Source organism: Schistocerca piceifrons, chromosome 4 (genome assembly GCF_021461385.2).
Source record: "Schistocerca piceifrons isolate TAMUIC-IGC-003096 chromosome 4, iqSchPice1.1, whole genome shotgun sequence".
In the NCBI taxonomy this organism is placed as follows: Eukaryota; Metazoa; Arthropoda; class Insecta; order Orthoptera; family Acrididae; genus Schistocerca; species Schistocerca piceifrons.
This window is the reverse complement of record NC_060141.1, coordinates 123,827,724-123,946,181: the sequence shown is the minus strand read 5'-3', so window position 1 is coordinate 123,946,181 and position 118,458 is coordinate 123,827,724. Positions and strand designations below refer to the sequence as shown.

Genomic DNA, 118,458 nt, shown 5'->3' with positions numbered 1-118,458 from the left:
CATTAGTCAGGAAGAATCAATACGCAAAGAAGTGGGATACGGAAGTACTAAGGAATGAGGAGATACGTTTGTTCTCTAACGCTATGGATACAGCAATAAGGAATAGCGCAGTAGGCAGCACAGTTGAAGAGGAATGGACATCTCAAAAAAGGGCCATCACAGAATTTGGGAAGGAAAACATAGGTGTAAAGAAGGTAGCTGCGAAGAAACCATGGGTAACAGAAGAAATACTTCAGTTGATTGATGAAAGGAGGAAGTACAAACATGTTCCGGGAAAATCAGGAATACAGAAATACAAGTCGCTGAGGAATGAAATAAATAGGAAGTGCAGGGAAGCTAAGACGAAATGGCTGCAGGAAAAATGTGAAGACATCGAAAAAGATATGATTGTCGGAAGGACAGACTCAGCAAACAGGAAAGTCAAAACAACCTTTGGTGACATTAAAAAAAGCAACGGTGGTAACATTAAGAGTGCAACGGGAATTCCACTGTTACATGCAGAGGAGAGAGCAGATAGGTGGAAAGAATACATTGAAAGCCTCTATGAGGGTGAAGATTTGTCTGATGTGATAGAAGAAGAAACAGGATTCTATTTAGAAGAGATAGGGGATCCAGTATTAGAATCGGAATTTAAAAGAGCTTTGTAGGACTTACGGTCAAATAAGGCAGAAGGGATAGATAACATTCCATCAGAATTTCTAAAATCATTGGGGGAAGTGACAACAAAACGACTATTCACGTTGGTGTGTAGAATATATGAGTCTGGCGATATACCATCTGACTTTCGGAAAAGCATCATCCACACAATTCCGAAGACGGCAAGAGCTGACAAGTGCGAGAATTATCGCACAATCAGCTTAACAGCTCACGCATCGAAGCTGCTTACAAGAATAATATACAGAAGAATGGAAAAGAAAATTGAGAATGCGCTACGTGACGATCAGTTTGGCTTTAGGAAAAGTAAAGGGACGAGAGAGGCAATTCTGACGTTACGGCTAATAATGGAAGCAAGGCTAAAGAAAAATCAGGACACTTTCATAGGATTTGTCGACCTGGAAAAAGCGTTCGACAATATAAAATGGTGCAAGCTGTTCGAGATTCTGAAAAAAGTAGGGGTAAGCTATAGGGAGAGACGGATCATATGCAATATGTACAACAACCAAGAGGGAATAATAAGAGTGGACGATCAAGAACGAAGTGCTCGTATTAAGAAGGGTGTAAGACAAGGCTGTAGCCTTTCGCCCCTACTCTTCAATGTGTACATCGAGGAAGCAATGATGGAAATAAAAGAAAGGTTCAGGAGTGGAATTAAAATACGAGGTGAAAGGATATCAATGATACGATTCGCTGATGACATTGCTATCCTGAGTGAAAGTGAAGAAGAATTAAATGATCTGCTGAACGGAATGAACAGTCTAATGAGTACACAGTATGGTTTGAGAGTAAATCGGAGAAAGACGAAGGTAATGAGAAGTAGTAGAAATGAGAACAGCGAGAAACTTAACATCAGGATTGATAGCCACGAAATCAGTGAAGTTAAGGAATTCTGCTACCTAGGCAGTAAAATAACCAATGACGGACGGAGCAAGGAGGACATCAAAAACAGACTCGCTATGGCAAAAAAGGCATTTCTGGCCAAGAGAAGTCTACTAATATCAAATACCGGCCTTAATTTGGGGAAGAAATTTCTGAGGATGTACGTCTGGAGTACAACATTGTATGGTAGTGAAACATGGACTGTGGGAAAACCGGAACAGAAGAGAATCGAAGCATTTGAGATGTGGTGCTATAGACGAATGTTGAAAATTAGGTGCACTGATAAGGTAAGAAATGAGGAGGTTCTACGCAAAATCGGAGAGGAAAGGAATATGTGGAAAACACTGATAAGGAGAAGGGACAGGATGATAGGACATCTGCTAAGACATGAGGGAATGACTTCCATGGTACTAGAGGGAGCTGTAGAGGGAAAAAAACTGTAGAGGAAGACAGAGATTGGAATACGTCAAGCAAATACTTGAGGACGTAGGTTGCAAGTGCTACTCTGAGATGAAGAGGTTAGCACAGGAAAGGAATTCGTGGCGGGCCGCATCAAACCAGTCAGTAGACTGATGACCAAAAGAGATATTGAGGAAAAGAATCAAGGACTATGTAGGTGATCCGAAAAACGAAGGCACAGCACAGAGTTTATTAATACAATATGAGGCAGTTTTAAAACACGAGATCTGTTACTTTTAAGCACATTCACCACCGATGGGCATTCGTTTGGCGAGCTTTCTGACAGCTAACTTCACTACAGCACGTTCATGTTCCCGCTTTATCAGCAGATTTTGGGTCTTCTTTTCTCACTGAAAAGCTTTTAGAAATGGCGAAAACCAGAGAACTGCACTTGATGCGGGATTGAGCATCCCATCCTATCTAAAGACCGGAAGAAATTAACGTTGTTAACACGATGTGTGGTGTTGTGTCCAACGGAGTCGAGAATTATTCGACCGTGAAATTTTGAAAGATCCTCAGGCTCTGTGGTAGTAGTATTGAATCAGCCGTGGAGCGTTCCGGCTGGTGATTCAATATTATGTACCAACATGTTACATTAAGTTGAAGTCATTGTGAACTACGAATTTCGTGGTGTTTAATATATTTAGTTTGTTCCAAAGTGACTCGACTTCCCTCCGTTTCGGCTATCCCAAAATGTTGCGGTGGATAATGAAACCGTGATGCACAAATTAAAGTGACATTATGGGAACCATACTCAACCAATTGACGAGAAGTGTTTTTTCTTCTATTAATTACTTGAAAGAGATCCAGTCTGTCTATATTTTTTCTGTTTGCGCCAATTGTAGGGACCTATTCCCTCAACTGGAATTGCTTTCACTTTGCTTGCCAGGAGTCAGTTTATCGTAAAATGCGTATAGCGACATCAGTTGAGACACGGTATCAACATTTGTCTTCGCCTTTTAAGCTCTTTGCCAGTAATTTATTATAATAATTTACTTAATACTTGGCAGTCTGACTAATTAGTAACAGACCTCGTATCCTTTGATAGTATTCGATCTTAAAAATTACCACGCATACTGACAAATACAAGCACAGTTAAAGTCTGTATTTTAATTACGTAGTGTTGAAACTGGGGAAAAATTGAATAAACTTTCACTACACTACCGGAATTTATTAACAAATCAGTCGCTTTGATTCATAGCTCTTACAAGCAAACTGTGCAAATTACAATTTTACCTTTCATACACCTAAGTGCATTACTAGTGATAACTCATCGAGATATTTATAACAACTAACGTAACGTGCACTACGAGTAAATAACTCGCGAAATCATTTTGTATCTCCCCTGCCAACTAAAATTGTTATATCCACTTTCATGGATTTAACGCGACCACGTGCCTCTCGTACATACTCTGAAACCACAATCCACAGACCCCACAGTATTAAATCAGTGCCTGTCGTCCTCACTAGCCGTGCTGCGGTTGAAATGGAACCAGTGGCGGCGGGATGGAGAAAACCACCCTGGCTGAAGCGAATCGTAAGTTTAGACACGCCCACTACTTGGTTTCGAAATAATTCAGAGAAAATTTCTAAAATACAAAGAAATACTCAGAACCATAAGTAACGCTCAAAAGCTAAAACCTCTGGCAATGGACAACCCGTCGCACTAATTTAGCTGACAACTAATGAAATGAAAGAGACAATTTATTTCGTACCGATCCTTCCGTAGTGCTAAATTAACAGAGCCTCGTTTACAACAACATAAAGTTGTTTTTTCTAAGAAGGCATAAACACATTTTGACAAACAAGGTAACATGGAACAGCAGAATAATAAATATGTCAGCAGAACATTTGAATGTAGCATGATAACATAATCAATCTCATAAGAACAGAGTACAAAAGTAATTACGCTTAAAATACATAACAGAAACAAATATTAATTGATAATACTTGTATAATAGAGAAATACCATTTATGTTCCAGTCTGAATTAAGAAAAGAGGAAGTACGAAAACAAGTTTTGATATTTCAAGTGAACAAACCACCCAGAATGGCAAATCACGTTGTTGTAACACTAATGTGCCTATCGTTAGTACATGTATGTCAATAACGTCAAAAGGATTGTAATAACTCATATATGGCTGTCTGAAAGATATTCCTCACATGAAGGCACGTGTGTCATACGAGAAAATAGTCGATTAGTATGGTACGACACACTGAATCGAAATTATTCAAAGTCTGCTGTGAAGGAAACAGAATAATCTGGAAGAAACATGACGCAGTGTAAGAAAAATTTAGTCACCGTCATGATGATAAAATTAAAGAGAATGGATCCCTATGGTGCAGGAGAAAGTTTTACAAATTGTACGTCCTTTTAAATTGTGCCAATAACATGTTTAGAAAATCATTTGCTTGATGAAGCCACTTGTTGGAGGAATGTGTATTACATAGCATCTAACTGTTGTACTTGACCAGTTCGACAGCCCTGGAGAATTCTCACATGGAGTGATTCAAATTTATTTTGTGTTCTGAGGAAGTAAATATTTGTGAAGCTAAGCATCAGTGCTGGTACAGGTATGATAAATCTATTTATAATTTGTACATCATATAACCATACTTATTCAGTGATAACGTAACGTAGAAACATTTAAAATCGCTCTAGCCTGTGTGCAGTAAAATGTAAGTTCAAAAGTATGGCGTCTTCCTTTAACTTGTACCTGCTGTTTTCTTGTGTATTATACCTGTTAATTTTAACAGTGAGTCTGATCTAACAGCCGGCCGAAGTGGCCGTGCGGTTAAAGGCGCTGCAGTCTGGAACCGCAGGACCGCTACGGTCGCAGGTTCGAATCCTGCCTCGGGCATGGATGTTTGTGATGTCCTTAGGTTAGTTAGGTTTAACTAGTTCTAAGTTCTAGGGGACTAATGACCTCAGCAGTTGAGTCCCATAGTGCTCAGAGCCATCTGATCTAACAATTGGTCTAATAATTGAACTTCTGTATGTGTTGAGGGAATTTGGACATGGTACAGAGCTACCTGTGTAGCTTACGAGCTGGTTGGTCACACTCTGCTACTTGAATCCCACATGTTTTTAATGACCTGACCTTTGATTTGGCAGATGTAAATGGAATAACAAATAGATTTAAAATGGGATGGCAAGTAAACAACGGTATTATAGCTTCATGTCTCACCATACTGAATTATCTCTGCGCCAACCAGAAGCTACAACGACAGCTTAAGTATTTGGGTTCAACGAAAGTGATTTAATGGACAAACATGGTTTTCAGGTTTGGAAAGTTTTATATACGGATGAGACCAGCTTATTAATGGAATAGAGACGTAAAACGATTATTGCAGGAAGAGGAAGGCACCTAATGGGGGCTGTAGCTAGTGCAGGAAGATATGCAAAGACCACATGTACAGGTTGACGCAGATAAAATTAGGCCGTGTAAGCGTTAAGGAAAAGCGCTAAAATTACAGAAACGAAGAGCTGAACTGGAATTATCATTTATTTTCTATGAAAAAAGCAGTGAAAAATATATTTGCAGCACACAATCGAACTGGCCGTCTGCTACATCAGTCCACAACTCTGCACGTCTAAGCACATTCAAATACACCCAGCGTAAAGTTCGGTTGTGTGGATTTGTTTCATAGACCTTACTCTTCAAGTATCTACACAGGAAAAAATCACATGTTGTTAGATACGGCGAATGAGGTGGGTAAAAATGTTTGCCGACAGTTCGTTCCCCAGTGAAGACATCATGGACCCGCTCCAGGGATACCTTAGACAGTGGCATGTTGCTCCATCTTGCTGGAAGAAGGAATATTGTCTTTCATGTTCAGTGAGTAGACCACAAAATGTACCAAACATTTTCATACAAGCAACCGTGTTGAGGGTAGTGTCAAAAAATATCGGTCCAATGAAGCGCGTTCGTGTTACACAGAACCAAACGCCGATTTTTTCATCGTGGAAGGTTGCTGACACACACACTGTAAGGGTTTTCCGTTGCCCATTACCTTGTGTTCTGTAAATTCGCATGACTGGAAAGATGAAACCATGTTTCATCAATCATGATGTAATGGAAAACGTCTAACAAACCGGGTTGATATTATTAAAAAGTCACATGCAGTAATCTACATTTTTCTGACTGTCATGCTTCCGTAATTGCTGCATAATCGTCACACTATATGGCTTCAGATTAAGACTTTTCAATACCCGGTGGCAACTCCTCCACCTTACAAGCGCCTGCTGAGCCATTTAACGTGTGGCCCTCTTTGGGCTCTGAATAATTCTTCGGCGATTGTCTGCAATAACTACTTGTTTGCGAACTGAAGGAATTCTTTGTCGCTTTACATTTTGCACAGATCCGTAGGAGCGCCAATATTTATACAGACTCTGCATTGCTCTCTTTGCTGGTAGTCATCTATCGGGATACCTGACCCCGAAAATATTGCGAGTTTCCTAAATCGAACCTGTTTTCACATATGCTTCCATAATTTCAATTCTTTCTCCTATCGAGAAAGTCATATTGCAGACCACAACTAACCTCACAGGTAAAATAAATTGAAATGCTGACAGAAAAATGCTAATAATCGATTACTGCATAAAACTGTCCCTTTTTGTAGTTGTTTACATTATTTCAGAAGTCTAAATATTGCATTCACATTTAAAGGGGAGGTGGGTACTTTTAACTGCGCCACGCTGAATGTTTTGCTTAAGTGCTTGTGATGTGTATGTACTTCTAATGCTAGTATGTAAGAGAAAACAGTTTTCTGCTCTACATCTATGTCCTCATCTACATTCATACTCTTCAAGCTACCGTATGGTGCGTGGCAGAGGATACATTGTACCACTATTCGTCATTCATTTCCTGTTCCACTCGCAGATAAAGCGAGGGAAAAATTACTTTTTACATGCCTCCGTGTGAGCGCTGATCTCTCGTATGTTATCTTCGTGGTCCTTACGCGAAATTTATGTTGCTGGGAGAGGGATCGTTCTGCAATCAGTTTCAAATGTCGGTTCTCTAAATTTTCTCAGTTGCGTTCCTCAGAAAAGAAGTCGCTTTCCCTCTGGGTATTCCCATTTGAGTTCCCGAAGCATTTCCGTAACACTTGCATGTTGTTCGATACCGACAACAAATCCAGCAGCCCACCTCTGAATCTCTTTGAAGTCTTCCTTCAGTCCGACCGGGTGCGAATCCGAAACACTAGAGCGATACTCAAGAACAGTTCGCACTAGTGTCGTATAAGCGGTCTCCTTTGCAGGTGAACCAAGCTTTCTTAAAATTTTCCCAAGAAATCGAAGCCACAATAGTCACATGTTCATTCCATTTCATGTCATTTTGCAACGTTACGTCCAGATATTTAAACGACGTGACTGTGTCAAGCAGGACACCACCGATGCTGTATCCGAACGTTACGGGTTGGGTTTTCCTATTCATCCATATTAACTTACATTTCTCTACATTTAGAGCCAGATACCATTCACCACAATAACTACAAATTTGGTCTAAATTATCTTGTACCGCCGGCCGGTGTGGCCGTGCGGTTCTAGGCGCTTCAGTCTGGAACCGCGTGACCGCTACGGTCGCAGGTTCGAATCCAGCCTCGGGCATGGATGTGTGTGCTGTCCTTAGGTTAGTTAGGTTTAAGTAGTTCTAAGTCCTAGGGGACTGATGACCACCGATGTTAAGTCCCATAGTGCTCAGTGCCATTTGAACCATTTTTATCTTGTACCATTATACAGTCACTAATCTTCGACATCTTCCCGCATCATCAGCAAACAACTGAAGATTGCTGTCCACCCTATTCCCCAGATCATTTATGTATGTAGAAAATAATAGCGGCCCTATCACATTTCCCTGGCGCGCTCCTGACGATACCCTTGTCTCTGATGAACTCTCTCTGTCGAGGACAACATTCAGGACTTTATAACTTAAGAAGTCCTCGAGCCACTGACGTATCAGGAAACTTGGTGCGTGTGTTTGTACCTTCCTTAACAGTCTGCAGCTTTGAGTGCCATCCTCATAGTAATCTGCCGCCTGAGCGTAGCTTTTGATAACTTAGACGTTCTGCAAAACGGTGGGAATTTAAGGAGATGGGACCCGGATAAACTGACTAAACCAGAGGTTGTACAGAGTTTCAGGGAGAGCATACGGGAACAATTGACAGGAATGGGGGAAAGAAATACAGAAGAAGAAGAATGGGTAGCTTTGAGGGACGAAGTAGTGAAGGCAGCAGAGGATCAAGCAGGTAAAAAGACGAGGGCTAGCAGAAATCCTTGGGTAACATAAGAAATATTGAATTTAATTGATGAAAGGAGAAAATATAAAAATGCAGTAAAGCAGTAAAGCTGGCAAAAAGGAATACAAACGTCTCAAAAATGAGATCGACAGGAAGTGCAAAATGGCTAAGTACGGATGGCTAGAGGACAAATGTAAGGATGTAGAGGCTTATCTCACTAGGGGTAAGATGGGTACTGCCTACAGAAAAATTAAAGAGACCTTTGGAGAAAAGAGAACCACTTGTATGAATATCAAGAGCTCAGATAGAAACCCAGTTCTAAGCAAAGAAGGGAAATCAGAAAGGTGGAAGGAATACATAGAGGCTCTATACAAAGGGCGATGTTCTTGAGAACAAAACTATACAAATGGAAGAAAATGTAGATGAAATAGGAGATATGGTACTGCGTAAAGAGTTTGACAGAGCACTGAAAGACCTAAGTCGAAACAAGGCCCCGGGAGTAGACAACATTCCATTGGAATTACTGACAGCCTTGGGAGAGCCAGTCCTGACAAAACTCTACCATCTGGTGAGTAAGATGTATGAGACAAGCGAAATACCCTCAAACTCCAAGAAGAATATCATAATTCCAATTCCAAAGAAAGCAGGTGTTGACAGATGTGAAAATTACCGAACTATCAGTGTAATAAGTATCAGTATAATAAGTCACGGCTGCAAAATACTGACAAGAATTCTGTACAGACGAATGGAAAATCTGGTAGAAGCCGACCTCGGGGAAGATCGGTTTGGATTCCGTAGAAATATTGGAACACGTGAGGCAATACTGACCCTACGACTTACCTTAGAAGATAGATTAAGGAAAGGTAAACCTACGTTTCTAGCATTAGTAGACTTAGAGAAAGCTTTTGACAGTGTTGACTGGAATACACTCTTTCAAATTCTGAAGATGGAAGGAGTAAAATACAGGGAGCGAAAGGCTATTTACAATTTGTACAGAAACCAGATGGCAGTTATAAGAGTCGAGCGGCATGAAAGGGAAGCAGTGGTTGAGAAGGGAGTTAGACAGGTTTGTAGCCTCTCCCCGTTGTTATTCAATCTGTATATTGAGCAAGCAGTAAAGGAAACAAAAGAAAAATTCGGAGTAGGTATTGAAATCCACGGAGAAGAAATAAAAACTTTCAGGTTAGCCGATGACATTGTAATAGTCAGAGACAGCAAAGGACTTGGAAGAGCAGTTGAACGGAATGGAAAGCGTCTTGAAATGAGGATATAAGATGAACATCAACAGACGCAAAACTAGGATAATGGAATGTAGTCGAATTAAATCGGGTGATGCTGAGGGAATTAGATTAGGAAATGTGACACTTAAAGTAGTAAAGAAGTTTTGCTATTTGTGGAGCAAAATAACTGATGATGGTCGAAGTAGAGAGGACGTAAAATGTAGACTGGCAATGGCAACCAAAGCGTTTCTGAAGAAGAGAAATTTGTTAACATGCGTTTCTGAAGAAGAGAAATTTGTTAACATCGAGTATAAATTTAAGTGTCAGGAAGTCGTTTCTGAAAGTATTTGTATGGATTGTAGCCATGTATGGAAGTGAAACATGGACGATAAACAGTTTGGACAAGAAGAGAATAGAAGCTTTCGAAATGTGGTGCTACAGAAGAATGCTGAAGATTCGATGGGTAGATCACATAACTAATGAGGAGGTATTGAATAGAATTGTTGAGTTTGTGGAATTTAGTGTTAGAGGGCAGCGTGGAGGGTAAAAATCGTAGAGGGAGACCAAGAGATGAATGCACTAAGTAGATTCAGAAGGATGTAGGTTGCAATAGGTACTGGGAGATGAAGAAGCTTGCACAGGATAGAGTAGTGTGGAGAGCTGCATCAAACCAGTCTCAGGACTGAAGACCACAACAACAACAACAACAACAGACGTTCTGTAAAACTTCCATGAAGCACACATCTTGACACTTGACGGGGTGGTTCGGAAATTGCTGAGAGGATGATGAGGAACGAACTGGGCAATCTTCCATCATTACTGACAATTTGGTGCAGAAAGTTGTCGGAAAAGTGAGACAGAACGGAAACTTCGCGATTTCTCAATAAGGGGCGCTTTTTGACATGCCACCAAATCCATATGCGTGGTTAGCTCATCCTAACCAGAGCGGTTTTTGACGTACAGATCTTTTAACAGAACTTTTCAGACGCACCTTGTAGAAAAATTCCTGAAGTATTTAGGAACAGAAATTCGAAATCCGATTTTGGTTGAGGCCCTTTCGAGAAGAATTAATAACCAAGATTGTGGTAACCGCAAAAAATTGTCGAACATGAAAATGGTTCCCTTCTCTTCCACGTGGAGGCACAGGGATAAAGTGACGACCGTCTTCCAATGGTTGGAACTGAGGCAAGAAGTGAATCCTCTGTCTCAAAAAGGTACAATCAGTTCCTTAAGTCACAGCAGATAGCCCTTGGCAACTACACCTCCCCATAGTCGTCAACGTGTCTATGTCTTGCAATCAGAAGCTCACTAGAGAGAGGTCAATCTGAGGCACAAGAAGTTCGGAGGTCACTCACCACAGCCCTAGTCTGTTCGCTTTATACGAACAAACGACTCCCAACAGATGACGACGCCAATGCACTGTGCTTTAGTCACTTGCTGCCTGAATGCTAGCCACAGTTTGCTTATTCATTACTTTCAGCACAACTTCGTAATATTGTTCATGTACGTATCCCACCGTTTTTTCTCTGTGTGCCTGACTACGTCATGCTTCGGCCGAAAATTAATCGCCAGCAATCACCGCAACCACTCTGTTTGTTACCTCTACCGCTATTTCATGCGTTCAGTACTCTCTCTCTCTAAGACGAAAGGATTTCCTCATGCATTCTTTCCTAGCACACTAGTGGTCATGTTTAAACATTTTGCAGCCATTTATGTCGCTCTATTAACTACTGGTTAACATATCTTTCAACATTTAACCTCTGCTTCATTCTATTGTGAAGTCGCCAGTGTAGGATGTTACCAGCGTGCTCAGAATTGTGGCTTTCTTTTATGAAAATATATCTCTTCTAGGTTCTTTAAGCTTTTTAAATTAGAGTTGGAACGTCGGTCAACCTTCCTATGTCTCATAATTAATCAGGGACCATCTATTACTAACCATCTATAGCTAACAATGAAGTTACTCAATCGTACGACTAGCGTCTGCGCTCCAACCACCATTCATACCGCGGTGTACCGCGGGTGGCCGCCTTCTTCGCCCCCTCGCTATATGGACTCGGGCAACCACAGGGAAACAATCCGCTTGTTTCCCTTTGAGTCTCAGGCAGTCGCCACGGTTCCTGGTGTGCAAGCCTCGCCACAAGTGATGCTGCTGGTGCTGGTACTATGTCACCAGTCATGTGCCTCCAAGTGCTGGTCCCTGTAACCATCTGCAACACGGTTATATAGGCTGCCACTCGTCCGATCTACGGCCGTCCAACAATCACTTCGTGGTTTAACGCCAACCTTCCGCTGTCGCTCAATATTGAGCTCCGCTCACTAAGCGAACCAGTCTCACGGGATCAACGCTGACAATTCGCTGTCCCTCCAGCTGGAGTCCTCCGCTGAAGATCGAGGATCACTTCGACTGCCTATTGTACATCGCTTCGCGGGACGTCACCTCCAACATCATCTGCGAGCTGTCATCTCGTGACACACCACCAGGTACGGACTTCACCCACAACGTAAGACTGAGGACATGTCGCAGGCCGTGACGTCAAATTATGGACCACAGAGGGTGTTTCATTCGCGTTGCTTCGTGGGACATCCCCTCAATCAGTGTCTCCAAGCTGGCCACCCTCTAGCCACCTACAACCATTACTAGGACTTTCAAGTGTATTGTGAAGGACTCTGAATTTGCTCTATGTTGCGTTCCTAAAGACTGTTGTTGTTCTGTTCATTGACTTAAGTTCTATTGCTCTCCCTACCTGGGCTCATACATAGTAGCATGTAGTTCCTACTCGGTCATGAACCCGAAAGAAGTCAATACCTTCCATGGTAGGGACTGAGCAGAAAGTTAATTGAAATTTCAGTGATGTTTTAATTTTACCTTCCATGCAGGAAAAAGCGCTTTACAGACTGTCACATGGAGTTCCGTTTTGTTAATGTGCTTTATATTTTACACAAATTACAGTTATTTTACAAGTTTCGTTGATATTTTGTGTCCTCCTCACAGTAGCGTTTCATCAAGTTAATCTTGGCTCTTAGCACAGAACCAGTTGGTCCTAGATTTGAGGATTCACAATTCTGCCGCCTACAGTGCGCAGCTCACTCTTTCGAAGTGTCACTGACTGGCGGCCGCTTCCGCTACAAGATACTTGCAGCGGCCGGAGATGTGGTCTTCCCTCTCGTAGCATGCAGTAGCGCGAAACTTGACACATGTTGTCCTGCTTGAAACACTGTTGTGAGAAGTGTTCAAATGGCTCTAAACACTGTGGGACTTAACATCTGAGATCATCAGTCCCATAGACTTAGAACTACTTAAACCTAACTAACCTAAGGACACCACACACATCCATGCCCGAGGCAGGAGCCGAACATGTGACCGTAGCAGCAGCGTGGCTCCGGAGTGAAGCGCCTAGAACCGCTCGGCCACACCGGCCGGCCTGAGAAGTGTCATATGTAGATGTTGATCTGATAGATTCCCTTCGGGCCGTCATATGCAGGAGAGCGATGTTCCAGACTGCTCAGTATTCTCCTGGAAGTGGAAGTGTTTTTCAGTCATTTCTCTCAGCTTTCCGACGGCTTGGTAACTCACATACGAACTACGAAAGCACCATCTAGCATTGGCCATACTCTGCCAGCTGTAGTTTAATGTTTGATTCTTGCTGCAGGCACCGACAACGTCATCTGAAGAGATGAATAGTCGAAAATCCCATCAGCTTTCATGCTTATGAAATTTGAAATTAAAGAACTGAATAAAAAAATACTGTTTCGTCACAGCAAACTCTGTCACAAAAACCTAGCACTCCACTCGCCAATCATATAAATATATTGTGTAGCACAACACTTTCTATTTCACTTCACAGAGGCAACTTTCGATATTTGTCTATTTTTGCAAAACTAAATTGACATTGCTGCATGCCTAATTTGTCAACATTGGAAATCAACATTGGAAACTCAGCGTCCTCATATTTCCTTCACATGCTCTACTTTAATTGTTCAACAGTGGTGCTGGATTTGTTAATTGGTCTTCCTTTTTTCTCTACCTACCATTTATTTTCAGTCCGTAAAGTACAGTACGTGTTACTTCTTTTGTCGCAACTTTTTTGACGTCCCTGAAAAGGCACTGGCCTTCTCCTTTTGTCTTTCTTATTCCACAGGATTTCATCCCTTGTTCTGGGCTTGCTACTGCTTGCGGCGTTCGCTGCTTTCTTTATGTTATGACGTCCGCTTCACTGTTTTGTCTGACTTCATGGCATTTAAAATGTGTTGGTTTGAGGAAGCATCCGCTCTTGTAATTTTATTAAGTGACAACACACCTTCTTTACTCCGTAACCTACACTTCGCGAGAAAACAATTTCTAGATGACTGCAGGTACTATGTACAACTAGGAGAAGACATTTTCTTACGACATTTATCATTTGTTATGTGTATGTGTCATTTTTATCATCGGTGATGTGTGGAACAAATCACAACATACACTATTAGTGGTTGGACTATGTGAGGAACCTGAAACGTTCTTCTAATAGGGAATAGGAAAACGATAGAAAGGACTGGACCCCTTTTATTATCACTTGTTTTATTTATTATCACTTGTTTTATTTAACAATCATATCAACAAATTCCTTTAAAACAACAATATCTTAATCATAATTACTTTAGGTAATAAAAATAGTAAGTCACAAGAATTAGGTGAATCTGCTATCAATGTCTTTTTTTATGAAACAAAGTCTACCCAAGTGAATATAATTAGCTCCAGAATTGATTAGCGAGGAGTGACACCAGGTCGCTCGAAGGCAGAACGAAAACTTAACTTGAAGAAGCCAAGGCGAAAGGCGGAAGGCAGCAGTTGGTACAAAAACCACTTCTAGAGCTTCGACCCGGAGTCACCTCCCGCTACCCGGGATTTCACAGCCCCGGTACCCATAGGTGGAAAAGTAGCGCTTACCCCGAAACACCAACCAGCCAGCTGTAACATTTAACAAGCGCACAGAACAGTTCCGCAGGGACAATGTAAACAACCACCAAAAGATATTAAATAACAGGTTAAATTATTCACTAATAAAACGGCACACTGCCTTTGCCCCACCACGACTGAACTACACAGACAAGGTAAGCCAACAGCGCAAATCTTAACTTTAAGGAAAATTGCCTGATATTAAGATATAAAAAAACTTACAATTACTAGCAAGGCCAGCGGGCACTCCAATCTTAGTCACAGTTAAATTACGTGAACTATTATGCCCCACTGTTCAGTGAAAAGCGTAACGAGCACTATTCTGAAAATTCCATTATTAGCTTTACTGGGGATCACTGCGCTAAGGCTACCAACACTCGAATGCAGTATATTTGATAAACAGATTACGGCCTTGCAGTTGGTTACGTATTACATCAAAAAACAATTTTCCACGAGCTGGAAGAGGCACGCTCGTGCATTATATTAATATTTATCACCTGTCTTAAACACCATGAACTCTTCATAGGCACAGCTTTACTTCCATGGTAACACCCATGCTCTTACAGTTACCGGAATTGAGGTAGCAGCCCTCAACACCTTCACATACATGCCCTAAGTACAATCTCACTTAACTTTTAATTGGGCGTTCGATATGGCTTGCGTCGGGTACAGCAGGCGGCAATAAGGCAGCGGACGTCGGTAGATGACCGTAGGCCCTTACAAAATTGTGATAATAGTAATGATATTTTGAAAGTAATTCATATTTATGACTGAACACAATCGAATCCTTTTGGTTTTTACCATCAGAAAATTTCATTTTACCCCTCATTGGGTAATTAGCCCCAGCCTGGGAACCAGCACCCTGACCAATATGAACATGTTAATAATATATTCATACAATGACTAATAACAGTTCAAATGAAGTTCATCAACACTCTCGGAATATGTTAACAAATATCAGTTATTATGATTTATATCTCTTACGCATTCACTGTTGTAATCACAGTTTTACCTTTCATACGCGGATGTCCATTATCAGTAATAATTTCTCCATTTATCTGTAATATTCGTTGTAAAATATGTTGTACATTAATAACTCGTGACAGAATTTTCTCGCTCTCGTGTTAACTAACTGTATGATATCCACTTTAAAGCCTTTAACGTGACTACACTCATCGTGTACATATCCTGGCCTCAGGCTCCACACTCGCATAATCCACTCTATTAACTCAGACAATGAACATCTTTCTGACTAGCTATGGTGCAGTTCAGAGAGAAGCAATTGTGGAATACACACTGCCCCGGCTAAAGTGAGAGGAATGCTTACTGCTTCAGTACCAATTTGACATTGCTGAATCTTGCAATCATCTTCGCGGCTGATTATTGCGCCACTTCGAACATCCTGTTCTCTCGCGACTCCCGTCATAAATCACGTTGGTCTGTCAACTCGATTACGAAGCGCGTCTACATCGCATGTAAGCAACTTCCTCATGCATTCAGTTACATCAAGAGAATGGAGAGTCTCAATAAACTCCACTTGTTATTTCACGACCGATGATTTTTTGCACTTGCAAAGGAAAATATGTCAGAAAGTTGGTACATCTTAGTGTCTTGTTCATTTTTCCGTCCTGATATGAAGCCAAGACCGCCAAATTTTCGGTATACATCACCATCGATAGTACAGGAATTTTGTCGATTACTTGCCGAATGTCCACATTTTTTACTTCACTACGATATCCCAGAGCGTGACTGATAATTTAGTCTTGAATTCGGCATACCATACATATTTGACAAAAGATATTGGGAACCATTCTTTTTCTTTGCGAGACAGGTTTTTTGATACTCCACAACTTCCTTAATTTGGCACAAAAAAATTATGTACCCAAGATGTCACACTAATACTGTGTGAAATCACCTCTAGCTCTGATAACAGCTTCATTTCTGCGAGCAAGAGAGTCCACAAGTTACTTTAGATATACCATATTCAGCTGAAGCCACTAATTGTTGAATAGATCCCATAGAGCTTCGAAATGAAGGACACTTGATTACTACATTTCCCCCAAGAGTTGATTATTACATTTCTACCGGAATTTCAAATTGACTTTCTTTGTGTGCAGCCGTGTAAACGTGGCTGTTCTTATCATGAAAGACGGGAGTGACCACAGCATACTCATCAAAAGATGTGGAAGTCCCTTAGTCTCTGAGAATGTTAAAACAAACATCCCAGCTCATGTGAACGGAAATTTGATATAGTTGGCTAATGTCATGTGTGGCGCTTGTGGCACGTTATAGGGCGTGGTTTATTATATCGTGTCTAGCAGTATACGCTGGAGTGCCTCTGCGTGCTGGCAGGAAATATTTGTTACCCACTCCACAAGTGATAGATCGTCACGTCATGTGGATCGAGAACATGGGAAAGCAAAGGCCTTGAGCGATCGCAGATAGCGGTACATACCGTATAAGATTTGGCGCCAAGATGCACAATTTCTAGTATTAATATTTAATATTTGACTGGTTACAATTTCAGTCTCAAAATGCTGAGGACTCTGCCCATTCTCATTCTATATAATTACAGTTTCACGTATTAGAAACTGACATGGAGAGATTACCAGAAGAACTAGTGTACTGTTACGAAAGATCGGTGGACTTAACCGACCAGTCACGAAATTGCGCCCTGTGCGGGCTGCGAGAGACAGTTACAGTACGTCTATTCATTACGTAAGGGATTCTCTTCAAAATTTATATCCACCCCCCCCCCTAACCTTGATGACATTTTGACATTTGGAAAGATGTGGTGAGACCTTCCACCCCATCCCCACCCCCGCTCCCATGTCCGCCTCTCATAAGGCTTAGCCCGTAGTCGGTTAAAAACGAATTCTTTTTGTTAGTTTTAAACATTGCTTAAACCATGTTTTATTTATAAAACATATTTAACACTTTAACAGTATTCTTAATACATGATTAAAAACACTTAAATCATGCCAAAAGTTAATAGTTTGCGGACGAACAGACACACTGAGGTAGATGGACCTAAAGGCTGCACGGAGAGAGTATTAACCGTTTTGACGGATCCCCAAAAAGTGAGCCTTCCGTTATTACATTATATACTTTAAATTTCATTGAATCTCTACTTAGTTTGCAGATGAAAGACTACAATATTCGTACTCTCCTTTGAACCACATGATTATATTGCTTATCAATCTCTCGCTTGATATGGTAACTAAGAGAATTCTTGTCTGTTAACTTCACTTTAGTTTACTTTCACAAAGGATTAACTTCTTGCTCGCACTTGAGTTTCAACTTATCGGCATGTCGCTTATCATATGCATTGTAAATGTTTTGGTACAAATTAATGTTGAGCACAATAACGTCAGGTTTACACAAATTACAGAATATCACGGACTGACACACTGATCGACACACAGTGATTTCGACCGGAGCGACCGGGAACAGATACGTCACACAGTTCTCATGTTTGTACACCTGGTCGTGCAGCTAGGGGGAACGGTTTTTGTGGAATTTATATTAGCAATTCCACGCAATATGTGATTTCTCTTCGGCCCCCTGCCCCCATTTTTATTAAATTTGATATGTTTTTAGAGTTTGGTGAGTTTTGGTGTCTGGTCATGATGTCCGTTTCTTCGGATTTTTCTACTCGGCACGGAACCTTTGGTTCCATGACAACCATGGACTGAGGATGGCCTCAGGTGGTTAAGTGATTTTATTTATAGGAAACGTCCCGTTCTCTCTTTTATTTTATTTAATCCATTCTAGAAATTTTAGACGCATAGTTTCTTATCTGACGTTTCAGACTTTAAGATGACCTCTCATTGTCGTATCACACAATATTTTGACTATTGTATTTTACACAAGATGATGAAACTTTAAGTATTCCGAAACAGGTCGTGTACAGAATAAGAAATTGTAGATGAAGCAACTGTTGTGCGATTTCTTCATTTTACAAAAAAGAAACCTGAGGTGGGGAAAATTTCGCAAATAATGCTCTCATGAATAGCCCTACAGTATAACCAGCAATTTAGTAGCTTGGCGACATCCGCCGTACAGAAGGTATACATACTGTAATGGTAGAAGTCTCTTTCCCTCGTATTACGTAATATGTATGACTGAAGGGGTGGGCAGAAAAATTCGTAACCCCCAGCGCAGTGGGAATTTGTCTGTGGTTTCATCTGGACTACATGCTGGCAAGATGGCTAGATATCTTCGCCTTAACATGCAATGAAGGGACAAAGAAGCTGGTGTAGGCATGGGTTTCAAATACAGAGATTTGTAAACAGGCAGAATCAGGCGCTGCGGTCGGCAATGGCTATCTAAGACAGTAGGTCTTTGGGGCATTTGTTAGATCGGCTATGGGACACAGCATCCCCGAGGCAGCGATGAAGTGGGGATTTTCCCGTACGTCCATTTCATGAGTGAATATCAGGAATTCTGTAAAACATCAAATCTGCGACATCGCTGCGGCCCGAAAAAGATCCTGCAAGAGCGGGACCAACGACGACTGAAAAGAATCGTTCAGCGTAACGAAAGTGTAAACCTTCCGAAAATTTCTGCAGATTTCAATGCTGGGCCATCAACAAGTGTCAGAACGCGAACCACTCAACCGAACAACACAGATATGAGCTTTCGGAGCCGAAGACCCACTCTTATACGCTTGATGACTACACGACACAAAGCTTTACGCCTCACCTGAGCCTGTAAACATTTGACTGTTGATGACTGGAAACATATTGCTTGCTCAGACCAGTCCCGTTTCAAATTGCATCGAGCGGGTGGACGTGTACGGGTAAAGAGACAACATCACGAATCTATGGACCCTGCATGTCAGCAGATGACTGTTCAACCTGGTGGAAGCCCCGTAATGGTGCGAAGCGCGTGCAATTGGAATGATATGAGACCCATGATAAGTCAAGATACAAGTTTGACAGATGACACGTACGTTAGCATCCTGTCTGGATCACTTGCATCCATTGATGTCCATTGTGAATTCCGACAGACTTGGACAATTCCAGAAGGACAATGCGATACCCCACACGTCTAGAATTGCTACAGAATGGTTCCAGGAATACGATTATGAGTTTAAACACCTCTGCTGGCCACCAAACTCCCCAGTCATGAACAATATTGAGCATATCTTGGATGCCTTGCAACGTGCTGATTAAAAGAGATCTCCACCCCCTAATGATCTTAAGGATTTATGACAGCCCTGCAGTATTCACGGTGTCACTTCCCTCCAGCACTACGTTAGACATTATTCGAATCCATGAAACGTCTTGTAACGGCGCTTCAGCGTGCTCGCAGGGTCCTACACGATATTAGGCAGGTGTACCAGTTTCTTTGGCTCTTCGGGTTATTAGTACGTGTTTTTCTTTGGATGAAAACAGTACTATGCCACAGTATCAACATGAGACTGACGTCGAAATCTTTTAATCGTGTAAAGAGGTATATATTTGGCGAAGATGTTACTGGCGACAGCGATCGATTAGTTGCTAGCAGTTATGCAGCTCCTGGTAACGCACCAAGAAATACAAGTTGGGTTTAATATTATACTGAAAGAGTCTAACGTTAAAATGTTTAGACGTAGGATTTGTTAATGTTTCGAGGAATTCTTTGATGTTGGCAGTATATAGATTTCATATAATATAGTCAATTAAGACCTGAGTTGTTGTTACAGTAATTCTTTCGTTTTACCTTGCAGCAACAGAAAATTCTATAGTGAACGTGTTTGAGGGTTCTGGTTGTTTTGAACCTAGTGTTAAACACTGCGTTTTAGCACTATTTCGTGTCCCGTTTTATTTATCTGGAAACATTTGTATATAATTACTTTTAGGAAGAAGCAGAATGTACACACTATGAAATAAAGGCAGGATGCGGATAAGTATCTACTACACTAGTAAGACCACAAAACTTCTGAAACAGGAAAATAAATATCTTTAAGAAGGCAGTAAACAAGCATAGTAGATATGGAGACATACCATATGAATGCAATAATGGAAATGTGGGTCATAGAGACACAGTCAAGAAAAAGGGTAATGCATTGTAGTCGGAAGAGTTTCATATTTGTAGAACGATATTTTGATGGCCTCTGGAATCAGACAACTAAAACTCGTATGTATTTGTTTGGTCTTATAGGAATACGTTTTAATAAAAGGAGGAAAGGTCAGTCCTCACCACAGTCTTCTTCCAAGCGTAAGTCCTATAACTCTATAATCAATTTAGATGGGCAATTCCAGTGTACGTGCAGAATGTCCTTCGTGGTAGTCGATGGTAACAGCTCCCAGAAATGACCGAAGACACGAAAACCATCCAAATTGTGTACCTGCAGAAAGAGTCCATGAACGTATCGAAAGAATATTCATATATGAGATACGAGTACCTTATAGCTGAACGACAAACCCACCTAGGATATTTAATAATAATTTGAATATAACTGTTTCTATACCGCTGCTAAGTAAGGAACATTCAGCCCGGTAGGGAAGGTAAATAAAGGTGGATATTTGGTCAGTTGTATAATATTAGATTTCAACTACCAGAATCAAATACTTACAGAACTTGTGATACGCTGTATGTTATGTTCAGCAATTCAATAATTATTGGTGACGAGAGTAACAAGGCCCTTGAAGCAAAAGGGCTGTACTTGAGAAGCGCTTATACACAGAGGACGGAATTTCAAAAATTGACTACTACAGCTAAGGAAAATCCCAAAAACATACACACAGTTTTATCGACCAGCATCAAACGTTACTCACACCAAAACCTTCCGGTGGACCTTCTTTTTATTTCCCTAATATTACTCTGTGAATGCTACTATAACAGTTTCTTTCTTTCTAATGTTGAGCACCTCTGGTAAACTACTCTCCGATGTAATACAGTAAAACTCATATAATTGCTCTGAAAACGTTACCAGGTATTCTTTAATGAAGACTTTACTAACTCACCGTAGCAGGGGCGTTCTTACAAGTAAACAGTTTTCTAGGACCTACTAATAATATTTTTAAACAATTTTATAGGACTTACTAATAATAGAATAAATTTCTTTATTTCCGTCTAAGATCACAAACTTGTTAGGTCCTCAGACTTCAGGTTTCGGTCATCCATGACCATCTTCAGCTCTGCAGCAAGATATGGGAAAAACGCAAGTACAACTAATGGATTGTCTACAACTTAAAACAATAAAATAGGCCACAAAGAAAAATATTACTGACATACATGTGAAAATTATGAGGTTTAAATATGTCGGAGAATATATAAAAAGAATGTCCAAAAATAATCGTCAAAGGATAAAAATGAAATCAGCTCAGATGATATAGAATAAAAAGAAAATTTCAATCGATAAAGTCTGTAGTAAGTCATATCAGTAATAAAATGCAATAACTTAAAACGCTACCGAAGTTAGTTGGTTAAAAAAATAGATAAATGACAATAGCTCTGATACGCACCTGTGGCGAATCTTATATAAAGTATAATTAAATACATAAGAACAATCCTACGTAGTTCACAGAATAATATGGAAATGATAAAACAAGTAGGGAGAGAAGCCAAATAAATGAAAACAGACAGTTGCAGATACTCAGTACCCTCTGTTGGCGTGAGCGCCAGAATGCCGCATATACGAGAAGTGGTCAGAGGGACGTAAAAGGCAGAGGACCCCTCCTACCCTGTGACTGTCGTTCCTAAAAAAAGAAAGATAAAACACAGTACCAGATAATTAACAAGATTGTCTAGTTAATGAAATATATAAGCAGAGAAAGAACAACAAAGCAAGAGAGTAATACGGTCAAAGTAAGTAAACGAAATAAATATGTAAAGCACTCTATGATAGGTAAAGACAAAGACAAGATGTACACATAACAGAGGCGTTCAGTGATTATAGCAGAACATTGGCAAACAAAGCAAAGGAGACTTGGGTACAAAATCGTTTTGCCGCTCAGCTCTTTTGCTGAATCTCGTTTTTCCGCATCATAAATTTCAAACTCTTCAAACAAGGTGACCGCATGACCTTTTTCCATCCTGCGGAGAATATGGATGAATACTAACAATTCTCCCTATACAATGACCATTTTTTGATAAATGCAGTCCCAGGGCAGACGATATAATATTTATCACAGTTATTACAATTAATCCTTATACTCCAGAGCCATCAAATTTGTCTTACACCCTTTCCAGTTTACGCTTTGCTCGCAATTTTAGGTTGTTGTTAACTTGAAAACCGCATCTAACATTAGATTTTCTGCAACATTTCTCTATTTTCTGGGCCATTTTGCCGTGAAATTTCATTGGAATGATTTTATTTCTTTCTTTATTGGTTCTGTTCTCTGTGTAAGGTTCGTCTGTCTGCTGTTTATTATACTTTCTTTAGCCTATTGTAAGGGTGCGTTACGACATTTACAGAAAAAGCAATATCTATGGCAGTTTGCTTTAAAATGGTGAATTCTTTACATATGTCGTTTTCGACCAAACGTTTAGCTGTGAATCTTGGCATAGACAGGAATAACGAATTTTATTCTGAGCTCTCCGGATCACTGTTAGATTCGCGGCTATGTCGCAGTTTTTGTTACTAATAATTACTAATAATAGTTTTACCAATACGACAGATTACGTAGCAAAAAAATAAAATAAAATAGTGTGACAGTTCGTAGAAAAATTTACTCATAACTCCATTATGATTTACGATTTACAGATTTAACCAAACAAATAACATGCATTAATTCAAAAGTATGTTCTCATGAGTTAGCACTTCCATCCGCTGACGCCTTCGATTAAAATAAGTGGTACTTATGTCTTATGTAGTCTGTATTTTCTGTGGGTTAGGTGAGGCTCGAGACATGAGCAGATCAACCCAAGAGGGAATTTAATAGTACTCATCCTCACATGGTCTTACAGAACCCACCCCTTGAGGCCAGCGGGAAATTACCGGCCAAAGTCATCTAAAGGTGCGCCAGAAGGCAACTTGTTGATACTGTTCGCTACGTACATACTGTCCCACAAAGACAGGAAACGGGAATGATTACTTATACACAGACCATTAGAATTTATGTTTTGTAAGAGAGATGTAGCAGCTCAGGTCTTAACCAGACTGACTGATATAATAGGAATTAACTGTGAGAAACAAATGGAATATAATATCAAATGTTAACGGATATTGCCACACAGTGATGGGTCGGCGTTTCTCACCAAGTGCTTATCTACCAGGTAAGTTATCCTCCCTACAATCATCCCATTTTTTGTGGACGTGTAGCAGTGTTCATTTCCCGCAGACACTTAGAGGATTCGTCGCTCATGAAGACCCAGTGGCTTTCAGGCCACTTGAAGGCTTGATGGGCAACAGTTGGAAATGAAAGACAGATTAGTATGCTGTCATGGTCACTGTGGTACTGAAAGTCGATTCTGCCAGCAAAGATTAACCTCAGTTTCTTTGCAATTCCAGTTGTAAATATTAGTGTGCATTCTGACAAAGAACACAATGAGCTGTTATCAGAAACATGTTAAACTCGATGAAATTAATAGTGCTTCTCTGATGTTATAATAAGATGATGTGAGCAGATGAGCAAGGAATCAATAAATGAACAAAGATTTGACTAATCGCATGTTTTTATTGGGGTATTTACAATTATTTCCACCCAGTTATTAATTATATGAATACTGATGTGATCTTCGTATTTTCAACCAGTTTAATCTGATTACATCTTGGCTGTTGCGTACAAAGGCCAACTAACCTTTCCTGGGAGTCCAGTAGTAGATTCCGATGCACCACTGCAGGTTTACTGCAACACTTGGACCTTCACATTGACGATGAAACACAGAAATTGCATCGGGAATGAATACAAAAGGCACAATGCCGACTTCTGTCCACGTGGAGTAACGCTTCAAACAGTCTGTGCTTTGAACCTTTCCTGGGATACCAGTAGTAGATTCCGTTGCACCGCAGGTTTACTGTAACCCTTGGACCTTCACATTGACGATTAAACACAGAAATTGCATCGGGATTGAATAGTAAAAGGCACAATGTCGACTTCTGTCTAGGGGGAGTAACGCTTCAAACAGTCTGTGTTTGAACCTTTCCCGGGAGTCCAGTAATCCTAATCGCCATGAGTTTGCTATGATGTATAACTTCACGAGCAGGGTAAGAGCATTTGTATTGTGTAGCCATCTTCCTGAAGTGCGTTCGTGACCTGAGTAATGTTAGAGGGGATCTGAGAATGCTACTCCTGGTTATCCTGTTCATGTAATTATTCGTTATGTAACTTTTTGCACCTTTATTTGCAGTTATTTGCTCCACTTCTGCGATTTTCGTTCAGCAGCATCATGAAAACAAGGTAAAACATTTCATCTTCCGGTAATGACGTACTCCTAACCAGTACTTCCTTAAAAATTTCATGTCATTCAAGAGATATCATGGTTGGTCTCCTAAAAAATTATTTAACTGTGCGTCATTATGGAAACAAAATCGGTAAACGAGTCTTAGTAATTTCTTGTTTTATTGCAATTAACCACACTGAATGTACTGGTAGCTGGCTAACATGACGTCAACGTAATATTTTGTATGCTAATAATGTGGAGCAGTGTTGTATTCTGAATAATATTTTAACCTGAAACTTAAACAAAAATATCATATATCATTTAAAAATACCTGCGCCGAAAATCGCTCTGTGCAAACTAGAATATTTCAGGAGTACGTCCTGAAAGAGTACAAAGGTAGTCCGCTGTCACCTTTGCGTCAACAACAACATCGTTATAGTAAAAGTATCATTATTATTTATCATTTAATTATAGTATAGGCTTAAACCAAAGCTATAGCCTAAAGGAGGGAAGTCGAATGGCAAAGGGGAAATTGGTGTAATCTCATTCGCTTGATGTAAAGCAGTGGAAAAAATAAGTTTAAAGTTGGCAATACAGATGCTCATCGCAGCATTTTCAGTTCCTTAGAACGTCGGAAATCTGTTAACGAAACCTGGGGACTGCTTTTTTGTCGACCCCTTGACAATCCCTGGCATCAGAGAATAGACTCGGAATATAAATGAAACATATGTCACTAAATATCAAGAAGATTATCTCGTACACAGCTGACAACACTGGTCATCAATTACAATGTTAAATAAATAATTTCAGCTGTTTCCCATGCGTTTGTATCGGCCAAATCCAAAAATGAAGTCACACGTGTTCCAATAACCACAATTTTTTTTGTAATATAAAAAAATCTTCTTTCATATTTCTTAATGTGATTAAAAGAATATAATTTTATTTGAATGGGTCAACAGTTGATATACACTCCTGGAAATTGAAATAACAACACCGTGAATTCATTGTCCCAGGAAGGGGAAACTTTATTGACACATTCCTGGGGTCAGATACATCACATGATCACACTGACAGAACCACAGGCACATAGACACAGGCAACAGAGCATGCACAATGTCGGCACTAGTACAGTGTATATCCACCTTTCGCAGCAATGCAGGCTGCTATTCTCCCATGGAGACGATCGTAGACATGCTGGATGTAGTCCTGTGGAACGGCTTGCCATGCCATTTCCACCTGGCGCCTCAGTTGGACCAGCGTTCGTGCTGGACGTGCAGACCGCGTGAGACGACGCTTCATCCAGTCCCAAACATGCTCAATGGGGGACAGATCCGGAGATCTTGCTGGCCAGGGTAGTTGACTTACACCTTCTAGAGCACGTTGGGTGTCACGGGATATATGCGGACGTGCATTGTCCTGTTGGAACAGCAAGTTCCCTTGCCGGTCTAGGAATGGTAGAACGACGGGTTCGATGACGGTTTGGATGTACCGTGCACTATTCAGTGTCCCCTCGACGATCAGCAGTGGTGTACGGCCAGTGTAGGAGATCGCTCCCCACACCATGATGCCGGGTGTTGGCCCCGTGTGCCTCGGTCGTATGCAGTCCTGATTGTGGCGCTCACTTGCACGGCGCCAAACACGCATACGACCATCATTGGCACCAAGGCAGAAGCGACTCTCATCACTGAAGACGACACGTCTCCATTCGTCCCTCCATTCACGCCTGTCGCGACACCACTGGAGGCGGGCTGCACGATGTTGGGGCGTGAGCGGAAGACGGCCTAACGGTGTGCAGGACCGTAGCCCAGCTTCATGGAGACGGTTGCGAATGGTCCTCGCCGATACCCCAGGAGCAACAGTGTCCCTAATTTGCTGGGAAGTGGCGGTGCGGTCCCCTACGGCACTGCATAGGATCCTACGGTCTTGGCGTGCATCCGTGCGTCGCTGCGGTCCGGTCACAGGTCGACGGGCACGTGCACCTTCCGCCGACCACTGGCGACAACATCGATGTACTGTGGAGACCTCACGCCCCACGTGTTGAGCAATTCGACAGTACGTCCACCCGGCCTCCCGCATGCCCACTATACGCCCTCGCTCAAAGTCCGTCAACTGCACATACGGTTCACGTCCACGCTGTCGCGGCATGCTACCAGTGTTAAAGACTGCGATGGAGCTCCGTATGCCACGGCAAACTGGCTGACACTGACGGCGGCGGTGCACAAATGCTGCGCAGCTAGCGCCATTCGACGGTCAACACCGCGGTTCCTGGTGTGTCCGCTGTGCCGTGCGTGTGATCATTGCTTGTACAGCCCTCTCGCAGTGTCCGGAGCAAGTATGGTGGGTCTGACACACCGGTGTCAATGTGTTCTTTTTTCCATTTCCAGGAGTGTATTTGCTTCAAACGTTTGTTGTTTATGACTTCAGGAATCACAACACTGTTGAACAATGAACTTTTCGTCTAGGTAATGGCTTTCTCCCTATTACCAAGGTTTGCTCCAATAACGGATAAAGTGAAAGATCTGTTGCAGATAGTGTCCTGCATAGCTGCCAGAGGAGTAGAAGCTTTGTTTAATGAAAGAAGCTAATCCTGTGTATTCTTCAACTGTGAACTGCATGTCGGCTAATAGTATATTTTCTCAGGCGTTTTTTTAGGAGAGGAACATGTCTTGCAAACGTTCAAACGATACAACTAATTTTAGTTACGTTTGTGGCGAATTCAATTTAAAAGAGAAAAGGCAAAATTTGACTACTGTCATGCATGGCCTGCAGTATATTTGTGCTGTTGATTGTCCTCTAAAAATATATTTGAAACGTGTAACATAATTAACTGGCTGCTTAAAAGGAGTCTGTCATGTGTCTTTTACAGTTCCTATAATATGGCGGGAGCCTGACGAAAATCTGAATGCTGCTTCTGCTTGACAAATAAATCTGGAATTCGTTTTAAGCTCATTTATTCTGTTAAATATCCGTGTTTAGAATTATCAATTCGACCGTTTCCTCATGGATGAGGTCTTCCCCTACCATCTCCACCAGACGGCAAAAATATGACTGCAGATTTTTAAACCGTTGATGACATTAGTGAATTACCGCAGCAGAGTGGCCCCAGTTTTTTGCAATGAGTTACCGCAAACGAAACCTCAATTTGCAACATAGAAGGATCTAAACGACTTGGTTCGTGATCTTGGTTTACCTAAAAGTAAAGCAGGATTACTTGCTTCAACATTGAAAGGCTGGCACATTCATAGGATGGGATCAAACTAAGTTCGTCTCATCAAAGCCAAAAGGAATTCAAGCATTTATTTTCTAAATAGGACCTATTTTCTGGAGTAATGTTGAATCTTTGATGGAGTCATTAGGTGTTGAATATAAACCTGAAAATCGGCGTTTGTTCATTGACTCCTTGAAAAACAGCTTGAAAGTTGTATTGCAACATGATGCAAATAAGTTTTATTCATTCCTGTAGCTCACGATGTAGACACGAAGGAGAGCTACACGAACACGTATCTCTTGCTATCCACTATTCGATGTATAGGCTATTCATGGTAGATATGTGCGGATTTTAAAGTGATAGCTCTTCTGCTTCGATTACAGCATGACTATACAAAATTTTGCTGCCTCTTGTACATGTGGGATAGCAGAGATAGAAGCAAGTACGAAAAGCTAGCCAAAGACGGACTCGTTCAATCCAGAAAGACAAATATTGTTCATAGATCATTTGTAAGTCCTGAAAAAGTCTTACTGCGTGCATTGTATATGTCTATGTTTGACTAAAATTGTTGTGAAATTAATAGATCGTAATAGGAGTGTATTTCTCTTCCTAAAATCCACGTTCCCAAAATTTAGCTAAGCGAAACTAAAAGAGGGAGTATTTGTTGAACAACAAATTAGGAAAATTATAAAAGATTCACAATCTGAAAGCCTGTTAAATATGTTAATATATGTTAAATATGGTTCCCTTTCAAAAAGTTGTCATAAACTTTCTAGGAAACTACAGATCTGAGCATTAAAGACAACGACTCAGCGAATGGACTGAGAACTGCAAGGTCATGGGCTTTAAAATGTCGCTGAAAATACGCATGTAGACCAACATTCATTTCTTCCGTGAGGTCCTCCGTGCTGTCAGCGACGAACATGGCGAACTCTTCCACAACGACATCGCTGAAATGGAAAAACGCTACCAGGGAAAATAGACTCCAAGTAAGTTGGCAGACTGCTGCTGGATACTCAAGAGAGCTGTTCCTTAACCAAAAGACAGTCGAAACCACATTTCATATATTGTACATTTTAGGTAGGTAAAAATTACTCTAAGAGTTTACATCTACAGAAACGTACGATTATTCACTGTGTGTGATGCAAAAGTTCTGTTAGACTTTCAGGACAAAATACTCAGTAAAAATCACAATTATACTGCTTTTAGTATTAAAAACCTAAAATTTTATTTATCAGTGCAATGAAGGGCTTCTAAAATCGGAACAGTTTTAATGTTAAATCTATGTACATTCATTGCAAGCCGTCGTTGGTGGAGGGACTATTATTCAACACTCTCGGGCTATGCCTTCCGCAAAACCATGATGACCATTATCAGGGACTTGACACACACTTCCAAATGAAGGTATCTCCAAGGCCTTTCCCCACCTTACGGTTTTCGGAAGAAATCCATATTACTCCTGCTTGTTTTCTTATTTCATCAACGCGACTTCCAGCAGTCGTGGTTTGGTGTCCCCTTAGCGTTTACAATCCAACGAAGGACTTCCTCGATGCATCAGTAATCGATTCGCCTCGCTATACGTCTTGCAGCCTTTCATTACAGTCACACTCTGTCTGGTCCGCGGTCCATCTGTATATTTTCCTCTCTCCCGTAGATGTTATCAGCATACATCTGTACACTGGTCTTTGATCAAAACTGTTTTCGAATAGTTTCCATTTTAAATGTCCATGTTGCACTGCCGTAAGCCATACTTGGCATTACAAACTGATTTTAAACTTGTAAAATCATTTCAGGCATACTGATTACTTAGTATTGATAACACTACATAGCTTGCCAAACTCCTATATATCACTTTTATTCTATTTATTTCTTTTACTTTTGCCACATTAGAGACTGTGGCGTTAACTGTGCTTGGGTTCGATGAAAATAAAACCTGAGCCTCCGTTCAAACACGCTACAAATTCAACCTGTGGAAGTCTTCAGTGTCATGTTAAGAACCTCGGGTTTCAAGACTAAATAATTGTAAGCCAAAAAATTTCGTCATAGCAAATTTTTTTTTTATACAAACTTGCAACAGATACGGACAGTAACAGCGAATATCGGACGTTTGTGTGTAGACTGTTGCCAATATTTTCTTGGATAGTATTCTTGGAAATTAAAAGTATGGCAGGTTTACACAACCTACCACAAATCAATTCACTCTGAAGTGGCGTTGGCGACTCTCTGCATTATTTAAGGACGTATGTCTCTCAACATGTTTAACGGATGTGAGGTCACGAAACATAGTATAAACGTTTATTTAACACCAGATTTAGGCTGCCTGAAGGCTAGTTCAATTTTAATTTACATTAATATTAACTTAAAAGATAATTTATGTGAAGCCATCATACAACTTTTATTCAATCAATATTGAGGTTATTCAGCCCAATTTTAAATCATGTGATTATTGACACAGCATGTTTCAGGCCAACATCATCCTATTTTCAAGTGTCAAAAACAAGAAAACCAGAGAAAGCGATCCTCCTTATACCGATAGAAATGTAAGGATTACAGATGTCCTTAGTTACAAACTACCTTAAAATTTTTTATGGCATTAGGCCTCGTCACAATAAAGAAGCTGCACACGTGAATTGTCAACTAAAACCATAAAACATCAAAAGCCTGTGCATCCACCGTCCTCGAGGTACAGTTGCAAACTGAGAGCCGCTGACATCACCTACCAACAACGATATTTACTTGAAGCCTCATGCTCAGCACCAACGATACTACTGTCTGTCATAAAATGTTTGAGAAATGACTATTGTCTGGTCATAGCCCATTCTAACTTAAAACTACATCTAAGCAGCAATCTGAACGGAATTAGCATGCGTAAATCCTACGTCACTAGGTAAAATATGTTGGTGGCTGCTTCTTAAAGAGGATATCGCTAAATTGTGCCCAGAAATGCTCTTTAGACACATACGTCCTCTCATTTAAAACGCCGACGCACTCCTCTTTCAAGGCACAATAAATCTCTACCTATTCTAAATATGATAGCAACCACCCTCATGCTTTCCTTTATATCCCCCAACGAATGCTGCTTATTCTTGAGATGCTTTGCTACAACTGACGAGCCGTTCTCTCTACTATTGTGCTCCATATATCAAACATTAAAACCCAGTCCCGTCTGCCCCCTCCTGAAAATTGGATAATGTTGTCCTGAAACATGTTGTGGCAATAGCCACACGATTGACAAGTGGGTTGGATATCCTCAACACAACTTAAAAGAGATTTTGTGTAGTATATTAAGTTTTTAATGTATTTCAATGTTGTAGGAAAATTACTGGAGTCCACTGTTATTCCCAAAACTCTGTCTCCCATCTTAGCAAAATAAAATAAAAGTAGTATTTACGAAATTTAAAGCGACTGAGAATCGATATGCAGGTTGTCTCTCCTGAGAGTCGTCGGGCGCATTCCCTCCAGTGTTTCAGTAGATATATGCAGTTCGTTTTCGCAAATGTAGCTAGAGTCACCTCAAACAAATCCTGTTTATCACGTCTTTCATACAACGCTCAGCATTGAAGGAAAGCGTCGGTTTGTTTCCCATTACAAACTACAAGCAGAATTTTACGTGCCCATTAGACAGAGTAGTCCCAAATTAGTCTAGTTCGAATTTTTTTTATCGGCTGTATTAACAGGGACAGTCGTGTGACTAGGGCCTCCCGTCGTGTAGAGTCTTTCGATTTGATGGCACTTCGGCGACTTGCGCGTCGATGGGGATGAAATCATGATGATTAGGACAACACAACACCCAGTCCCTGAGCGGAGAAAATCTCCGACCCAGCCGTGAATCGAACCCGAGCCCTTAGGATTGACATTCTGCCGCGCTGACCACTCCACTACCGGGAGCGGACAACAGGGACAGTGAAACACGAGGAATAACCAATATTCCGGCAGCGACAGAGCACCCTGGCCCTTGCTGACTGCTACCGCCATACAGGAGCGCTTCTTGTGTACTGATTATTCTTTTATTTTACTGTTGCCGTTAATTCATATCGATAAAACGAATAACGCACTAGACTAATTTTGGACAGCTCTGTCGAATGGGCACGTAAAATTCAGCTTTAGAAGTCAAAGCTTTCCGTCGACGTTGGGCGTCGTACGCGAGACTTGATCAGCAGAACTTGCTTGGGTTTACTCCAGCTACACGTTTGCAGAAACGGAATTGCAAATATCTGCCGAAACACCAGAGCAAATGGGCTTGAGAACCCATAACAGAGACACCTGGTATAAAGTTGGAAACAAATTTTGTGTAGATTCCAAAACTCGTCATAGATTTTTCAAATATGTATATTTTTGAAGTAACGGAAAATGTAATATAGTTTCCTTTTCGCAGTATTAATTAAGCTGATGTGTTTGGGTTTCAATTGAATGTGTAAAACATGATCTTTCGTACTCTACGAGCTGCTGAACAAATGTTACTTTTGCAAACGATCGTTTCATTGAATTTCAGTATTGCACAATAGCTTCCTTTATTTATACATGTCATTTGGGCATTAGCCAAATTAGTAGGTACCCAATGAAACCTATTATAGTCGTTAGTTATAATCTTCAATCAATGGTAGCAAAATGCACGGTGGAGGATTAAACTGACTTCAACATTTGAAATTTGGATTTCTTGCAGGAATCCTGTAATACAGCCTCAGAAGAATTGTATGGTACGACATCCATTGAATCAACAGGCAATCAGCAATGTTTTGCTGTTGTTTTAAGTTGTGTTATGTATGGGGAACAAAATTAAGTCACTTGATACAAATTTGGGGTATGGTTAAAGAACGCGATCGACTGTGAGTCGATAATCAATTGTGAAATTATGTGCATCACAAGACATCAGTGGAACTCAATGCCTCAAATTTATCCCATTAACACGTAAAGCCTTGCATACAGATCGAGAAAATGTAGGAAACAGGCTAATACGACTCTGCGAATACTTAGATTTGTTTTGTTTTTCAACACCATTGTTATGCTGTTCCATGACGTGGATAAAAGGTTACTATTTGTTTATATAAAACCAGAGCTTTCTAGGTTTTCCTGAAACAACTTCTGCCAGTGCTTGAGTTTGGAGGTTACTGACTTCTGTAAGTGGTTCAGTTTTTACGTGGTGGTAGGTCCTTACACGACACGAATTCGCATAAGGGAGATCAAACCTGAGTTTTACATGGTATGGAATAAACCGCCGGGGAATAGTTTAGGTAAATGAAACAACACTTAGACTGAGGAAACATTATTTTTGTCACGGGAATATATTGTTGTTATGGTTGTGATCAGCAGTAATACTGGTGTCATGTAGCTCTCCTCAACAGTATATGTTCTGAAAATAGCTACTACTGGTCCCTACATTCATTTGAACCTACTTACTGTATTCAAACCCTACAAGCTCTCTACGGCCCCCTCCCGAAACTTCCACCCATTACAAAATGAGCTACTCTTTGATATCTCCATTATGTCACAAATCCTATGCCTTCCTTTAGTTAAGTTGTGCCATAAAGCTATTTTATCCTGAGATTTGTTGAGTATCTCTTTATTAGTTACTCCAACCTTCTTGTGCATCTTTCTATAGAACAACATTCTCGTCTTATGTGCAATATTTCTCGTCCACTTTTAAAGTCCATAAAAGGCTGCACACTAAATAAATACTTTCAGAAAAGTGACACTAGTTTATAACCAATGTTAACATATTCTGATTCATTTTTGTTGGCACTGGAATGTAGTCTTCTGTATCTTATAACGTACAATCACTCAACAGTGTAGTGAACTTTGTTTTATCTGGATTCTTACATTTTGACCACCAGCATGTACACAAAAATTTACATTAATAGTTCATCATATACCACATATTGTTCTGATCTAACTTTAGAAGATCTGTTACAGTGTCGGAGATCGCCTAATAAAATTAAAGAACATAGTCCGTCGAGAGTATCGCTCTTTGTGGCAACATAATGGCATTCACTTGAGGCAACATAAATCGTCAGAAATCGAAAAGTGAATGGGAAGGCATTTTCTCCGCATTACAAGTCCAGCGATTTAAAGACTGTGGCATCCTATATGGTAGAGCTTAACTTCTTAACAATGGTTATTTACTTATGCGTCTCACGTAACTGTTGAAGCGTTGGTAGCTGATAACACACGGGCATCATGAGTACCAAGTGTCATAGCTGTAATGGAGTCGTATAAATGATATGTGCGAGTGTACTGCAGTGTTTTCTTCGTGTTGTTGATGGTGAAGAAGATGGGAGAGGGTGACTTGCGTTGCTGGCACATATCCTACTCCTCTCAGATAGCACCAACAGGATCTTGTGCCATAACCGCCCTTAGTCAACATTATTTGAAAGCTAATACTACGAATGAACCAGTTCGGCTTGTAGTAAATAACAGTTTTCCTCTAAGTACATCATATCAAATATTATGCTTCATTACCGACTGGTCAGTTAAAAAACTTTACTTAAATTTGTGTTGTTAGATTTCTTTTTCCTGTCTGTGCACCAAATGTATATTGTTACAGATTCTTTCAATGGCGGTACCTTGAGATTTTAAAGGCCTGCTCGCAAGGTGGTATTGCCAAGAAACTCTGCTTTCTTCTTTTACAGACGGCTGAAATTAAGTCTTCAGTTTGTATTGCGGAGTTTCTAATTAGCCAAGAAGCGCTTAAAGAATTAAAAATTGCTTTCTTCTCCCTCCCAGGTCAGTGTCAGATTTTCCAACAAAGTGAATTTCCAATCATGACCAAAGGTGCGCCAGAATAATTCGTCAAGATTTCATGCTTACTGAGGTCAATGTTTCATTTCATTTACACGGCCTTTCCAAGGAGAGCTTCACGTCACGTTAATATTGACATATTTGCAGCAGCTCTAGGGATAAAGAGAATTGAGAAGTCGCGGAGTCCTCTGCATTCTCGAGAACTTCTGTCTGCGGACATTCGTACGGTGACCAGAGAGCGCTGCGCTTCATCATGGCGAAGGCTCAGAGCGCCGGTAAGTTGCGTAAACCGTCTTCTGTTCAGAACTACAGTATTGTTTTTAGTCTTGTCTCTTTCAACTTCAAATTAGAGCCATACCTTTCAATTTAAGACTACGAAATTCGAAATTCGGATAGGACCGCAACGTCTGAAAACACTTTTTAATTTTTTTTTACTGGTGCTGCCAACATGTAGTTATTTTAAAAGTATGAGTCGCATTAATCATTTCTCATTTTATTTTTCCAATAAGTTCGTAGTGAACAATAGGAGAGAGACGAAGATACTTATCTTTCGTTTACATTGTAAATAAAGCAAGTAGTTTTAACTGAATCTTCCATGGGTGAGTAGCAGAATATGGCATTAAATAGGAATCACTCCCAAATGTTCAAGGACTGTACGGGAGAAATGCTTTTATGTTGTTGATTAAAATTTATTAATTACTTTTTTGACATATTAAGCTGTTGAACGAATTCATTTACGTAGATTTTTTTCTACAAGTAATGTAATTCCGAATCCAGTTGTAAATAGGTTAATGTTAAGTAAGTACATAGTTATTCTTCATACTAAAACTATTGCTCCAGCTGGTGTTGTTAATAGTCAAGATCTATAATCGACTATGTGAGATGGGTAATTTGAACGACTTGTTACAAACAAGTATCGCTATACACATGTCTGCATTTGGTATTAAAATAATTATTTCTGTGCTTAAAAGTCACATTTTTGCCGTTACAGCAGTCATCGTGTTGTTGATAAGCGTACATTAAATGAACTTGACCGAATATTGGCAAATTTCTGGCAGTAGTGTATTACTCATAATTCTGAGGCAACTAAAAAACAAACATCTTCATTTCACATCCTTTAAGTAGTCCTTCACAAGTTAAAGCCTTACAGGCAGAATAAGTATTTTGAGACACTTAGAACATTACGAGAAACAAAATACTTTCCTGCAATAGTTCTGCAATAGCTGGTATTAACGAAACAATACTTTGATATTAATGCTACACAGTACATTCAGATATTGTACTAGTTTATTTCTGTGTATTGAGTTTTGGCTTTCAAAGACGAATTCGTAGGAAATCTGCAAAATGAAGTGTTGCATGTGACTACATACAGCACACAGACCCAAAATATTTAATCCTTTAGGGTTCTAGAGAGGGGGGAGGGAGTTGATTTGGGGGGAGCAGACCAAACAGCGAGGTCATCGGTCTCATCGGGTTAGGTAAGGATGGGGAAGGAAGTCTGACATGCCATTTCAAAGGAACCATCCCGGCATTTGCCTCAAGCGATTTGGGGAACTCACGGAAAACCTAAATCTGGATGGGCGGACGCGGGATTGTACTGTCGTCCTCCCAAATGCGAGTCTAGTGTGCTAACCACTGCGCCACCTCGCTAGGTGGTTCTGAGACTTTTACTTGGGAAGCAACTATACTGAAATGCAAAAGAGGTACATCCTGACGAACTTCTCTGATTCTGAAACTCTGTCATAATCGTAATAAATTTTAGTTTTACTAATTTTACCACAAATCTTTGAGAATATCTCCAGTGTTGTGATTACATATGACTAACACGACAGCAAAAAGTTCATTTGTGTTTGTCTGTTAATAACCGTTTTCAATGGTAGCGACATCCATTATAATTTTTCTGTCACGTATCCACTGCCTGACCAAAAGTCTGTTGCTAGTTCAAGAAGCCTTTCCCCTTTCACGACTGGGTCTCTTCACGACTGTGATGAGTTGTGTGAGCTGTACAAACACATTAAGCAGCGAAGATAATGCCACACGATTCATTAAAGTGTTGACGTAACACTCCGTTTCCCTTCGATGGCTACTGATAAAACGGAAGCATTGTCAAAAATAGAACGCCATGACCAACAATTCATAGCCAACAACGTAACCACACGTAAAAATCGGTTGCAAGAGGAAAATAAAAATATGTCAACGATGAAAAAAACTAGGTAGAGGTTTCTTCAAACAGAAAATTAATTTGAATTTAGCTATTTTTTCGCGAAAAGTTATAACAACAAATTTTTTTTTTCATATTTCGTACTCCATCTGAACATGTAATTCTGTCAAACCCTAATTGGTTCTCGAAGGAACTTCATTTTGCAATGAGCATTCTGCTCTGTGGATGACACAATGAGAGTCAGATTATCAATAAATTATTTTGTGGTCAGGATAGACAACTACCTTATGATAAATTCCAGTAAGACCACGATCTTCCTGTTGCATCATATTGTATTCATATACAAGAAGAAAACATTGAGATTTTATTTCATATCGTCTCCCTTAAGTAACGCAGAATCACAGCTTTGGAGGTATACTGATAGATCAGAAAGTGAAGCTAGAAAAGCACTATCTGGAACATGTTACGGAATATCGCTGCTTACTGGGCGTTGTCAAGTTGTTTTTTCATTCCCGAGCTATATTATGTAGCAAAAAGAATGAAATCTGTCTACAATATAAAAACAAAATTATATAATTAACATGTTTTTGAAAGAAGGAATCCAATATGCAAAGTATAAAACTGTGTAGCACCCCAACAGTATTTTCCCAGATAGTAAATGATAATATTAAGCACACCGAACATAAAATTAATCATCACGCTAATATGGTGTAACAACGTCAAAGCCTTGACAATGGCCCCTATTCGCCGAGGAAGTGAGTTAACAAGTTTCTTTAGGTAGTTACATCTAGCTGAGGCCACTTGTTGATAATCATATAGGTCTATACATCTACATCTATATTCTGCACGCCACCTTGCAGTGTGTGGCGGAAGGTATTTTGTGCAACACTTTCACTCTCCCTTTCCTATTCCGGTTGCGAATAGTTCGAGGGAAGAACATTGCTGGTAAAGCCTCCGTGTGGATTATAATCTCTCTATTTTATCTTCATGGTCTTTTCGCGAGATATACGTGGGAGGAAGCAATATATTTGTTGACTCTGTTAGGAACGTACGCTATCGTAACATCAACAATAAACCACACAATGATGCAGAAAGCATCTCTTGCTGCGGATGCCACTGGAGTCGGTTGATGATCTCTGTGATCAATCTAATGTGCAGAGTTGTATCGAATGCCTATCAGAAGTCGATACAGATCCGCACTGCCGCCTAATGAACAAAATACGGGACTACGGAATATCTGGCCAACTGTGTGATTGTATTGAAGAGTTAATGGTAAACAGAATACAGTGTGTCGTTCTGAAAGGAGAGAAATCTTCAGATGTAAAAGTAACTTCAAGTGCATCCCAGAGGAGTGTTATGTGATCGTTACTGTTCACAATATATATAAGTGAGCTAGTAGATAACGCCGGAAGTTCCATGAGGCTTTCCGCGGATGATGCTTCTGTATACAGAGAAAAATCGAGCCGCTAAAAAATTGTAGCAAAATGAAGGAGCTACCAAGTGCAGGGATACTGACTGCTACGTTTCACTCGCTTCTCCAAATGATCCTCGACTTTCGGTTCAAATGGCTCTGAGCACTATGGGACTTAACATCTGAGGTCATCAGTCCCCTAGAACTTGGAACTACTTAAACCTAACTAACCTAAGGACATCACACACATCCATGCCCGAGGCAGGATTCGAACCTGCGATGGTAGCAGTCACGCGGTTCCGGATTGAAGAACTTAGAACCGTTCGGTCACTGCGGCCGGCAATCCCTGAATTTTGCCATTCGATTAAAATCGGGTGATTTTGGGGGCCAGTCGATATGCGACAGAGTTCGTCAAATCAGGAACGAATAGGGGCAGTCCTGCGAATATGGGCGTTGTTATCTTAGAAGATGAGAGTGTTCACAGCAGAATTACACAAGCAACACGCTCCGCGACGAGGTAGCGAGGGCACGTGCGCGGGCAGCGTGCACTGTTTCTCATTGTCGAACACGGCTTTCAGACACGTATGTGGATCCAAATTCTTGTCATTAACCATCTATTGTTCTTAAATTAGGCTTTATAGTCCCAGTAGCATTGTAGTCCAACTACTTCAAGCAGTAGATCGGCGCTGTTTTCATCAGATAGACAGTAAATCATCAAGTAGAACAGAAGTGATATCTAGCGTTCCGCAAGGCAGTGTCATAGGCCCTCTGCTGTTCCTGATCTACATAAATGATCTAGGTGATCATCTGAGCAGCCCCCTTAGATTGTTTGCAGATGACGCTGTAATTTACCGTCTAGTAAAATCATCAGACGATCAATTCCAATTACAAAATGATCTAGAGTGAATCTCTATATGGTGCGAAAAGTGGCAATTGGCACTAAACAAAGGAAAGTGCGAGGTCATCCACATATGTACTAAAAGAAATCCGATAAATTTTGGGTATACGATAAATCGCACAATTCTAAGGGCTGTCAGTTCGACTGAATACCTAGGAATTACAATTACGAGCAACTTAAATTGGAAAGACCGCATAGATAATATTGTGGGGAAGGCGAAACAGAGACTGCGCTTTGTTGGCAGAACACGTAGAAGATGCGACAAACCCACTAAAGAGACAGCCTACATTACACTTGTCCGTCCTCTGCTGGAATATTGCTGTGCGGTGTGGGATCCTTACCAGGTAGGATTGACGCGGACATCGAAAAAGTGCAAAGAAGGGCAGCTCGTTTCTTGTTATCGCGTAATGGGGGTGAGAGTGTCACTGATATTATACGCGACTTGGGGGGGCAGTCACTGAAACAAAGGCGGTTTTCTTTGTGGCGAGATATATTTACGAAATTTCATTCACCAACTTTCTTTTCCGAAAGCGAAAATATTTTGTTGACACCCACCTACGTAGGGAGAAATGATCATTGTAATAAATTAAGAGAAATCAGAGCTCGAACGGAAAAATTTAGGTGTTCCTTTTTCCCACGCGCCATTTGAGAGTGGAATGGTAGAGAAGTAGTATGAAAATGGTTCGATGAACCCTCTGCCAGGCAATTAAGTGTGAACTGAAGAGTAACCATGTAGATGTAGATGTAGATTCACGTAATATGGAGAGGTGACTCAAACCTAGCTAGCACGCCTCGCTGTAATAAAACAAACTACCGCACTGGCTGATGATCAAGATTCAGTTATCCGTGTTAAACTCCGCTCTTCCAAATATGATTAATCGCAGCCACAACAGAACTCATTACATTTAAGAAAATGACATTATGACTAGTTTGCACATAAATTCTACTGGCGAATCATGTGATGAACACCTCTGATATCACTCCATACTACAATGATTTTTTTTGCTATTCAGCTGCACTATAAAACCTCTTTTACTTCCCAACGCGTTTGGCGCTCCATCTGCAGACAAAAAAACTGCCAAATTCTATCATAAACCTACATTTTCTCTACTTTCTTCTACGCTGCTGATGCATTTATCGTATTCTTCACTGTTATTAGGGCCATGAGCTCTTCTCTGACGCCTGCCCGGGTCGTCGAGCGGTTCTGGGTGCTACAGTCTGGAACCGTGCGACAGCTACGGTCGCAGGTTCGAATCCTGCCTCGAGCATGGATGTGTGTGATGTCCTTAGGTTAGTTAGGTTTATAAGTAGTTAGAAGTTCTAGGGGACTGATGACCTCAGATGTTAAGTACCATAGTGCTCAGAGCCATTTTTTTTCTTCTCTGACCTCAAGTTCACTGCGGTCCTCCAGTAAAAAAGAACTTGGTGGACTCTGTGCATGATATCTACACTTTTATTAAAGAATATGCAACGAACTCTTTACAAGGATTTACAAGCCGACTCTCAGCTGCGTGTTCTATATTCTGTGTGCGACACACGACAGTCATGTTTGATAACGACACAATCTGAAACTCTTCTACCTGAAGAGGACGATGTTCAGCTGCATTTATCAAGCATTTGCTTTTCAAATGACCATCTGTGTAACGGACGTCGCTAAAACTACTTCCGTTTGGTAATTTATCCGATCGGTAAACTCGTTTGAGTTCTCTTCTCCTTCCGCCACATCTTCTGAGAGCTTCCTTTTAAATTTTAAAATGTAGTCCATACAGGATATCCCTGGAGGAATGGTCAATACTGAGTGACATTGCATGACCGATCATTAGAAGCAGAAAATGTAGTAAATATGGACACTACATTGCGTACTCTAAGAGCTACAAGCACTTCTTCGTCTTCGATACTGTGAAACAGATCTCTTCTACCGCAAGATCTCTGGTTTCAATAATCTGAGAGGTGGTAGTGTGGACCGAAAGAAGGAAAAAACCTCCCGCAAACATGGGCGCTGAAGTACATACCTGAAGAGCTGCTATTGTGAAACACTTCTACTGAACAAGTGCTCGTATATCTTCATGATTTTAGAGATTATGTTTACTAGACAATTTTTTCTTATCTGGGTCCATACCACCTTCTCAAAAAATAGGGAAAGATTTGTTTTGCAATATCGATAAGAATTTCTGGTGGTTCACGAGGTTGGCATTTAGTGCCCTTGTTTTCCAGAATCTTCTTTGCTTCGAGTTATCGTTCGATTCATATTCCTGAATATTAAGCTCCTGGGACATCCAATATGTTCAGTTCTTTCAAATTTCCATTTAGTGTTCTTTGGCGTGGTATGACTTGTAATGAATTACTAAACTTCCTAAAACTATTTATTGTATTTTGATAAACCAAAAATTTTGCAGACCTATCCTTCCTCTGACTGCGGATTGAAAAGCGAAGACACTGTCAGTGTTATAAAAGGAACACTCGTCCCTAGTCCATTTAGGTGGCAGCACTGTCAAAACTGACCACGCCCTATTTATCTTTTGCTATATTGTCGCGACCATTTCTGGCAGTCCTCAGCAAGCCGCAACTGCTCGCGAGCAAATGCCTGAAGGGGCGTGAATGTTCACGGTCAAAATCAGTCCTGGACCACAGCATACTAATCATAAAGATGAAGAAAAGGCAACAATGGGTTGTTGCGAATGTTGCATCAGACACTCTGGTTCACGCTTATGATAAACTGTATGAATGAATCCGAGCCATGGTACGACAACCCACCCAAAACATCACAGAACCACCATCGAAGTTTTAACTGTACCCTCAACACGCTGCAACTTGAAGACCTTACTGTGCTGTCGGTGCACTCGACGCAACTTTTAGGCAAAACAGCGATTGTCGGACCACAGCGCGCACTTACAATCAGTTACTGTCCAATTTATTTTTGTCCAACTGAAAACAGCTCTATGTGCCGCTGTGAAAAACGACTTTTACTCAGACACTAAATCCAAATGTGCATTAGAGTAAGTTCCCTTCGCAATGTTCGCTCGTAAATGCTTGAGATGGACATGCATTCCTGTTGGAATTGATACCGACTGTCATTGGCAAATCAGGACTATCACCTCCGCTTCCTGTCGGTTACCATTTTTCTACGACCACTATTCTTATGCTTTTACACATATTTGCGAGTGATACACCTTTTCTTTGTAAACACGTTGTACAGTACGAGTTGAAACACCAACAAATCGTGAAACTTCATTCAGCTGTAGTCACAGACACGTCCAAAAACAATAGTTTATTTCTACCGTTCTCTGACGTCTCTGCGACGAACCATTTCTTTTGAAAGATTTCATACGTGGACTGGCACATATATACCAGTTCACTGCCGAGACATGTCTCACCAGAATTCAACAACTACGACCCCATTTTCAGCGCCGATACGCTCTTTTCAGAGGATGACCAATATCTTACCCGTTGAGTTGACCATTATTGAGAGAAATTGCTTCAAATGTTTTAGTTTTTGATCCGCATGTCATTCTGTCTTATCGCCACCCCCTCTTGGGGGATAAATTCCATGTTGACTATCACGAAGATGCTTAGCGATCCCAGAAACAGGGAATTAGTGTCCTAATACTTTTGCACGTCATAGCTTCCAAAAGAGTACTTCATCTCCTAAACTGATAGTGCTGTCTTACACGAAAAATATTTTTTTTCTGAAAAGTGAACTTTAGATAAGACTAGTCTTCTTGAAGTGTTCTGGTTACGCTTACTTACCATCACTTCCGAATCCTACAAATATATGGGCGCTATGGATGTCATACAACCAAGGTATTTGTCTTTCGGTGAGGTATATGTGCGCAATGATGGGCTGAAGTTATTCGAGTGTTGTCTCTCCTATAGATCGTCAGGCGCACTTTCCCTGGTGTTTCGACAGATCTTTGCAATTGCTGTTTTGCAAGATGTGGTTAGAGTCAACAGAAGCAAATACTGTTCAATGCGTCCAAAGTAATTTTGGACCACTGGTCACCTAAAATTCCACTTTAAAAATCATTTTGCCTGTAATAGGAAACAAACCGACGGTTTCCATCTACGCTGGACGTCGCACTAAAGACGTGATGCGCAGTATTTGTTTGATTCGTTTGGGCTGACTCCAGCTTCACGTAGCAAAAAAGGAATTCCAAATATCTGCCGAAACGCCGGAGTAGCTGCGCCTGTATCCTCCGTAACTAAGTAGTCAGCGTGCCTGACCGCTGCGAGGAGGACCCAGGTTCGATTGCCAGGACTGTCAGATATTTTTCCTAGGTATGAAGACTGGAACGGGGTGCCCTTAGCCGTGTACTGTCAATAGAGGAGCAACTTGAGCGAGAGGACGCTGCTCCAAGGCCTGGGATGCCGACACCAAGCTGGATTGCATCCATACCGCATCCATTTGATAGAAATGACGCCATTGGCGAGGGATGACACGGTGGCCAGAAGGGAGTGGATTACCGCGATGGGGCCAGTGGACAGAAGTTCAGCTTGTAGCGTTAAATAGAAAGATAACTTTTGGAAGCTAAGGAATTCTGCTACCTTGGAAGCAACATAATGCACCACAGTCGAAGTAAGGAGGACACAAAAACCGGTATCGAACTTCAGCCTTAATCTGAGGAAGAAATTTCTGACGAAGTTCGTCTGTAACACAGCAATGAATTGTAGTGAATTGTGGGCAGTTGGAAAACTTGAATAGGAAGAGAAACGAAGCCAGAGGCGGCCAAGATTTCCGCTCGCGGGCCACGCCCGGGCCTTTATGACAAAGCCCTCAGCCTCTCTTCACATTGCTTCCACCACCACGCCCTGCTGTCTGAGAGCGAGGAAGGGGAGGGGGTAAAACAACAATTGCGCCGCATTTAAATGTCAGTACAGTCGTACAGCATATGACTTGGTTGTACATTTCTCAACAACAGATTACAAACAAAACAAGTTTCCAGTATCAATTAATTATTTTTGGCGTGAAGACATAATTTTTATCTGGAACGAACTGTCGGCATACGGATAGATGCAAACAATTTCACAGAGTTTCGCACTCAAATTGCGACATAACTGTGGCTTATTTAGTTTCATAATCGAAAAAAGGTATTTCACACAAACATGTCAATCGAAATACTGTAATACTTTTGCAACCTCATTATAGAGACTTGGGAAATCTACCTGAGAAAAAATATATAGACCTACTGGACAGTTTTAACGTAAAAAAATTTGTAATTGAAACTGGAATTAGGTTTGCAGGTCAGTTAGTTACGGCGGTACACGCACAGAGCGCTTTCAGTTGAAACGGCAAACGGTCTCGAAAGCAGCTCGAAAACAGGTTGACATTGTCGTCAAAACCTTTATAAAACCATCTTTGTAATTCTTGCGAGGCCACAATGAATTCTTCAGAGCTTGCGCTTTCTTTAACGCCAGTGAATATAAGGAACTGGATTGTCTTTGTCAAAGTGTGTTCCTTCTACAAGGCGATTTGCTTTATAATTGGATCCCCATCAAATCAGAAAGAAGTAACCTTGCAATGTCTTACTATGGGAAGTGGCCAGTCAAGTCCACTTAAAATGTGAAGTCTGCAGTCTATTCTGAATGTTCTAATTTTCGTTCCTGGGCTCCGTTTTCCTTCATAAATTTAACAACAGAGAGATTTAAAACGAAAACTCGTTCCAGACATGCCCCTACACTTAAACAACGCTCTCTTCAGTAAAACGAGTATATGAAGGCTCCATACACTTCGTTCATTTCCATTGAAAATTGCTGCAACTGAAAACGTAATAGTGGATGCAACTTCAAAAATTTTGCTACTCATACGACAAATTTCTTCAAGTGCTCCATGCCTGCTAATTTATTTGAAAATGTTTCTTGATATACAGAACAATGAATCCCATCTGTAGATCGTTGAAATTTTTTGCTCTTTTATTGTCATCTAAAAGTTTAAATTCTTTCTGCATAGCACTACACATATCAAAAAAAGTTTTGCATCACCTTGGTTTGGAGAATTCAGGAACCTATACAGGAAATTGGAATAGAGATCAACATAAACATCGTTCCCATCCTTTTCATTGCTCATCAAAACCACAAATTGCATGTTGTACCATCATACAGCGAGAACGAGAGGTGGTGGTCCAGATTGTTGTACACACCGGTACCTCTAATACCCAGTAGCAAGCCTCTTGCATTGATGCATATCTGTATTCATCGTGGCATAGTATCCACAATTTCATCAAGGCACTTTTGGTCCAGATTGTCCCACTCCTCAACGGCGATTCGGTGTAGATCCCTTAGAGAGGTTGGTGGGTCTCGTCGCCCATTGACAGTCCTTTTCAATCTATCCCAGGCATGTTTGTTAGGGTTCATGTCTGAAGAACATGCTGGCCACTCTAATCGAGCGATGTCGTTATCCTGCAGGAAGTCATTCACAAGATGTGGACGATGGGGGCGCGAATTGTCGTCCATGAGGACGAATGCCTCAACAATATTCTGCTGATATGGTTGCACTATCGTTCGGGGGATGGCAATCATGTTTCGCACAGCCGTTACGGCGCCTTCCATGACCACCAGCGGCCTACGTCGGCCCTACATAATGCCACCCCAAAACAGCAGGGAACCTCCACCTTGCTGTACTCGCTGGACAGTGTGTCTAAGGCATTGAGCCAGAGCGTGTTACCTCCAAACACGTCTCCGGGGACTGTCTGGTTGAAGGCACATGCGACACTGTTCGGCGAAGAGTACGTGATGCCAATCCTGAACGGTCCATTCGGCACGTTGTTGGGCCAGTCTGTAGCTCGGTGCATGGTGTCTTGGTTGCAAAGATGGACCTCACCATGGATGTCGGGAGTGAAGCTGCGCATCATGCTGGCTATTGCGCACAGTTTGAGTCGTAGCACGACGTCCTGCGACTGCACGAAAGACATTATTCAACATGGTGACGTTTTCAGGGTTGCTCCGAGCCACAATCCGTAGGTAGCTGTCATCCACTGCAGTACTAGCCTTGGGAGCAGTACTAGCCTGTCTCTCTGTATCTCCTCCATGTCCGAACAACATCGCTTTGGTTCACTCCGAGACGCCTGGACACTTCCCTTGTTGAGAGCCCTTCCTGGCACAAAGTAACAATGCGGAAGCGATCGAACCGCCGTATTGACCGTCTAGACATGGTTGAACTACAGACAACACGAGCCGTGTACCTCCTCCCGGTGGAATGACTGGAGCTGGTCGGCTGTTGAACTTCCTCCGTCTAATAGGCGCTGCTCTTGCATGGTTATTTACATCTTTGGGCGGGTTTAGTGATATCTCTGAACAATCAAAGGGACTGAGTCTGTGATACAATATCCACAGTCAACGTCTATATTCACGAGTTTTGGAAACCGGGGTGATGCAAAACTTTTTTTATGTGTGTATAATGCAGTTTCGTAGCAAATAAGCAGTAGCCGTCGCTTATGTGAACTGAGTATTCTCATCCCGTTTTTTCTGTCATTCCGATTCATTTTAAAGGATTGTGACGATAGATCGTCAGACTGCATCTGTGGCTGCAAACAGCTAGTGGATCTGTGAATGCCCTTCATATCATGCACAAAATAGTGAAGGGAAAAACAGCGCTGAAACCACGATCCTGCCGAACTCATAGAGTTTTGCCAACCACAAAATACCTCACCGCAATGGTAAATGAAATACCGCGCTTTTCCAAGTACTTCCGAGATGGACCGAACAAAGTCGAGTGACAGGCCAGTCCTTGACCTGCACGCGGCCCATACACATTCGCGTTAAATTTGGCATGCCATGGCCGGACCCGATCTAAGCACTTGAAATTAAGTGCTAAAGATGGATGTTGAAAATTAGATGGACGGGTAAAACAAGGAACGAGGACTTGTCTGCAGAATCGGTGAAGAACGGAGCATATGGAAATCACCGACAAGGAGGAGGGAGAGGATGATAGGACGTCTGTTAAGACGTGAGGGAATAATTTCTATGTTACTAGAGGGAGCTGAAAAAGGGGAAGACAGAGAGTGGAATACATCCAACAAATAATTGAGGTCGCCCTACTTTGAGATGAAGAGCAGGAGAAGAATGACAATAAGAGAGAGGTAGAGGGGGAGAGAGAGGGAGAGAGAGAGAAAGAGAGAGAGAGAGAGAGAGAGAGAGAGAGAGAGTTACGTTGGAAAGAATCCTTTCATTACCAACCACATACATTTATTGAAAAAGTAGCATTACAAAAAATAAAATGTTATTCTTGCTTACCCCGAACTAGAATGTTCATTCTGCAACGTGGTGTGTATTCAAAGCGATAAACTATAGAATTATTCACTATGGTATGGACTCGTGTTGAGAAGAAATCGCACACACTAATTGACTACTGTTACTCTTCATATTTCATGGTAGGATAATATTCATTTCTCAACAAGAAACCATATTGACGTGTTAAAAATCAATAAGTACGAGTTGAATAACAGCGTAAAACGTATCGCTACTGTTGGGTTATTTTTTAATTCGAACGAGAAATAAATGGTTGTTAACCTTAGAAATTAAAATGCAAGGGAGGCAGATAAAACCACACCCAACTCCCCCTCCTGGTTCGCTGGTACCATCATGCCTGGCTACAATGAAAAGTTCCGACGACATCAGTATTGTCGCTACGTTAAAGGAAGACATAATGATTATTCAAGGAATGTCTAGCATACATAGCACAAAATGTTGACTGAGAATGAACACAGAAAGAGGAAAGTGATGAGCGATAACGACTTACTGAATACCAAGATTCCGAAAAGGGAAGATGGAAGCACACTGGCATTCTGGTAAGATGGGTAAAATGGACACACGGAGAGCACGTTGAAACGGAAGAAGGGAACTTTCCTCAGCAAGGAAGATTTTTGATGTCTAATACTGATATAAAATTGTGGAAGAAGTCTGTAAGAACATTCTTATAAAACATACCACTGTGGAGAAGTGAAATGTAGCCCTCGAGAAATATAAGCAAGAAAGTAATCAAGACAAACTTGAATTGATACCACTCTAGTTGTGATAAATGAAGTAGCTTATAAGTTTGTGGACATATCCTTACCTGAAGAACAGGCAGATATGTGACCCACCTGTTACGCTGTTAACGAATAATTAACTTGGGAATGAAATGCTGACTAGGGAGGAAAAGCTGTAGTGCTTGACAAAGGTTATCGAGAATATTTATTGTAGTAGATGGCAGAAATGAAAGGAAGAGAATTAAATGTAAATCGAGAGCGGCGTGAAACATGTATAATACTAATTTTAAAAAATCTAAGAAGCACATATTGGGGTGACAACTACTCAAAAGACACCTGCATGAGAAGTGAAACGCCTGCACGAGGCGAGATACGCCAGCAGACTACAGCATAAAGTGAAATGAAATGATCGTATGGCATTGATGGCCAGCAATCCTCACCCGGGGAAGAGCAGCCGCCAAGTTGCAAATATTCTCAGTTGACGCCACACTCAGCGACTTGCGGGTCGATGATGATGAATTGATGGCGAGGACAACATGACATCCAATTCCCCAGAGGTGAAAATTTCCGACCAGCCCGAGAATCGAACACGGGCACGCTGTTTTGCAGTCAGATGCTCTGACCACTTTTTTTCTGAGCTTCAGCTAAGAAAGTGAGCACTACAGCGTAAATGCCTGAAAGCATTTTTTAAACTTGAGAGTCACGTACAGAACTTCAGTAAATGTGTCATTGTGTGTTTTCCTTTTTCATCAATTATCTTCGATCCCAATCTGTTCTAGCTCTTTTAGGACTGAACAACGGACATACAAACTATGGTACGCGTGAGAATCCAATCAGGAATAGGTACGCTGACGATAACTCCTGCAACTAGTGTGTGACTCACATATCAGTATTATCTTGTCTGCATACGTGTGAAATCGGCATATCAAACACGAATTCTTTCTGCTAAACATAGATGTTGATTTGGTGCTTCTGTTTTATATCCGTTGTACTTCCAGATCGGTTTTGTTAACTGTTATGGTATAAATTTACCTAAGTGCTAATAGTGACCTGAAGATGTGAAAACAGTGTATTTTCAAACTCAAAACAGGTACAATAAGAAATACGCCTAGAAATACACAGAACAGTGCTATTACTGTTCCTTCCTTGAAGCAGTTTTCGTCTGTGCTTCAGAAAAATTAATACTGAATAGGAAAGCAAATAGTGTAATACTGAAGAAAGAGAAAATCTTGGAACGTAAAAGCATGAGGCTAATAAGGATCTAAACTTCACATTGACATTATAAAACACGGATTAATATCAAGAAGGAAAAAGAAACAAATTTACTCAAAATACAAGAAAGTTATTGTTTTTTAATGAAGACAGAAATGGAGACAGTAAAATCGATTGGGTCAGTAAAAATTTATTTGAAATTGAAAGGAATCACAGAATTTCGATGCAAATTACATTACTGAGAGATTGGCTACCGGTCAAAAACGAAAAACGTGAACTTGAAAGAAAACAAGCTCGCAATGAAAGAAATATTTGTTTATAATTACTCTGTGCAGCGTTAAGTAGCCGCATTTACGTGCAAAGGTAAGTTTAGTAGGTGTTGTGCTATTTCATATCGTTCTCTGTAATACCATCTATATTGCTCAGTCGCAAATGTTACAGCGTGAAAATCTGTGCATGTAAATAAAATGGTTCAAATGGCTCTGAGCACTATGCGACTTAACTTCTGAGGTCATGAGTCGCCTAGAACTTAGAACTAATTAAACCTAACCAACCTAAGGACATCACACACATCCATGCCCGAGGCAGGATTCGAACCTGTGACAGTAGAGGTCGCTCGACTCCAGACTGTAGCGCCTAGAAGCGCACGGCCACTCCGGCCGGCGCATGCAAATAGCTCTAGGTGTTCAAACATAGAAGCTTGCCATCGGTTTCTTGATAGACTTATATTCACCTCTCAAAATCAATGCACTGTTGGTGGCAGCCTGGAGTACAGGAGCTGTTGATGGACAAGTACTGATTGCAGCCGGGTCCAGACAGAAGAAATCTGTCTCACGAGACAGTAGACAACACAATTTGACATCATGTGACCGTACACGAAAATTAATTCTGTTAATTGAATGTAAATCGACTCGCTTCACTATCTTTCGGCAAATGACGTCTACATGTATGGAAAACTAAGTATCGAAGGCGTTTAAAAAATGGTTCTGAGCACTATGGGTTGGTTCAAACGGCTCTAAGCACTATGGGACTCAACTGCTGAGGTCATTAGTTCCCTAGAACTTAGAACTAGTTAAACCTAACTAACCTAAGGACATCACAAACATCCATGCCCGAGGCAGGATTCGAACCTGCGACCGTAGCTGTCTTGCGGTTCCAGACTGCAGCGCCTTTAACCGCACGGCCACTTCGACCGGCTAGCACTATGGGACTTAACATCTTTGGTCATCAGTCCCCTAGAACTTAGAACTACTTAAACCTAACTAACCTAAGGACATCACACACATCCATGCCCGAGGCAGGATTCGAACCTGCGACCGTAGCAGTCCCGCGGTTCCGGACTGTAGCGCCTAGCACCGCACGGAAGGCGTTTACAAGAGAGTCATTTTGTTTGAGGCTGACAGATGTAAGACAATGGCGAAGTCCACTAGTTGTCTGATTTCGAATTGCCATGACCGCATGATTAGTTTTGAAACCTGTTGTATTTTCAGCTGGAACAATTACAGAACAACTTCACGACATGATACACGAACTACTGAAAATTAGCGCCTCACGTTAGCCGAACCCACCGGATACTCTGGGCAGTAAGAGTTGATCAGACAGCAAACGTAAATAGGTGGGTCACTTCATTCAGTAGTTCGTGAATAAAACCGTCTACATCACTTAATACATATCTTTATTTATAACGTCGTTTCGACTACTGCCATCATCAGGTCAAAACATAGAATTCGTAAAACAACGTTCGGTGTCAGTTTCACATTTTATATATTCTCACACTGAACGTCGTTTTACAAGTCCTTTGTTTTGATCCGGGTGGTGGCAATTGTCTAATAGACGTTATAAATGAAGACATATATTAAACGATGATGTTATTCGCAAAATGGCCTCGGTGATCGGAGACTCATTTAGGATTTTTTTTTTTACTCTGTTAACAATTCATCCGAGCGGTTCTAGGCGCTTCAATCCGGAACCGCGCTGCTGCTACGGTCGCAGGTTCTAATCCTCGCTCGGGAATGGATGTACGGGATGTCCTTAGGTTGGTTAGGTTTAAGTAGTTCTAAGTCTGTGGGACTGATGACCTTAGGTAAGTTCCATAGTGCTTAGAACCATTTGAACCATTTGAACAACTCATCAGTGTTTCCCGCAGGCATGTGTGAAATAACCGGTGTGTCTTGCGTTGATGCAGGTGAGGTTGGCAGGCGGCTGCGCACAGACCTCCGCCTACAGCAATGGCTGCTGCGGTTCGTGGGGGCATGGGCACCACGCAGCGGGGCGTCGACGTCTGTGTGGTCGTCACTGTACGGCACGTACTCCGGCTGCGTCGTGGTGATTCTGCTGCTGTTCGTGGCCAGCCTGCTGTTCGCCATGGTGCATTACTGGGGCCACATGCTGGGCGTCACCATGAACGCCTGCCTCATGTTCACCTACGTCATGAACATCATCAAGATCGTCGCCTTCCTCAGAATGAGACCTGCTATCGATCAGTTCATCGATGAACTCGACAGCTGTATGCAGGTAAGTTTCATGACGACACCATGATAGGAATGCTACTAGTTTAGGGCTCGCAATTCCGTCCTCAAACGCTAATTTTCGTTTAAATCGGATAAGTAGCCAAACTACGACTTCCCATCATCTTCACTTCTCACAATTATGCCAGCACAGAACTTAACGTAAATGAAAAATACAAATATAAATAAAAAAAGTTAAATCCATTTCAGGACTTGCTGTTCCCAAAAAATACTTTGTCATTTACGAACCCACAAATAAAATTCAACTTCTAAAACAATGCTGATCCTCATGATATGCTTAGATTTAAAGTGCTCGGGTTCGATTCCCGGTTGGGTAGGAAATTTTCTCCGCTCAGGCACTGGGTTTTGTGTTGCCCTAATCATCATAATCTGACGGGAGGTCCCAGTCACACGACATTTACATTTTACTAATCTGACGCTGCTACTCTTAGCTGGTGCGACCAACATTACGTGCAACATGTGCGTATCAGAAACCGTGTCACACTGAATTTTATGAATTATTATCATTTCATAAGAAGAGTGAATATTGAAAGCTTGTCCGACCACTGATCCAAAAGTACAGAACCTATTTCAGAATCAGACACCAAAGTTTCTGACAGTCAGAATAAGATACTAGAGAGCCACATTTACTAATACTGTGTGCGACAGCATCTTGACAAATAGAATGAGATATATTTATTTAAGGGAACAACGGACCTTCAGTGTGCACGAAACAGTTGAGGTGCGTACTAGGCAATCGCATCCAATCCATGTCCATTGTAAGCAGCAAGATTTTGCCACCATACGTTTAACAGTCTGTAAATTCTGTCCGATTTATACGAGGGTTGTAACTTAAATAGTGCCAGCTGTTTATTCAGAACCGATACAAAAGAGTTACATGTTTGTACCTGTTACTGTCCTTCAAAGTAGTCACCAGCGTCGAGTAGAACCCGTTTCCAGCGATGTGGAAGGCGTAGCATACCGTTAGCACAGCCTGTTCTGTTGATGGTGCGAATGGAGCTGTCTAAAGTTATGGTAATTCTCGTGTACGACTGTGATGGTGTTATCCTAACACATTACGTTCCTCCACGGCAGACTGTCGATGCACAGTATTACTCTTCGGTATTGAATTATCACTTGCGACCAGCTTTGCGAAAGAAGCGGCGACACTTTTTGCTCAACCCACCCACCATTTTGTACGACAATGCGCGGGTGCGTACAGCGTAAGCTGTGGCTGCTCTATTCGGTTGATGGGACTGGGAAGTACTACTGTACCATCCACCATACTCCCCGGACTTAAGTCCTTGTGACTTTGATATGATTTCGAAGAAGAACGAACCACTTCGTGGCATTCGCTTCAGAATTGTTCCAGAGATTCGACAGGCAGTAGACCGCTCCATTCGCACCATCAACAGAACAGGCTCTGGTGACGGTGTACTCCCCCTTCCACATCACTGGCAACGGGTTCTGCACAACGCTAGTGACTACTTTTAAGCACAGCGACAGGTGGAAACATGTAACTCTTTTGTATCGGTTGTGAATAAATGGTTTCCAATAAATAGTTGCCACTATTTAAGTTCCAACCCTCGTAATTGTATTAGATCACTTTTTACGAGGCACAATAGCATTATTAATCATTTCATTGAGTGATACTGGCTAGCACCATGTAGTAGCAATATCTGTAGTACAGCTTGTCTTGGAGTTAATTAAAGCTGAGCAATGACAGAAAGGGTGACGTTGGCAACGTGTTCCTCAGAAGGGGCTGTTGGCTAAAGAGGGGCTGGAAAGAGAGTTGTCAGGTTCTGCAGGGGCGGCACGATTACTCCCCTGACACAGAACAGAGGAAGGAGCCGGTGGTTTACAATGCTGGAGGCCGCAGAACCCCGATAGCGAAAACAGTGCAGGTGGGAGGTTGTACTCTGGTGAGTAAAAAAAAAAGTTTCAGAGTAGCGTACCTGGCGGAAGAGCGTTCGGGGGTGTAAGAAGGCGGAAAAACATACTTATTAGTGTGAAGGAATGCGTGGGGTCACAAACGATGGTTGCGAGCTGACCTCCGAGGAATATTCTCAAGGGAAGGCGAGAAGCACACTTCCCATCAAAATGCAGAGATACATATTTGATTGGCAGAGTGCTAACGATGTACGAGAGGAAATGGAAACTTCTAGAAAATCTTCTGAAAGGAGGATGAGCTTCAGGCTGTCGGCTGACATGTAGTGCGAGGTATTGTCTTTGTAACAGTCTCCGTGATATGTCGCCTGAGTTCAAACGTAGATGCCGTGTGTCCGGAAGGGAGCTGGTGTATAGTGTCGAGACACACTTCCCTGCGGGGATTGAACAAAGACTATTCCCTCCCGGGCCCCGTCTAGAGGTTTCGCTGGCGAGGTCCATACCGGAGAATCTGGCAGTTAAATCTGAGAAGTATTGATTTCGTCGCAAGGAGTACGTGAAGTAGTTTCTCTGTGAACAGAGTTGCTGTTCAGTTCACTCAAGTGACGATTCTTTATCTCTAAGTTGAGTCTGACACACACTGAAGGGATTCTTTACTGAAGAACACTTAAGTGCAATTTCTGTTCTTGGCTAGTGAGCCAACAGGAAACTTATCTCGTGATCTGTCTTGTACTGAGGTAATTTTAGCCCTATAAATTTGTGGATCCAATATTGTGTCCACCGTGTACGCAGAGAATTGTAAGTACGCACGTAAATTATCTCCACAGTGGCCAATGGCCCAATGAGCAGATCATCGGTGCAGAATAATTGCTGTCCATACGTCAGCAGGTGACATGCACCCTTCTGTTCGGCGGGCAGGGATACACTGAAAGTCAATGTGTTGAGTCCCTTTACCCTGTCCACCGAACTTTTTCTCAAAGTTCCAGTTAGGGTGTAGGTGTTCTATTCTCACCTCTAATCAGTATCAACCAGCTTCATGTCCATCTAATAAAAGGGGGAGCGGACTAAAAAAAGTCAAGAATATGTTCTTGCCAATCTCGAAATTACATTTTGGGCAGAATCTGACATTGTGTACTTCATACACACATACAATTTTTTTGTACTATACATAATTTTTAAGAATAAATCATCTACGGTATCCAAGTTATGATGCATTCTAGTATCATCCCGGTAAGAATAATTCATTTAATTATCTGCATCAAAGTGAAGTAAAATTACAACACGATTCTTCGCTTTATGGCAATCTCTAGGTGTAGGTCGCCAATGGTAGAGATGTTTCAATTATTTGTAGGCGTGAGAATTCCATTGCGGAGAGAACCTTAGGCAACCACACACAAGGGTGCTATATTTTACATAGCAAGTAACGACCAAGAATGTGAATTATCAATCTCCATTCCAATGACTCGCAATATTTTCACTCAAACGTGTGTGACGAAGCGAGGAAAGGACACCACAGTAAAGATCTCACGCTGATCTCATAACACACTGTGTACGAACTGAAGAAAAAGGAACACAGTTTGTTAATCAGATAATGTAGGATTTGGACAGTGCATGAGTGTTTATTCTAGATGTAAACTTTGGAAGCCGTCTGCTACCTGTTTCACCTGACTGATCTGACATGTTCCGGGCGTTGCTGCCCTCAGATATTCCATTTATTATACGAAATTTTGATCCATGAATAAATACCAACTGGACCGCACGTCGACTGATGAAATATTAGGTAGCCAGCAGTCTTTCATCCTGCAACGAATTATGTGAAGGGTCTCTAACATGTATTAACGTAACGGTAACCTATAACGAAGACGTACAGTTATATCAGTGCAACGTGTAAGTGTGGTTAAATCTTCTCTTACAGAGAAAATGCGTGCTAAGCGAATGTGAACCACATCTTGTATAGCCTGACACCTGATAATGAAGAACATGAATTGCAAAGTAACTGATTTGGGTGTCTTCAGAGGCGCAACACGTGTCTGGAAGTTATCAACAGCTCTAACTGTTCTTATGTCGGCTGTAATATATATCCAAAGATAGAAAAACGTTGTCCCCCAATGGCAACTGATCGTATTAGCAGTTCTGCTAAAGCAGAACGTATTCAGTGAATTGTGCTTGCAACAGCTAGGAACTGAGACAGCGGATAAGTGAGCACGAAATTAGTAAAATTTCATAAATAATTTAGACGAGATAATTAAGGAGAACTTTGAAATTTATGCCTGTTATTATTAAGTAAATGACCAGAAAATTTACTAAAGTAGCAGCACATGTCCTACTAGGGATCACGTGGAGTATAGTAACAAGTATGAACAAAACCAAAGAACAAATTAACCTCATACATTCTTAAATGCCCGTCAGATTGTCAAATGATTGGGAAAATAGCATAAGCCATGACATATAGCCACTGCTGACTTAGCGATAGACCGATAATGTTCCTCTTACAATGAACAATGCCTCGATCGGAACAATAGATCGAACCTTGGTCACAGAGCTTGGTCTACAGAGCCAAAAAATCCTATAACAGAATATTACGACAATGCATGCTTACAAGCAAGAGTTTCACCATAAATTCACGAATGTTGCAGATTAGAAGTGGTCGTCTCGGCAAAACACAAGACAGAAGCGTCTGAACTTAACGAATAGAGTCATATCAGTAGCAGGTATCGTCTACGTAAAGAAGCAAAGTGCTGCCACGTCCAAGGTCCGTGGAAAGGATTTCCTCTGTGTTCATCCACGTGACCAAGTGGACCTTAGCCACCCAGTTGCCTTATAGGCCGACTAGGTTTTACCTTCAAAGTACACCGTGCGGATATGCTTCCACTACAAAGCCAAAGATGTGACTCACCTAGAAGACGAGGACAGTTCAAAGAGACTTTTGGCACCTTGTTAATGTTTTACAACTCGCATTTATTTATTTATCTATTTTTGAGTCATCAGTCTTCTGATTGGTTTGATGCGACCCGCCACGAATTCCTCTTCTGTGCCAATCTCTTCATCTCAGAGTAGCAGTTATAAGCCGCGCCCTTAGTTACTTGCTCGACGTCTGCCTCTGAAGCTTTTACCTTCTACAACTCCTTCTAGTACTATGGAAATGATTCCATGATCTCTTAACAGATGTCCTACCATAATGTCCGTTCTACTTGTCAGTGTCTTCCATATATTCCTCTCCTCACCAATCCTCCGAAGAGCCTCCTCATTCCTTACCTTAATAGTCCACCTCTCCTCACCAAGCCTTCTAAGAGCCTCCTCATTCCTTACCTTATCAGTCCACCTAATTTTCAACATTCATCTGTAGCACCATATCTCAAATGGATCGATTCTCTTCTTTTCTAGTTTTCCACAGTCCACGTTTCACTGCCATAAAATGTTGTGTTCCAAATGTACATTCTGCGAAATTTCTTCCTCAAATTAAGGCCTACGTTCGATACTAGTAGACTACTCTTGGCCAGGAATGCCCTTCCTGCAGCGCTAGTCTGCATCTCATGTCTTCCTTGCTCCTTCTAACATGTGCTAATTTGTTGCCTAAGTAACACAATTCCTTAACTTTATCTACTTCGTGATCACCAATGCTCATGTTAAGTTTCTCTCTATTTTCACTTCTGCTACACTAATTATTTTTGTCTATCTTCGATTTACTCCTATCCCATATTCTCAATTCACTAGACTGTTCATTGCATTCAACAGATCGTGTAATTCTTCTTCACTTTCACTGAGGACAGCAGTGTCAACTCGCATAGTGATATTTAATGTGGAAGATGTTTCTTAACAGACAGATTGCAACTTCTGTGAGGTACAGCCTGGACCACTTCCACAGGAGTACGGGCAGGAGCTGCGGAGCCAGAAGGCGGCCGTGTTCCGGTGGACAGCTCTGAAGAGCCGGATAGTGTCTGTGGCGCGGCTGTCGGTGACCGCCATGGGCTGCGTCTACTGGGCGGTGATGCCCGCAGTACGGGCCAGCGCCTGCGGCCACACCGTGGAGTGCCGGGCCAGCGTGGGCCTGCCTGCCCACGTCTGGTACCCCTTCTCCTACACCGTGTCGCCGGTCTACGAGGTACAAGAACAAACAACTTATCTGTGGTTGTTGTATCTGCCTCGGATATTTCACTATGCAAACAAAAGTCTCCTCCCAAGTCTGCACTCTGTCAGGCTGTTCCTTTGATGGCATACACTGAGGTAAGTCATCGGATACCTCCTAATATCATGTCAGACCCCCTTTTTCTCGGCGTAGTGCAACAACTTGACGTGGCACTGACTCCACAAGTCGTTGGAAGCCCTTGTAGAGTTATTGAGCCCTGCTGTCTCTATAACGTCGGAAGTTACTAGAATGAAATTTTCGCTCTAGGTGTGCGCTGATATGAAACTTCCTGACAGTTTAAAACTATGTGCCGGACCGAGACTCGAACTCGGGACCTTTGCCTTTCGCGGGCAAATGCTCTACCAACTGAGCTGCCCAAGCACGACTCACGCTCCGTCCTCACAGCTTTAATTCCGCCACTACCACGTCTCCTACCTTCCAAACTTCACTGAAGCTCTCCTGGCCTTATCTCAGTTGGTAGAGCACTTGGCCGCGAAAGACAAAGGTCCCGAGTTCGAGTCTCGGTCCGGCACAGAGTTTTAAATCTGCCAGGAAGTTTCAACGTCGGAAGTGTTGCCGTTGCAGGATTTTGTCCATGAACCGACGTCTCGATCCCTCGTCGGAGGTTCGAGTCCTCTCTCGGGCATGGGTATGTGTGTCGTAAGATTAATTAGTGCGTAAGCTTAGGGACCGATGACCTCAGCAGTTTGGTCCCATAAGACCTTACCACAAATTTCCAAATTTTTCTGACGTCTCGATTACGTCCTATAGTCCGCATCTCGTGGTCGTGCGGTAGCGTTCTCGCTTCCTATGCCCGGGTTCCCGAGTTCGATTCCCGGCGGGGTCAGGGATTTTCTCTGCCTCGTGATGACTGGGTGTTGTGTGATGTCCTTAGGATAGTTAGGTTTAAGTAGTTCTAAGTTCTAGGGGACTGATGACCATAGATGTTAAGTCCCATAGTGCTCAGAGCCATTTGAACCATTTTTACGTCCTATAAGTGTCCGATGGGTTTCATGTCGGGCCATCTGGGTGGCCAAACCATTCGTTCGAACTGCTCAGAATGTTCACCAGTCACGAACCGTTGTGGCCCGGTGGCATCGTTGTTTGGGAACATGAAGTCTATGAATGAAAATGGTCTCAAAGTAGCTAAAGATAACAATTTCCAGTCAATGACCGGTTCAGTTGGAGTAGAGCACTCGGTCCATTCCAAGTAAAAATAGCCTGCACAATTACAGAGCCACCACCAGCTTGCACAGAGCTTTGTTGATAACCTGGGACCGTGTCTTCGCGGGGTCCTGGCCGTACCTAATGAAATCGGAACTGATCTGACCAAGATATGGTTTTCCAGTAGTATCGGTCCAACCGATATGGTCACGAGGCCAGGAGAAGCGCAGCAGGCGACGACGCGGTGTTAACAGAGGCACTCGCGTCGGTCGTTTGATGCCATAGTCCATTAAGGCCAAATTTCGCCACACTGTCCCATCTGATACGTTCGTCATACGTCCCACATTGATTTCTGCGGTTATATCACTCAGAGTTGCTTATCTGTTAGCACTGATAACTATGCAAACGCCGCTGCTGTCGGTAGTTAAGTGAAGGCCGTCGGCCACTGCGTTGCCCGCGGTTGCCTGAAACTTTATATTCTCGTCCGATTCTTGACACGGTGGATCTCGGATACTGAATTCCCTAACGATTTCAGAAATGCAATGTCCCATGCATCTAGCTCCACCCACCATTCTACGTTCAAAGAATGGTAATCATAATCTCGTCGGAAACTTTTTCACTTGAATCACCTGCCATCTGTACTGCCGGCATTTTTATGCGTGCATATCGCTATCCCATGATTTTTATCACCTCAGCTACATTGGTATATTGCTGCATCATCATCTAAGACGCGTCATTTCTTATCTTAAAGCATAAACAAAAAGAACTTAATCCCAACGATGTATGGTTCTACCAACTCACAGGACTGGACCTTTCATCAGGCAAATTTCACAGGAGTCACATATACTTTGGTGTCTTTATGAAGTGTAATCGGAAGGAAAAGTTATCGCTTATCGCTTTCTTCACCATGATCTCAACTAAATCAGCCGTCTAACAACTTCCTCAGCAGTGCTAAGACATAAACTGAGTGCACTGATTCCTTGCATAAAGTGACTATTCCTCACCACATGTCTCTGGATCTGTGAACGAATGTATTATGGTGTACAGAATGACGAATGAATTGTGACATTTATGTCATATAACTTTGGTGACATGTGTTTAGAGGTGAGTGTTGTGATGAAATTCACTCTAGTGGATGATACTGTCTGCGACTGAGTTTTCCTAGTTAGGGCTCACTCCCGTAATTTTGTGTGTAAATACATGTAAGTACTAATGGAAATATTTTAGGCAATGTCATACTTCTCAAACGAAGACCGTTTTCGAATCGGACCTTTGCTGTACCACCATTATAATTCTAGTGACTACCAAGTATTAATCACTAGTTTGAAGGGAATAATGTATATTTACTGTACTTGTTTGTTGATATTCTGAACCGAAAGATCTTTGGAATGACCTAGATGGTCGAATACGTATCACATCAGTACACCAAACGCAACTATTGTCCACTACTGTCTGAGAAAACTGTTACGAAATTTTCCCTTCACGCTTTAAGAAAACAACGTTCTACATTGCTGGATTGTGCATTCATGACCTTGCCATAGTGCTATTATAAAATACTAATAAACTAATAATAACATTCATGTCAACTCCCGCATATTAAATGTGTTTTGGTTTCAGACCCAAAGGTGAAAGAGTTTTGCGATATTCCTCCCTCAGAAACTCATTGTAATGACAGTCACACAGTACATAATCAAATTATATACCACTGAAATCCCCCTCCCTGTCATAGGTTAAAGACTGTAACAAAAATAAATGAATGTATTTAGCTTAAGAATCTATAATGCAGAACTTGTGGATTATAAAATTAAAATATCGTTCCAGGAGAAGAGTTAGATGGAATATGGTAAACTGTCTATTCTTTGAGGAAGGATTGAAATAATATCAAAAGACCTACCGCAGTTAGCTACCCAAATAAAACCTTTGTAACTAATCAAAAATGCAGTGGGTCTACAAAACATGTCTTCCAAAATCTACATTGTAATATTTTACAGACAATATAAAAATGCAATGTAAGTAGTTTAGCTATTATATTTAGCTGATAGTATCATAAATTGTGGGTGTATCACGAAATATTGTCTACTATAGATCATCACAAGTAGTAAAAATGTAGCTAATACACCATAACTGTCTTACTTCTACAAATTATGATTGTAGTTGCTTCGTTCAGACGATAGTTCCCTATAACTTCATAGCATGTCTACATGATTTAAGGTACATATTTAGAAAATTTTCTGAAACCTACAAGTGTTGTGTTAAACGTATTTCATAGTAAATCAAAGATTTTGAACTACAGTTGTGTATTCCAAAACTTTTGGCAGCAATGACTTATTTGAGAAGTCGTTTCCTCTTAATTGCAGTGAAAGTATTTACGTAATTAAAATAGTAGTTCCATTTTTATGATCGTCACTTAAATATACTGCAATGGTGTACTATCATATTCCATTTAGTTTCCCACTTCAACAGCAACATATACAGTCATAAACTGCCGCCATTTTCGAGTTCGTTAGTTTTAGCGTATAGAAGACTTCTATCCCAGGTTATTCTCTCGTTATAAAACAAATCACTTTCTTCGGCACTGTAAGTCATAGCTTAAAACGAACTAGCTGTCCTTGGAAATTAAAACACAATCAGCGACGATGTTTCAAAAGTATCCTGCTGTCTGTTGAAGTTGTAATGCTATCAAGACACCATGCAACAAATGTAAGATTAATGAAAAGCCAGTCCACTATTTAGAACTGTCCACACGACTGGTTTAGGTCTTAATATTAGGCCATAATCAAAAGTATATGAAACTGCACATTTTAGTGAATAAAGATGGGCTTATTGATACTTTCGTTTTTTATAACGGAAGATGAGAGACAATACTTATACAGGGTGAAGACAAATTTGCGCACTCGGACTTCGCTGCGCAATTCCTCGCCTACTTGCAATACAAAAATATCTGTCACAAGATTTCGTCATGCACAAATTTCTGGCAGAAAATGGACGTTAAATATCGGCAATCTGGGAACACTGTAATCACGTGTACGGTAGCTCCCTTGTCATGTGATAGCAGCAGAGCTGTGTAGTTAGTGCAGTGGATAGCGTTGCTGGTTAGCGTGTAGGAGGCCGAGGGTTCGATTCTGAGTGTTGGATTATTTGCTTTTATTTGCTAAAAGTGGTCTGCGTGGTACGGTATCTGGCGTCTTAATCGTCATACAGCGAATACAGTTGCAATTACGTACTACGAACACAGAAATGAAAGTACAATCGTATTCATTGGTCACCTTTTAAGGAAGCCTTTTGCGCGTCGTGAACGCGAATCGTTTCGCACCACTGCATCTATTGGGTTCTAAAAATGTTTTCTGTCTACCCTCCCCCAATGGTCCCATTCCTCGTCCAGGTCCATTACGATCCGTTATGGCTTTACGTCTCCAGCAGAGCAGGCAACGAGCTTTAAAAATAATTTCGATGGGACCATTGGGAGAGGGAACACCGAAAACACGTTCGGGACCTAGTAGATGCAGTGGCGCAAAACAATTCGCGTCTACGACTAGTAAAAGGTTTCTTTAAAAACTGAACAATGAAAACGATTATACTTCCATTTCTGTGTTGGTAGTACGTAATTGTAAATATTTTGTAAAAGGCACACTGTAATCACTGTATGACGATCAAGACGCCAGATATCGTACCACGCAGTCTACTTTTAGCAAGTAAGAACAAATATGCCTCACCACTGAATCGAACCCTCGCCCTCCTGCATGCCAACCCATAACACTATCCTCTGCTCCAATCGCCCAGAAATGCTGTGCGCCTGTTGACAGACGTAGTTACCGTACGTGCGATTACAGTGTTGCCAGACTGCCAGTCTTTAACGTCCGTTTACTGCCCGAATTATGCGTAGTACGGAATTTTATGACAGACGTTTTTGTATTGCAAGTATTTAAGGAATCGCGCTGCGAAGTCCGAGTGTGCGAATTTTTCTTCACCCTATATATGTATAGTATAAGTGCTTAAATATTGTGTAACTTCCATTAGGCTGTAGAGAAGTGACGTCAAATGATAAAAACAGTACAAGTCAAGTGTTTTTAAAAAAAGTTCCACGCCCATTGACGTCATGAGAAAAATGCGCGTGTCGTAATAATGAGAACTGTACAATCCGATGTTTAAAACAGTTAACGTAGTTTTACTCAAAAAGAGTTTAAGCAAAACTTCGTTAACGTTTTTAAAGTATCGGGTTGTGCAGTTTTTATAATTACGACACGGCCATATTCCTTATGAGGTCATTTGGCGTGGAACATTTTTAGAAATGTTTCAAATGGTTCCAACAAGGGAAGCTCCCCATCAAGGATAATATGAGCGCAGGAGCGCCGTGCTCCCGTGGTTAGCGTGAGCAGCTGCGGAACGAGAGGTCCTAGGTTCAGGTCTTCCCTCGAGTGAAAAGTTTACTTTCTTTATTTTCGCAAAGTTATGATCTGTCCGTTCGTTCACTGACGACTCTGTTCACTGTAATAAGTTTAGTGTCTGTGTTTTGCGGCCGCTATATTTGCTGGATTCAGATTGCCCACGGAATACATCTCACGTATTTAATGCACTCTCGTCCAAGGTAGCGAACAGTCAGCTGCCAGCCAGGGAGTCGCGTTAGCAGGAATACTCTCTCCTCCGTGCGCTGTTGTCGCCTGACGTCGTGTGTTTCGATGATTGTTTAGGTGTAGCGTCCCCATACTACGAAGCAGTTACCTGGCATTTGACAGACGGACGGACAGATAATAATTGTCTGAAAATAAAAAATTAAACTTTTCACTCGAGGGAAGACTTGAACCAAGGACCTCTCGTTCCGCAGCTGCTCACGCTAACCACGGGAGCACGGCGCTCCTGCGCTCATATTATCCTTGATGTTGCATATCTTGCGCATGGAATACTCAGTTTGTATATTTTGCTCATTTTTTTCGTAGTTCCATACAACTTCTTCCTGTTTTCTCGATTGATCTGTGTTCAGGTTTTCAAGGCCTATCCACTGTGCCAACTTATAACTAAATCTGAGAGGGTTGCGATGGGGAGGTTCCCTTGTAAGCACTATGGCACTTAACATCTGAGGTCATCAGTCCCCTAGACTTAGAACTAATTAAACTTAACTAACCCAAGGACATCACACACATCCATGCCCGAGGCAGGATTCGAACCTGCGACGGTAGCAGCAGCGCGGTTCCGGACTGAAGCGCCTAGATCCGCTCTGTCACAACGGTCGGCTACATTTTTAAATCCACGTGACTTCCACTGTTTTTATCATCTGACTTTGCTTCTCTACAGCACAACGTAGGTTACATATTATTTATGTCGTTATACTTTACATATATAAGCATTGTCTCTCATCTCCTATTATATAAAACAAACACAAAAAATGTCTATATGCCCATCACATTATGTATTAACATGTGGCAGTTCCAGATGCACTTGATAATGGCTTAATATCAAGGCCGAAATCGGTTGCGTGAACTTAATATAGTCCTAAAAATGCAACTGGACCGGCTTTTCATTAATTGAATATCAGTTGCAGAATCAGCAGCGTCATCCAGATATGGAGAAACTAATAAACGTAAGATTGACAAGAGGTCTATTATATGCGTATCAGTGCTACGTACATAGTAATTAGAAAAAACGCCATGGACACTCCGTATGTAAGGAAAGGCTATGCGTTGGATTTCTCGTTCACATATGGCACTTCTACGTCGTGTAGTAGATTGGGAGTAGAGTGACTGCTACTGGGTGGTGGAGGCCGTTATGGCGCTAGTCAGCATGCCCTTGACATCCACCTGAAGTGTCCAGGGTTAGTGTGGTAGCGAGAAATACGGGGTGATTCCTGAATATAGAGGCCTACCAGGGTCTTATGGCTTACCGACGGAGACAGGGTTCAGAATGACATGAGGATAGGCAAAATATTTACCATCCAGATTTGGACAATTATGTAGGTGTGCCCTCATACCAGGTACAGCTTGGTATTTTCTCTTAATATTTCCTCTCTGCACAGCAGGTGAGGTAAGTGCAGCAAAGAGCCTGAGACATATATACACTGCCCGCGAGGTCTTGGGCTGAGGTCGCCATTTTTTGGAGTGGTGGGCTCAGACACAGGCCTCGGTTAAGAGCAAGTGACCAGCAGCAAGGCACTGAAGGAGTCTAACGTTGTATCTGGCACAGTCCTAGTGGTGGTTGTGACGCCTGACACACAGCAGGCACCGTGCATGGTCCTGACTGCCGATGAACTACTCGGCTGCCCAGTAGGTTTAAATGCAGCTTTACAGAGCTGACTATGTGGCGGGAGCTGCGTTCCGTTGACACCTGGTAACTTCTCGATATAGGCCAGTGACTGAAGTGTGGCTGTTGTTATACGGTTGTGGGTCAAACTGCAGAACCTCGCTGAAGGTTGATCAGTGTCTCAGCCATTGATTCATGGGTGTTCGGTGTACAAATGTCTGGCTGATATCCTGCTGATGAAGCAGGTCGTTTTCTGGTAACGGTAAGCGCTCAAGATTTGGCACTCTGTCTACGACACAAAGTGCTTGCGCGGTCTGTGGTGTTACACTTCCTCCCTCTTTAGGTAAATCCAGCCCCCCCCCCCCCCACCTAGTATTGCTGCTGGTTGAAATAGAATCACAAATACATTACAATTGTCAATGAGTTTTCCTTCGTGTGGGACCACAGTCATACAGAGTTACTTGAAAGAAATTTCCGCCATTTGACTGTAAATTGGTCATTTATTTCAGATAATCATGAATTTGGCTTTGTAGCCATTCTCAGGTGCATGTTAAATGTTACAATGGAGCCGACCTGTCTGCATGATATGTCATTGTCGAAAAAACGTATTTCTGGTCTTATAACACTAGAAATATGTGCACTCAATTCTGGCCCACAGACCAGTCACAACAGACTAAATCTCATATGTACATCAGACATATTCGAAAGCTTTTATGAACATTTATAATCATTTACTCTTGAATGGAGGCTTATTAGGTTGTGAACACTTTAAGCAGTGGCTGGAAAACTCAGATGGGCAACTAATAACACCAGACACATATTTATACGTTTGTGTACAACCATTTCTAATGGTTCAGTCTTCTTTCTTCTGTAACTTCTGGGGTGGAGCATTAGGCAACTTTGTTCTCATTGCTTCTACTACTTGCAAAATTTCCTAGTTGCTCCTGGTTTGTCGTTGATTCGCTTCTTCTCTCACAGTTTGCGACAAAACAACAACCTGAGAGATTTCTATCAGTATAGTGCAGGAAATGTGGCCTCCACCCAACATCGTGCATCTGCTGGCGTCACACCAACTCACTGAGAAAAAACCTGTTGTAAGAAAGAATTGCTGCTGATGCCGTGAATGAAAGTGCTGAGACTAGGCAGCTGGTGAGGGAGGGATGATGATCCTCTTGGCAGGTGCCAAACGTATGGCTGCTTTGTGACAAAAAGAAGTTTGCGATTCTCCACCCAGAAAGGATGGCAAAAAACAATAAAAATTTATAATTACTTACATAATTAAAGTGAACGACTAGTAGTTAAAAATTAACTCAGAATCTTCAGCAGTTAATGAGTGAGGAAAGTTGCCCATCAGTTCTGTGGGTGCTGTGAGGGTGACCGAGAGATGATATATAGATAATTATGTTATACTGTTATAGAGGTATTTTTCTATGATGTATCCAGTCGATACCGAATAGCTAATTATATCAAGATGGCGGTTTTTGTTAAAACCAAGTCTTTCCACTAGTTTGGACACCATCATATGTGTGCAGTTGCAGGTGAAGTTGGCATTTAGTAGATGCTAGTTCCTGCCAACTTAACGTTTAACAGTAGAGTTTCCAGCACTACTGGAAAAGATAGTTATGTTGGCAGTAAGAAGCAGTGTCACTTTCGTTTTTTTTTTCTTAATTGTGATTTCATTTCCCTGGCCCATATGGGTAGGGGAGGGCTGTTAGTGGCACAATACGCCACTCTTCAGCCGAATGACATGACAGCTAATAAAGAAGAAAATTATACATATAAAGGCGATAAAAAGGGGGACATAAAGCAGAGTAAGGGGAGATAATGGAGATAAAAATACACTGACATGGAGAAGTTCATGGGGGATAATTAAAGAGGTCGACATAGAGTTAAAAAAACACAGTTGGCGATTCGTAGAGCACAAAAGGGCACTGAAATCACACACACAGGTTAAAAGTTGGCCCCAGTATTAGAAACAAGCCAGAACAAGACACCTTAAAACTACTTGAAGAGATGAAGCACGCACGACGAAGTCTAAAACTGCCAGAAGGGACCTACCGAGGGAAAGGCCTGAGAGAATGGAAAAGGAGGGGAGAGCAAGGTGCAGCAGGGGAGGGGGTGGGATGAAAAGAATAGGGGCATCAGGGGCGCACCAAGAGGCAGGAGACAGGTGGGGTGGGAGATGAAGAGGGATGACAAGGCAGGAGGAAGTGCAGAGACACTTATGGGGAGCATGGGAGAGGGAGGGGGTGTAGGAGGGGAAAGCCACTCAGGAGAAGGGAGGGGGAGTAGAGGGAGCCCTGAGGAGGAGATAGGGGGAAAGTGGGGTTAGAGTTGGTAGGAGGGGTAGATCATCTGGAAGTTGCCTTGGGAAGGGAGGTGGAGGGTGTGGAGATGGAGAGAGGGCATGACACAGCAGTAAAGGCGCGGCAATGGGCTGGCGGTGAAGAGGAAGGAGGACACCACGAGGGGGGGGGGGGTCGAGTCGGCAGCCAATGTACAGGGTGCAGATGAGTTCAAGGAAAAGAAGAAGGTGGGGGGAAGGGGATGAGGTCATAGAGGATGTGCATGGGGCATGGAAGGCGGATATGGAAGGCAAGGCGGAGTGGATGGCGTTCTAGGATCTTGAGGGTGGTATAGAACCTGGGAGGGGTGGAAATCCAAGCAATGCTGGCATAATAAAGGATGGGGCTGATCAAGGATTTGATGGTGGAAGGACGCAGTCCCCATGTCCAGCCAGTCACTTTTGTCTATTAAATGTTTTATTTTGGATCAGAAGCTTGAAGAAGCATCCGAGATAAGCTGTCGAAAATACATCACGTGCATATGATTCAGGGTTTTCATCCAGACTACATGGACTTACACCTTAGGTTCTTTCTTGAAGCGATGTTCGTAAGTGCTTAAGCCTCAGGAGTTTTTGTTCCAGTGTAACGACAAGCGCCAGCATGAAGATCAAGAACGCAAGAGCAGAGAGGGCTGTGAGACGACGTCAGCCAGTAGTACGCTGACTGGGAGGACACCACGACTGGAGAATACACGAAGAGAATAAAAGCGACGCGCCGCCTAGCACTAGAAGAGAGGCAAAAGAAACGCACTAGAAGAGTCGCATTAGAAGACGAACCGTGACTTGTGAACCATATGAACTTGTGTGTAATTACTTGCATGCACATTGTATGTAGTGAAGGACTTTGAATATTTGCATGTCTCCAATTGCTTGTGACCCATCATGTAGAAACGGAAGTTAAGTATTGTCTATTCAATTACTGTATTCAACTTCATTAATATGATTTGCTTGTATGTTGTCTAGTTATCCGAGAAAACAGCTTCCTATTCACCCTATAAGTGTCGAGTACACAGGATCCCACAGTTTTGTGAAAGCCACCGCTTTTCGATGAGCAGACCATTTATCTTGCTGATAACTAGTCGAGGAGTACGGAGCACAAACTTGGTATAGGGAAGGATGGAGAAGGAAAGCAGCCGTGCCCTTTCGAAGGAACCATCCTGGAATTTGTCTTAAGCGACTTAGGGAAATCACGGAATACCTAAATCAGGACGGCCGGACGCGACATTGAACCGTCGTTCACCCGAATGCGAGTCCAGTGTGCTAAAAACTGCTCATTAGTCGCAACAGTTCGATTAATAGATATTACGATGACAGATAGAAAGAACGACCGCAAACGAACGAAAACGCCATCCATGATGTCACTCAGGTAACGTTAAATGATCTTCTGACGTTAAATGATCATTTGGCAGGATCTGTCACTTGACTTGATTTTCTTGTGTATTTCAATATTTCTTGTGGGTGACATTCACGTGTTGACCAACCATTTACTGCCAGCCTAGTAACCTGTAAAAGACGAACAGTTTAAGCATATTTTCACACTTATTTGATTATCACATTAAGTCGTTAAGTGAGCTTAAAGAATCGGCAGGTGAGGGGTGTATTCGATATATTTGTTTATTTAAATCTGTCTGCAATTCTTGTCTATGTAGTGCTGCAAATTTCTAACCTTTCCTAAAGTTCTGTTAGCACATGATAAATACAGCAATTAATTTAAAGGGCAAGTTTAGTCATACCTCTAGGCATGAGGTGTAGTTGTTGCATGGTTCACTGTCTGGACAGGGAACCGTAAGGCTGGGTACCAATTTTAGTGATAAGCCAGTTTTAGTAAGAACAGACAGCAATATCTTAGTCTTTCCCAGTGATTCGTTGTTATCTCGTTGAGATCGGATGTTCTGCCGAAGGTTTTTGTCTTCTCAGCACGATATTTCGACGCCGTAAGTCGATGTCTTCATCTGATGTTCTCTGACACTAGCTGCACAGCTGACCAAGATCCATATTTATGCCTGGGCAGTCGCTGGAGTTCCACCTGCCTCTGCTCCAGCTCCTCTTTAGTCCACGCCAATGACACGCACTTCTACACCGCTGCAGGTGTTCCTTATTCCACCTGCGTCCACTGTGGCCGTCTTCCACGATGGAGGCTGCCGCCTGGTGCCCCATATGTGGACTGATCCTGTCATTTACGCCTGCAGCAGTCCGGGGTTCATTACTGACCAGAGGAGGTCAAACGCCGGATTTCATGCAGTATTCTTTATTGTCGTTCCTTCAAAAATGGCTCTGAGCACTATGGGACTCAACTGCTGAGGTCATTAGTCCCCTAGAACTTAGAACTAGTTAAACCTAACTAACCTAAGGACATCACAAACATCCATGCCCGAGCCAGGATTCGAACCTGCGACCGTAGCGGTCTTGCGGTTCCAGACTGCAGCGCCTTTAACCGCACGGCCACTTCGGCCGGCTGTCGTTCCTTGTTAACAATATCAGTCTCTTCCCAAGAATTAGCAGCTTTCCCTCAGTTCACTCAGTTAATATTAGGCAGAAATCCAATCTGCATTAGGATCGCACTTCCTTAACTCTCGTGCGGATTGGTGTGCAGTATACTGCTGCATCCATTTTCAAAAAGAATTCAGAAATATAGGCAGTAATCCAAGCGCTTTCAAATCGAAACTGAAGAGTTTCCTTATGGGTCACTCCTTCTATTCTGTCGAGGAGTTCCTTGAAAAATTAGGCTGATTCCTGTGTTATACTGCTGATTGCGTTTACTTAAACTTATGGCTTGACTTTTTTAGGTTCATACAAATTTTATTTTATTTTTTATTACTTTTATATTGTAATTTCATCTACTGGCCCGTTACATGTCTTTGGAGGTTTGCTCCTCACTTTGGTTCTACGGAATTAGACGTGCAAATAAATTTAAAAAATGGAGCACCAGACTGCGGTCACTGCTGCGAGAGACTGCTACAGTGGGTGCGGACGAGATATGGAACAATATTAACAACCTGAGACCTCAAGAATCGTACCTCATGGAAGTAGATCAAATACGACGTAATATGGAACTCTAGCAGCAGCGTGATATTGCACGGAGGACGTCTGCGGGTTCGGGTAGAATACTGGAACACCACGAGACTGGTACTGTCGCGAGAGACTGTCACAGTTGGCACGGGCGACATATTGAACGCCCACAGCGATGTGAGACTGCAGAGAATGCAGGTGTGGACGGGATATGGAACACCAGGATGCGGCCACCCCCACAGGAGACTGACAGAGGGCACGTGCGCAAGTGTGCCTCGAGGGAGCAGCCCAAAGAGGGCAAACCTGATCAGTAGCGGATGGTAGGTGGATCTCCAGGCACCAACCAGGCATCAATATGGAACCCAGTCAGCCATGCAGCCAGTTTCAATGAGTACTTGATGAAGAACGAGTTGCAGCGTCGAAATATCGTGCTTTGAAGTCATGGGCCACTGGCAGAGTACCCAGTCTGAACCAGGTGACAACAACAGACAGTTTCAGGGGCGTCCTAACTCAGAGGTATTCCAATGGGTTTAGGTCGAGACTCCATTCAGTCCGGTCCACGAATGACGTTGTCCAAAATGTTAGTCATCCACTCTAACAGAGTTGATCCTATAATGCACTTGTCGTGAAGAGGCTAAATGATCGATATGCCACTGCTCTAGGCCAGTACCAACCTCATGTTTGTCAATGTACGTTTTGTATGCCAAAAGTGGAAACTTTCTGCTGCAGTCCATTTCACGAATTTTACTGTCGACAAATCGTTGCCTCAAAGATATTGCTTTATGACTGGGTGCAATGCCACTTTTATGCAAACAGTGATCGTCTTAGAGGTTTTCCTCTACTGTGCACAGTATACAATTCTGTAAAATGCGTTCATATTCCTCCGTATTTAGCGTTTCCTTATGCGCAATAAAGGCATCACACTTGGGCATGAATAATATTCCCATACTATGACGCTACTTCCTCTGTTCTCCACAACTCTTACGACATGCGCTGATTGGTAATACTGTCCAAGCATTCGCTCAATTTAGACTCTTGCAACGGATTGCCAAAGTGTATATCGTAGTTCATGACTTTAAATGACTATCATCACTATCACCAGTGATTCTCTATCCTGTGGCGTTGCTCTTTACACTATTTCAAGTGTCACTTAACATTGACAACAGAAAAGGGTGGCTTTGAAACTGTTCGACCGTTGTACCTAATTTCTTAACTCCATATGCACAGTCATTGTGCTAGGTAGTGCTGGTTCCTTCCACTGATTCATGATATTATTTTTACACTCTCCTCCAATACTCGACAACCCCTGTGTTTCAGTACATGAAGTCTGCCTCTTCTTGGTTTAGGTGTGGTTGTTCCTTTGCGTTTCCACTTCGCAATCACATCATCAACAGCCGTGTTGGGCAGCTTTACAAGAGCTAAAATGTCCCTAGTGAACCTGTTGCTATGGTGACCAACAATGACTAGTCCATGTTCGAAGTCACTGAGCTCTCGTGACTAACCAGTTAGTCTGTTACTGTTTTGTACTGAGAATACAATACCTCACACCTGTAATTATACTATAGGGTCCGCACCTCGTGAGGTATAATGGTCAATTCCGTGATGCACAGCGGTGTCCGGATCCTTTTAGATCAGATACTGTACGAGCCTTGGTTGGTTGGTTGGTTGGTTTGTGGGGGTTAAAGGGACCAGACTGTAATGGTCATTGGTCCCTTTTTCCAAAAAACTAAAATCACCCACAGAGAATAAAAAACGAACAACAGAAAAGATGGCAGACGACACAGGACAAGAGAGACTCAGAGATCAGACAAATCAAATTAAAATCACACAGAGTGTGACGGTGGTTGGCCAACCATAGAGAAAAAAAAGGAAAAGCCAACCACCGAGACACATATTAAAAACTCAGTTTAAAACTGTAGGCCAAAGGCCAGAATCAACGCAAAACTAAGGCTGCCATGGCAGTGTCATCAGTTAATAGGGCAGGGAGCGTATCAGGCAGCGCAAACGTCTTCCTGACCACAGCTAAAAGGGGGCAGGCCAACAAAATGTGGGCCACTGTCAAACCCGCCCTGCAGCGACATAGAGGAAGGTCCTCCTGACGCATTAAATAACTGTGCGTCAGCCAGGAATGGCCAATGCGGAGCCAACAAAGGACAACTGAGTCTCTGCGATTGGCTTGCATGGATGCCCGCCACACAATGGTCGCCTCCTTGACAGCACGGAGTTTATTGGGTGCGGTCAGATTGCGCCATTCAGCGTCCCATAGCGCAAAACTTTGCAGCATAAGAAGGCTCGGAAATCAGTCTCCGGGAGGCCAACGCCCAGAGATGGTTTACTGGTGGCCTCTTTCACCAGGCGGTCAACATTTTCATTGCCGGGTATCCCAAAATGGCCGGGGGTGCACACAAAGACCACAGAGCGGCCACAACGGGCAAGAGTATGCAGGGACTCCTGGATGGCCATCACCAGACGAGAATGAGGGAAACACTGGTCGAGAGCTTGTAAACCGTTCAGGGAATCACTACAGATAACGAAGGACTCACCAGAGCAAGAACGGATATACTCTAGGGCACGAAAGATGGCGACCAGCTCAGCAGTGAAAACACTGCAGCCAGCCGGCAAGGAACGTTGTTCATAGTGGTCCCCTAGAGTTAGACCATAACCAACACGATCAGCAACCATTGAAACGTCAGTGTAAACAGCGCCAGAGCCCTGATACGTGGCTAGGATGGAATAAAAGGGGCAGCGGAAGGCCTCCGGAGGGACTGAGTCCTTCGGGCCCTGTGCTAATTCGAGCCGAAGGCAAGGGTGGGGCACATACCACGGGGGTGTACGCAGAGGGTCCCAGAAAGGAGTCGGATTAGGGAAAACCCCAAACCCAGAGAGGAGCTCTCTGATGCGGACCGCAATCGTACAGGCCGACTGGGGCCGACGATCTGGGAGACTGACGACCGACAGCGGGAACAGAAGACGATAATTAGGATGCCCGGGCAAGCTACAAACATGTGCAGCATAAGCGGCCAGCAAAAGTTGGCGCCGTAACTGCAGTGGGCGGAGACCAGCCTCCACAAGTATGCTGTCCACAGGGCTGGTCCGGGAAGCACCAGTGGCAAGGTGTATCCTGCTCTGAAGGATTGGGTCCAGCACCCGCAATGCTAAAGGGGAGGCTGAACCATAAGCCAGGCTCCCATAATCCAGACAGGACTGGATTAACGCCTGGTAGAGCCATAAGAGGGTAGATCGATCGGCGCCCCAGCTGGTGTGGCTCACGCATCGCAGAGCATTAAGATGCCACGAACACATCCGTTTAAGTTGCCATATATGAGGCAGCCAAGTCTACCGGGCATCAAAAACCACTCCCAAAAACCTACGTGTGTCCACCACATCAAGAAGTTCGCCGGCAAGATAAAGCCGCAGCTCCAGGTGAACAGTGCGTCGCCGGCAGAAATGCATAACGCAGGTCTTGGCTGCCGAAAACTGGAAGCCATGCGCTACAGCCCAAGACTGCGCCTTGCGGATAGCGCCCTGTAGCTGACGTTCAGCAGCTGCAATGCCAATAGAGCTATAGTAAAGGCAGAAGACGACAGCATACAAGGACGCTGAGACAGACGTTCCCACCGCCGCAGCGAGCCCGTTAATTGCTATTAAAAACAGGCAGACACTTAAAACAGATCCCCGTGGCACCCCATTTTCCTGAATTCGGGAGGAACTAAGGGAGTCCGCGACTTGCACGCAGAAGGTACGATGCGACAGAAAATTTCGGATGAAAATCGGTAGAGGATCCCGAAGACCCCAACCATGAAGCGTAGAGAGGATGTGATGCCGGCCGAAGTGGCCGTGTGGTTAAAGGCACTGCAGCCTGGAACCGCAAGACCGCTACGGTCGCAGGTTCGAATCCTGCCTCGGGCATGGATGTTTGAATTGTCCTTAGTTAGTTAGGTTTAACTAGTTCTAAGTGCTCAGAGCCATTTGAACCATTTATTTGAGGATGTGATGACGCCATTTCGTATCGTATGCCTTCCGCATGTCGAAAAAGACAGGGACCAGGTGCTGACGGCGGGCAAAGGCTGTACGGATGGCTGAGTCCAGGCCCACAAGATTGTCGGCGGCAGAGTGGCATTTACGGAATCCACCCTGAGATGGAGCCAGGAGGCCCCGAGACTCGAGTACCCAACGCAACCACCGGCTCACCATCCATTCAAGCAACTTGCAAAGAACGTTGGTGAGGCTAATGGGGCGGTAGGTGTCCACCTCCAAATGGTTCTTCCCAGGTTTCAAAACTGGGATAACAATGCTTTCCCACCATTGCAACAGAAACTCATCCTCAACCCAAATACGGTTGTAAAGGTCGAGGAGGTGTCGCTGGCAGTCCACTGAAAGGTGTTTCAGCATCCCCTGATGCGATCTGGCCTCGGAGCTGTATCAGGGCAAGCAGCTAGGGCACTGTGAAATTCCCACTCACTGAATGGAACAGTGTAGGATTCAGCATGGTGGGTGCAAAATGAAAGCCTCCGACGTTCCGTCCGCTCTTTAATGGAGCGGAAGGCCAGTGGGTAATTCGCAGAAGCGGAAATCAGAGCAAAATGCTCTGCCAAGCGGTTTGCAATTACGTCTGTGTCAGTACAAACTGCTCCATTCAGTGAGAGCGCAGGGACGCTGACAGGGGTCCGATAGCCATAGAGGCGTCTAATCTTGGCCCAGACCTGCGATGGAGACACATGGAGGCCAATGGTGGAGACATACCGCTCCCAGCACTCCTGCTTGCGTTGGCGGATAAGGCGGTGGGCCTATGCACGCAGCCATTTGAAGGCGATGAGGTGTTCTATGGAGGGATGTCGCTTGTGACGCTGGAGCGCCCGCTGGCGATCTTTAATAGCTTCAGCGATCTCAGGCGACCACCAAGGCACAGTCCTCCTCTGAGGGGACCCAGAAGGATGGGGAATATCAGATTCTGCAGCAGTAACGATGCTGGTGGTGACTGAGTGAACCACAGTATCAATGGCTTCATGAAAAACAGGAACAATAGCGGCAGTGGAGGAAAACAAGTCCCATTCGGCTTTATTCATAGCCCACTTGCAAGGGCGCCCAGAAGAGTGACGCTGTGGCAGTGACAGAAAGATCGGAAAGTGGTCACTACCACACAGGTCGTCTTGTACACTCCATTGGACAGAAGGTAAGAGGCTAGGGCTGCAGATCGAAAGGTCGATGGCCGAGTACGTGCTGTGTGCCACACTGAAGTGTGTGAAGGCACCATCATTTAAAATCGAAAGGTCTAGGTGTATCAATACATTCTCAACGGTGGCGCCTCGACCTGTTGCCACTGACCCACCCCACAGAGGGTTATGGGCGTTGAAGTCGCCCAGTAACAGGAAAGGCGGCGGTAGTTGCGCTATCAGCGCAGCTAGGACATGCTGTGGGACATCACCATCCGGTTGATGATAAAGACTGCAGATGGTAACAGCCTGTGGCGTCCACACCCGAACAGCGACTGCCTCTAAAGGTGTTTGCAGAGGGACAGACTCACTGTGAAGGGAGTGAAGAATATAGATGCAAACGCCACCAGATACCCTTTCATAAGCGGCCCGGTTCCTATAATAACCCCGATAGCCACGAAGGGCAGGGGTTTGCATTGCTGGAAACCGAGTTTCTTGTAGAGCAATACAGAGGAAAGGGTGAAGGCTGATAAGTTGTCAGAACTCAGCTAGATGGTGGAAGAAACTGCTGCAGTTCTACTGGAGGATGATATTGTCCATGGCTCAGGAAGGCGTGAAGGTACTGGGGAGGCAGATTACGCCTCCTGGGCCCCTGCTGCCACCGATTCACTACCCATGCAACAGCTATCCATTGCATCTGAGGGACTGGCGAGATACAGGTCCTCAGCGGACACCAGAATCTCCATCTCATCCTCAGATGCAGAGTTGGAAGTTTGCGGTGAGACAGGTGCCACCGCAATGTCAGGATGCTTGGGAGCCTTTTTCTTTGACTGCTTTGCACGCTGTGCCTTTGGTGGGTCTGGCTAGGAGGGCCTCACTGGGTCAGTCTCAGGGACGGACGACGACCGTGAGGTCCTATGACCAGCGACCGGTGATTGCTTCAGAAATTTTCGGGTGTCTGCTTTGGCACTGGGCAAAGTCTGGGATGGGAGGGCCTCAAGGGACCCCCTCCTGGCGACAGTAGTGAAAGAAGTCGCACGCGACTCTGGCTGGGAAGTGGGAACTAATGTCCCCGATGGTTGGGGTGGTGTTGCTCCTGAAGTAGATGGAGCAGGAGCAACAGGGAGTGAAGTGCCCCCCACAATCAAGGGGGCCGGTGAATTCTGACATAGCTGAGAGCCAGCTGTATGTGAGGACACAGTAGAGAATCGAACCGGTGTTGCAGCTGCGGCATAGGTTGATGTTATTGGCACAGGATGTAGCCACTCATATTTCTGCCTTGCCTCGGTGTAGGTCAGGCGGTCCAGGGTCTTATATTCCATTATCTTCCTTTCTTTCTGGAATATCCTACAGTCCGGTGGGCAGGGGGAATGGTGTTCTCTGCAGTTAACACAGATAGGAGGGAGGGGCACATGGAGTATTGGGATGAGAAGGACGTCCACAATCTTGACACGTGATGCTGGAAGTACAGCAGGATGACATGTGCCCGAACTACCAGCATTTAAAACACCGCATTGGAGGAGGGACATATGGCTTCACATCAAAGCGGTAAACCATCACCTTGACCTTTTCGGATAAGACATCACCCTCGAAGGCCAAGATGAAGGCACCGGTGGCTACCTGATTATCGCTTGGACCCCGATGGACACGCTGGATGAAGTGAACACCTCGTTATTCTAGGTTGGCGTGTAGTTCATTGTGGGACTGCAGAAGGAGAACCCTGGACCATGTTGAGACTCTTATGGGGCGTGATGCTAACTGAAACATCCCCCAACTTGTCACAAGCGAGAAACCTCCGTGACTGGGCAGAGGATGCTGTTTTGATGAGCACTGAACCAGAGCGCATTTGGGACAAGCCCTCCACCTCCCCGAACTTGTCCTCTAAATGCTCCACAAAAAACTGGGGCTTGGTCGACATAAATGATTCACCATCAACGCGCGTACACACGAGGTAGCGGGGTGAATAATCTCCACTGCCTTCTTTAGCCATATGTTCCTCCCATGGAGTGGCCAGGGAGGGAAATGATCTTGGTTCGTATTTCTTGCCGTTGAGGTTAGACCTCGATCGCTTAGAGACTGCTGGTGGAGGCCCACCAGCCAGAGATGATGTACCACGCTTCATTGCGGGTCATCCGCCCTGATGCCACCCAATCTGACCAGGGGCTCTCCCCACGGGCGCCAGCCAGGCGCAGCAAAGACCACCTGGCAGGATGGCCTTTGCCGGGAGTCCCGATGCCCCAGAGGGATAGGCATCTACTCCTCGGCATACGTGGGGAGTTAGCAGCTCAGGCATCAGCAGTGTGATCCCTGTGTAATCAGCGGGCTACCACCAAGAGGGTACATGACGACCCCACCACAATGGACTGGCTACCATGCTGGTTGTCGGGTGTCGAATATCCATTAATAAAAGGAGCAAAGCTGGAAGGGCACAATGGAGGGAATATAGGCTACCCAGAACACACTGCAGAGGATGTGGCCGGAAGCTCAGTGTAAGTCCAACTCCATGACATTAACGAATATGCCAGATATTAGGGCAAGATGGATATAGAATACACCACGTAAGGCGTCCTTCCCCAAATGGTACGCACTAACGGAAAAATTTTGAAATGGAGTGATCAAACCCCTTAGGTGACCATCACATTAAAGGCCAAAACAGTTGAGACTCCTTTTAGTCGCCTCTTACGACAGGCAGGAATACCACGGGCCTATTCTTACCCCCGAACCCACAGGGGGTACGAGCCTTGAAGGATGGCATTAAAATACGGAATGTAAATAGGCCATCACGTTTGACGTTGCTTACAGAAGCAATATTTAGCATATTGCACCAGATGCAAATGTATGTGATACGCCCTGCTAAAGCTGCAGGACAGGTCAGGTAGTAGGAATTGTGGAAAGGGGCCAAAATGAGCGGCTGTCAGTTACACTCGAACACATATAACTTTATTTATTTGACCAAACATTACAGTACAAATTCTTGAACTTAGTTACCGGCTGAATACGCCACACTGTCGTATGCCTTAAGGGCACAACCACTTTAATTAAAAAACAAAAACGGCTGAAAGCCATTAACTCAAAATTCAGAGGCCAAAAAAATATTTGGCAGGCAGAAGACCTCACGTTAAGTGGCTGAAGGCCTAAAAATCTAACACTTGAAAAGCAACAACCTTAATTTAAAGACGGTTGAAGGCCAATGATTTAAGACTCAAAGTAAAATTAAATAAAATAAAAACACAAGGCAGAAGACCTTACACTTGACAAGTAAGGAACTTTAATTTTAAAACGGCTGAAGGCCCATGACTTAAAACACCACTAAAAACAATTGAACTGTAATTCAAAAGCATCGGCTGTGAGCCATACAAATACACACAGCAGAAAATAAGAACAGCCAGTGCAGCTAACGGCGCTCAGAAGTTTCGGGGGTCGGCCAGCACTTGAAATACTAACGTTCACTTAGGTGAGACAGGCAGTCGGTCCAACCATTCACGATCCGACGACAACCCAACCGACAGACAGTCAACGGACAGACCGACAAGGTAACTTGCGCTCCACTCGACCAGCACACAACCGGGAGTTCAATGCAAACGTAAAAGGCATGGACGCCCACAACCAAGTATCATTAAGCTGTCGAACTACATACCTTGCTGGACAGCGACAACACGGTGAGGTAAGGACACTGCCTAAATTTACGTCAACAGCCAGGGCAGGTAACCTGAAAGTAAACGGCCACAAGGCAGAAAATTCTGCTGGTGCGCTTCAATTGCAAATAACCAAATACAGTTAGACTCCACCGGACAGTGGCTAAACCTTCGCCAAATCGAACACATACGTTGTTGCTCGCGGGAATGTCCCAACAGCCAACAACAAGAACCAAGTGCCACAACGTGAACAGTCTTGACTTGCTGGTAAGTTAAATCTAAACTCAACTTTCGTGTCCAGGGTCTGTGAGGCACGTACCTCGTAGGAATGGAAACAGCCCCACATACTCCGACATTGCGTAGAGACCGCCAGCGGGCCCGGCCAAACAACACCCCGCGAAGATTCCCTCGCTGCTCCACACCAACCGACCGACTGCACACACACCAGTACAGAAACAGCTCTAAAATAACTGAGCAGTCGACATCAAAAGCTACACACAATTTCAAAAACACTAGGATGAAGAACGCAACCAGTGCTAAAAGCAGTGACTGAGCAATGACACGGCCGAACCACGAGTTGAGACACACACCGCCAACCCATAAGAGACTGGCGAGAAAATACACGTCGTCCGGTAAGACGACCAACCGACTATCAACCAAGACTGTCCCCGGTTCAAGTCATGTATGCTGGCGACGGTCGGGCGAGTCATGGCTATCCAAGCCTCACTTCTGCTACAACGCGACTGACTTCCACCGCGTCCGAACAGCATGATCGCCAGGTCCGAACCGCACTGTAGGCGCGTTCCAACTCACTGCAGATCCGAACTCCACTCCCAACACTCGACAACCGGCAAGTAACAGCAGTCAACAAAGGTGCTGCTGCCGCTCACGGGGAGGCAAAGCAGCAACTCATTGACAACAGAAATTGAAACTAACACAACACTTGAGGCGGCAATATGGTAAAAAAACAAAAAACAAACAGGATGTCAAGTAAGAGATGGCGCGAAAACGAACCAGGCACGGCTCAGTACGCTACAAATCTCTTATTCGCAAGTAGACAACACTGTCAAATAAAAACATAAAATTGCTGAAAGGAGATTTAGAAGCTATGATAATTAGCAGAGCCGTCGTAATTCCTTTCTGACAGTTTCCTTTGGCTATGTCATGAACTGAGAGTGTTTGCCAGGACAGGACCTGATGACTGTGGCTGGCTGATGGGAGTTTCTGGCTTGCCCACAGGTGATTTACGCGGGTGTGGCGGCTGGCTTGATGTACGGCGCCCTATTGTCCTCCATCATGGACGGCTTCCTGGTGTCGCTCTTCATCTACATGGCAGGCCACCTGCAGCTGCTCAATCTCATGCTGCGCAGCATCAGCGGGGGTCAGGCGGAGGATGACGAAGATGAGGACTACCACGGCGAGAAGCGTCGTGACGTGGCAGCTGCTAGCCACTTTCGTCAGGAGCAGCTCATGAGATGGCGGCTCGCCCAGTGCGTCACTTACCATTGCCGTATCGACATGTAAGGAACCACGTATTGCTACAATTTTACTTCTTTGCTGCTAATTCGCTTCCTGATTTTGAACTACGCCACTAACAGTGGCGTATGACTCAATTTTATTTATTTCACAATCACTCCCATTACGACAACATAGCTGTGGGCATCAGATCCTTCCAAACGATATCCTCGTTCTATCTCTTCCAGTGCTACAGAAGAATGCTGAAGATTAGATGGGTAGATCACATAACTAATGAGGAAGTATTGAATATAATTGGGGAGAAGAGGAGCTTGTGGCACAACTTGACAAGAAGAAGGGACCGGTTGGTAGGACATATTCTGAGGCATCAAGGGATCACCAACTTAGTATTGGAGGGCAGCGTGGAGGGTAAAAATCGTAGAGGGAGACCAAGAGATGAATACACTAAGCAGATTCAGAAGGATGTAGGTTGCAGTAAGTAGTGGGAGATGAAGAAGCTTGCACAGGATAGAGTAGCATGGAGAGCTGCATCAAACCAGTCTCAGGACTGAAGACAACAACAACAACAACAACATCTCTTCCAGTACCATATAAAAACAAACTATACTCCTTCTGGACAGCCTTGACAGCCCCAAAGCTACTGACCGACTACCGTGTCACCCTCAGCCTATAGGCATCAAATGGTTCAAATGGCTCTGAGCAATATGGGACTTAACATCTGAGGTCATCAGTCCCCTAGAACTTAGAACTACTGAAACCTAACTAACCTAAGGACATCACACACACCCATGCCCGAGGCAGGATTCGAACCTGCGACCGTAGCGGTTGCGCGGTTCCAGACTGAAGCTCCTAGAACCGCTCGGCTACACCGGCCGGCTCCTACAGGCATCACCGAATCAGATATGGAGGGCAAGTGGTCAGCAGACTACTCTTCCGGCAGTTGTCAGTTTACGAGACTGAAGCCGCTACTTCTCAATCAAGTAGCTCCTCATTCTGCCACACAAGGGCTGAGTGCAACAGCGCTCGGTAGACTGGACGGTCACCCACCCTCACCCACCCAAGTGCTAGCCAAGCCTGACAGTGCTTAACTTTGGTGATCTGACGGGAGCCGGTGTTACCACTGCAGCAAGTTCAATGGCTCCAATACTATATAATTTTTCAAGTATTAGTTGTTTAGTTCTGCAGAAAACAAGTAATTAGTTGAAAATGGAAATGAAGGGTCAGAAGCAAAGGTTCATTAACGAAATTTTATTTGGAAAAGAAGGTAATAGAACCGTTATAGGTAAGGTGTCACAGATTGATGCTGAAAACCAAGTGAATATGAGATAAAACATGATATTCTCTGCAGCATCGGTGAGGAAGAGAGCATGTGGCAGACACTGATTAGAAGAAGGGCACACTCAGATAGCTGCGTGCATTATAGCGCCACTTCCTTGAAACAGAGTGATGAGCGGATGGTGGGTGAGGGGGGGGGGGGGAGGGGAGTTAGGGAGGTGGGAAGGAAGAGCGTCCGGAAATGCTCCGCCACATACATTGCCAAATGTAGAGTAATACGCTGACCCCGTGAAGACACGAGATAAGGCCAGGAAAAAGAATAAGCTAAGGATGATTGTTTATATATTACATTAGGGAGTAGCTTGCTTTGCACTCGTACTAGAGAAAGACACATGGCAAAAAGTGTAAAGGAGGGCAGAAATTGTAATTCATTCGACAAGTATTGGAGTTAGTCGACGGTAAATGCTAAACTGAGATGAGGAGGTTGGTACAGGGGCAGTTGTGTTGATACACATCAAACACTCAGACTGATGAAACACGCGCACACACACACACACACACACACACACACACACACACAAAAGCACATGTACAGGAGGTAATGTTCTGGTAATTATCCTGGTGATAGAGGATGGTGTACCGAACAACATTATATCAGTATTTACGTAATCTGCAAACTAATAATTATAGTTGTTACAAGTTCATATGTTTTTAGATTGGTTAGTAGTTCCAAGTACATGTGACAAGAGCAAGACATTAATACCTATTTTCCCCTGGGAGGAGGTCAGGCGTTGAAATGTGGATGTGTGGGCACAGAACTGTTAGTCTATACTGGCAGGCGTAGTCCGTTCAGTGGTGCAGAAAACATTAATTCATGAAGACTGCGATGTGTTCGTGGGAAGATTGTTCAATGCAGAGAAAAATCAACCAGCACTCTGATGTGTCTATACATTAAGGTACCACATAAAAAAATCTGCGCTTATACACTTTACATACTGAATATGTATGTCGTCAGAACTGGTTCTATTGGTGACAGATCTGGGGATCCTGCTGGCCATGGAAAAAATGGAAATGAAGTCCCATGCTTCTTGACAGAGCATAGGGGAACGATGCAGGAGACCTGCACCGCCGTACTAGGCAAGGTCCTACTGGAGGTGATTTGCCATTGCCTTCCTCCGAACGTAATGGGGATGAATGATGATGATGAAGACGACGCAACAACACCCAGTCATCTCGGGGCAGGGAAAATCCGTGACCCTGGAGTACCTTAACATCACGGAGATAGTTCACAGACTGCTACTGTTGATTATGGGTTTAAGGACCCTAAACATATAATATCATCAGCATCTTATTTACCTCCAGGACAGAATAAATGTACCGCATCTGTCTGCATCAGAATATTTGTGTTGAATGTATCTGAGACGGGACGTGGTAGACGTTGTTAGGATATTGGGAAAATACAACCTGCTAAGGAAAGTGCTTATAAACAACACTTGTGTGTAATAGCTTAGAATATAGCTGAAATTTCTGTGATATTTACCAAATAGGACTGGTAGGGGATATTAAACGTACGTAAAGAACGGCACTAAGAATGGTCACTGGTTTGTTTTAATCATGGGCAAGCGTGCGAAAAGTTAATTGGCAGATGCTTGACGGTAAATATCATCCCAGGGAAACCTACTTTCTACGTTTTCTCCAATTGTCTGGCAGGGAATGTAGCGACAATGAGGAAGCATACAGAAGAAGTGGACCTATTTCCTATGTGATAAGACAGAAATCACACTGACGGATGTGTACACTGACGACGTGGTCATAGTCCCGTGATAAGTAGGTACTTTCACCTTTGTAAAAGAATGAGCGCTACAGTTTATAAGCACAGTATTCGTCCAAAGCTGTCAGTACGAGTTGTACCTAGGATGGTCAGGGCTATAACAAAACTGAACAAAGTCTTCAAAGTCCTATCAGTTACTTTTAAATATAGCTTCCACTAAAACTGCCACGAAGTCACAAACATTGCATCTCGCTCCCGGTGTTTCTCTTTTATCCTCAAGGGGCCAAGTGCGGCACGTTTCACTCTCCCCACGAGTGTAAATCGCCAGTATCGGATTCAGACATTTTGTTGTGGTTGCTGCTGTTGTTAACAATTAGTGTCTCACTGCTGGGCAAAGATCGCTCCCATCTTCTTCCGCCGGTCTCTGATCCCTGTATCTATGTGATGACGGTTTTCCGTAACATCACAACTTATCGTCTAGCCTCATTTCTCTCTATTATTCAATGAGCAATTTTTGCGATAGTCATTTAGCCCATCTGCCATGTAATCATATCATGCTGCATGGTGTGCTCCTATTTCGTCCATCCATTAGCTTTTAATTTCTGACTGCGTCTTCGTGTTAAATTTAACATGTTGCATTCCGATGCCGTCTGCGTCACTGATATTGGCTGGTTAATTTTAAGACGCCAGGTTTGGGAGCCACAATCTACGATAACATTGGTAAACCAAATAAAGACCTTTCTTTTTAGACATACTGGAAAGTTTCAATTCTGACCGTTGCTAAATGTCTACTGTTATGTGTATTAAACTTTGATGTTACTTACTTGTACATGTAGTTCTTTCTAGTCGCTGTTTCCTGTAGATACAAACATAGTCAAAAATCAGTTAAATTTATTTTTATCTCTGTGACATGAAATGTAATAATAAGCGATTCTGAACATAATTTTAATCAAACATTTGTCAACACTTCTAATTTCGAAATGCAATACCCATAGGGAAATAGACCAACCCTGAAATTTTGTACAGAGGTAAAATACGCCGAACGAAATGGACTGTCAAAATTTTACCTGTTAAGACGCACTGCCAGTATCTTTTCTTAAATTTTAAAGTTATTAATTTTTATACAGGTCAAAATTTTACCTGTTAAGACGCACTGCCAGTATCTTTTCTTAAATTTTAAAGTTATTAATTTTTATACAGGTATCCCACTAATTTGTACATTGATTCTTCCTGACCAGTCTCATAAGCTTCAGCCTACTCTTCGTCATTACTGAATTGTGGTCTCAGTCTGTATCTGCTCCTTTATAATCTTACAATCCAATATCTGATTTCTGAATCTCTGCCTGACCATAATATAATCTGAAATATTCCCGTATCTGCCGGCCTTTTCCAAGTATAGCTTCTCCTCCCGTGGTTCTTGAACACAGTATTCGCTATTACTGGTTAAATTTTATTACAGAACTGAAATAGACGTTCTCCTCTCTGATTCCTTCTACCAAGCCCATATTTTCACAGGACCCTTTCTTCCACTCCTTCCCCTACAACCAGATTCTAATCCTCCACGGCTTAGATTTTCATCTTCCTTTGCGTAATGAATTAGCTTTCAGTATCCTGATATACTGTACGTCTTCATTTTCAGCTTGCGACGTCTGCATGTACATCTGAACCATCGGTTTCGATATTGGTTTGCAGTCGATTCTGATGTGAACAACCCTATTACTGAACTGTTCACATTGCTCACTCATTGTTCTACCTTACTATTCATAAGAAATCCTGCTTCCTCTATATCATTTTCTACTGCTGTTCATATTGCGTTATACTCATCTGACCAGAAATGCTTGTCTTGTTTCCATTTAACTTCACTGACCCCCACTGCATGTACACTGAGCCTTATCATTTCCCTTTTCAGATTTTGTATCTTCCCTACCACATACAAACTTCTGACATTCCACGGCCCGAATGGGAGACTAGTCCGGAATATTTTGACGGTGAAGACGGTGAAGAGATCATCATGACACTGTTTCAAATGTTTCAATTATAGACCGTGAACAGACATCATGTGTCTTTAATGCAATGGCTTCCGTTGCTTTCTGCACTTATGCCGTTGATCATTGCTGATTCTACCGCCTTTTAGGGTGTGTTTCTCACCCCAAGGGCAAGAGAGCGATTCGAACCTTTGTTCGCTTCTCCGTCCTCTGCGACATGGCCATTGTCACTCAGCGTGACTTTTATGCCACAAATCTTCGGCGGCCATTGCTGGTAGTTTTTGTTCAAATTTCAGATGGTGGAGGGTTTCGAAACCTGGACTGAAGACGTTTCCATTACTAGTCAAAGACGCTTCCTCTGGACATCGGGTCCTACTGTAAAGAAAGCTTTACACCGTTGAAAATTCGTTTTATCGAGATGGTGAATGAGACTATAGTTCCGGGGGAATCCTATTTTTATTAACAGTCTTTTCGTCGTCCTCCTAAAGACGGACCTGGCTTTATGTCCAGACCAACAGTCCAATAAAAACAATCAACTATTCTGTACACGTGCTGACAAGATGTTTCGGATGTAATACTGAAGGTTATTCTCTCCTTTTTCAGATTTTGCTACATCGATTACAAGACTTTTGTGAGTAAACAGTCCCTTTTTTTAATTTTTGGTCGTAATGTATCTTGATGTTTCTCAAACAGAGACTAAGTTGCGGAAGCAGTAATCGACTGATACTTATCACAGGCATTGTTGTATGCGAATGTATCACAGCGTTCATCGACTGCACAAGCGATTCTTCTATTTTCGCTAGACAATGGAAAGTGCTGTTTGCACGAAACCTAGTTGATTGTCTATCTACACATCTTTTAGGGGCTAACAAGAAACTTCGCCTTCACGTCAGCTACGAATTTGTGTGTACTATTACCTACTAATGACATCTTCTCTACCCGCTTACCTGAGGTAAACTTCGTAGTTTTGTGACGTCCTTTTTCCCGTAATTTCCTGAATCTGTGTAACCAGTTTGAAAAGCCTGTAAATCAGTAACGTTCATCGCAGTTGAGAGCATCCAGTCTTGTAGATTTGTCTCGGTAATGGAGCACTGACTCTCATGAGCAGTCCTAGATGTTTTGAATAGATTTTCACTCACACTTTTTCGAGTTTCAGTTAGGTGCATGTTTCGTACTTCGTGTAAATCTTTCTTGCTCTTACGTAATTCTTATTCATATTTTACGGAACGAAACCGGCTTTGCACACTGCTTACGTTTAAACGTCTTCTCCTTCCTTCGTTTAAAGGAATCACTTTATAGCCTTTTCTTTGTCACTGAAAGCTATTATTGTACATTTTTTCTTTGGGCTTGGAATGTACTCTCTTTTTATTCAGGATTTAGCACAACTTTCATCATTCGAATCAAAATTCGCAGAATTGTCTGTGTTTTCTCCTGTTTCTTCTAATGTTACTACAACTTCTAACGATACGTCGACATCACTGGAGTGAACGACCAAGAAATTAACTAATAAATAACACATACTTAGGTCTTCAGGAGAAGTGATTTCAGCAGCATACCATGATCTCCATGCTTCATCTTTGCAACTTTGAAAACGTCATAGATTCCACATTATTGTGAAACTATGGTGCCTGCACAAAGAGAGATGCTATTAGCAAGCATCAGCCACAAAATCACAACGAAATTGTTTCAGTTTCATCTCCATCAGTGATATCGCGACGGAAACTACTAATTATTACGAATATCAAATGAGTTGCTAATTCGAGCGAATAGCAAGTGTGAACAATTGGGTCACAGAAACGATCAATGGAAAATTAAATTTGCTTTACAAATTTTGACCGCGTTGTGCCGTGTTATCTGTTCACCGCTGTGCCGTCAATCAAGGATATATGTCCGCCATGTTGCTAATGCGCTGTCTGCTACAGCTGCGGCAGTGGTAACATTGCAAAGCTAGGAAAATGTAAAATTTCAACGTTTTTTAAAAATACTTGCAGTGTGTCTAGGAAAGCTAAAATTTTGACATTATCGTTGTTTCACTGTATTCTTCCTGTATAAAAAATTCAGGACAGGTTTCGACATGTCGGATTGGATAGTTTCCTAATCAGAGTTATGGTGAAAGAAACAACAACCAGAAGCAGGGTGAAAAATGGCACAAAAGTAGAAAGCAATGAGCGTGAAAGACAAAAACACGAAAAAATATATTTTTTGCACGATTTCAACATTGTGTTCCAATATTGAAATGCATAATGACTTTGATGGGGTCACTTGAAACTTTCATCATTGTGTCCACTTTTATCGCATATTTTTGAATGGCCATGTGAACAAAAATTACTTATTAAACAAGATGTTTTTCATTTCAGGGGTGTACAGCGTCTGAGTACGTTATTTGGACCAATCCTGCTGGGGCAATTCATGATGGACATCATAGCAATCAGCGCCACAGCCTTCGTCGCCATCGCTAAGGTAAGTCTTACACATTTTAGAGTTTATATGGGGACTAACACGTAACGAGTATTACATACTTGAGTGTTAGTTAGAAAGACACAGAGATTAGAAGAGTTATTACAACAGCCCCGTTGTACAAAATTAATACAGTTAAGGTGATTACCTAGAAGTAAACTTTGTTCTAAGAATACCCATGACATCATACGTAAGATAAAACCTTTTCTCGTGAGGGACGAAACAAACATTGTCTTTCAACGTGGACCACCGTACTCACAACTCTGATATCAATTCTAAAGAGTAGGTTATTAGGGGGTGTTTTCATCTGAAGATAAGTTTTGGCAATGGTGATATGTAATTCATTGCACCGATAAAACGACGCTGCAGTTAGCAGTTACCTTATCTACATAATCCGTTACTTAAATCGTCATGTAGGATTAACTGCTTAGCGTTGATAATCCACTTGCAATTTATTTCGTTTAGGTGATAATAAGATCTATTTCCGACTACAGGTTTTATACTAACTACTTCACCACACTCAGATCTAGAGGAAAGGGAAAAATGTTGTAAAAAATTTCATGTATGACCGTCATCCAAAATTTCCTGATGTGTCTTCTGGAATTGACTTCCTGAAGTTGCCCTCAACAAAAATTCCTCAGTAAATATATTACCTGACCAAAAATGTGCAACACGCAGATGCCATAGTAGCATGTCAATGAAACTGCGTACTCGCACGTATAATTGGTGGACATGTTAATAATTAGTGTTTACAATTTTCTGTGACACATAGAACCTCCACCAGAGTGCATTAGCGTTGTTCGTGGTTAGTGTTGTCACCAGTCCTCTTATGGTATTCACACTGACCGATCAGAACATTATGACCACCAACCTACTATCGATATAAGCCCGTCCAGACAACAGGTGCGTGTCCTGGTGAGGAATGATTCCTAGTCAGACTCACGCACGGCGCATGTATTATCAAGGAGTGTGCTGTCCGTATGTAGAATGGGGAAACTGCGCGATCTATCGGCGTTTGACCGAGGGCAGATTGTGATTAGGCAGAGGCTCGGCACGAGCATTTCGGAAACTGCACTGCTTGTCGGATGTTCGAGGAGCGCTGTGGTGCCTTCCACACGTGGTGAAACCATGTCCAGACGTCATGGGACTGGGCAGCCACACCTCATTACAGATGTCAGACGTTGTAGGCTGGGCAGACTGGTAAAACAGGACAGGCAGCGAACTGTGGCGGAACTAACCTCAAACGATATTGCTGGGCAAAGTACAACTGTGTCTGAACACGTGGTGCTGCGATCACTCCTAACGATGGGCCGCCGCTGCAGACGACCTATGCATGTGCCAATGTTAATACTACGACGTCGGCAACTACGATTGAAATGGGCACGTGGCCAACTGCACTGGACGTTGACGCTGTGGCAGAGGGTTACATGACCTGATGAATCCCGGTACCTTATTCATCATGCCGATGGGAGGCCGCGAATCCGTCTTCTTCCAGAGGAACAGCTCCTCGACATCTGTGAAGCAGCACGGTGATAGACAAGTGGCGGCTCCATTATGTTCTGGAATATTGACGTGGGCATCCACGTGTCTGCTGGAGCTCGTGAAACGCACCATGGCGGCCAAGCAGTTTCGTACATTGGTTGCAGACCACGTACACCCCCTCATGATGAACATGTCTTTCAATGGCAGTGGCATTTTTCAACAAAATGACGCGCCGTGTGATGAAATGGTTTGAAGAAAACGGTGGCAAGGTACAATTGATCTGATGCTCCCCTCCATCCCAGCTTGCCTGATCTGAGCCCGATCGAACGCATCTGGGATGTAACTGAACGTGGCATCGGAGCTCATCGCCCCCCTCTCCAGAGGGGAGGCAGATGTTGTGCCAACTCCCTCCAGCGACCTACCAAGTCCGCATTGCTTCAATGCCACCACGGATCGCCGCTGTTATCCGTGCCAAAGGTGGATATACCGGCTACTAGGTACGTGGTAATAATGTTCTGATTGATAGGTGTAATCCTGTGAGCAGCGACCGATGTTGAGTGCTCACTGAGACAGACACGAAGATGCCACGTACTCGTGTGCGTGAACGTTGTGAATACCTGTCATATTTCTAAGGGGGCCTCATTGTGGGTCTCCATTTGGCAGGCTGGTAGAATCGTGCAACATTCATACTTTTTGGGAATTCTGTTCTAACAGTGGCCTGGTGTTGAATTGCAAGCAGGGAATTCTCGTCGTCATCGCGCCAGCCGATCGTGTCTGAGCACCCCAAGGCTGGATCTTCGTACTGTGTACCAAGCACACCATAACCTTTTGGTATCGACGCCAGTCGTCCGAGAACAAGTAATGGACTCACTGAAACATTCTGTGTCATCCTGCACCATTGGTAGGAGACTCCAGCAGCCGGATTATGGACTTACTATGCCATGCGTAGGCTGCCGTTGACACAACACAAACAGCTTCTTTTGGAGAGCTGCCGAAATCGGGAAGTATGGACTGCTGATGTACAGCATAGCACGAATCGCAGTTCTGCATTAGCATGATCATAGTTGATGAATATCGTGGCGACCTGGGGAGAGGTCCCATTCTTCCAAAGTTCTGAAGGGGCACATCAGTGTTACCCCTGGGCATTCTTCGCTTATGCCTTCCGGTCACGGCTGGTTGTGATCGAGGGATTCTGATGGCAGAACGGTGCTTCACGCGCATCCTCCGTCCTCATGTGTCGGCTCTCATGTTACAGTATCATGATGCTATTTTGCAACAGGATCATGCTCGTCCACACACGAACTGTCTCCGTGATGTTGATGTCCTCCTGTGGCCAGCATAATTCCAAAATCGATCCCCAATAGAGCAGAATATCTGCAGGGCCTCATCGGACGCCAACTGCGTCAGAGTCTCAGTAACGAGAATATCAAGGATCAGACTGGGACCATGTTGCCTCACGAGAGCATACAACAGATTTAGGAGATCCTTTCCACCGATTTTTTTTTTTTGAGTCATCCGTCTTTTGACTGGTATGATGTGGCCCGCCACTAATTCCTCTCCTGCGCAGACCTCTTCATATCAGAGCAGCACTTGCAACCTACGTCCTCAATTATTTGTTGGATGTATTCCCTTACGTACTGTATTACCCTTTCAATATACTCACATGCATTCTTTATCTCTTTGTTTTAGCTCGCGATGTCGGGCTGTATATCTCAACTGTCATACCAAGGAAGTCATTCCCTGATATCTTAACAGATGCCCTATCATACTGTCACTTTTCCTTGTGTGTTTTCCACATATCCCTTTCATCTCCGATTCTGCACAGAACCTCCTCGTTACCTATCTTATCAGTCCACCTAATTTTCAACATTCGTCTGTAGCACCACATCTCAAATACTTCGATTCTCTTCCGTTCCGGTTTCCCAAAGTGCATGTTTCACTACTATAAAATGCCGTGCTCCTCAAATTAAAGACTATGTTTGATACTAGTAGACTTCTCTTGGCCAGGAATGCGCTTTTTTCCAGTGCTAGTCTGCTTTTCATGTCATCCTTGCTCCGAGGTCATTGCTTATTTTGCTGCCTAAATGGCAATTCATTAACTTCATCCACTTCGTGACCATGAACCGTGGTAAGTTTGTCGCTGTTCTCATACCCGTTACTTCTCATTACTTTCATTCAGGATGAAATGTCATCAGCGAATCGTATCATTGATATTGTTTTGCCTTGAATTATAATTCCACTCCAAGTTTTCTTTTATTTTCACCACTGTTTCTTCGATGTACAGATTGAACAGAAGGGGCGAAAGACTACATTCCTGAATTACAACTTTATAATCCGATTACTTCGTTCTTGGTCGTCCATTATTATTATTTCCTCTTGGCTCTACCGCTTGTTGTATATGCCCGTCTCTCCCTGTAGCTAACCTCTATTTTTCTCAGAATTTCGAACATCTTGCACGCTTTTACGCTGTCAAACGCTTTTCCTATGTCAAAGAATCCTATGAATGTGTCTTGATGTGTCTTTAGTCTTGGTTCCTTGTTTGATCTTAAGTCCTCCAAAGGTCTCTTAAATTCTGATTCTAATCCTGGACCCCCTGCCTCTTCAAAATCAACTCCTGTTTCTTCTCCTATCACTTCAGACAAATTTTCCACCTCATAAAAGCTTACACTGTATCCTTTCGACCTATCAGCTCTCTCCTCTGCATTTACCGGTGGAATTCCCGTTGCAGTCTTAATGTTACCACCCTTGCTTTTAATTTCACTTGTATGCTAAGTCAGTCCTTCCGACAAACATTTCTTTTTCGATTTTTTCACATTTCTTCATGCAGACATTTCGTCTTAGCTTCCATGCGCTTCCTGTTTATTTCTTACCTCAGCAACCTGTATTTCTATATTCCTGAATTTCCCTCATCATTTTTGTACTTCCTTCTTTCATCGAACAACTGAAGTAATTCCTCTGTTACCCATGGATTCTTCGCAGTTAGCTTTCTGGTACCTGTGTTTTTCTTTCCAACGTCCGTGATTGTCCTTTCCGGAATGTGCATTCCTCTTCAACTATAGTGCCTATTGAGCTATTGGTTATTGCTTTATCTATGGCGTTAGAGAACTTCAAGCATATGTCGTCATTCCTTAGTTCTTCCGTATTCCACTTCTTTGCCTATTGATTCTTCCTGATTAAACTTGAGCCTACTCTTCAACACTACTACATTGTGATCTGAGTCTATATCTGCTCCTGGATACGCCTTACAATCTAGTATCTGATTTCGGAATCTCTGTCTCAGCATGATGTAATCTAACTGAAGTCTTCCCGTATCACTCGACCTTTTCCAGGTATATCCCTTCCTCTTCTTATTCTTGAAGAAGGTATTCTTTATTACTAGCTGAAATTTATTTCTTAACTCAATTAGTCTTTCTCCTCTCCCATTCCTTTTCCCAGACCCAAATTCTCCAGTAAACTTTTCTTCTGCTCCTTCCCCTACGACTGCATTACAGTCCCCCTCCCTTTCCGCACTGTATTACCCTTGCAATATCCTCACATACATTCTCTATCTCTCCGTTTTCAGCTTGCTATGTCGGGATGTATACTTGAACTGTTGTTATCGGTGTTCGTTTGCTTTCGATTTTGATAAGAGCAACTCTGTCACTGAACTGTTCCAGTAATGTCTGCTCTATCTTCCTATTCATAAAGAATACTATTCCCGTTATATCGTTTTCTACTGCTGTTGGTATTACCCTATACTCTTCTGACCAGAAATTTTGATCTTCTTTCCATTTCACTTCATTGACCCCTACTATATCTAGATTGAGCCTTTGATTTTAACTTTTCGGATTTTCTAGCTTCCCTACCACGTTCAAGCTTCTGACATTCCATCCTTTCTTTGGTTATTCAATCTTTATCTTACGGTCACCTCTACCTTGGCAGTCCCATCCCGGAGATCCGAATGAGGTACTATTCCGAAATCTTTTACCAACGTTGATACATTTTCAATTACAGGCCACATGTGCTCTGGACACTCGTTATTTGTCTTTAACGCAGTTGCTTCCGTTGCCTTATGCATCCTCATGCCGTTGACCAGCGCTGATTCTTTCGCTTTTAGGAACAGTTTCCCACCCCAAGGGCAAGAGAGTGCTTTGAATCTCTATCCGCTGCCCCGCCCTCTTTGACGATGCCGTTGGCAGGATGATGGTGACTTCTTATTTTGGAAGTCTTCGGCAGCCAATGCTGATGACGTTTTGATTACTAATTATATACGAACTCTATCAATCTGCGAAGTTTCATTTCGTTTTCTCCTCTCCTGGGTGCTCCAAATTTTTAATCAGGCAGTGTAATTTCGATATCTAGGCACATTTGTTCTGTAACCACAGACATTGATTAGACAATAAAAGAATAACTCTTCAACAACAGAAAATAATAGGTGCCACAGATACGTGAAATGCTTCAAAGGGTAGTTGAAAGTTATTTATTGGCAGTCGGCCTCATTGTTGAGAAGAGTGATGTAAAGCTCTGGCTGAATACTTGGTGACTGTTAACAGGAAGCAATAACTCTCTTTGGTATATTTAAACCATTCTCTGTAAGATATAGATCATAGATCCTTTCTTTTTTTGATATGTTGCACTCTCTGCTCTGAGGGATAGAGAGAACTGTTCGGAATCTGACCCACTGAAAAGCCGTTCGTATTGTCAAGGGCCATACAGTAGTGGTGTGAGGCAGAGGTATATCAGTTATGAATTATTATTATAATAATAAAGGGAAACCTCAGAGACCAACAGCACCTGTGTACAGTCATAAATGTGAATGTTGCACACCGTTCTATACATTATGAGCTTTTAGCGATAGTATGAAGCTCCTTACTCCAAACCAGCATTATCCAACGCTACACGAACACCGCAGTACTACCAAACTCCTCCCTTTCACTGTGTTCTTGTAATTGCCCATATATAGTTGGATTCAGTCGGGCAGTTAGATATATTTTGGTGTGACTAATCTTGGTAGGCTTTTTGCTGGCCTGACTTTGTCTGTGACCCTTTTCAGGGTTCCGAACCAGAGTTGCCTCCGTATGGCCGATTTACGGCCTTGCATTAAATGCTCAGGTAAAAGCCCGCATTGCTCACTAAGACAGATCAAAAATTTCAGAGACTTTAATGAATTTGACGGATTTGTGGAAGTCAATCGGTTCGACTCTGATGACTCATCAGGAGAAATGGTGGGGGCGGTTTATGAATCGAGCTTACGAACGGCAAAGTCCCAGGATCGAATCCCGGTCTGACTCAGAGTTTTAAGTTAGCAGGAAGTTTTATATCGGTGCACACTGCGCTGCAGAGTGACAATTTAATCTTGAAAGTACTTAATTACTTTCTTTAACAAAAAATGAAACTTAGTGAATTATCTAAATTGTAGGGCAGTTACTGGATTCTAAATACTGTGTTGGCATTTTCCATGTAATGTACACAGATGTTGAAATTAAAGGTCAGAAGCTGTTTCATTTTGCCTCATAATGAGGCAGTGATTTCAAGAATGAAAGAAAACGCATTTTTTTCCACTCTCAGTGCCTTCACCGAGATGTGTTTCCGCACTCCTGTTTCATCATCAGTGTAACAAAGAGAGTCCGCTGTTAGCACAGTAGTACGGAAAAGTCTCCAAATAAAAGAAGAAATGAAAGAATTGTTTTGATCATGATAGTGTCCTTAAATTACCTTAAAGGTCATATTTTAATTTATAACTATTGTAAACTGTGTTATTTTAAATTATTAATTTTGTTCCCATTACCTCTCGGTGTTTAAGACACATAATGATAGAACATGTCAACACATATTCAGAATTTGCTTTGAATGTCTGGAAATATCAAGACGTTAAACTATAAGAAAGTAAAGTAAATGACAACAATAATAGTAATATGTTTCGTATATTGTGTAAGCCGCCTACCTAACTTAAGAAACTACGTGTTCATGCAAATAATGAATACATTTTATGCTCTGAAATTTACCTGGAGAAAGTAGATCTGATCCAAGGATAAAACGATGTTACCTGTTTTTGAAAGGAGGAAGCGAACTCACTTAAAGCGCAATAATAGGTGGGAAGGGTGCTTGGATACATAACAATAGGAAACTGAGCACGTGCATGTAATTATAAAACATCTACGAGACAATCTGCGAGTGTTGGAATCACACTTCATAGGTCTGCCTCGTGCAACTGTTACCTACTTTGCCTTATAACGTATAACGTTTACCTTAGTCATGATGGCAGTAATCCGCAATCATGTAGTTCCAGCACTCGAAGCTCTCGGAGTAACAACATGAGCTACAACTTACTTTATTAGCTGAAAATTGTTTATCGAATAAAGGCTTAACAGGACACACATGTTCTGTGTAATCTTGAATACAAGTTCAACCGTAAGTTAGAAGAGTCCTACCGGTGAAAGTACGTGAAAATTCCAGTATGGCTTCTAGTGGCTGAAATTGGTTATACCACGAAAAGCTATAAGTTAATGAATCCACTAGATATAATGGCAATAGGTAAATCATATAATTTATCAGTGGCCAATCTATGCAGTTTTCGCCAGGGTGGCGACGAATAAACGTACACTCCTTTAGAAGCTATATATCAGCTTCACATAGGAAATATTACAGGTCCCCTGAAAACTTGGATATGAGTTTAAATTACTATTTGGAAGTCACTTAAGTTCTCAGCTGCCTAATTTGAAAACGGATTCAGATCACCATGTTTTCTGAATCAATGCAAGTGTTAACCAGGACATAATATTCTGCATGTGAGATTTGCACGCGAAAGATAAACAAAACAGCACGAATTTATTTGACTTGACTTTTAACATAGTTTCCAAGTAACTGAACGTGACTCAAGGCTGCGATCGTACCAAAGTTCCAATGTTTGGTAGTCAAAATCCGTCAGATTCACACTGGCCGACAATGTGTCCGAAGACTAACTGCTGTACCATATGTACTGCTCCGGGCGACGAAAGACAAGGACGTAAATTCCTATCTTGCGGAATGTGACGGAAACAGGACGAGTGCCGCCGCGCACTGTTTTCATTGCTTGAAGCCAGTCAAAGTCCTTAGGTCGCGCTAAAGAGTGTTTCGCAATAGACAATCACACCTGATACTAGAAGGAAGAGGCGGTGCGAGACTGAATGCCTGTGATAAAAAAAAAGTGACATGTGTCAAGCTTGGAGCAATCCTGCGATGTGTGAAATTTAATATTTCCAATCAGTCGTCTTTCAGTTTTTAGGTAGGATAAACTTTAAATCAACAAATATATTCCAAATACAGTTCACATTATTTTTCAATGGCTTGTGCTATAGTGGGCAAGCACCTCATGAGTAGGGTGAGGTTATGTTTGTTACTTGGACTCCGACATATTTTCAGAACGCTGATTCCACTTGGCTGGTGAAGTATACGTCCTATCTTTCTGCCGTGATCCAGCAGCTGCTCTTCTACTGCTGGTTTGGAACTGACGTTCTTACAGAGGTATGTGTCACATATGCAGCCATTTACGTGTCTGCAATTTTTGAGTTTTCCAAAGTCGGCACCATTTTTCAGTCTGCATTAAAGTCTTATGTTTATTCTCATTGAAGTAATGGTGCCATAGCATAGTTGACGAGGCTCTACAGAGTTTGGAAAGAAAGAGGTGAATCCTCTGATGGTTTGAGGTGTTAGGCATTAGGCTCGGATATCGCGGATTGGAAACAATAATTCGAGATTCCGTGGAGCAAATTATTTAAACTTCTCACTTACAGGAAATTAGTATTTAACAATGTATTGGATCTCCAATGTTTCGACTTATCAAACAATTAGCAAATAGCAGCCGTCGTTGTCAAACAATAATTTTTTTATGTGGTAGTCAGAGTGATGAAATATAAGCTCACTGGAAAAGCTGTCAGTCCCTTGAAGAAAAGCACACTTGACACTTTGGAATACCGCACATGGTATAGAACTAGTCCAGGTGGCCCTCCACAGCAGACGTAAGTCATGGCAGTGAAGTGGTGCCAGTCACTGCTTGTGTGGAGTGAACACAGTGAGAGAAGTAGAAGTGGACATGGATACGTGACAGAATGGCCAAATGGAGCTATTGCATTTTGACATGGCCATGTCCATATCGTCATTGGCATGCTACGATTGTTGGTGTTTCAACGCAGACTGTCCGCCGTGTTCAAAAGCAGTGGTGTACATTTGGGAAATAGTCTAACACGGTGTGAGAACGGTGGCCGTAGAAAGAGTAACCGACAGGGACCAGAGACTAGTGTCACATCTTATCGAGTACAGTTCGTGTCAAACAAGACAATAATTGTTTTCAATGAATTCAGTTCCATCTCAACTAGTTTTAGAGCGAAGACTACGAAAGGAATTGCGTGATATGGCCATTTGCATTCGTTTCTCACAAATGCAGGTCTTCGTTGGGACAAACGACACAGGAACTGGGCATTAGCTCACTGTAGTGTAATGTGGTCCAGTTACTCGCTATTTTATCTTTTTGACGTGATACAAGGCGCCAGTTCACTGACATCCCAATGAGGTGCTTCATTCACAGTCTGTGGAGGACGCAACCCAGGCCGGAAGAGGATCTGTGTTGTTTTGAGGATGGTTCTCATACCGTGAACTGGACCCGTTCGTGCAGGTTGCTGCGAACGTGAACCGGCATATTAATTTCAGCGTTATCGGTGATCAATGTTTCTCTCCAACGCTTTTCTTCTTTTGATCTACAGCCCATACAGTCAACTGCATTTCTTTCCACATCTTCAATATGAATACAAGTATAGAAACTTTCAACACAACAGCAGCCTTCAAAGGACAGAAATCATACCTTCTTGAATTTACAAACACTGAGGCAGTCTGTCACGCCTCGACTGGCCTGCTAAATCACCTGATCCGAATGCTACAGAAATGTATGGCATTATTTGAAAGAGCGGGTGAAAAGTAACAATCACCATCCCCACAGTTTGGGATCTAATCAAAGTGAGCCTTCAGTTAGATGTCGTAGCTGAAGAAACTTGTAGACTTTCTTCCTCGCTGAACTGAGGCCGTTAGGGTTACTATACTCGTAGCTAATGTCACATAGCATTAGCATCATGTCCCCTTGAAGGGGAGAGGGCGAGGAGGGGTGCTATGATGTAGTGTCTTTCAGTGTATACTTGTGGACCAACTTAAGTGTCGTATTAAGTAATAACCTGGTAATCAGAGTTTATTTCTTGGAACCTTCAATTTCTTAAGAGATGGTTTTGTCTGGTGGCTGCTGGACGAATAATTCCTAACAACTTCATAAACAGAAGCGATATCCACGATATACTACAATAATAATGAATAAAATGCTTGCCATATGTAACCTACGTGGCATATAACGATACTCTTCTCGAGTATGCAGTGGGATAAAGCACATATTCAGAGCAGCGGGAAGCAGGAGCGTAGTCTCGTTGTACATCTTGTGTTCCTCATTGAGACAATATTCTACCACTGCGGAGCTTTCCGGGTGGAGCAAACGAGTGTGACTATGATGTTCTATGCACCGGTCCTGAATAGTCTGGCAACTATAAGCCATCCCACATGACATGGACTTTTATGTACTCTGGGTTCCCTCAGTCCCAAAAGAATCCGAGAGATATCTGCAGGGGCAAAATACTATCTTAATGAGGGAAATAAGCTAGTGTTTAATGAAACGCAAATGATCACTCCTGCTTCCCGCTACTGGGAATGTATTCTAAAGGAATCTATTGAAATTCGATTATTTGATAATATTATTATCAGAGATAAGGGTTTCTCTTTAAGTGACAAGTGCAATTCGATTTATCTTATATTAAATAACAACAGTCTTTCTTTCGACAAGCGTCAATTAGCGCCTCCTTGCGGTATATTGTTTTGCCTATTTCTTCCATCGGTGAGCTATCAGTTGAGGGTATCAATGCTGCTGATCGCGCAAGTGCGGTGGGTTCGCCGCAGTGTGTTAAGGAGACGCCGTTTCCACTAGAAGCTCCGTTCCAGTGAGACCGTGCACCGGTATACTCACTTTAAGAAGGTGAACTGCTGCTCCATTGAAATATTGTGTCAATGTGACTGCATTGTCCGGCTGCATACCCGAGAAGAGTACCATCAGTTATTACGCAGGACAAGTCTATGTAATTACGCAGTATATACTCTACCTGAGGAAACTAACTCAGCATTGTCATTCTGTACATTTTATTTTCAAATTAACACACATTTCGATAGGCCTACTGCTACTTCTTAAACTGTGCTTTCCTCCTCTGCAACACAAACTGTTGTAAGTAACACCAGTTATAAATTTAGTGCGTAATTTCGCTCACTCCTTGAGTGAGAAACCACTTAACAGCGATAAGCAGGTATTGCTAACTGAGAGAGCTATCTATCCGCAAGTTAATATCAAAACGACCGTCATTAACACCATCTTCAACGACCTGCGATCGTAGCGAATGTCACTTTAGGTAATATATTCAAATCTTGGCGATGGGGAAAAAGTATTCTCTCTCGGTGGACGGGGCGAGGTGGTGGCGCGCAGTTCCTGACCACGAAACTGTGCCACGATCAAAGGTAAATGCGGTAAATGCGGTGTTAATGAAGACCGTGGATTTTTTAAGGTGTTCCTGAAATCTTATTTGAAAGGACCCATCTGTTTGACCTATACAGGGTGAGTCACCTAACATTACCGCTGGATGTATTTCGTAAACCACATCAAATACTGACGAGTCGATTCCACAGACCGAACGTGAGGAGAGGGGCTAGTGTAATTGGTTAATACAAACCATAAAAAAATGCACGGAAGTATGTTTTTTAACACAAACCTACGGTTTTTTTAAATGGAACCCCGTTAGTTTTGTTAGCACATCTGAACATATAAACAAATACGTAATCAGTGCCGTTTGTTTCATTGTAAAATGTTAATTACATCCGGAGATATTGTAACCTGAAGTTACGTAGGGGTCCAAACGGAACGGTGATGGACCTTAGGTACAGCAGAGACTGGAACAGCACATTACGTCCACATGCTAACACCTTTTTATTGGTCTTTTTCGCTGACGCACATGTACATTACCATGAGGCGTGAGGTACACGTTCGACGGACGTTTCATAGGACATGGAGGACGCATAAATTGGCCAGCCGTTCTACTGATCTTACACCTCTGGACTTCTTTCTGTGGGGTATGTTAAAGGAGAATGTGTACCGTGATGTGCCTACAACCCCAGAGGATATGAAACAACGTATTGCGGCAGCCCGGGCGACATTACACCAGATGTACTGCGGCGTGTACGACATTCATTACGCCAGAGATTGCAATTGTGTGCAGCAAATGATGGCCACCACATTGAACATCTATTGGCCTGACATGTCGGGACACCCTCTATTCCACTCCGTAATTGAAAACGGAAACCACGTGTGTACGTGTAGCTCACCCCTCATGGTAATGTACATGTGCGTCAGTGAAAAAGACCAATAAAAAGGTGTTAGCACGTGGACGTAATGTGCTGTTCCAGTCTCTGCTGTATCTAAGGTCCATCACCGTTCCCTTTGGATCCCTACGTAATTCGGTGCTCTCCGATACACACGATCGAACATCGGAGGAGTGGTACTCAAGCGTCAACTTCAGGTTACAATATCTCCGGATGTAATTAACATTTTACAATGCAACAAACGGCACTGATTACGTATTTGTTTATATGTTCAGATGTGCTAACAAAACTAACGGGGTTCCATTTTAAAAACGTAGGTTTGTGTTAAAAAACATACTTCCGTGCATTTTTTTATGGTTTGTATTAACCAATTACACTAGCCCCTCTCCTCACGTTCGGTCTGTGGAATCGATTCGTCAGTATTTGATGTGGTTTACGAAATATACCCAGCGGTAACGTTACGTGACTCACCCTGTATATTTCTTAGGGGAATCATTGCATGTAATACAGTACACATCCGATTCATTACATTTACTTACCACAGCTTTTTTTCCTTTGCCTGAGTTTTCTGCCGAGATCCGAAAATGTAAAATAAGCTGGCATAATGTTTTTAGATCTCACACATCTGCCAATTTTTTCGGTTATTGCGGCCAGATATAGTATCCAACAAAAAATATAGCGTTCCTTTGTCTGAAAGACTGATCTAAGCGTTATAAAATCTGCACATGATACGCTATGGGCAGGAAGATTTTTCTTTTTCAATATACTTCTATTAACAGCGTTAACAAATTCTGGATCGTAACCGTTTTGATACGCTATATACTGTACAAACTCATATTCAGCTACTTGAGCTTCACAGTTTTAAAACGATTTCAACTATGTTTTGATTCAGAGGAGACTATTTTGAATAAACAGACTGAGTTTGTGAACATGATCCATGGCTTTAATTTCTCATAGCCACAGTCCTAACGGTAATGGGACACACTGTTGCGTCTTGAAGCAGCATACGTCATGACACTCAATTTACCCAGAGCTTAGTCATCCAGTATTTGAAAACGAGGACACTTAGTTATTGTAACTAAGTTTTCACATAATTTTAAAGCTTTAAGAAACTTTTGCTCGTTGACACACTCCACAAGATGATGGAAACGGAAAAGTTCATCGTTTACTACATTTTTGCTATTCATACATTAAAATTTCCGAATTAGGTATGCCCTTTTAATTTATTAGTTCTTTGCTACATTAGATTCGGAACACATTTTACAAATAGTACCCACAAATACCACAGAATCTACCTGCGAAATTATATCACTGTACGACTCATACATCAAGAGCTTCCACGTCATAAACAATGAGATGAGTGAAAAAGCAGCTTTTGCCTTAAACAGAGCGCAAATTGCTAAGGCATTACAAATGCAGTGTTTCATAATGAGACCCATTTGCTACTTACAACAAACTTAAAAAATAATTTCGAGCTTTTTCCAAATTTTTCTCCCTTACATGCGTAACGTTAAATATTCTACACATACATCTACATCTACATCCATACTCCGCAAGCCACCTGACGGTGTGTGGCGGAGAGTACTTTGAGTACCTCTATCGGTTCTCCCTTCTATTCCAGTCACGTATTGTTCGTGGAAAGAAAGATTGTCGGTATACCTCTGTGTGCGCTCTAATCTCTCTGATTTTATCCTCATGGTCTCTTCGCGAGATATACGTAGGAGGGAGCAATTTACTGCTTGACTCCTCGGTGAAGGTATGTTCTCGAAACTTCAACAAAAGCCCGTACCGAGCTACTGAGCGTCTCTCCTGCAAACTCTTCCACTGGAGTTTATCTATCCTCTCCGTAACGCTTTCGCGATTACTAAATGATGCTGTAACGAAGCGCGCTGCTCTCCGTTGGATCTTCCCTATCTCTTCTATTAACCCTATCTGGCATGGATCCCACACTGGTGAGCAATATTCAAGCAGTGAGCGAACAAGTGTACTGTAACCTACTTCCTTTGTTTTCGGATTGCATTTCCTTAGGATTCTTCCAACGAATCTCAGACTGGCATCTGCTTTACCGACGATCAACTTCATATGATCATTCCATTTTAAATCACTCCTAATTCCTACTCCCAGATAATTTATGGAATTAACTGCTTCCAGTTACTGACCTGCTGTAATATAGCTAAATGATCTGTCTTTCTATGTATTCGCAGCACATTACACTTGTCTGCATTGAGATTCAATTGCCATACCCTGCACCATGCGTCAAGTCGTTGCAGATCCTCCTGCATTTCAGTACAATTTTCCATTGTTACAACCTCTTGATATACCACAGCATAATCCGAAAAAAGCCTCAGTGAACTTCCGATGCTATCCACAAGGTCATTTATGTATTTTGTGAATAGCAACGGTCCTACGACACTCCCTTGCGGCGTACCTGAAATCACTCTTACTTCGGAAGACTTCTCTCCATTGAGAATGCCATGCTGCGTTCTGTTATCTAGGAACTCTTTAATCCAATCACACAATTGGTCTGATAGTCCATATGCTCTTACTTTGTTCATTAAACTACTGTAGGGAACTGTATATATTTAACACATTAACTCATTTGCAAAGTAATCGGACGTTCGAAAGTGTTGATTCTTTAAAAAATTCAGGGGTCTGCTAGATAAAATTAAACAGATACACTTAAGACACAACAGTCATACACAAGGAAATATGCAAATGAGCGAGACGGAAGGAAGTCTGCGCAATTAGACGGCAAAGCAAACCCACAAAATTTTACGGCCAAAAAGATGATTATGTCTTTCTTTTACTACCTTAATCTCCTGTATAGCCGCAAATTTTAGTGCAATGAATACAGAACAGAGTAAGCGACGGTGGCAGAACGGACTACGCAAGATACTGTCGTTTTAAATTTATGATAAATAATGCTACTGTGTATGCAATGGAACGTGATGAGGTCCATCCGTACCTTCATCAGACCACGCCTGTACTGGATTAGCAAAGTGTTCTAACAACAGTTATTTCTATGAACGGCCAGATTCTATCCAAGACCGCCCTTTTTGTTTTCTGGTATTGTTACGTGGAGGCTCAGTAAAGTGAACTTCTCTGGACAGTCATATCTAATATTCGGTTGGTGTTACGCCCGGTGTAACTTCCTTCTCTGCATCCGTACTCTGACATTCTCTCTGCAGATAGGTAGCGGGTAACTAGAAAGCCGTCTGTTTAAAAAATGTTGTTTAGCAGAAAAGCAATTAAAGAAGAACCAAGAAGCTTAGAAATTCAGGATGTCATTTGTTTCTGAGACATTTCCTGACCAGGATTCAATTCTGGTACTCTAGCAGAAGAAAATAGCGTAACGTGGGTAAAAATTACATTCTTATTCACAGTTCACGACACGAAATTCGAAATGCTGTATGCCATGCAGATTCATTGTACCAGACATCCTAATTGCTTTCTGTGGTTGAATTTGCAGTTGTGTTCTTCTTGCGTATGCGATTGTGCTCAGTCACCATCCTTTATGTTAACCTGTTATGTTGTTCAGTAAACACCGGAAAATGAAGTTAAGGTACAGGGTGGGACAATTACGACAGTACATTCAAAATACATCGTGAACGAGTAAACATATGGCACAATTTATTTAATCATAATTATGTAACAGTTTTTTGAGAGTGGAAACAGGACTTCAGTGGTGTAGCACGCATGTAGCTTGCTACAACAGCAACAAGATGATAACGCCGCATACCACTTCCCCATAGTCGGAGGAATAGGCCACTTAAACCTGATTATTGCTACATGCTATAGAACGATTTCAGAAGGCAATACAACATCTTGAATTTTATGTGAACGTATCGCAGCACACGTATGTTTTAAACGGCATTTCACGGCTTCCGGAGTTGTCAGTGTTTCCTTCTAAATCTTGTTGTTTAATTTTTCCCCTGATAAATATCCAGCCACGTTAAGTCTGCTAAGCGTGCGGGACATTTTGTGTTTTCCGAATGACCAGTACAATGATCTCCAAATATGCTGTTAAGAAGATCAACAATTACATCGTGAACTATTTCTTCGTCTGTCGTCCTCAGCTACGTGTAATACTATATTAGTTTAGAATAATCTATTTACAAATGAAGAAAACAATTTTTTCTTGCCATAAGCGTTGCTTTTATCATTTATAAGGCTTCTTCAGTGGCTTGGAGTATGTACGTAATTGTGTTTAAATAATTTCTATTTTCGTTTGAGACATTGTGTACGAGTACTGTGGCTACAAATAGTTCTGGCACTTTCTGATTATCTATCATGTGGTGATAGTACAGATTTAAACTTACAATTTCGTAGATGCTGGTCTGAAAGTGCTCGTTTACCGGTTTTACAGCTGTTATTCTTCTGCTTTCTACCATACGAAACCTCGTTTTCACAGTAGTAGGAAATGAACATTTGTTTACTTGATCTTATGTTTTGGATGGTGTTACCAACTGTTGAATTTTATTACCAACTGCTGAATGTGTATTTGAGAAATCAGTGGTCTATAATGCATGCGAGTGTGTGTGTTTTACAATCTGCTTAGGTGATTATGTAAACTTTTCCTTTTTGTTTTGACGTAGTTGTATACAAATGGTTCAAATGGCACTGAGCACTATGGTACTTAACATCTGAGGTCATCAGTCCCCGACATAGTTGTATACATGAAACGATTTTAATTTTTTTATTTAATTTTTCATTTCTTTTATGGAGTTTAGATGAATTTGTGCTCAACTTATTAAAGAAAAGAGAAAGTACATAAACAAAATTAAAATCCTTTCATATACAATCGTTTTAAAACAAACCCACTCGTCCACACACACACACACACACACACACACACACACACACACACACACACACACTCGTCCGTTCTTGATTGCACCGAAAGCTTATTCCTGTGCAATATCTTTGATGCTACCCATTGCAGCAAGAAAGCTCGTGACTGTAGATCAGTGACGTGTCGTGTGTGTGACCAAATATTCTTATGAAACGAGGCTAAAAGACATAGAACTTTTAGTTTTAACACTGATTGGAGGAGCAGTGTTGTTTTCTCTAATTCTGAGGAAAGTCTATGTGTTTACTGCGTACAGTAGTGTGTCTGTTCCCAAGAAAAGTAACGCAGTATGTCATTTTTCGGCAAATCAAATAAATTTTAATAGTGACTTTCCTGTTAAGTCTGAATTATGGAAACATAACGTTAGTGACTTAAAATCTAAGCTATCATTACAGCAAAGTGTGCTTACGAGGCCAGCTTAGAATGTAGCAATGCTACAATGACCGGTTACAGTAGCTGTTATGTTTTAGCGAAAAGGAAGAAGAAACCTTTCACGATGGGGAATTAGTTACAGAAATAATGAGCATGCTACAGAACCAATGTCTGATGGTCACAAAGATAAATCTGAACTCACATCTTCTATAAGAGATCTTCAGATGTCTCACTAAATTGTTGCCAGACTTGTTGAACAGATTTCTAAAAACTTAGAATGGCAACTATTTCAGGACCTGCAATCGTGTGAATATTTTTTACTTCAGTTTCATGAGAGCACTGGTATTTCCGTCATCAGAGGGTTGTGTTTTTTTTTTCGAGGACAGTCTTTCATGAGTACACGGTTGTGGAGGAGTTTGCAAAAGTGCTGCCATTTAATGAACACACTAAGAAAGAAGACATATTTAAAACATTCTTGAAATTTGCGTACGGAGCAACTTGCGACTCTGTAAACTTGTTACTATAGCAATCGATGGGATGCCTTCAATTACTGGAAAGAATTATGGATTTCTTGCACTTCCTGCTGAAGATAGTTCACTTGCAAAATTTCTTTCTTGTCACTATATTACCCACCAGGAAGCTTTATGTGCATAGGTTCTGAAGTTTGACCATATCAGGTAAATTGTATTTCATGTAGTAAACTGCATCCGATCTTCTTCCACACGTTATCGATGGTTCAGAAATATTTTGTATATATCAGATTTTGAGCGTGGGAACAAAATTTTTCGCGCAGACGTTAAGTGGCTTAACAGGCGGAAAACTGTGGAACTGTTCAAACATCCTTCTGGATAAGAGATGGACAGTATTGTTAAGAAATTGACGAGATACGGTGCACCTAGATTTAGGTTTCTTGGCAGATACCATCTGAAAATTAAACGAGCTAAACCTCCAACTGCAAGGGAAAAATTGCAACATATCTGACATGGTAAGTACAGTGAAAATTAAAGTTATGTATTGCACATTTAAAAAGGAATTGCCTATCACACTTTCCAGCTTTGAATTCAGTTGTAGGAAACGTAAATATTGGTGAAGTGATTATCTATCTTTTGACAAGGATCCTGAAATTCTAGTCACAGAATGTATTAACAAGTGAACAGTGATTATGTTTTTCAGTAATCCACTGGTTTCATTTGACGTTACTGAACATTGAGGTAAGACATTTGAGATTTTCGGAAATCGTAATCTTAAAGAATTAGAAATGGAGATTTTAAAACTTTAAGAAGCTATGTCTCTGAAAACATGTTTGGCAACTTCAAGCAGTTTCTGAACTCTGGCGGACAGGTGTAAATATCCCACAATCATTAGTGTTGCTTTGAAAAGTTTTTCTTATTTATTTTGACTTGAAGTAGTTTCCTGATACACTCACATTTAGATGACGCATTAAGAATTGCGTGTTCCAACTACATACCAGATTTTTATGAACTTACAGCGAACAAGGAATGCTAAACTTCTTCTAATTATGGAAGTTGTAACTGTAAGCAATTTTAATTACAAGTCTTTGAAATACTTCTAAATCGTTACACGTCTGTAGTAGTAGTAGAAGTAGTAATATTAAAATACTCATTATGGTGGCGGCGCGCCTACACAACCTTAAGTATAATTTAAATGTGGCCGAGCTCAGAAGAAAGTTGGACCGCACTGGTGTCAATTTGAAATTAATGGGTGTGATAACTGAGCGCAGAATATTACTAAAATTAGTTTCTCTTTCCTGACACTTGAAGACAAGCTCCGTATCGAGACCTAGCAAGACCGACGCCGGGTATTAAGTTAGTCACGAAACTAATAATACAGGTAAACAAATTGTAGTAATTTTCAGACCGGACATTTACAGAAGAATAGACTGGTATGTGGTTGTGATGCTACAAACAAAATGTACTGTTTTCCTTGTTTTCTGGCCGCTGTGACCGAGCGGTTCTAGGCGCTTCAGTCCGGAACCGCGCTGCTGCTACGGTCGCAGATTCGAATCCTGCCTCGTTTATGGATGTGTGTGACGTCCTTAGATTAGCTAGGTTTAAGTAGCTATACGTCTAGGGGACTGATGACCTCAGATGTTAAGTCCCATAGTGCTCAGAGCCATTTGAACCATCTTTCCCTGTTTGTGGTTTGCGAAAGAAATACTGGGTATGAAGCGATTGTACACTAAGAGGCTTGACGATATCGCACATTTATCATAGAAGATACAGAAACATGAGTGGTCTAAATCACAAATGACATCTTTTAGGGAAACGGTATTTGAAAACAACTGGAGAGTGCTTATAGGCAATCAGTTGAAATACTGAATTGGCAGATTTGCGAAAATCGTTACGTACTCTCTAAAATTGTGGCCTGTATTAAATTTTGTGGTGCTTTTGTGCTCGCATTTCATGGGCATGATAAATGCAGTGATTCATCAAATCCAAGAATTTACACGGAATATACACGGTCCAGTCACTTTAATGTGATCACCGTCTATGTCTGACAAACGCGTAATATCGACTTAGAGGCGACCATTTTCAGCACTAGCAATGGAGGACAGACAGTACAAAGCGTGTTGGGGGCAAAGAGGAAAACAGTGAAGTCGTTGTCGTAATTAAGAAACGCAGCGATTTATCTGATCTCCAAATGGGCATGGTTACTGGCTTTTGGGCCAAGGATGGAAACATTTCCGAAACGTGGTTAAAGTATACCGTGAAAGGCAAAATGGCGCTATCAAAAGCCGGTAGCGAGGAAAATGTGGTGCAACACGCGCCTTAAGTGACAGGTGTGAACGACGGCTGCGGAGATGTGAGCGGGAGAATAGACGTGCAACTGTTGAGCAACTGACCGTCCAGATAAACCAAGGTGTCATCTAAGTGTCTCCTCAAGCACTGTTCAGCGAACGTTGCTGCGTGTGGGCCTTCATAACAGGCGCCTGGTTCATGCTCCTATGTTGAAAGCTGTTCATCGGTGACTAGGCTGGATTTTGCATGACGACAGGTAGCCTTTTCAGATGAATCACGTTTTTTCTCCATGGACAGAAATCAAACAGCTTGCAACGGTCTTCGGAAGGGTCCAGGCTGGAGGAGGAAGCGTTATCGTCTGGAGAATGTTCTCGTGGCATTCCCTGGATGATCTCGTCATACTAAAAGACACAGTGGATCAACACATATATGCATCTATTATTGGGAATCATGTCCAAACCTGCATGCAGTTTGTTTTCCCTTGGCACGATGGTACCTATCAGCAGGACAATAAACAGCTCTCAGTGTACGTGTGTGCTTCGAAGAACACAAACCGAGCTAGGTGGACTGGCATTCGGGAGGCTGAAGGTTAAAATCCTCGTCCGGCCATCCTGATTTGGGTTTTCCGTGATTCCCCTAAATCCCTCCAGGCAAATGCCCAGATGGTTCCTTCCAAAGAGTACGGCCGATTTCCTTCGCCATCCTTGTGCTCAGTTTCTAATCACCTCCATGTCGACTGGATATTAAACCTTAATCTTCCTTTCGAAGAGCATCTTGATGAGTTTCCTATACTACTATATACTACTATTTTCTGAAAAGGTAAGGAACAAGTGAGGAATCATTCATAGAGTTCTGCAGTGATCGGCGCTAGAGTAACTGCTACTCCTGATACATACGGTTGATATTACACGTAACAAACGATAATAGGAAACAGTCGCATTTGCATCTGAAGGTAGTGATGATATGTAAGAAAAACAGAAGAATTTTTGCCTAACTATCTTTATGAAAAAACCGACAGTTGGTCTTCTCTTAAGCTTCGAAGACACACTGAATTTTGTGTAAAGCCAGTTAACGGACGTGATACCAATATTAAATGTAATCATTAGATTGTGGAGTAATTACAGCTGAAGGAACAGAATTAGCACTTCACAAAATCGTGTAATAACAAATATCATCTTGTAGATTCTTCTTCAAAATGTTAAAAATTTTGTCGAATTCTTATCCACATATTTATTCTTCCCTACTGCAGTTTGAAATCAAGTAGGGATTATGAAATGTTAGGAAATATAGAAATTTAATTAAAAATACAAGTTTTTATTGGCATTTGCTATTATTTAGTAACCAATTGTTGTAGAAATGTCTGACAAATGAAGCACACAAGTAAAGAATGTGCAATAGCTATTCGTAAAGGGGAAGTTAATAATTTCTTCACTATTTAGCACACTCATTGGTAACTGCCTAACACACACACACTTCGTCAATAGCTTGCTGGCTGGCTCGTCACGTACCATTATAATACGTTTGCTGATGAGCGTTGTAAATATGTTACAGACGAAAAACTTAACGACGTATAAGAATAGATACAGCACTAGCACTCACATTTGAATGCTGCATTTACTCGAGCAGTAACGAAACAAAATGAAATAAAAAGGTGTACGCTGCCTGATTCACCTTCCCACTCTATTGTTTCTGCTTCCATTTGTCTTCTTGTTTTGCAGAGTGAACGCCTGCAGATGTCTGCATACAGCTGCAACTGGATGGATGCTTCCCCGCGGTTCCGCATGGAGCTACGCATATTCCTGTGTCGCACGCACCGACCGATGCGTCTCACCGCCAGCAAGTTCTATACCATCTCGAAAGAGACTTTCCTGATGGTCAGTTTGGCTCTCTGCATTCCCCCTTAAAAGGAATATTTGTCGGTATATTATGCTAGAATATCCAATGAGGAATACACTAATGTCCATAATTTAATCGTTATTCGTGGGACCTCTAAAGAACAAGAAGTGGAGTGATAAGTTTTTGCAGAAGCATTACTGTAGTTATCGTTTCCTGCACCTAATAAATCAAAGGGCTCTAATTATATTTGGTTGGTAGTCGTCGTAATGTTCTAATTATCGCCTAAAAAAAGTGTGACAGTGAAACCTGGTGTCAGTCCCTCGCTACTTATTCACCCTTCAATGTGACAAATGTGACACATTTTTCCAACCAGCGGGTGACTTGGCTCCCACCTTGGTTGTAGAAGTCTGTACTCTGCGTTCAGGAGACATTGCCCCTCGAAAATTACGTCATCGTCACTCAGGAAGTAACTGCCACACAATGTTGTTCGCCCGATCAAAGAGGAAGAAGACAGGAGAATACGGTTTAAGTTTACCCTTTACGAGCATAATTGATTAGTGCCACACCATAGAAATCCCGAAAAAGATCATGGCCTTATACTGTGGTTGTTAGGTCTTTCTCCTCCTCCATTCCTTGCTTTGCTATTTGGCTCGGGGTCTCAGTGATACACCCAGCGCCCGTGCATCACGAGTGAGTGGATAAGAATTCATCTGAACTGGCCTGAGGCAGCTGCAGCATTGCTGCTATTGCTCCCGTACGCCGGTATTTCTGAGTGGATGCGAACAGTGGCGGAATCCAGATGGTTGCAACGTTTTTTTCCAGAAATTCGTGCAAGATATTGCAAATTGACCCATCGTAGATTTTAATTTTTTTTTCACCATCGCTTCTATTGGGATACTCAGGTTTCCGAGCCCTAGATTTCTACTTCTCTAGCGATTCCCGGTTCTTTACACATAGATTGGTCTGCCACTCGTTTTCTTCGTTCGGACATTTTTGACCACACTGGGAGCTCTGTGCCACCTAATCACTGTATCATATGAGGGCCCAGTGCAGCCGGACACTTCTACCAACTGTGCGTGGATGTTGCAGCGTTGCTCCTCTTCAAATTTAGAAATAGAGTTACAGTACGATACTTCACTTTGTGAATGTGCTGGCCCGTTTTTCCTCTTATAGCAGCATGCTATGGTCTCGTGGCACCAGTGTTTCAGTATGTGCCAGGATTGCAAACATTTGTTTGCGAAGAAACACAAAAATTATTGCGTAACTTTATTTTTTATCGAAGGTGACAACTAAAACTGCTTCTTCTACTCGACTGACTGCTGCACTTGGTTGCTATAATTGATTACCTCCGCCTTTCTCATATTACTCTCTCAGAAGGACCTAATTACACATTTTTATAGACACTGTTTCTTGTCCAATCCCTCTAACATCATAGCACTACTGCCTGTCTAATTGTATCGCGTCTATAATATATCCGTCAGCTCCAGTCTTTGTTTTAAGTCGTATTTGATACACACTCCAACTCTAATAAACTGTAACACAACAACGCTGCGTTTCTGCTCACTGCATTCATCTGCAGACATGTAATTATGTATTATTTTGTTGCTAATATCACATACTTCTGAGTTACTGTGATTCCTTGTTACTTCTTATAGAACTGCTCCAACATCTATCCTTTACCTGCTGGATGGCCCTCTGGTCCTGTTTCATTCGGCATTCTGTATCTTTCTCTTATACTGGTTGCTTATGAAACACAGATCAAAGACCAATTGAAATTGGTACCATTCAACACGTTTAAACCACGAGTAATTCTTGTAGCAATAGCCGTTAATGAAAACATATACGACAACGTTCTTAACGTACAAATGAATGGCAAAAGAGTGAGATTTACTGTTGTCTAGATGAAGTAGGTAGATGTTATAGATGACAGGCGTAACCATTGCTCGGTCAGTAGCTGAGCTCTCGCACTGCTAGCGTGGACAAAACAGTTCACGTTACGCGAGGTCAGCAGGAGAGGCATCAAGTGGGTATTGTCCGAGTCCACAGCTGATGAAAGAACACGGCCTAGTGAGCGGTTACAGTGTATGATGCTACTTACAACGACAGAAACAGATGACTGTAATGAAAGACAAGGATGTATAATCCAATCAACACCGCAGATGCGTTGTTGGCGTTTTTTAGTTAAAGTGTGTGACAAATGCCCTCTTGAGACCAGCAGAGCTTGTTGGTGGCGCTCTCAAACAAGAAGCCGTTTGACTTAGAGCATCCCATGCCCATTCATTTACATTATGGAGAACGAACTGGCCACACACCAAGATTTTCGAGGCTTTATGTTCTCATAATTCTGTCATTCGCCCACCTGACAAGCCCCATAAATAAGAGAATCATCATTAAACAAAGAATCCCAACTTCTTATGCACCACAAAAGTGTATGTATACCAATGCACGACCACTGATGTAGCAGAATCTATATAACGTACAAAGCACCTGTTCCAAACTTTTAGCTCCCCCCCCCCCCCTTTCACCGCCGCATACGCCTCCTCATTTCTCATCCTATTGGATGTCGTATTGCGTTACCAATTATTAAATTGTTGATACGACTGTGTTACGAAAACCAGTGTTGTTTAAGCCAGTACTGTGAACCCTTGATTTTGAGAGCTAAGACAATGCATCACAAAACAACACGTTGAAACATTTTGAACTACTTCTCCAAAACACCACGACTTTTCAACCCCGTCCTCTCAGGCCGGGAAATGGAAGACCCACCACAGTTGCAGCCGCTGTTGATTTAAACAATAGAAGTGTAATTGCTAATCCAAAAGTAGCGTTCTGAAGCAAAGTCAACATCTTTTATTGACACATCAACCTCTGACAGTTCAACATCAGGCTGTAAGTGTGGCAGAAGTGATTATTTGCTATCAAAGTTGATGACCACATGAAGCTGCAACACTTCCAAAACCTTTTTGTGCCAGAAGCAAGATTCGAATTTCCACTCACGTTGTAAAGTGGCCAATATCGTAGTACAACCTAAGTTGGATGGGGAAATATTTTTGGTTGGTATACTCTCCCAGAGAAGACGGTGCCTTCTGTAAGTATTGCGAGCTTTTCCCTAAGACAAGTTCGAGTAAAGGTAGTCATCAAAATGTTGGAGCCCCGATAACCTCCAGGTTTTCGAAGTGGAAGAATGCTCTTGAATGTTTCATCATCCATGCGAGCAACTCTTACCATAAGGCTGTTGCAATCGAAAGTGACAATTTTGTTCATATGATAATGAACAAGACAAAAGATATAAAATAATGCTTGGACCAAAGTTTGGTGGAGCAGGTGGTAAAACAAAGAAAAGGCATAATCTTTACCATAGAGGCGGTTTTTCTCGGTTGATGTCGGCAGAGAGCATTAAGGGGACACGGGGCCATCGGGGATATTATAGTTCGCAAATAAGGTGACAAGAACATTGGTAACATTCGTGGCATTCTAAAACTTCTCGCGAAAGGTGATGAAAGCGTACGAGTAAGTTTAGAAGGAACTCGTAATAAATACGTTCCAACCCCAGTACAAAATCAGATCGGCAATTACATAAATAACCATCTCCTGGGAAAGTTTTTTCAGAGCACTAATGATGCCAAAGATTTCACGGTTCTTGCGGATGAAACTGCTGATGTTGCTGGAATAGAGCAACTATCTCTTTGTGTACGTTATATTTCGACGGAGTTCAAGATTCGTGAAGATTTCTTGCAATTAATTCCAGTTTTTGATATCACTAGCAAACGATTAGCTGGAACTGTAATTGAAAATTTGGTAAATTTTGGTCCCGTTTTGTCATTTTGACTAGGAAATGGCTATATTGGTGCTGCATCCATGTCAGGAAAACCCCGTGGGCTCATACATTCATGTAAAAGGACTATCCTTTAGCTATATACTCATTGTGCAGTTTATAATTTCAGTTTGGTGCTTACCGACACATGCAACATTCCACTTATCAGAAATTCGCTTGGAATACAGGAAATTGTACGTAATTTCTGTGGTCCACCGAAGCGCGCGCCAGTATTAAATGACACCCTTGAATAATGAACCGATGTTCGCGTTAGGAGTTTGAAACGTACTACACTCACTAGATGGACTGAGCGTCTTCGCAGCTTACAAGACTTTAAGGAAATATGTAGCTGTGTTGTTTCGGATCTGGGGAAGATTCAAGAATTTGACAACAAAATCACATTCAACAATGCCATGACTCTGTTAACAGCCACTACCAAGAGAGATTTTGTCATCTGCTCGGTTATACTTTCTGATCTGTTTGAGCTGGGTGAGTCCATTTGTCGTCAACTTCAGATGTAGATACAGATGCACATTATGCAGAGTTAATCAGGATTGCCAGGGATCTCACAAGGCAACTGCTGGCAAGGAGAGAAAACGTTAATACTTTCAACCGGATTTTGCACAAGCCAAAGACATAGCTTTGGCCACTGGAGTTGAAATCAAGCAACGGCGCATTGCTACCAAGCACACACATCGTGCAAATCAGGATACCGGTGATGAAGTTGAGCATTACTACAAAGTCCCTCTGTTCACGCGCTTTCGAGATATCTTTCTTATTTCACTGCAGGATCGGTTCTTGACACGTTGTAGCTCTTTAACAACTTTGTCTTCTACCATGAAAACCTGATGATCCATCACTCGCCGATTTAACAACGGCAACGGCTGAGGTGAAACTTTTCCATCAACGTCTGAATCGACTGGAGCAGTTGCCTCAAAACACAACGGAGTCTTTGTGTGTCTGCGACTGTCAGATCTGTCCTCGTGTGTTCAGCTCTTGGCAGCTCTATCAGTGACAACGTCCTCCACTGAGTGCAGTTGCTCCACCCTTAAGAGAATCAGGACACGCTTAAAGAAGACAACTAGCGAGGCACGTCTGAATGGGCTCGCTATGATGACGATTCATCGAGAACAAATGATTGATGTCCAAGCTGTGATAAGTAATATGGCAAAACTAAGTGACCTTCAACTTTTTTGGTACTTTAAATTTCTATTAAACGATTTAATCATTTGTTTTACTTATGGGTATTAACCTATCAGATAAAAGCAGATTTTATAAGCTTCACAGTAATTAACACGGGCCTAGACTATAAAAATAGACAATTAATAGAATCGGTGTAGAAAATTATCTTAGCAACTGGGTTATGTCGTATTAAAATTATTTAAACGTCATAATCTTACAAAATTAACGTCAATAAATCGTTTTCGTAATGTATCAGTGTTCCAATTAAACAAATGTAAACCAATGACAAACTTTATTTTTATGATGTTGGACATAAAATTAGTACAGATCAATAAAATTAGTATTCGGTTTGAGCTATTGTAAAAATCCCTCCCACCTACACCCTCCAAATAAAAAAAAAAATATAACCACGCCATTGCGTGCAGCCACCTTCTTCTCCCCTTATGGGCCTCCTATTCTGTCACTATGAAATGGACCTGTACATAAGGCGAAGTTTGGAAGCAGTAATGTCACGGTGTTGATACCTTTCTACACAGCTGAGAGAAATGAATATATTCCAGGGGCATGCTAGATGATCAAGAGTGAGACATTGCCTTCCCGACATAAAAACGACTCACCTTTCCTTGATCAGTCCATTGAGGATACGACTTAACATTCACTCTGTCAAGCGGTTTGTTTATGTGAAGTAAATTCTTCTGGCGTCTCGAGTCAGAGCAGCTGATTCGCAGAGTCGACTTCTCATCCACACGAAAAATAACGATCCTGACACTGGCTTGCATCTTGTGGTTGATCTTACCCGTATTGCTTTTGAACGATTCCTCTCTCTCTCTCTTTCTCTCTCTCTCTCTCTCTCTCTCTCTCGCTCTCTCCATGACTACTCAACAACACCGTAACATCATTTAAGGGTGATAATGAAGTTCTTTCGCACCTTAGCCTTAGGAGTATTGAGATAACAATGTGTAATGTCATTCAAATTTGTCATTGTACATTACAAAGACTCGAATACTGTAAGCCAAATAACCGCAACATCCAGTCAGAAATACTATATACAAGACCTCTGCCCACACCAGTTCTTGGAAGAACGCTAAATAGTATCAGTTGTGTCGTTTATGTCACATGTGTCCATATCGTCATGACACACTTTAGGCGGCACAACGAGTTGATAAATCCATGTATATTGTTAGTGGAGCTTGGAGATCTCTTAACTTCTGGGTATCAGACTAGGTAATAGTAATGTGTAACTCCCTGTGTGTTCTCTGATAACGTGTCGATGAATCTGCAACCACTCTACAGCCAGGAATCCGTAAACACCTCCCACAAACATGCTCATACGAGGCGAGAATGCAGTGCGGCGATATGACCTCTCTACCGTTTGGTCGGAGGTAAGAAAGACGTAGAACTGTTTAAACGAGTGCACTGATATGGCTTCAGCATAAATAAAACAGTCTAAGATGATGAGGTGCAGTATAAATGAGAGTGAATGAAAGAATTGGCCTATTTGGGAATCAAATTCACGAACGAACAATGAAGCAATGAATACACCAGAAGTAGATTAGCGCAAGCGAAGAAAACTTTCGTTATTGAAATCAGATATTGAGATGGAACTGAGAAAGACGTTATTGAAAGTTGTGATGGTAGCGGTAGCGTGTTTTATCGAGATTGTGCGTGTGGATTCCGTGACTTGTTGAAACTAGCGGACGGGAATATGTTCTATACTGCACAAACACAATGAACAACCATCTCTAGCTTCACATCTGTGCCCTGTCGCACAACAACATCGCATACAGCATGTAATACGACACCGGCACGGATCAGAAGAACGCCAATTTCGCCACCTGGGTTCCAAGCCAGAATAAACAATGCCGAGTCAACTGAATACCAATTTTATTAAACCTGTCACACTCATCCTGAAATACGTTCACTAGCGGAGTAATGCTTCTATTACATGACCTAGAACGACTAGACAAAGAACTGTTAACTAGTTGCGAAAAAGAGTGCAACAGGAACAAAGCATACGAAATAAAACAATTCAGTAAACGTTGTGCTACTTATTTTTGTGAAGTTTTTTGTACCCTGTGAGTCTCGTAACTATAGATCAATTGGAACAAAAAGCATATCTAATCTAGTCTAATCTAATTTACACTGCGGCCATAGGCCACGACAACCCATGAGTAAGATTCCTTTGGGGACTGTGTCGCCTTCCAGTCGTCCAGTACAACGGATATTATGACAGTTCATCAGGGGCCAGTATCTCCTTACATGTTAAACTTGCTTTCAATTAAATGTGTATTGTACTGCGAACCCTGAAAAACGATGGTCCCAGATTAGATGGAGGACGGCAGATTCTATTTTCCTACGTACCTCAAAGTAACATGTTTCCAGTAAATAGACGAATTAAATAAAGGGCTGTGAACCGTGGACAACGTTTTCGGCGTAAAGGTATTTT

General features: G+C 42.3%; 1 protein-coding gene across 1 annotated transcript; it reads left to right on the top strand.

Moving 5' to 3' along the window:
* The first annotated feature begins 34,900 nt into the window (after positions 1-34,900).
* LOC124795657 lies at positions 34,901-94,874 on the top strand. Its single transcript, XM_047259731.1, has 6 exons — positions 34,901-34,922; positions 51,475-51,803; positions 57,504-57,785; positions 80,585-80,865; positions 88,210-88,312; positions 94,824-94,874. The coding sequence occupies exons 1-6, from the start codon at positions 34,901-34,903 to the stop codon at positions 94,872-94,874; spliced, it is 1,068 nt and encodes a 355-aa protein (XP_047115687.1).
* The last annotated feature ends 23,584 nt before the right edge of the window (positions 94,875-118,458 follow it).

Bases quoted from the DNA above. Each gene is read 5' to 3' on its own strand.
- LOC124795657 (XM_047259731.1), top strand. From the start codon at position 34,901: ATGGCGAAGGCTCAGAGCGCCG. The intron at 51,804-57,503 runs GTAAGTTTCATG...GTTTCTTAACAG, and splicing joins AACTCGACAGCTGTATGCAG to ACAGATTGCAACTTCTGTGA. The intron at 57,786-80,584 runs GTACAAGAACAA...GCTTGCCCACAG, and splicing joins CCGTGTCGCCGGTCTACGAG to GTGATTTACGCGGGTGTGGC.